This window comes from Melospiza georgiana, chromosome 5, assembly GCF_028018845.1.
Source record: "Melospiza georgiana isolate bMelGeo1 chromosome 5, bMelGeo1.pri, whole genome shotgun sequence".
Classification (NCBI taxonomy): Eukaryota; Metazoa; Chordata; class Aves; order Passeriformes; family Passerellidae; genus Melospiza; species Melospiza georgiana.
In genome coordinates, this window is record NC_080434.1 from 15270958 (window position 1) to 15399074 (window position 128117).

The 128117-nt window shown below is 39.9% G+C and overlaps 2 protein-coding genes across 2 annotated transcripts; one reads left to right on the plus strand and one right to left on the minus strand.

Annotated features, from left to right (window-relative positions):
- The first annotated feature begins 8074 nt into the window (after window positions 1–8074).
- Window positions 8075–57772, plus strand: GATB (glutamyl-tRNA amidotransferase subunit B). The gene is made up of 16 exons (XM_058024277.1): window positions 8075–8254; window positions 14666–14780; window positions 15445–15578; window positions 15655–16016; window positions 17903–18053; window positions 31629–31742; window positions 34717–34915; window positions 35892–36014; window positions 38903–39016; window positions 40082–40166; window positions 40527–40571; window positions 42453–42642; window positions 49066–49199; window positions 49591–49669; window positions 54926–55060; window positions 57316–57772. The coding sequence occupies exons 1-16, from the start codon at window positions 8075–8077 to the stop codon at window positions 57442–57444; spliced, it is 2289 nt and encodes a 762-aa protein (XP_057880260.1). The 3' UTR covers window positions 57445–57772.
- An 11190-nt stretch (window positions 57773–68962) lies between these two features.
- On the minus strand, window positions 68963–103162 carry FHIP1A (FHF complex subunit HOOK interacting protein 1A). Its single transcript, XM_058024594.1, has 11 exons — window positions 103061–103162; window positions 101064–101690; window positions 96179–96337; window positions 93969–94055; window positions 83517–83684; window positions 81280–81359; window positions 79782–79969; window positions 78242–79282; window positions 74619–74797; window positions 74192–74330; window positions 68963–70152 (listed from the first exon to the last, which is right to left on the minus strand). The coding sequence occupies exons 1-11, from the start codon at window positions 103160–103162 to the stop codon at window positions 69935–69937; spliced, it is 2988 nt and encodes a 995-aa protein (XP_057880577.1). The 3' UTR covers window positions 68963–69934.
- Window positions 103163–128117: the final 24955 nt, after the last annotated feature.

The following is a 128117-nucleotide window of genomic DNA, read 5'->3' on the forward strand; positions in this document are numbered from 1 at the left end:
AGGTAGAAAGGTATACAAATTAAATATGGATTACTTGACATCAACTTTCACTAATGTATTCAGGGAACTCAAGACTTACTCCTAAGAGATTGAGGCTTGGACGGGGTTTTGTTTGTTTTGGGGGGTTTAGTGGAGAGGGGCGTTATTTATGCCTGATTACTCTATTGTTGGTTTTTTTGAGTTAAGATTCAGTAACAGAGAGCAGTCAGCTTTGAAGGTCACTAGATAAGGACATGACACTAGAGTGTTTTTCTTCCTGCTATTTTCCCTGTACAGTGCACCTAAAATAACAACATCATCATATGCTACTTAGTGGAATTGAATCAATTATATCAGATGCTGTGTTGTGCTCAAATACATGAAGCCAAATAATGAGCATTTGGCTTATTGTACATCCTTTTCAGGAAACTTGGTCTTGTGGGAAATTGACAACCAAAACAAAACACCACATTATAGCCTGTGGGGAGTGCTTCTGCCCCAAAAATATTATAAATACCATTGTCTTTCATTGTGGAGGTATCCCTTACTAACACAGGCTACTGCTGATGGCAGGCAAGCATAGAATGAGCCACCTGTATGCCACACAACAGATTTCTGAACAATACCACTTTTAGAGAGCCAGAAGTATCAGGCCACAGATGGTGCTTTAAAAATCATTACTAGGGCAATTTGTTGCATCTCACCTCAATCTTTATTTTTGCAATTATGCAATAATATATGCAAATCTGTTGCTGAATTTTACAACAGCTATCATTCTTTTTCACAAAATCCATGGCATCACACTCATAGTAGTAAAAGATTAATAATCCACATCATTGTCTCTTGAGTCCACAACACCTCCTCAGATCAGAGATCAGCTGGGCAGTGCAAGTCAATATGTCAGACATCTTGGTCCCTATGGAGGTCTCAAAAGAACATCTTTTATTGATGAAACATGCTGATGCAAACACCCAAGTTACTGAGAGAGGAAAAAGTGCTTTAGGTTTTGGACAGTTCCTGGACTCTTGGGACAATTGGGACCATTTCAAGCTTTTTTCTTTAGTGTTGCTGTTTGCTTGTGGTGCTGGTTTTTTGTTTTGTTTTTTTAATTCCCCGCTTAGATGATTTAAAAACTTGCTGCTGCTCTTTTTAAAGCAAAGCCTCTGAAAAAAATCTAGGTATGCTATGATCTGAGAGGAGGTCATATTCTTTCCATTAAATAAACCAAGGTTACACTGTAATGATTTCCTGACCACTTTGGGCACTGAAGGCCTTACAATCTATTTATCATATGCAGTTCAAGTGCCCCAGCCAGGTGGGCTACAAAAACTTTGTATTCATTTTGCTAATCAGTTTCATCCCTCTCTTGTTTTCCACAAAAGAATTTATTCTCTCTAAAACCAGCTCTTTAAATACATACATTTTCTAACACTCAAATCTACACGTGTATTTTAATCCTATAAGGGAACATTCTGAAAATGAAATGACAGGAAAAAAATTAGTTGAAAAGCTCATCACATCCCTAAATTTCTATTTGCCTCTTAAATTCTAACAGACAGTTTTGGACCTGAAAGGACAAACCATATTGTGGTTGCTCCAGTAAATTTTGCAGTCACCACTGCTGCCTGTTAGCCCATTGTAAGCTTGCACAGATTTTCAAAACAAGTCTACTTTTTCAACTATTTCAGAGTATTGGGGGGAAAAAAAAGAAAAAACATACTACTCAAAAGAGAAATCCTAACGTGCTACTGAAAAGTCCATTTGACTTAAATATCGGGAAAATTCCCTAGAGAAGGCTGACTCACCATCTATTTTTTAATTGCCATCATTAAAATTATATCTGTATTGCAAGTATTTCTCTTACATGGAAATTAATAGAATCTGCCTTCTCTCAAGCAGAACAATTAGTCCATTCAGAAAACCCACATAATTTCTAATAGCAATTTGAAAGTGTTTATACTGCAGATTTATACACTTAGGTAGGGATAATTAACTGCTCAAAGCAAACAGTGGAGGACATCTTACCAGGTATCACTTCTGTCGGGAGAATCTGGTAGTTACATTGGATCACAAATATTAATTTAATAACTGTTTCTTTGTTTTAGTACCATAAAATAAACATAGATGTTTATGCCATTTATAGCCATAAATAATAGTTGAAAGAAAAGCAAAGTATCTCTATTCAGCACCAGTTAAGCCAGAATTCCCATCAAAGTGTGACATTCAAGAAAAACCTAGGCCACATGGAGAGAGTTCCGAGAAGAACAGAGATCAGGAACCTGAAAATACCAGATATGAAGGAAGATAGACACAGGACTATTTAGCTGGAAGAGATCAATGGAAATGTGCTAGTGAGAGTCTTACTGGATTGTACAGGACTGCTGCAAAGAGGAAGGCATTCATTTGTTCTGCCTACCCACTACAGACAGGACAACAAGAAGTTGTCCTAATCACGGAGGCGGGGGAAAAAAGAAAAAAAGAGTCTGTGGTAAGCAAAATTTTGCATTAGTGAAGTTAGTGAAAGACTAAAAAAGGTAGGAAATACCTACTACCAGCGGCCCTTGAGAACAAATTAGACAAACACCTGTCAGGAGCACCATCAGACTCCAGGCCCAGACACAGATGATTTCATGTAATTCAACAGTATCTCTTGATTTTCTGCATACTCTTTTTCCTATTTAAAGTGTTTTGCAGAATGTATCTGTTATGCATTTTAGCCCATCTCTACTTTTTGGCCTGCGGTAGTACAAGTGCTTATTCACTCACTGAAAGCTGCAGCAAGGAGAACCACTAGGTGTGAGGACTAAAAAAAACATGCCTAGTTTTAGCTGAAATAAAGTCTATTGGATTAAAAAAATTATAGGAAGTACCTGAATTTGGGAGGGGGAAAAAAGTAATACAAAAAAATGAAGTAATAACTTAGGGAGTACAACCCACTATGAGATTTCTTGAGGGGTGGTACAGGCCTGAGAATATTCTTGCAAAACCAAACACACGCATAATGTGGCTGAGAAGCAATACATCAGACTTGTCAATTTATGCAGGATACTGCATTTTATTTCTCTTTCAAAAAATTTGAAAAGCTAGGTAAATTTTAGAAAGGCACATACAGCATCTGGCACTTGACACTTACATGCACTTACTAATTGTACTTAGGGACTGAAATAAAGGGAGTTAGGAAAGAAATTCGGAAAGTGACAAAGCAAGAACACAGCATTATTTGTATGCCTTATCCTTTCCTGGGTTCATTTTTCAAATAAATCACTACATTTAGCAGATAATCTAACTCCCTTCTCAAAGTGTTTAAGAATTTGCTCATGCCTTACACACGATTTAGCAGCTCTAGCATTTATTCATGGAAGGAGGAGGTGGCAGAGAAGCAGGAGTGAAGTAAAAGGTTTGTCAATGGACAGCACAGCCACACTAATAAGTATGGGGGCAGATGGTGCAAATATTTTGGTAATAAATAATAATTGTTTGAAGCATTGCACACAGGCAAGAAGTCTCTGGGGTTCTCTATAAAAAAAAGCTCTTGCATCATTGAATCAATAAACCACTTACTTAAATTCTGTTATCTACCTTTCAGTAAGAACTAAAAAACAACAGGATTCATACAGGCTCCAACAGGACGAACAGTACAAAGTTTCAGGCAACTCCACACAACAAACCTAGCAAATTTTATGTTAAATCTTGCTACATTTTAAGCATAGTTTTGTTGAAAGTTTCAAGATACATGTGTACACTTGATTAAACAGTCTCCGAGTGCGAAATCTTACCAGACTCTGTGCAAGGAACTATCCAGGGTAGAAAAGACTGAAGGTTTGGTTAAAAAACATTTTTTCCTCCAGTTTTGATAAACTGTGGAATGAGGCAACAATTCTAGTCCAATAACTATTGGACATATTGGCATATGAAACTTCATCTACTCTTGTGAAGGACAGGGTCAAATAACATTCATAAAGACTAGTAATTTACACCTCAGTCTCACTGATTTAAAGGATCAGAGTGAAGCACAGACTGGAGCAAATGTAGAAGCAGCACAACTGGAATACCAGACAGGATGGCCAAACCACAACTATCTCAGCCAGCCCCAGCACATCAGCACAAATGTGCCCGCTGCCATGGCTTGTGCCAATACAGCAAAGCACAGACATGTGCCCTGTGCCCTGCTGCAGGGAAGTGGTGTCTACACCTGGCACACAGGCTGAGAACAGGCTGATAGAGCAAAAGCCCCCTCCCCAGGGGCTGCGGCACAGGTGACAATGTTTCTGTTACCTACACCAGAGGCTCATCTGGTGACTGTATTCAGATCGGGTCAGACTGTGGGTCTGACTATTTGTTTTTCTCTTGCATGAAAAGGGAAGAAGAGGCAGGGCATTCAGTTCCTCTCTCTTAAGGAATTTCCCTAAAGGTCCATTATATATAAATAGATATATGTATATTTTACATATATATATATATATATATATATATATACACACACATGTATATACATTTCAATAAACTACATTTCCTCTGCTGACTATATTTTCTCTCTATTTCCATTCCAACCTAGTTGAATGGGTTGCCAGTCACTGTTTGGCCAACTCTGACTTGTCCCAATATGTAAATTAGACTCCCCTCCCCCCCACTTCAATTCCCTAGAGTGGTATTTTCCCTGTATTTAAATAATTTTACTACTTATTACTTGGACAATGAATCCAGACCTGGGTGTTTGCCTATGCTAATAAATATATAACAATGAAATGAAGATTTCTTCTGCTAGCACAGTGACACGAGATAAGAAGTACACCGAGAGTTCTAAGACTTACTAATGATGTACTTATGAAACGTTTCGGCAAACTGTGAAACTGAAGGTTAAAACATCTTTGAATCTTGACCAAAATAAAAATATGCAAAAATCAAACATGACCAAACATGCAACGTGCAATGCTCAATTACTGTACTATACCAGCAGTAATTGCTGAGGGAAGTCATTAGCCCAAGCAGGATCAGCCCAAGCCATAGGACATCAGGCACTGCATTCACCAGTTTACTTCCAGGCAGCAGAGCAGATGCAGTCCATTCATAAATTTCTCTACCCAATAAACAAACTTTCTGGAGTGAATCCCAACCCTGCCTACATTCATCTAGTTTCAACTGCACCACAGTTCTGTTTACTGCCACTGATTATGGAAAGAAAACATTCAGCCACATCCACATCACAAGCACAAAGAGCTGTAGAGAAGCAGCATCAATTCCATTTCTGCAATAGGACCTGACCAGTTTCTCTGAAGTCCAGGATTATCAACACTCAAAGGAAGAACAGTAACGCTTTATTTCTTCAGTCAAAGAAGAATGCTTCATTTCTTCATCCCACTTCTTCAGCTTTCTCACACAACTTTGTGACAATCTGCTTACAACTGCAATACCTGAATGGGCTTCCCTAACTGGAAAATCCTCATAGATTTAGTGCCTTTCTGAAGGCCCCACTCCAGGGCCTCAGTATATTTCTTTTGTAATGTCAAACATGCTACTGCCTCTGAAATCAAGGTCACTGGAAACAATGTGAGCCTGAACCCAGACCAAATGTAACTGTACTAAAAAAAAAAAAAAGCAGATACAACTCCATAACATCTGGGTGGAAGATTTATATTACTATTATCCTCTAGATAATTCCACAGTGGGATATGAAAGCTGAAAAATCACTTTATATATTGGCTATCTCTCATGGAATTAATCTCAGAGAAATAGCCCAATGGACAAATACTGAAGGTCAATTTTTTGGGGTTTTTTTGGTTAAATAAGCAGGTAGATTAATAGCATTAGACAAGCCTTGTTTAGGGAACCTAAGTCAACAGTACTTAAAAAGCAGAGTGCTGGATAGACAGACTCAGACATCTTAGAGGAGACAGCATTTCTTGGCATCCTGAACCACTTGGTAAGTTATAGTGGAGGGTCTTCCCCAGAGTGCGGAGTTTTTGAGAAAGCTACACAGAGTCTGGGAAAAATAACTGCTGCTGTTTACAGACTGCACTGTTGGGTGGCAGTAATGAAGATTGGTGATGGAAATCTGCTGGGCTCATCCATCCATCCTAAAAATCCAAGTAACATTAAGAGCTTTCAATTTTCTATCCCAATAAGTATTTCTCTGGCCTAGCTTGGCCTGCCCTCCATCTCATGTTACTGACTTGCAGCAATTGCAGGCAAAGTCCAGTGCAATTATTCCAGGTTTTCATCATTACTATGATGGCCCTGCTTCTCTCTATCCCCCCTCAGATGGATTTAGAATAGCAACCTACAGATTTCTGTGCAACAGCAAAGAACTACAAAGGTGCAGCTATATTCTGACCTAGTTCCAATACTACTAGAGACATTTCTGTGCAAGTGAAAAACAGGATGGACGGCAGAGAAGAAACACTGTCTGCCACCACTATCACACAACTTGTTAAATTTGCCTCACTAATATCAGGGCAGATTGTGTAAATCACCTGCCTAGTAAATTTGGTCCCTTGAGTTTACAGTTTGGTATAAACTCCAGCTTGATTAATCATGTGGCAGTTCCCTGATCCTGCTTTGTTCACTCAGAGGATAAGCACCAGACATTAATTTTTTAAGGTTCTCTTTTTACAAGCTTCTAGAGGCCCATGTCCATCTTTAATGCACTTTATGAGTTCATTCCAAAAATCCAACCATCTAACCAACTGAAGCACGTAACAGATGCCCTTGAGCTCTTTAAATAATCACAGTATGCTCCTGACTTGGTTTATTTCCACTTCTGTCAAGAGCATTAAATCAACAGCTTCCATTATCAACTGAAAATACCTAGTACTAACCTGGGATCTTAAAGATTGAATTCTCTATACCCTCATTATACTTACTTTGTAACATTCATAAGAGTTAGTTCAGTATCTTGTAATTCTCAGCTACCTTTTGATATTTGGCATTTCATTTTAAAAGTCCCAGCTTTGAGACTTTAGCTGGGAGTTTAGTAGCTTCATGAGAAATCACATCCCTAAATTTGACTTAATATTGTGAATAAAGTTAGTTTAAATAAAAACTGAGACTTAATCTTAGCAGTTTTGGAAAAATAGAAGCCAAGTAATTAATACTTACTACTACTTTAAAAAGAAAGGAAAAAGAAAAAATATAGCCTTACATCCCTCTTGATTTAAAGTCCGTCTTGTGATGTGATTTGGGGGGTTTCAACTCTCAACACTAAGAACTGCCCTTTCAATGAATTCACATCCCATGAATTTGGATCCATATTTAAATGCACAATAGAAATTCAAGCCTGAACAGCTAAGTGAATACAGCCACACTGTGAAGAGATAAGCTATGAATGAATAGCTTAATTGGACACTTGCAAAATTAACTTGTCAAAAGTAATTACTCTATACATGATCCAACTGGAAATGTTTTATGTCCTCCACAAGTTGAAAGAGTATTTATGCTATTCCTTGGCCTTTAAAAGATACATTTACAATATGCTGATTATTTACTAAGCTGCTATCAGGCATTTGCAAACCTTTCAAGCATTCTGGTAAAAAGAGACAATAAGTTCATTTGTGAAGAGGTTAGCAGATACACTGACTATATTTTTAATAAAAATTCTCATACTTTCTTCTTCTTATATTAAAAACATCCTGGCTATAGGTATATGTTTGAGGTTTGTTTTCTATGTGTAACAATAAAAATTGATTTAAAATTAAACAGATGGAGACTGGGAAAGACCAAGTAAACATAATCACACAAGCAAGTGTCCATATTTCAAAAGATGGCAAGGGGAAAAAAAAAAAACCCACAAAACTAGACATGCATTGAGAAAGAAGAGTCCAAGAGGAGGTAAAAATCTCTCCCTCACAGGACCTAAAAGAAACAGGAAGCTTTGGAGAACCCATACAGAAGTAAATAAAATGGTTCCTGAATGAGACAGTTCCCATCTAGTACCATGAGACAGGAGATCATAATTGTTAAAATACAGAATGTGCTGATACACAGATCTATGTTTTTCAGCCATGCATAAGGCAGCCACACAGCTATTCAAAATAAGGTGCCATAGAATTTCCACCTCAGTAACACAGGAAGCCACAATCCAAAGCATGCCTTTGAGGCCATGCAACCTTCAGATATAGCTGCTACTGCAGGCCTGCCCCACCAGAAAGATTCTTCTTCACATGCAGTAACAACACAAGAATTGCCTCATGCCTTGGCAGAGAATCCCTTCTCCTACAGATACCACCCCGATGGAAAGGGCTTCCAGTGCCATCCCTCATGCATTGCCTTAATCTACACGGTAGCAGGAAACAACAGAAGACAGATCAAAAGCATTGTTAGAACAAAAGCCAGCAATGGATTCTTATGCCATTACAATTACTTTTGGCCACTACTGTAAGCATCAGCAGAAAGAAAATACTTCTAAATAGAAAGCTATGCTACCAGCCTATAAATGCTAACATCTGGAAAGGAAAGAGAAGGACATATGGCAAAGCTGGGAAGAATGGTCTCTAAAGTCCCTTTGGCAAAGTTGTTATTGCAATTATCCAACACATGCTACCTCCTTTGGGTTTGTTTTAGCAACGGTTTGGGGAGTCACACCCAAACTCTTACTCAAATCCCCCAGAGCTCTCTTTGAACAAGTCCTTTAGAAGCAGCCCTTTGACACAATCTAAGTATCTTGTGCTGCTGTGCATTCCCTGCACGTGCTGCTATCCTGGACAAAGCAAAGAGGAAATACAAACTTCAAAGACTATCCAGTGTATTAAAACTTAATGAGCCATTGCCCCAATATGTGCAAAGCACACAACACCTCTTACATTCTGGCTTCAGACTGCAGTTTACTAATCAGCTAGTGAAACTGAAGCACTTCAGTCCTAAAGTAGTTACTGACTGATTGGTTATAGAAGTTCCTACAGAGAGAATTTCACTTCTATAATGGAAGGATTTCATCTCATCTGAGATGATGAAATCACTTGCTGAAGCACTTCAGTCCCAAAGTTGTTACTGATTGACCAGTTAATAAAAGTTTCGATAGAGAAAATTTCACTTCCACAATGGAAGAATCTAATCTCATCTAATTTGAGGTGATAAAAAAAGAGGAAAACCACACCAAAAAAAACCCCTAAATATCCCCAAAGAAAAAAAACCAACTCTACATATAGGACAAACTTCACATAAAATCAAAAGATGCCAAGCCCCAACTTCCTGACCCCCGCCAAACCACTTGAACAACAAAACCAAACCAAATACCAGCACTCAATTATTTTCCTTACCTTTAAAGTAATACTAAAATAGATATTCTACTATCAATGCAATTTATACACTGCAACAAGACTTTAAAATGCCTGTTGTCCACAAGACTGCACAAGTACTCATACTTTTTTCAAATAAAAATTTGGAAAAAAACCTCTGATGTAACATGTATAAAACACCAGGAGTCTTCAATGGGCCAAGTTACCCCATGAGCAAGGGATAACTCAGGTCACGTTCAACAGAAGGGAAAACTCCCAGGTGAAGTTCATAATGAAATAAAAGGCTCTGGTTAGTTATCAGCCTGTTTCACATCAGTTGTGGTTACTGGTGGGCAGCAGTTCACACCAGTCAGTATGAACTGATGGCACCACAGAAAAACCAAGGACAGAATAAATGACTCACAAGGAAACCCTTGACTGAAATTTTTTGGCAGTACTGTATATTAAGGCACTAGATACACAAACAACAAAATAGAAAATATGTTTGTACTGCTTCTGTGTGTTCTGGCCTGTTTTATACCCAAAGGCTCTAATTTCTCCAGCTTGTCACAATCTGTCTCCACCTGCAAGCTCCCAGTTAATGCCTGTGACTAACACACTATCTTTACCAGGTCCATGGAGAAATCATAATCTGGATGCAAAAGCAAGGAGTATGAAGGAAAGGAAACAAAAAACCAACCAAAAACAAAAACCCCAAAACTGCATCAAATTGTGAGATGGATGTTTAATTTCAAGGGCACTGTCATCCTCTTTTCATTCTCAGGAAGAAGTGATGGTTACATTTTTTATTTCACTGTAAGAAAAGTTACCAAGCACATAGGTATGGCATAAATACAGTACAGAGGGGAAAAAAGCCAAAGACACATCATAAACATTCTTGTCCCTTAATAGTAAAAAGCAGAACATAAACCAGATTTTGCTTTGAATGCCACAGGCACTGTGTGAAGATGAAGACAGCAGTGCAACTATGCAATTAAAGAAAGAAAAATTAATGTTCCAGAGTGAAAACATTATATCCAGCAGGACAACATCAGGTGTTCTTCAAGCCTGCCTGGGTTAAACATAACACAATGTATAGGTGTATACATTTGAAGGCAAGGAATATACAAAAAGTTTTGAAAAGAATGAGCTAACTCCTAAACCAATCCTAAAGAAGTAAAAAGAATCCTAAATAAGTAAAACAGAAGTCTGTGTTCCTGCAAAAGGAAAAGATAGGGCTGTCTCACTTCAGGACCTGCAACTTCATTCAAAGTTTTGGAACACTTACCTGCTGTATTTTCCTTCATTTACATTTCTGCTGTGCTTTTAGTGAAGTAATAAATCACAAAGTTCCATCTGGACAACAGTTTTAGTTGACACCCTTATTGCTTCAGACAATTAAGATCAATCCTTAGTGTTAAGAACAATAAAGGCAGCCCTTGGAAGCATCATGCTAAGTTGTGGAATACAATTTTTTTAAATATCACCTTTTCAGATTGACTTCAACCTACTAGTAATCTCATGTTTTAAAGAAATTGCTCTCTTATAAGCAGCAGCTTGACAGAATTTAACATTTCAGATTATCTTTAGACTGGTTTTGATTAAAAAATTAATTTTAGACCAAACAAATGATATTATTATCGCCAGCTTACTCCCAGCATTACGCTGCCTGACAACTCCTTCAAACGACTCCTTCACTTCATTCATGACAGAGAAGTCAATAATAATTGAAGGCTTTGCTGATTCCTAGTACTATGTCCTAGTCATGGAAAACACTTTGATGCATATTCCCAATTTGACTGTTCAGCTAAAGTTTTTCTTCTTTAACAAATTTAGCATAGATCTTTGTGTCTATTTTTTCCTAGGCTGGGCTGTCAGCTGGAATCTCATAACTGAGAATATGAAAGTTCTTGTTAGAGTATCAGTTATGTGAAACTGTACACTGCTGCAATGTTAGATCCATGACTTTTATACATATATAAAGTCATAGACAGCCTGCAAAACAAGAGTTATGGCTCTTAATTTAGGAAGCAACAGGCCTCAGACATAAAAGCTCTTTGAAAATTATAAGCAGAAGAACACTACATAAAAATGCAATGCAAATTAAATACAAGATTAAATTAGTCTCACTTCTAAATGCTTTTCCCTATATTCTCCCTTGTTCTAAAAGGACCAAAGTAAAAAAAATCAAAAGTTAGAAAGACATTTTAAAGGTTTTCTTGCAGATACCATTACAATTAGAGAGAATAATAGTAAAATTTAGATCCGCTGAAATATTATCAATCACTTCCTTCTGCATAATAATCGCCAACAGTCCTCACAATGAGTTTATTAGACTTTAATACAGATGATTTAGCCTAGCCTCTGCTGTTTCCAAAGGTCATTTCCATTGCTGAAAAAACATACTACAAAAACAAACCACTATAACATATTCCTGATAGACTGAGCTATGTCTAAGTATAAACCTGACATAGTTCTAGAATTACAACTCAAACATTTAGAAAACATTGTGCATTACAGCAGGTCCAAATCTAACAGAGTGATCACCCTGTAGGTAAATTATACTGATTTTCAACTAAAAGAAACAAAACCCTAGGCAACTGGGAATCATACTAAAGGTAACACAGGCTCATAACGTAGATTTTCCAACAACTTAATCAAGATGCAATACCAAGACAGCATTGATATGTTAGGAAATCCTCTCATGCCTATAATAATGGAACTTCACACTGGAAAAACAAGGACTTAATTTATTAAAGAATAAGATTAGGGCAGTACTCACCCTCAGACAAGGTTAGTGGCACTGGACTTCCTCAAACACTGCCTCTGAGGCTTACACAGACCTCAGCTAAAAGAAGCCCAGGAGCTACTTCACTTCCAATTCAGGCTCCCAAGACAAAGGGCTGTGGTGTGCCCCTAAGTGAGAGCTTTCAGGATTGCCAGCACCTGATTCAAACCACAGGTGCGGCCAATGCTCAGTGCAGCTCTCCCAGGCAAGGCACACCAGGTGAAACCAATATAGAAAGGTGGTAATACACAAATATTACATGGCTGATCCAAGGCTCTCCTCAATTACACAGCCTTGAGGAACAGTGAATTCAGCTTCTACACCAGGACCTATATGTAACTTACATGTTTTCATTACTGTTTATACAAATTGCTTGTGCATTAATATTTCTTGTGGTGTTTTATTTCCTATCTGAGTCTGGCCCTTATTTTTCAACTCATGAGTTATAACAATTTTGGTAAATAAAATTAAATGGCACTATGTCCCAATTAGGAAATTGATAGCACTTTGATTCAAGAACCCTCAAATCATAAGGCTGTTCATATTACGCAATCTATCACTCCATGTATGCATACCCACATGGTCAGCAGATCATACAAGGTACCCCTCTTAGGTCCCTAAATAATTTCCTGTGGTCAATAGAAATATCCTTTCCCAATCCTCAAGATCAAGTACACATTTTTGTATTTGCCATGTCCCATTACTGGTAGATAGACAAGTTGAATCCATATTCCAGACTGAAACAGTTCATTGTCACTAGTAGTTCAAAGTTGCAGGAAAAGAAGAAAATTTCTCTCTTTATACACCTAGAGAAAAAAAAAAACAAAAACAAAACAAAACGTCTTTCAAGGTATAGAGGTGATCCTAGAGGCCTAAAAGTTTGAAAACATCTCTTACCATAGTTTGCTTCCAGACTTAGCAATCTGCTTTGTTACTCTTCCCTGCAGGCCAATGTCTGAATTTTTGATAGACTATGGATCTACTCTTCCAAAAGTCACAACCTCTGCTTCAAAATCTAGCAGAGATTCCTGTCTGTTCCTTATTTCACATGCTGAAAAAAGACACTGCAGGCAGCCTGTGAAGTATCTAACAAACACCCCAGTCTGAATATCCCATTCCCTGCCATTCCAAAAGGAGACCTCACAGTCCCCAAAAGGATTAAGTATGGGTGCTAAGGATCACCTGCAAGAAAACAGATTTTAGAGCTCAGACCCTAGAAACTAAAAGGCAGAGGGATCTTCTTTCAAAGAAATGGGATAGATTGCTTGTTTATGGCTTAAATTATATGCTGTTGGGTTTTTGCTCTCTGCAAAATTCCAATTTCCTCTCAGACATTGGTTAAATTCCTATAGTAACAAGAGACTCAGAGCAAACTGTCCCCTGGGTCTACCCTCTCTAAGATATGAGTCTACATAGTGCTGAACTATCATAGCACCAATCTTTACGCAGTGCTATTTTCCTATTCCAAGCCACAGCGTGATCTACAGACACACTGCAGTAAGGAACAAATATGTAGCCTTTCCCACCTCAAAGTAAGGTGCTGGGAAAGGCAATTATTCTGTGTGATTGACCAGCTTCCTGCATATGGATGTCTGGGTTTTCATTTATTACCTACTTGGTTACTGGCAAAAGGCTGCAAAGGTTCTTCTAATGGGATTTTTTTCTGTGAACAGAATTAAAATAACAGAGATCATTTAAATCACAAACAATGGCACTTCCCAGTCTTCCTCTCTCTGTAAGACAACATCTAATACAGCTAAAAGTTCCACAAAAATTGTTTGTGATGGATTTCAACCTTTTTGTGCTGTCTACTCCTTTCTAAATAATATGTGCAAAGGGCAGAAGTCCATGCAATCAAGGCAGAGTAAGGCTTTAAGTGACATGACTTTAATATTCATTAGGTTTTAACTTCTTAGCGTCTATTTATGAAATCTTCTATTACATCAGGAGAACAGACTTAAAAGAAAGTCAAATAAACTGAAATTTACAATTTTTACCCCAGTAGAAACACTTTGGAGCTATATTTAGAATCTATCCTGACAGCTGGGTTGAAGTGACCTGCCAATCCCTACACAGTATCAGAAAATAACTGCATCCAGAGCTTATGGAGGACAATTGTACAGAGAATAAATCTGTTGCAGAAGTAAAAACCACATACTAAAGCTTCAGTCTGAAAAGCATTTTTCACCACAAAACATTGCATAGGCCCCTGCTACATCCAAACGGAAATGGGGTTTTCCTCAAATCAGAATTACCAAAAGTTCTTCATTGGCTCAAAGACTACTACACAGGGAATTATATTATATTAAGGTGTGAATAAGTTTCCTGCAGGAGAGAAGGAAAAAGGCCACTCCAATGTTCTTTCTATCTCCAGAACATGTACAAGATTACTTCTGGTCAGTTCTTGTCAATTGGAAAGGAATTTTACCTTGGTCACTCTTTCTTGTACAAGGGGAGGATCTTTCCCGAGAAAAGGAATGTGACAAATTAATTTTAAAAAGGTATATGGTACAAGTAACTATACATCAATGTCTGATGAAAGGATCTCTCAACTGGTTCTTCTTATACAGCACTTCCAGGTAATTTGTTAAAAATACAAACATACCAGAAAATCACTGCTACGAAACACTGTTTATAAGACATTTTCTTAAATTATTTAATTGTGTGAATTATCTTGTGCGTGATTCAGAACCATTCAGCACCTCATACTGGATCTTGGGAAGACAAGAGGTTGCAAAGGTTCCAGGATACTTCCAAGTGCCTGTGTGCACCATTGTCCTCTGCTGGAAGCGATCGGCCTGAGCGTGTGTGTGACTGACACTCAGTGTGTGACTGACACTCTCAGTGTGTGACTGACACTCAGAGTGTGACTGACACTCGCAGTGCGTGACTGACAGTGTGTGACTGACATTCAGTGTGTGACTGACCCTCACTGAGTGTGACTGACACTCACCGAGTGTGACTGACACTCGCAGTGTGTGACTGACGCTCTCAGTGTGTGACCGACAGTGTGTGACTGACCCTCACTGAGTGTGTGACTGACCCTCACTGAGTGTGTGACTGACACTGAGTGTGTGACTGACACTGAGTGTGTGACTGACACTGAGTGTGTGACTGACAATCAGTGTGTGTGACTGACCCTCAATGAGTGTGACTGACCCTCACTGACTGGGACTGGCACTCAGTGTGTGACTGACACTCAGTTTGTGACTGGCACTCAGTGTGTGACTGACAGTTTGTGACTGGCACTCAGTGTGCCACTGGCACTCAGTGTGTGACTGCCCAGCCTGTGGTGGCAGTCGCTGCCACAATGCACTGATGACATTAGCAACTACAGTTCACATTCATTCCCGTTTAAGCTCCACACACCCGCAGTTTGGGATGCAATGCCATTAATTCTGTTATTTGTGCTACGTAAACATGAGAGATGTTTGCAGATGCTCTGGACAAGGCCCTTTATTCCCGCAGAGCACCCGCAGGCCCAGCCGGGACTGAACCTTGCAGCCCTACAGGCAGTTCAGCTCCCGAGCTCACCGCGTGGCACTGCAGCATTTGATGCCCACGGCCTGCACACGGCCGCCGACAAAGCGGCAGCGGGCTTTGTAAAAGCGTGAGCCCAGAAGAAAACCACATTCAAAGCACTTTAACGATCTGAGCCCCCTAACGCGTTTTAAACAGAGGCCAAGCAGCGACGCCACGACTCGCTCCAGCACTCCCGGGATAAGCGACGGACGCGCGGGCCTAGCTCCCGCCGGCGGGGCGGGGCGGCGCCAGGCCAGCGGCCTGACGGGAGTTGTAGTCCGCCCGCACAGCCCGCGCTCCGCGCAGCCATCTCGGACTGCGTTTCCCAGGGGGCGCTGCGGGCGCTGGGCAGCCGCTGGCGGGGCAATGGCGGCCCTGGCGGCCGTGGCGGCGCGGGGGTGCGGCGGGCTCTGGCGCCGGGCGCGGCAGCGCGGCGCGGGGCAGCCGGGGCCCGGGCCCGGCCCTTTCCCCCGCGGGCAGAGGGCTGTCGCCTGTACGGTGCCGGCGGGGAAGAGCGGGTACGCTGCCGGGACGGCGCGGGGAGAAGGGCCGGTGGAGCTGGTTGTGCCGTAGAGCCCGGTCCGGGGCTCCGGGCTTGGCCGCGGCGGCGACAGCGGCGGGGCCCGGTGTAAATCCGGGCGTGTGAGCGGTGTGAGGCATTGGTGCGGGCAGCGCACGTTTGTCCTGCGTTCCCCGAAGCGCGGCCGGCCGGGAATTGCCGCGGGCGGGGCCGTGACCCTCCGGCACGCCGGGCTGCCGTGAGAGCCGCGGCTCGGGCTGCCCGAGCGCTCCGTGTGCCGGGAAACCACGGCGAGCGCTGCTCCGGCTTTCCTGAGCGCGTTTCCAGGGTTATGCCAGCCCAAAAGAGGCTTTTCCTTCCAGAGGAGTACTGTGAGATACGGGCGGTGTGCCTGAAACAGAGCGCTTTGTTTCTGCTGCAGCTGAAAGTCACGGGCTGAACAAGTTCTCTGGTTCTCTGGTGTCCCACGGGGGTGTGCACAGCTGATCGCTTCCAGAAAGTTGTGCAGACAGTGTGCTGCTGATTCTTTAGACACAGATAAGCATAATCCGTGAACAAACGCGGCAAGAAGCTGCAGGTGCCTCACCAGTGCTGTTAGTAGGATTGAAGAACTGACTGGTGCACGTACCTTTATCTCTGAGTGCAAGCCAACACACTGATTAGGCAAAACCTGGTGTAATTTTTAATGTCATGGTATAACAGAAACGCATTTCTGAAGAATACAGGAAACAATGGAATAAGTTTACCTCCAAAATATAAAAGAAAGCCCATATTATTTCTCAAACCTCGAAGCATTTGTATGACCAGCTGAAAATACTGAAGGATAATACTATTTCAATGAAAGAAAATGTATTAGCTCCTTTAAACATCTGAACCTTAATCTTTCATGGTAATATTCTTCTTCCTAAAGCATCAATAGAAGTGGTGTCTGCATCGCTAGTTTGTAGGGATGTCCTCAGCTGGTGGAGGGCAGATGGAGAACTAAAATCTTGGCAATGTAGAATGTTCACCTCTGGAAGTAACACGGTACTTGATATATTTGTTTGATGTTTTTCCATAGCTTGCTTGTCTCCTATAGCTATCTGGGTACTCATACTGCTGAAGTGTTCTGCCACAGAAATGTGATTTCATCAGTGAAATATTATTTGTGCCACTTCATTTGTACAAGGCCAGATAATTACTTACAGAAACTGTCAAGCAATTCATACTGTAAAGGTGACCTTTTTCTCTTGTCCATATAAAGGTTATGGATGTGAGAATTGCAATTACTTTTTAGATGATATGGAGAAGCTTTATTCTGCAGAATACATTCAGAGAACAGTAGCTCTCTAGTTGAAATGATGATTTCTCTATTACCAGATTACTAATGTTTATGCTAATATTCTACTAACGCTGCTCTGGAGAGCCACCTTTCCCAGCATGCAAGTGTCTATCTGACAGAGAATACATAATTTATTATGCCACCTGTCTGTTGGAGATTTATCAAACTACCTGAGAAGTAATTCATATTTATGATGATTTGGGGATTTTCACAAGGCACCAAATTAGAGTTCATCCAGCATGCAAGTGTGCCTCATTAATTTCTCTGAGATTTCTCACGTAAGGAAAAGTTAAAAGTTTTAAACCATTACATTTTTTATGATACTCTTTTTTGCATATAATGAACACTGCCATATATTCCCCATAGCCTCTGTTCTCCAGTATCACAGCACAGCTTTTCCTATTACAGTGTAGATGTATTTGAAACATTGTTTACAATTTTTTTACAATTACAGTTTAATTTTTTTCCATAAATTAAGCATTCCTGATTCTTCTGTTTCTAAGTTTCCACGGTTACGTCATCTGCGTTTAAATTGTTTCTCCCTTCTCCTCTTTCCTTTTCAGCCTTGCTCCGTGGGTACCAGTTGTGGGTCTGGAAATTCATGCACAGATCAGTTCCAACTCAAAACTCTTCTCTGGTTCCCAAGTCCAGTTTGCAGCACCTCCCAACTCCTTGGTGTCTTTCTTTGATGCCTCTTTACCAGGAACTTTACCAGTAAGTTAAGCTGCAATTTCAGTTATGTCAGGATTAATGTCAGACAACTTTGTGTTTGCTTCTAGTATTTTATTCTTTCCAGGATTTGACTAAAGTCGTATATATGGCTACTTTTCCTTCCTGTTCTGATTTCTGTTTGTTTCATAACATGAGATGCCTAGAATTGTTTCTTTTCAATTTCCTCACTCCATAGTTATTGCCTCAGACACTTTATATCCCCTCAAAGGAGAAAAATCAGGAGTGTCTCTTCAGCATAGTGAATGGGTTGTGGTATTTCTTTGAGGCCAGAGTGGGTGTGTTTGCTTAGTATGCCACACAGGAAATTCCTTAAATATGAGAGATGCCTAAAGCCCAGTGAGAGAAGAACATCTTAGATTTCTGAGTGGCCATTTGATGTTGTTTTGCCATATGTTTGTTTATGTAGCTGTCATTTGCCATTTGGAATGTCTCACTGAGGAGTTTCTTTGCTTCCTGAGTAGAAAGTCTCCAATTTAGGAAACTGTCCACCATTCCTATTTCCAGAGCAAAGTAATTATTAAAAAAAAAAAGTAATGTATGTGAGACATTAGGGATTAATAGGTCAGAATAACTAGCTAGCACATAGCAATAAGGTTTATTAGTGAAAACTTAATAAGTGTTTGAATTCACAGCTTAATTATAACTGTGATGGCTATGACAGTACTGCTGTGGAATCCTCTGAGTATCTAACAAGTTTAATTTAAAAATAAAAGTTAAAAAATTATAACATAAGCTCTTACAATACAGTGAAAATAAATATTTAATAGACTTAGCATTGCCACATACAACAGCTCTGCAGAGACTAAGATGGGGTCTAATTATATAAAGTAGAAACATTTCACTGACTGTATTCATTAAAGTGCAGATTTGAATTCCAGTTATAGAAACGTATTTTTAAATCTAGTTGAAATTTTTCATCACCATAAAACAGCCTCAGATAACCTAAAATTGAGAACTAATTTGTGGCTGGATTTCTAGGGTCTTGATATATGTCACGATCCTTAAAAGGAGAAATTATGTTGTTATTATTTTAGTTTTATTTCTGCATTTGCAAAGGTATTGAAAATTAAGGAAGTGAAGTTTAGATGCTGATAAAATTGGGACTTTCCTCTGTTTGCAGTGGCAATTCAGAGCTGAGTTTCAGATCTGACTATATGGAGATAATGGGAATCTTATGCAATAATTTGGTTTTAGAAGAGTCTAGCTAGACTTAAAGACAGAAAATTAGTTCCTTTCATTGGGGGCAGGGCTAGGTTAGTCAGAAAATCCAAAAGAGTTCAAGATTCTGGTTTTGGACCTTTTTATTTAACCTTCTGTTAATGCACAGAAATTCTCTTAGATTGTCTAATGCTTATCTTCAGTCAAGTAGAAAAGCTGTTCTTGAGTGAACAAAAATTAATATTTATGAGGAGGTTAATTTTTCTCTATGTTGCTGTTTATTAAGGGTTCAATGTATGTGTGTGTGTCTTTTTTCTTTATTAATGAGGCTTTAAAATGAGGCTTGATACGACCTTTGTAAGAAGACCCCAGTACATGTGGGGTTTGATAGGGAAAATAGCTGCACCTGAGAAGAAAAAATCCAGAGAGGTTAGGTTAATTTTAAAGTAGTGATGCTATGTTAGGTTCTACTAGCTGCTTTTATCTATACAAAGAGAAGAAAGATTTTTTCTTACTGTAGTAGTGGTGAAAACAGAGTTGAAAGTGGATGTTACAAAATACATGTTCCTTCACGTTAGAATGTGGTGCAAAATCCAGTCAGGAGTCATAGCTCCATTTTCCCATTGTACCTGCTGCTGCTGAGTCCAGCATTTGCTCTGGAATCAGATGGGCTTGTTTTCTCTGTGTAAATTTGTACATGGCAATAGTATATGCAGCAGAATTGAATTTTGGTAAACTTTGAAAGATGGAAGGTCATTTTTGAAAATTCAGAGAATTTGTAGAATAAAAACAAACCAACAAAAGCCAATTTAATAAATGTTAGGTTATTGACTAAGAAGACTACTTAGAACATAGATATTTGGCCTTTCATTTGGACTGCATTTTTTGAAAAATTAAAAAAAAAAAGCAAAGTTTTTATATACAGTAGTTGACCTGAGTCTAGAATGGAGTGACTGTTGTTTTAACCTGAGAACTATAAGGGACAGTTTTCAGTGTCACAAGGATTTAAATTTACTGTGTGACAATGAGATGGCTGTGACTGAGAGCTGTCCTAGCATTTGCTTCTTCACAGTGGGACCAGAAGTGATGGTGCTGAAGGGAGCTTTCCAGGTTGCTGTGCATTTCTGGGTCACAGTAAGTGTTGGTATGAGCTTTTGCTGTGCTCTACACAGGAGATGTGAAACTACAAGAATGTGTTTAGTCCTCCTCCTGCTTTCTTTTTTATATTTGCTTCCTGTAAGGTTAATACAGCTTATTTTATCCTTCTGCTGCAGCTAGGCCTTGGGAGGGTCATCACAGTGGAAGTGGCATGGCCATTTCACTGTGTTGTTCTCATAAAGTGCCTCTGAGAGACAGCTACAGGCATGAGGAGCTATGGAGGTGCCCTCCTATTTGGCATGAGACAGAAAAAAATGATTATAGAATCATAGAGTCATGGGTTTGAGTGCCAGGGACCTTACAGGTCACCTGGTTCCAGCCCCCTGCCATGGGCAGGGACCCCTTCCATTAGACCAGGCTGCTCAGAGCTCCATCCAGCCTGGCCTTGAATACTTCCAGGGATGGGGCAGCCACAGCTTCTCTGGGCAGCCTGTGCCTGTGCCTCAACACCACAGTAAGGAATTTCTTTGTAACATCTAACCTAAACCTGCCCTGTGTCAATTTAAAACCATGTCCTGTGATCACAAGCCTTTGTAAAATGTCGTTCTGGCTCTCTTGTAGGCCCTTTTTAGGTACTTGAAAGTGCTGTAAGGTCTCTCTGGAGTTTTCTCAATGCTGAACAGCCCCAACTCTCTCAGCCTGTCATCATAGGAGGGGTGTTCCAGCCCTGTGGTCATCTTCATGGCCCTCCTCAGACCCTCTCCAGTAGGTGCACGTACGTCTTCTGTTGGGGATCCCAGAGCAGGATGCAGCACTCCAGGTGGGAACTCACAACAGTGAGTAGAGGGGCAGAATCCTCTCCTTGCCCTGCTGCCCACACTGCTTTGGATGCAGCCCAGAGCATGTTTTGCTTTCTGGACTACAGGTGTGCTTTGCTGGCTCATGCTGAGCATTTCCTCAACCTGGGAAAGTCCCTGGGGCTGCTGTCAGCCCATTCTCTGCCCAGCCTATGTTGGTGCTTCGGATTGCCCGATCCAGATGCAGGATTTTGCACTTGACTGTGTTGAACTTCATGAGGTTTGCACAGATCTCTCTGGATGGCATCCCTGCCCTGCAGCTTGTTGGCCACACCACACAGCTTGTTGTCATCTGTGAACTTGCTGAGAATGCACCTGATCCCCCTGTCCCTGTCACTGACAAAGACATTGAACAGCTCTGGTCCCACTGAGACCACATAACACCACTTGTCACTGGTCTCCACTTGGACATTGAACAGATGACCACAGCTCTTTTAGTGCCACCACACAGCCAATTCCTTGTCCACTGACAGTTTGGGACTACATTTGACGCATACATTTAATTTAATTTCATTTCATGAAATTTGCCAAAGCCTGGGTTTTTTACCTTGGGAATGGACATGGCAATGCTCTTGGCTTGGTATCTTTAGAAGACCCATTCTATACATGGTAGCAGATAGTGCATTACACCTGCAAACTGGATAAAATTCTTCTGAGGATCCATAAAGGTGGTTGCCCTCCCAATCTGGTTTAGGATCTGAAAATTCTGAGAGGTTTTAGAAAGGTTTTTAAAGCTAAAACTGGGCTCACAGAAAAAGAATCCACGATTATCTATTTTTGTGATGGAGGTGTCTGACTAAAAGTTAATTATAGCTCAGCCACAGAAATCAGATAGTAGATCTAGCAGCTAAAGGCTGAAACCTTTTTGTCAGTGCTTAGTCTTTGTCACACATTTTGGGTTTGTCTCTGGCATGACTGAAGTGAAACCATGATCCTATTGTAGGCAATCCTTTGTAGGTAAGTATATAAGGAAATAATCTAGGATTTACATATCCAAAGTTTAAATTAATAAGATTTGAATTAATATTAACCCTACAGTCCTAAATATTTTGATTTTTTTTTTTAATATCTTCTCATGCATTTGAATTTCATTCTCCTCTTAGTGTGAACAGCATCTGTTTTATCTTTTTATTTTTACAAGAGACTTTTCAGAAACACTTGGGGCAAGCAGATCACTCCTTCTCAAGGAAGAGAGCAGTGCTGGAGCAGCACTCAGCCCTTGTTCCCTCTGGCACCCTCAGCGCCGAGCCCGCGCTCTCCCGCAGGCGGCAGTTCCAGCGCGGCGCTGCAGAGCCCCTGGGAGCGCCTGGATCCAGCAGTGCTGGGCTGCTGAGGGGCTGCCCAGGCTTGTGGCAGGGCTAATACCCAGTTTGGCATTACAGAGGGTGCTTCCATCTGTTCTTGGCAGTGGCAGGTACCCAGTGTTTTCCCAGATGTTTTGGGTTTACCAGACTTAAATAACATCTAGAATTCATCAGAGTATACAGGATTTATCTGATGCATTTGCTTTCAAAGGCTCTGAGAGGTTTGTGTGAGATTTTGGTGGATCTGTCTGTCAGCTAGTCATACTGGAACAGAAACAGCATTTGAGACCAGAGTGTATACTTTACAGCTTGAAACTAGTTTTTTTTTTTTGTATCCTGTGCCTGTTAAATCTGATGATTGCAACAGCTGCTTTACCAACTTGTGATTTCAGTTTTGTTTTGACATTCCTGCTGGCATGCAATGTGAATTTACTCCCTTCTTGTACTACTTTGTTTTGAAAAAAAGCCTGCTTCTTAGCTTGACTTTTGATAACTACAGTGTTAATTGTGTGCACTTTTCATGGGGAATTAACAATCTTCTGATCTTTGTATGATTGTTTTTTTAGCTTTCATTACATACATCTTCTTTTCTTTGAAATTATATGATGGCTAGGTTTTTGTATCCATGAGCTCTCCTCTAAAAATAAATTAGTGGCAATGCCTGATGGAAGAAGTGAGTTCATGCTTGTTTTAAGCCATTTACCTATGTCTAGGTCCATTTAAACTCTTCATTACTTATTTCACTAAAACTGTAGTAATTGTACTTAGGAGAAAAAAGAGGACTTTAATAGAATTTGATGGTACCTTTCTGTTGCAGTCCTTTCTTTCCTGATAATATTTGGGTTTGTAACATGCATTATATGGTCAGTGCTTGGGAGTCTCTTGCTCACACAGTCCCAGCTTGCTGGGCTTGCAGTCCAGAAAGCTTCTATAAAGAAAATACCAAATAATTTAGAAAAAGTACTAGAGGAGTGAATTAGGCTTTTAAACCATTGCTTTCTGAGGATGCTTTTGTGGTTCATAGACCCTTAAATGTTCAAGTTCATGCTGAATTAAAGCCTTCCTACCAAATTTCAAACCATTAATCAGTCCAAAGCTGTTGTACTGGTCAGAAGAAGCCTTTGAAAGATGATTAGCTGCTGGCTTCAGGTGACTCAGGGTTATGGTGCAGGTTGGTTCTCATTCTGTTTCTTTGTGCTCCATAGGATCATTCACAGCCTCTGGGTTACCTCTGGTACCAAACTCCTTCACTGGGGTCTGAGAAATGTTGTGTTTCCTCCATTACTGCAGCTGCTGAGCTCAACTTTATATCATACTTGGGGTATTTTTTCCTGGAGACTCTGTGCTCTTGTGTATTGAAGTATTTTGTGACATTTGTTGTTCCTCTCTCAAGCTTTGAAGATGTCTCTTGTAACATTTTCTCTCACTTTTTGCTGTGTCTCATATATTTGTGATGATTTCTAACCCTCATTCTGGGTGTTTTAATCTTTTTGTCAAAGCTAACAATTCGGGTTGGGCTGTCTCCTTAGCACCTCAGTAAGTGTTGAACTCTCTGTTTGTTCTTGTTGGCTTTACTGTTCATCCTTAACAGGTCCCTGTGGCTGATGCAAACTTGCCTGTTAGAATAGCACCGAGTTGATACAACATCTTGTTATCCCCTATTTCAGTAGATCCTTCAGTGCATCAATGATGTTGCCTGTGTATTTTCTCTTACCTCCTTTTCTGTATTTTCTTTTTAATCTCTTTACCTTTTGTTTTACATGAGTTTTTTTCTACTTCTGAGTGGAGGAGCAGGAGTTGGCAGTATCTTGTTTCCTTTCTTTCACACAGTCCTATTACTGCAGTTATTCTGCCATCTTGGACTCTTCTGAACAGCACAACTGCACGATGTATCAGTGTGCCCCTTTCTGAATTCATTTGGAAATTGCTGCTGAGATGCACGTAAGCTTTTTGCAGTAGCTTTTCTCAGTGGGTGGGAATTTCTTTAAATTGGACCTGAGAGGGGATTTGTTGTTGCAAATTTCTATTACCTCTGTTATCAGTCACTATAGGTGTTCTGGCATCCTTAATTTTTTGATTTGATTTCGTTTCCTCACAGTATGTAGACAGTCTGGTTCCAGGAGGAAATCCAAGGTGGTATGTTGTATATATGTGTATGTTGACAGTGCTCTCTTAAGCGAAAATTTCATGGTTCTACCAATTTCTTAGCATTTTAACTTTGCAAACTGACCTCTTGCTACTTCATTCTTGTTCTTAACAATTGTCTCGTTGAAGAGTTTTTCATTAAAATGTGTTTAGGGAAGCATTGTCTGACAGTAATGACAGATAATTGTAGACTGGGTCTTTGTTATCTTAGGGTTAGCTGTCTGGTGAGTAATGTTGCATAACTGTCAGGTTTTTCTATTTTGTTGGAAACTTATCTTGGCGCAATTAGGCTGTAATCAATTCCTGGGGTAAAATTAATTTCTTTGTGTTCTCTCTGATTATCTGTCACCTTGCCACCTTAAATATAACTGTATTTGATTTTGAGAGGATTATGTAAACTTCTGCAAGTGATTTCTATTAGTTACATATGCAGATTTTGCCAGAAGGATATTGTTTTCTATTTTTCAAGAAATGCTTGTTTTACTGCCGAGTTCAGCCAGATTTTACTCAAAAAAATTTTAGAGGGTTTTTACTCCAAAAACCCATGTAGAGGGTTGTTATGACTATATTAGCAAGCATATGAAGAAATTATTGATTTAGTCTCCCCACTTATCTCAGCTTTTTTTGGGCTGCTGCTCTTCAGATACTTGTGACACTTTATACTCATTTTGGGATGTTTGATGAAATAAGGAGAAGATGGGGGAGTCATGGGAGAGAGAGTTTTGGGGTCACTGCTTAAGTAAAACAAACTAGGGATATTATTTAAAGGAAATTAGTCTCTGTTGGTTCTGCTATTGCAGAACAAGTTTGTTAAAAGCAGATAATTTCTGTTTGCTCTCTTACAATTTCTCTCAAATAATTTCTTAATAGTTCTTTGCAAGACTTGTTGCATTATGTCACCTATTGTTTTCCCAAATTAGTACAGTCTTTTATCTATGTGTAAAAGACCACTTGTGGTTTACTCCTAATTTGTATATTGTGCTCACTTAAGAGATCTGGGTCAGCCTGCAGGGAAAGATGGCTGAGAACAAATAAGCATGTTTTGGGCGATAGCTGTTGGGGAAAAAAGGAATGAGGGAGTCGGGGCAAAGGGCTGAGAGTTTAGTGTGTGTTTGGTGTGGGCTCTCAGAAACACAAAAATTGCAAGGAGCACAGGGCAGATAGCCAAGACTTTGAAATAATAGAAAATGACAGTAAATGGGGATCAAAGGTCTGAATTTGTTACAACTCAGAAAACCACAGAGCTGGCTCTCACCAAGCCTACGAGCAAAGGAACATCTGCAAGGCAAAACAGGGTAGGAGTTGGTTTACAGACTATTTTGTCCTAAATGCTCTGAGTGTCTTCATTTAGGAAATTAAACAATCTATGTCCATACCTACTGCAGGAACTACACAATCTATGTTGTGTTGAAGAAGGCAGATGATATTCATATTCAAAAGCCTTTTTTTTTTTTGGGAACTCAGTGTAGGAAGAAGGGTCTGAGATGGTTCTCCTTAAACATCTTGTTGCCTTTGGATTTGATCGTAGCCTGTAATTTAAGTTTTAGCAATCGCACTGGGCAATGTCTCCTACCTCCAGCAGCAGTGAGATGTTATCACTGGATCTTCCTGCATGAAATGTGCCCTGAATCACATAGTATTAGCAGTGACTTAAATTCCAGCTGGCATTAGAGAGGGAGCATCCTTATGACAGGTTGAAAAATGCCATGTGGCAGATGCAGAAGACTAATGTCAACAAGGAGAGCATGGATGTTAGAGAGGTCCTGGACTTCTTTATGGGAACACCACATAAGCACAGCTTGTGGTTATGAGTTTCATGAGCCACTGTATCACCATTGCATTGTCCTGTCTTCTCTGTGGGTTGTCCTGCTTGGAACTGATCTTGCATGGTAGAATTTTATTTGCTTTTAGATGCTGCTGGTGGGATCAAAGATATGATCTGGATTGGTTATTTCCCAGAAAATGAATTTATTCTATTGAGACCACTGAGCACTTTGCCCGCACGGTGGTCTGAATGGATTTTTCCTTCTGTGTTTCTTCTAGCAACTCCTGTTGGGCTGAGAAACCTTCAATTCTGTCATTATTGAAATGTCTTTGTACCTGGTGTAACATTCCATGTTTCTTGCTCCCAGGGGTCAGCATTTCTCCCTACTGCTGCTGCATTTTTCTGGTCATCACTGACACTGGAAGATGCTTTCTCCATCCTAAGCCTTGTGACAAAAGCTCTTCAGCTTTGAGCAAGTGTGCTCTCTTACTCTACTGAGTACACCTGAAGCAGTATGTTGGGGAGCTGGCTGCTTGTTGATGGCAGAACTGCCTAGTTTTTTATATATGACTGGAATCATTGTATGCTGCATCACCACAAACCAGCTTTGCCACTAGACAAGGTTAGCAATAATATATTTTGTCTAGCAATGTATGGATTTGGTGCCAGACTGTGGAAAGGTAAATTTGCAAAGTGCATTAGGTATGTTTAATGCCCCTCATAGCCTTTGCTGTTGCAGCTTCTGAGTTGCCATTTTGTTCTCTTTAGCTGGAATCTCTTTTGATAATGCTAAGATCTCAATTTAAAATGTCTGGTGCTTCTTCCCCTTCTGTCTTGCTCCTTTCCTTAGAGATAAGAACATAATGCTCATACTGGGGCAGCAGACATGCTGTGAAGTAGATGCTGGAGTAAGTGCAGAGGACACTAAACTGAAGTTTTTAAAATTTTCCCTGAAATTTGAGACCTCAGGTTTTGGTTTGTGTGTTCTTTGAACACCTAAGAAATTACAGGGCTTAAGTTGTCTTGTTTTTTAAATTTTACTGCATCCTTCAAGGGATGGAGTCTGATTGTAACCCATTGAAATAAATTTGGGAAATGGTCAGCTCTTGAATTATTGTATCTCCATTCTGTACATGCATAGCTCCAGTTGGTCCCTGCTCTGTGTGTGGGAGGATGCCAAGGCAGAATGCTGCAAAGCAGTAAGTACTCATCTACAGTGTCAGACTGAACAGCCTCAATTACACTGGGACTAAGTACATACTAGGGTATTCTGTTTTGAAGTTTAACTCATGATTGCACTTCAAAGAACCATATATTGCAGCAATTTGGTACTTTTAACACAGCTAGAATAGTAAGACTGGGTATATCCATTAGTAGAAGCAAATAAAAATCAGAGTGAGATGAAATAGGAGTACTTGAAAATGTGATTAGATATATCTGTTGAGGTTTCTAAAGATTAGTGTCTGGTCTACAGAGAGCTGGCTGAGTACATTGTACTACTTCCTTCTTTCAGATATTATTTTGAATGAAAAGGAGCTAAAATTAAATATTTCTTAGATCAACAGTCCTGTAGTTAATCTGGTTAATGCTGATTTTTTCATGATTGTAAGTAGGACTGAAGGTCTTAAGATAGCTAGTGAATATTAAATCTACTTTATTAAAATCTGTGACCTAGAATCAAAAACTTCACAAATTTCTGGGGAATTATTTTGATTTTATTGTTTTTAGTAAAAGGAATCTTTTCTTCTGTAAGACAGAATTCCTGGGTGCAAATGTTATTGCAGACATGATTGGCTTTTTGTAAGAGGTAGCAAAAATAAACTTTTTCCAGGAGAGTTTTTAAGATATTTCTTCTTTTTTCCCCAATTATCCTATACAATACTCATTAGCAAAACAAGAAGCTGCATACCTACCCTCATTAAAATCTAAACATGGTAATTTACTAAATATAGAAATATATATCTTTATGTAAAAGGGTGCCAACTTTCTTTAATATATTAATATAAGGACTAAACCTGATGTTAAAGAAAAAGCTGTTAGAAAATTGCTTTTGGTGGGAATTTGTGCCATCAAAGGTATTGTGTATAGTTTTGAATAGCTATTGAATATTGTATTTAAAACCAAGGTCTTGACCAAACTGAACTTGCAAATAAAGATAAATTCTTAAAAGGAGTCTTTCCACTTGTGGTCTAGTGTAAAGAATAGACAAGTAGCAGAAAGAGATCTTGGTTGGACTGTTCTTTCATTCCTTTAGTGCTCAGTTACCATGGTGCTGTAGCAGGAGACCAGAGCTACAGGGGAAGTGGTGCTGGTGTTGTGACGCCATTGTTTAGGTTTTTCACGAGTTTCCAATACAAACAATTTACATTTCCTTTTGTAATAGCTCTGTAGGATTTTTTTCAAATACTAGGAGGGATGCTTCCCATGTAGAAGAATATATTGAAGAAGTCTTTATAGACTATTGTGTTTTGTCCATAGCTACTGCAGGAACTACACAGCTTGCTTTCAAGGCCAGCAGTTTGCTAACACAGCAGACAGGCAGCTTGTCAGTTCAAGCCAGTAATTTAAATCTTTGGTGCTAGTCAAAGCTGTCAACTTAATAACAGCTTACTGCATAAACAAGCTGGAGGGCTTACTTTAGGTCATTAGTATGGGAAGTTTCACGTACTGAATTGATGTTTATCACTGCAGATTATTTGAAAAGCAAGGCTTGTTTGAAGGAAAGGTAGTAGTGCTTTGTGCTTACAGCCTTGGTCGTGGCAGTGGGTAGTAAAAGTCACTTCAGATATGAAGTAGTACTAGAGAAGTTTTGATTTTTGAAGAAGAGGAGGGTCATCTGGTTGGGTTTGGGTTGTGTTTTTAAAGGCACACAGGGTGGAGGGAGCAGATTGGCATGTTAGTCATCTTGATGTGCCACAGCATGAAAGATCTGCTTTGCAAGGCCTTCTCTCACCACCGAGATGGGTGAAGGAAGTTCATGGCAAGTTGAGTGAGTAATGGAGCATATACAGTGATTTGGCTACCATGATCCAGTACACTGGGGACTCATACACATCAGAGTCATCTGAATTCTTGGTAATACTACATAAAAAATAATCAGTACTTCATGGTTTTATGCCACTTTTTCCCCAGAGCCACCAAAATGTTTCATCAGCAGTAGAGCAAAAGATCTCTCTGGTTTAAGTAGTGTATATATGGGGATTATTTTTTTCACCTCAAAACAGTTATCCCTTAGGGCAATGAGTAAGATACACACTCTCCTGTTTGAAGTAAAAATTGAAGAGCAGTGAGGTGCTATGAAGCTTTCAGTGGTTGTGACTTGGGAGTTGGGTTTTGTCTTGTTCACTGATTGCAGTCAGTCACAACCCCTGCACTGTCAGGAATTGTAGCAAGATACTGGCTCACTGCTTTGGAGCTGTGGTGTTTTGAGTCTGCCAGTCCTTATGGAGGCTTAATGGGTTTCTGGTGGCCAGTTTTATTACAGGACTGACTGGCAAAGGTCCTCACTAATTTGTAAAGCTGAACAGGATTGTGCCATAAGGTTTTAGTGAGAGGAAATTTGCCTGTATATTTAGAAATACGAAGATATTTTAAACATTGAACAGTTTGACTACAACTGTTACAGAATTCCTTAAACAGTAAAAAAAAGCATCTATACTCTCTAGAAGTATTAATTATTGAAAACAGGAGCATCTACTATATAATGAACTGCAGTTATGCTGCTAAAATAAATTCATATTTTGTAGTTATCAATTTTCTTTAGATTAGATTCAGGACTAATTGCATGCATTTTGCTGTGGATTGATATTTCAAAGGGAGATTGTTCTTCCTTTTTTCTTGTCTGGAATTTGCTTTATGTATCTCTTAAATTTTTTAATAAGTAAAATATGCCTGAACAGATGATGTGTTCTAGTTAGCCATATATAGCTACACTAAAGATCTGAAAGTTCCCTTGTTAAATGTCTTAAATATTTAATTTCTGTATAAGCAATTTTAAAGTTTTTGTTACATGAAGAGTTGCCTATATCCTCTCTTACTATTTTGATTTTTAAAAACTAAATAAATAAAATATAGAGATTCATTTTCTGGCTGAAGATGTGGGATGATGGGAAATGTACAGCTGCTTAATATGTTTTCAGAAATCAGGCTGCAGAATATAAAAAGTAAATACTGTCAGAAACATGGAAGAAAACATTATTTAAGCCTTTTATGTTCTGGTCAATGCAGATGAAGTCATGTACATTCTTTTACATAATGTGCTCCTTTAATGGTCCTGCTGGAAATAGACTTCTTGGCAGCTGTACAGTGCAGAACAAGATGGATAAAGTTCTGTTCCTGTTTCAAAATGCTGTAAGTGTGAGCATGTCAGAATTGTAGTAAGACAAATTCAGTCTTTTTTCCTTTTCAGTTCCATCCATTTAATGTTAGTTAAACGATCTGTTAAATTAATAAGGGCACATCTGAAAAAAAACATCATTTGTCAGTAGTTTTTGGAGTGAAATCCTCTGGATCCTGACCCTGCTGAGGAGATGGAAGGGTGTAGTGCTGAGAACGATGAGTCCATGGTGAAAAACTGCATTTAACTCCTTTATTTCTTTGTGAAGACCTTGTTGGCATTCTGCAAAACCTTTATCACATGGGTTTCTTAGGTGCTGGAAACATGTATACTTGTAGCCATGGGATCAATTGTTGTCTTTTGGGTTCTGTTTTAGCAAAGTAAGTGTGCATCATTTCGTCCTTCTTAAGCAAAGCATTAACATCTATGGTATGTGATACTCATAAATTCACTGTGGTGCTGTGGTTACAGGTGTTCTGAAGTGTTCTACTGTAACAGCACTGCAGCCCCTAATGCAAATCCTGTGTTTCAAATTCCCAGTGTGAGCTGACAGCTGGTTACAAGTCAGTTATTGTGGGCTGTGATTTGTCTCCTGTATCCTCAAAAGATTCAAAAGCACTGAGTGTTTGCAAAAGTAGCGAGCCAGAGCAGTGCACACCTCCATATGTGGTATGACAAAGTGACTGAATGGCTTGTATTTTCATGGTAAAGCCTTGCAGATTTATAGCTGCCGCAGCTTTAATGATGAATAAGAGCTACCCACACAAAGAAAGAGATCTAATGATGACTGAAGGCAAGTGAAATTGAATATATGCTCCTTATACGGCAGTGTGTGGGAGACACATTTGTAACATACTGAGTATGTGAGCAAAACCATGTGTCATGTTTCCTTAGGTTCTCAACAGGAGATGTGTAGAAGCAGCAGTGATGACAGGCCTGGCTCTCAACTGCAGCATAAACAAGAAGTCCTTGTTTGACAGAAAACACTACTTCTATGCAGATCTGCCTGTAAGTATGCAGTGTGGCTGGTCCCTCCTGGGCTCTGGGAAGGACAAGTCTGCAGTATGGATGGCTGTAGGGGAGGAGTGCAGAGATGCTGCTTCTGTTTTCACTCAGTGCTCTGCTCACCCCAGCAGGATGCTGCACTGTGCCCTGATGGAACAGGCAGCTGTACCCTTGTGCTCACTGATTGAATATGATTGCTCTGATTGCTGACTCCTTGCTTAGCTGCACAATTCCAGTAGCCTAATGTAATTGGATTGGGAGCTGGAGCTGCTTTGTCCCTTAAGTTGTCCATTCCTGGTGTTTTGTGCTAATTGTCTGTAGGGTAAAAGCAATCTGATAAAAGTCCTTCATTTAAAGTGAATGTATAAATAACACAGGCTCCAGTGGAATAAACACAGTAGGGTCTTTTTTGTGTGTGCTGAGGGACCTAAAAATATTTAATTTCCCTTCAAAACTTTCTCAGTCATGGTTCCAATAAATGAAAAAAACAAAACAACTGAGGAATAGAGTCTTTGCAGTGTGGTTTGTTGGTAGATTCCATATGTGTACAAGGTGCCACTGGAAGTCAGATGTATTTTGCTGCATTTGATGTGGAAATACTGAAATAGTTTAAGAACCTGACTTCTGTCCTTGCAACAGTAGGCATCAGTGTTTGAGCCTTTTTTTCTCTCTAATTATATCAAACCTTTCTAATCTTTAACTTATTTTTGTGTGAGCTTATTGGTACTGAATGTTAAGTTTAACATTAATCTGTCAAAGGGAGGAAGCTATTTTTAGTTTCTTTGGTTTTGGGGTGAAGATCTGATGACACGAAAATAAAAATATGTGTGTTTATTTTATTTGGGAAAGATCAGGCATGTAAGCTTATCCTCTCTTTAGGTGAGGAGTCTCAGACATCCAGAGAAGCAGAGTGGAAGACCTCTCAGATCCCAGACAAATCTGTAGAGGTGCTGTATTAACCAAATTACTTGCTTTCCCACCCTTGTTCAGGTATTGAAAATATTTTGAAGTTGCACAAAACATTTTCAAATACAATTGCTTCCTACCTTAGAAAGAGAATTATATTATAGTTGTCCAGTGGAGACCTGGATCTCAGAACGGATTTCTGTTTTATTTTTTTCTAGGTTGTGAACTTGTGGCTCTTCTGTGAAGTTGCTATAATTTTGATTTGGTTTCTGGGGATAACTTTGCAAATATTTGTAAGCCATTAAGAGGCCCTTTTATTGGGAGCTGTGCAGTGACCTGCTGGGAATGTGAAAAGCAAACTTAGCAGTTTGAATTGCCAGTACTTTTTTTAAACATGTAGAACTATCTGAAAGCCCACTTCAAGACCTGAAGGGGAAAAAGGTGAAATAGCAGGAAATAAATACGACTTTTGAAATTCCTTTACACATCATGAAGGAACATCAAAACATCACAGACAAATTGTTTGCAATTTACTTTTAGAGCTTACTCTGTTAAACTGAGATTACTCTCATATTCTTGTGGTGTCTGCTGATAGGAGATTTATGGATGAATGCTGTCCTGGGAAAGAATGCATGTCCATGTGTCCAAGAGAGCAGTTGAGGTGGAAGAAACTGTAGGACTCTGCAGACATGAATTACAGGATCCTCTGGTTACATAAGCATGGAGATTTGGTCAGGGACATGCTGACATGTTTTATTAGTTGGAAACATGTAATTCTGGCTTTTAACTGACTGACTTCTGCAGTTTAAGCACTGACAATAAACTGCCTGACCTACATTTCATAGTGAACAGTCTAGTCAGGAACCCTGTAATAAGATGCAGATTTTAGGCTAATGAGCTGAATAGAACAGATAAATCCAGCTCTTAGGGTCATTTGACAATGGGATTATTGTTACTCCTGAAAACAGGCTTTGGATGGGAAATGGGATTCATATTATTTATTGTCACTCAATATTTCAGGTTGTAAAAAAAACTATTTTAATGAGAACTTCTAGGAGATAAGAAAAGCCTGTGATTACCATAGGCTGCAGAGAGTCAGTTATTTCTTACAGTGATTATTTCTAGTAGGTCATGCACTCCACTGCATATATAAATTGGAGGGTTGACAAGGCCAGACCACTGTTCTCCATTCCAGTGCCCTGGAATTCACCATCTCTAGATTTTGGAGTGAGCTCGTCATCCCTGCAAAATATGCAAATACTCTTCCCAAATAATTTGTGTCTGGCAGACTGTTTTTTTCATTTTCACCACTAGTGCCATAGGCAGGAAAGGAAGGAGGAAGCAAAGGGGACCCCATCTGAGCTGTCATTGACTCACTTCTCTATTTTTACATCATTGCAGTTATTCCAATACCTTGTCACTGGCAGCCACTGTTTTGGCCAGCAGTTCCCCCTTTGAGTGGCGTCCCAGGCATGAGGTGGCATTTATCAGCTGTGTGTCCTGTGTGGGGTTGCATTGTCTTATTTTTAAATTGCTACATTAATGAAGTAGAGCTTTCTCAGTTTGGAACCGACAAAGGGGGTAGGCAGCCTGTTGGGAGGATGAGTGATGGCCCCAGCTTGGGGATGGAAGTACAGTAACTGGCTTCAAACAACATGTAACATGATTGTGGGACCACAGGCATGGAACAATCTCCTCCAGTCCATTTCCTGCCCCAGGGCAGCATCAGAGAAGTTTGTCATCCTTGGCAAGAGATTGTGCAGTTGATTATTGATTATTTCAGCATTAGTATGGTGCTCTATATTTGTCTGTTATTGAGGAGTCCTCATATTTTTTCCAGCCTTCCAGCTTCTTACCGTTATGTTGAATTCTAGACTCATCTTCTAGCTTGCTTCCTTTCCATTTAAGCAAAGCTACTTTTGAATTTACATGTGCATTTATTCTCTCTTATATAGGTCACTCTGAAAGATGTTGCATTTTCAGTTTTGTTCTTAGTCAATTATATTTGCACTTGGTCTGCTTTCTGAAAAGTGAATGTTTCAGTTGTGTATAAAACTAATTTTGTTGACAGGCTGGCTATCAAATCACTCAGCAAAGAGTTCCTATTGCAGTGAATGGAAGTTTGTCATACAGTCTCTGCATAGACAACAAGATGAGCCAGATGGTGACCAAAACTGTGAGGATTAAACAAATTCAGTTGGAGCAAGACAGTGGAAAAAGTCTCCATGATGATACAAGAAGCCAAACCCTTGTGGACTTGAATAGGGCTGGTAGGCTTGGATTATTTTCCTGTTTTTCTCCTCCTTTTGGGTTGAGTCTTTAAAGGTAAATAGATGACAGGAAACAGGCAAAAAATAAAAACAGCTTTGTGGCTCTCTCTTTGAAAAAATAATTAATGAAAATTACTGTTACACTGGAAACAGATGAATACCTGATTTTTTAATGGCCAGTAAACCTTTCCCATTTGCTGTTGGTTGATGGCAATTGACAGTAGCAAGTTAGAAATCTCTTAGCTCCAGTTTGCTCAAAATTGTGTCAGTCACATAGAGCCACTCAGCTGTTTAAGCTCTGCACTGTATGTGTTGTTAAAAAAAGTTAAATATTACAGATACAGCAAATCAAGTTTCTGCATAGAAAGAGCAGCTGTGGAATCTGTTGGTGCATGAGTCAGACATTTCTCTTAATTATTAGCTTTGGAGAAATGTAGATTTTCTCTTTTAACTTGGAAATTGTAAATTGAGTGATCCAAAGGAGTGCACAACATGGGCAGCAACCTTGCTGGCCTGGCCTTACTGAGACAAAGTGCTCTGGTGTCCATTGGAGCTGAGGGCTGTGGCTGCTCAGGTTCCTTGAAAGCTGGGTCCTGAAACTAAGAACTAGACTACATCTGTTCACAGTTCTGCCTGCTCCAGAATTAGTTTAAGATAAATAAACTTGCATCTGGAACCCAATTGGCTTTAAATGAGAGTCCTTCTAGAGGAATAGGTCCTTCTGATGTGCATGTCATCAGAGGGTGGGGGGTTGTCTGCAGTTGTCAGTTACTTTAAAAAAATAGCAGGAAAAGTTTTTCTAGCAATCTGCAGCTAGGCCCATTGTGACAGTTACTAAATAATACATGAGAGTTTATGTGGTTTTTATATTTTTTTTAAAAAGAAGTCCAAGTTCTTTCATGTGTTAGCCAGTTGCACTCTCATATGCTAAGATCAAAAGCTATTGTTGAAGATCTCCTGTCTCTTTTCCTGGTAGGAGTTGGTCTCATGGAGGTTGTCATGGAGCCTGATATGTGCTGTGGGGAAGAAGCAGCTGCAGCAGTCAGAGAGCTTCAGCTCATTCTGCAAACACTTGGGAGCAGCCAGGCAGTCATGGCAGGTACTGAGGGCAGAATGTTCCCTTGTCACCAGTAATTCTCTGCATTTGCAGGACTTTTGCAGCTTCCAGTTACTTTGCTCTATGGTTGCTTATAATGCATGGCGCTTTCTAGCTGCTGTTTTACAATCCTCAGTCTGTCCTAATGTCTGCCATGCTTATAGGCCTGCCTTTGTCTGCAGAGCTTTGCCGTGCTAGATGTTATGTTTCCTCACACAGGATGAATTTTACAGGATGAAGCTAGGCAGGAAGAAACATCCCCAAGGTTCTTGTGGTGCTTCTCTCCATCTCTCTGTCTTGCTTGCCACAGCACTGCAGCACAGAAGATCTGCAGCAAGGATTAATTGTAGGGTATGGAAGGGACAAAGGGACACAGTAGAGGGAGCATGGATCATCTTCTAAGTGTCAGGTCTCAGCTAGTGATAAAATTGATGTGGGCAGTAAACTTATGCTGGTGTCATGGATGAGATGAAGTAAACACAGCAGGTACAGAAATGGGTGCTGGGGTTAATTTTAGCCAGAATTACCTATATTTCTGAGACCACTTCCTCTTGCAGGAAACATTGCTTCTGGCACCAGCTCTTTCTGTAATTTTAAGGCCCCAATTTTCACAACAGGTGATGTGCAGAAGCATAGCCTGCATTCAGCCCTCCTCACTGGTGATTCTGTCTCATTAATTGTGAGATTCAGATCATGCCACTTTTCCTCAGTCTTAATGTTACCAAAATCTACAACTAGCACATGGTTACAGGTAGCATACAGCAGACATCTGCTTAAGAATTTAAAGGCATTCATCCTCTTCACACACATCCACAATTAGCAGCTGCTCATTAGTGTTCAGAGTGTAAGCTATATTTTTGCCTATGACAGTTGGCCTCACTGTCTGGCAACAAATTCAGTCCATTATACAAGTGGATATCTCCTGGAAAACTGAGTCAGAGTGGTCTATGCATCACACAATAAACGGGATCCAGTAAATGTTGGCTACTGATGCAACTTTAATTTAATGTAGCGGGAAATAATAATAGCTAGGCATTATCTATTTCTCTGAATCTCTTCTCACACAAGTGTCCCACATGTCATATAAGGCAAAGTTGTCAGTATTAAGCAGCCAGTTTGGATACTTCTTCAAGGGCCTTTGTGGACCAACATATATACAATCATTTTTCACTACTGAATTTGGCCCTGAGATTGCCATTGGAATTGCATTGTGGTGTCTTTTATTGCAGGGAGATTTCTGACTTTATATGAGAATCCCAGTATTGGAAATATTTTTCTTCCAGGAAAGGTAGCTATAAAAGTATGTGGATTTTTTTTTTCTTTCTAAGTGAAGGTTTTAGGGGCTTTTGCATGTACAGTGAAGATATGTGCTCAGTTTTATCAGATGTTATTTCATTAACAACAAACAGATGAAATGATGCTCTCATTGTAAAGTGAAAGAAAAGTAAGCTGGGCTTAAAGAAAAAAAGCCTTTTCTTGGTTTTTTTTTGTTTGTTTGTTTGTGGGGGTTTTTTGTTTGTTTGTTTGGGTTTTTTTTCTTTTAGGAACTTTTTCAGCCTGGGCCCTTTGCTCATGCCTGATTAAATTCATTGTCTGGTCACGCTGACACCTACATCCAAGTAGAAACAGGTCACGTCTCAAATGACACAAGGGCAGGACAAGGCTCTTCCTCGTTTGGAACAAGTACAAGTTTCACCCCAAAGAGGGAGCACATGCAGAACACTTCCCTTGAAAGAGATGTTGGGTCATTCCAGCATCACTGTCTCATTTGCATGTCTGGCAAGGCTCTGTGAAGACAGAGGAAATTAGTGTGCTGTCATCCAGCCTGTTTTTACAAATTGTACCAAGGCCTCGTCAGTCAATTTAAATCTATTGACCAGAAGGGATTCTGAAGCAGTAGCATCTTCACAGTTTTAACTCTGAGCCATTTTGCACTCTCATTTATAATTCTACAATATTATAATGTATCCCATCAGTAGGCATTTGTTTCTTTTTATCTGTATGTAAAATTAAAAAATGAATTTAAAAAAAACACAAGAAAAGGCTACAGGTGTTCAGTGGGTAATATGGGGAAAAGAATGTTTCTTAAGATTCCAGGATGTAATACAACCTCTCCTGTTTGTGTATTCCCAGAAGTTGATAACTGTGGCAAGGCTTTTCTTCTCAGAAGAGATATCTTTATAGGGACAATACTTAGAAAGACACAATTATTATTTCCTTGTGGTTAAGTTACTAAAAATTTTTAAGGACATTGATCCATTTTGGACTGAGAGTGCATTATGCTTTTATATAAAACTTTGTACAGTATTTGGCAACCAGGGATATTTTGGGGGGTAAGATTGCAATTTCCTGAAGGGGAGGAAGAAAATTACCAAAAAATCCACTGCTGCTCACATTTTGTCCTTGAGCTGTAAATTTCCAAGAACACCTTAGTAAATCTGTTCAACATAACCTTAAGTTCTTGTATTCCATGCTAGGGTAGTGTATATCCATCAAATTGTAATTCCAAAAGGTATTTTGTGCTGCTTTGAGAGGAATGGAAGCTCACAATCCCCCACTTTGCTTGTCTATTTCTGCCCTTTATTTAAGATCTGTGAATCAGAAGCTCTTTTCACTGTATGGCTTAGAGGATCTGTGCTGCACTGCATCGTGCAGTTTTCTGAGAGGAATTATGCGCAATGATTTAAAACTATTTTGAATGATTCAAGGCAGTCCCTTGAGATGGAATCACATACAGAAGGCTATGATTAAGTGGTTGTTACTCCTTTCTGAACATAGAGAAGTCTGCTATTAAGGCTTTGCACATAACATGCAGTTTATTAATGCATGCCAAGGTTTTTAGCTCTAGTGTACAGGGCAGAGTGTTCTGTTAATAAAATTTCCTTTTGCAGAGGGTCAGCTGAGAGTGGATGCCAATGTTTCTGTGCATCACCCTGGAGAGCCTTATGGAGTGAGGACTGAAGTGAAGAATATCAATAGTATACGATTTCTGGCAAAAGCAATAGGTAAATGATGGTTGCTTCATTGCAAAAGCATTGTAGGTATTTTATGGGGTCTGACATGAAATATGTTAGGCTCCTGAGTGCAGTAATTGGCCTTAAATGCCCTGACAGACTTCACCTGGGTGTCTCCTCCATGTGCCCTGCCTGTGGGTACAGGAGTCCCATTTAGGCTCAGGCTGGAGTCTTCAGACTTTGCCTAAATGGCTGTGTCACAGGTGTGCCAGTTTTCAGTCATGGCTCCTGAAGGACCTTGCACCTGTTCTGTAGTCTTGTTCCTAGAACTTAGCTCCTTCTGCTTCTCCCTGAGCTCCCTGAATGGGCCCTGGACTCAGCTGATCCCCTCACTCCACTGGCACTGTCAGAGGACTCTGCTGGTGGCACCTGCCCTGCTCACACTGTTCAGACTCGTGGGACTGCATCAGACCATGAGGGCATGGCCTGGCCTCTGGCCACCCTTCACTCCTGGCTTATCCCTCTTTATGGAGCAGCCCCACTCTTGCTGCTCCCTGACAGAGTTAATCTTAGTATGGGATACTCTGGGAAGAGCAGGAGTGTTAGTCTGCAGGGTTTTTGCTGTAAAACCTCTGCCTGTAAGAACAAAGCAGGTGGTTCAGTGCCTAGCATGGACTAAAATACGGTAGCAGTGGTTTTCTGTCCTCCAGTGGAGATGACTGCTTTCCACTGAGTATGGTGTGTGATGTCTGCAAAGTTCAGATGCAGCTTGGGTATGAGGAGAAAAAAGCTGATTGTTACTTCTCCAAAAGAAAACTGAACTGGGTGACTGCAACATCACCAGGAATATGTGATTGGACTGCAGTGCCTGGGAGAAAATGGTTTCCATTTAAAGGAAATGAAAGCAGATGAGGAAAACACACAGAGAAAGAAGCAGTGCTGGAGAGAGAGACAGTGACTGATAATTCTGCCCATAACTACTGCTGTTGATTTCATTAAGGTTAAAACAACGAAGTCTTCCGTTATGGCGTAGCAGTGAAAAATGAAATAGTGGAGTGCACTAAAGCTAATAGTGTAGTCTAACAGGCTTACTCTTTTTTCTTTTATTACTGTCAGACTATGAAATACAGAGGCAAATTGAAGAACTTGAAAATGGAGGGACAATTTTGAATGAAACGAGAGCCTTTGATTCCAAGCTTGGGTGAGTTTTTATTTTGGGAGGAACATAAGAATAGCTGCTTTTGAGTGCCCACATATACCTAGTGACATGATCAGGAGCTGTAATATAGTGTTGCTCAACTTGTGTCTTCTGAAGTTAATGTTCACGAGTATAGTCTCCTCTTAGGGAGTAATTTAAGGCTGAGGCTTTTTCACAACAGATTGTGTCCTGCATCAAGCAGTGTCTGTGAAAATGACTGCTCTCTTACATGCACTTATTCTTTGAAGTGGTTTTAAGAGGCTCTCCTAATCTTCATGAGGCAAAGGTTTTGGGTTGTGGTTTTGCCATAAAACTAACTCTGTGGTGTATCTCTTACCACATCTTGTTTTGTTTTTATTTTAGGTGCACAGTACCAATGAGAGACAAAGAAGGAAAACAGGATTATAGGTATTTTTTTAATAGACCTAACATTAGACAAACTGAAAATTTATTAAATTTCTGAAGTGTAGCCAATGTAATAAGGATGTCAGTACAGTGAGTATGTTTTGGAAGTTTGCCTTTCATTGGAAGGGGCAGAGACCTATCAAAATCAGTGCTAGTCTGAGCAGTTCAGATCTGGATTTGTGTCTCATTTCTGGTAAAACCCCTGGACCTTTCCCAAAGACTAGGCTGGGAGCACTTCAGCTCAAAGTGGGAAAGTTGAAGGTTTACTGTATGGCCAGTATAAGTGTATTCTTAAGAATGCCTGACATAAAACATCAGAATTTCTGAGTTGAGCATTGCACCTGCTTTAAGTTAATACAGAGGGAAGCAGTTTTCAGCTTCAGCCCTGCCTCTCCATGCTTAGGTTCTGTGATCACAGATCACAAACAGTGTTTGAAAATCCTAGCTGCTATTGAAAGGTGTCAGCATTTCATAGGCAGGTTTCTACCTTGAAGTTCTTTGTAGACCTAATGAAGGTGCTACCTTGCTAAGTACTTAGCCTTTCACAAGTGTGAGATGACAAACACTGAACCATAAAGTCACCCTTGAAGGATTTAACTGTGAGGCTGAGGGGACAAGGCATGAGTCCTGTTTGCAGAGCAATGCTGCTGGGAACTGAGGCAACACTGTAAGGCAGCAGCACAGCTGCTTGGGGCCATCATAGTGCCAGGCCTCCAAGTAGTTCCCTAGCTTTGCATCCTTGGGAGAGCTTCCTGTTAATCCCAGAGTTCACCTTCCAGCAGGAGAACTTCCAGAGCCTCTTAGCTTTGTCAGCTCTGTGTTCCTGTCACATCTTTTAGTCTACCACTGATCTTGCTACAGCAGAGCAACAATTATGAAAATATCCCACAAACTTTGAATTTAAATCTGCTTTTTAGATTGTCTTTGTAGAAATGCAGCAGTGATAATTTTGTGAATTCTCTTTTATGGTAGGGGCAAGCATGAGTCTTATTCAAAAAGACTAATTTGAAAAAATGCAAAAGAAAATTCATTAAAACCTAGACAAAACTGATAAGTCTAAGATATTTCAAAAAATGACCATAAAGATTATTACTAGTACCAAGATTATTAACAGTATTGAGCTGTAAACTATGTTTTTTAGGGTTTTTTGTAACTTAGTGCTGCACATTATACATTAATCTTAAAATCTGTGTTTAGGCAGATTTTAAATAGAAGTCATTATAGCTCAATGCCCTTTATTCTAGTGGTTTCAAACCCCTCATTTGATCATGTAAGAGTGAAGTTTCTGCTTCAATCGCAGTTATTTGAGTCATTTGAATTGGCCTTCTCTTTAAGGGAGCCTTTTGTTCTGTGATAGCACCCTGCTGAGCACAGTAACTTTCCTTTTAGCACAGCATGAGATTTCATCAAGATTTTTGAAGTTTGGCTGGCAAAGGTTACAACCTGCCCAGATCACTCCTGGCAGTTGGCTGTCAATCCAAGTTCTTCCCTCCCAGCCCACTCCCGTTTTTACCCAGGTCTGTAATTCGTGCTTGATGCCAAAAAGAGTGGGCTGTTTCCATATATTTTACTGGTGCTGTTGGAACTTTTTATTGTTATTTTTGGTGCAGAAGTGTTTGAATTACCCCTGTTGTATTATGAACTCTTTAGCAATTGGTGGAAAATTGCTGAAGGAAAAAGAAAGAGAAGCTTTGCAACAGTTTGGGGCCTGATCTCTTTCTACTTATCAGTGATATACCAGCTTTCTAATTTTCAATATTTTGTTTAGTTGAAAGGGTGATAGAGCTTTCAGGGAAGTAAAAACTTGAGATATAAATGTTATTCCTTGTTGCTTAGCTTCTCAGTGAAAATAATTATAAAGGAGTTTTTCTTCATTTTTACTAGGTTCATGCCAGAGCCAAACCTTCCCCCATTGATTCTGTACGATGCAAAATCTTTGCCAGCTAATATGAACCATCAGCAAGTGATAAATATTGATTGGATTCATGAGAGACTTCCCGACCTCCCCAGTGTGAAGAGGAAAAAGCTTGTTGAACAGTATGGGATTCTTCCCGAACACAGCTTCACCTTATTGGTAGGTCTATTGATCAAATGCTAAAATAAGCCTAGAAACTTCAAAGGTGCATGGTTCTTGAAAATATTTACAAATGTCATATTAACCAGCTGTCAGTCCTTATGAACATTCTAAGTTGGAAGTGTGTCCACTGCATGCTTTGTACCACGGAGCCATACACATAGAATGGTGGAAAAAATGAACCACACACAGTGTGCCAAGAAATGTTTCTCATGCAAAGTGCAGTCAGATAACTGGTACTTAATATTGATCTTGTCTGTCTAGACATTGCTGCACCCCTGACTGACTGACTGCAACAAATGTACAACAAAGTGTCTGCTCTTCAGCTCTGGGCCTGCTGCAAGGCTGGGCACATTGACCGTATTTAATGAATGTGGATCAAAATCCAAAGTCTAAATCTTTCACCTTCATGTGCTCCTTGACCTACCATCCACATTATTGGAAACACTTCCCCTCCTTCCCTTCACGTTTATTCTTAGGGAAATATCCCAAATGATTGCAGTGTATCAACTTTGACCTCACAGTGCAATTTACCAGGGATGGGTTCAGAAGAGGGGATGAGAAGGGAAACATTGTGGCAAATACTGTTACAAATAAGGAACTGACAGCAAAATCTCATAACTTCCAAAATTATTCTAGAGGACTATGAGCTTCTTAAATGCAAACTGTCATCTCTCTTTGCCAGTGGTAACTCTGGGGAGGGAGTTAGTATGCTCATCCTAGATTAGACATTTCACATACCCAGCTGAGCTAGGAGAATGTCCCACTTTGGTTACCACTGTCATTAGTGGAGACAGAAGGAAAAGGACTTTTTCAGAGTGAGATTCAGAACAGAACTGTAAGTACTTTAAATTGTCCTCTGGAGGAGATCTTTTCCTTTGACTATAAATGAAGGGAGAGCAGTGCACATAACTACCTCATAGCCCTTCTTTGTATGTCTGTAATTTAATACACTTGTACAGAGGCTGAATCTACAGGAAGAAAATGATTCTGTGTTCTGAGGAAAGCTGTTAGGAAAACTGCTTTTGTGCTGCTGTGCCATTTTAGTGAGTTGCAGACTGTGTGGTGGGCAGGTGAGTCATAATTCTCATCAATGTCACAAGACTGCAGTCACAGTATTGAGAAGTGTCAGCAGTTCTTACCTTTCTATTTCATTGTATAAGCTGCAAAATATGATTTTGTTGCCAGCATTCCTGTTCATGCATGCATTTTTTCCCATATTTCTAACCTATTAAATTAAGCATAAGAGTAGAAAGGGTAGATAGGTCCTGCATCCTTTTTTTCTGAATTTTTCTGCTTCTTCCTCTCAGTGCATTGGTTCTGCCAGCTGCTAAGTACTACAGCTGCTTGCTCATTTTCCAAGCCAGTAGTACAGGGAGGAGATTAGGAAAAGCAAAAGTAAGGCTCATGGTTTGAGAAAAACACTTAAGTGAAGGAACGGAGTAGGGGAAAGCCTAAAAATGATGCAAATACAATCACTCACCACTCCACAAGTAGACTGATGTGCTGCTAGTCTGCAGCCAATGACACTCCATCCCCCAAAATGCCCTTCCCTCAGTTCTCCTTGTTGGGCAGGGAATATATAACCAGTTTGCGTTGGCTGTTAGACTGTCCCACCTGGCTTTGTGCTCATCCTTGGTCTGTTTGCTGTGGGAAAGAAAGTTGCTCAGCAGTAGCCAAAACACCTGTGTGTTGTCAGTGTTGCTGTGGTCACAAATCCAAACCATGGCACCCTCTTTAGAACATAAACTCCATGGCAGCCATGCCCAGGGCACCCACTCCTTTCACTTGGCATCAGCCCACCTTTTGTGGGTATCAAGTTGCTGGTATGGGTGGCTTCTGTCATCTCTGCCAACTAGCCCTGTATATTTGCCTCATCAGCTGCCCTTTCTTTCAGCTGTTCTCTGAAACCCTTTATTGCCTTTGCTTTTCCCCTTCTCCTTTTTGCGACGTGAAAGACAATTAATGAGCTCCAAGCTGAAATTTGGGATTCAGCTTGTAATAAGCTAATGCATCCATTTGAATGCATGAAGCGAGCACATTCTTTGTTGCAGGTCTCCTTTATTGTGCATTAGAATGTCAGCCTGCACTCTCCCCAGCAGAGCTGCTTGCCTGTGCACTGGGACACCCGTTAACCTTAATGCATCGGGAAGCGCCGTGTCCGTCGCTGCCTTCAGCTTGCATCAGAGGCTGCACAGGATTGCTGAGAGGGCCAGATGCACACATCTAATGAGCTTTCTTTCAGGTTAGAGTGCCCAGGAGTGCTCATTAAATAAATGGCAGTCGTAGAGGAATGGCTCTAAAATGCAAAGTCTGTTCTGCACCAGTTTGATAGAGAAAGCATTTTGTGCCAAAGTTGCAATCAAACACACATACTCCAGCATGCAGGCTAGCTCCTGAGCTTGCTTCCAGAGCTTTGTGCTCATACACAGGAGCTGCCTGTACATACTGTGGTGTTGAGAAACTGAGATTCCTCCTTTGCCTAATTACAGGATGTTCTGAAAGAGAAGAAGTACCCTATTAATATCTTCATATCTGAAATTCCTTATGGGTAAATGCCCTCATTTTTGGCAGTTTTATATAAATTGCAGAAATAAATGATGTTTCTGATTTTTCTTCATGCAGAATTATTCTTACTCATAATTCTTTGAGCCATGTACACTCCATGGTGTTTGGGTACTCAATTTCTTCATGCAATTTCTATTTTGCTCTGTAAACTGGTAAGCTGGCAAATACATCAGTCAAGAAGGATCTCTGACAACTTTGCCAGTTATGGTATTACAATATTTTCATCTTGCTATCTGTTGAGTAAAAAAAATAAGCTATATTGGCATAGATATTAGTGTATTAATGCAGACATTAATGTATTAATGTGTTAATGCAATGCTTCATTTTCAAAATGCATGCTGAGGTCCAGGGAGGTCCAACCAGAAAACAGATCAATTGCCACAGCACAGCATGAGAAAAACCAGTCTGATTGCTTCCTTTGCCATGGGAATTCCAAGTCTTCTGTGGATGTACTAGTCTTCTGCTTACTCAGATAAAAGTGGCTGCTCCACTTGGGCTGATTGCCCTGGTGGAACAATCACATTGGTGACTCCTTCAAACAGTGAGAAGTGAGTTGCTGGAGAAATTGGTTTTGACCATTTTGTTTCACGCTCTGCCATTCTCAGACATGCCAGTATGCAACTGAACTTATGCTTCTTTTAAAATGCAAATCATTTTACAAGAAGCTTTAGGAAAAAGTTTTAACTTTCTTTGACTGGTCTGCTTTTCGCCTCAATGTTCTGGGTTTTTTTTCCCCTGACAGTCTTGTACATTTTTGCAGCAGTTGTTACCTCACAGTTGGTTATTGTAGGAACTGTGATGGTGAAAATGGGAATAACAAAGCAGCAAATTACATTTTATTTGTGAACATTGTAGCAGTTTTCTTCTTTAGTTCTTTGGGAAACATTACTGGTCTTTAAAAGAGTAAGTTTGCATTACAGTCCCAATGTCCCTGGTATTCTGTAAAATAAAGTATTGTTTTAAATTTGTTTAAAAGGTACCTGAAATCACTACACCACTAGGGTTTTTTGCATCTCACTGCTATGAAATCATAATTTTAAGCCATGTTTAAGAAAGAAATTTGCATCTGATTGAAATATTGGTATGTCAGGTTTCATGCCAGTGAGACTCACATGAATAAATTACAGCATATTTGGTGTCTAATGGAAGCACGGAGTGACCTGGATTAGACACATGATGCTGCTATTCCAGATTTCTGGTTTCCTTTCAATGAAGTTCAGAGTAGAGTATTCAGAATGAAGAGAGAACAGGCAGTCAGCATTCCTGTAAATCCTGTTGGAGCGTGCAGTTTTCAGCTCAGATTTGCCGCAAGGGACAGGTCTGTGAGTATGTTGGTAGTTGGAGTGAATTTTGGAAGAAAGTTTCCCAAAATGTAAACCAAATTGAATTCAAGTAGTGCAGTATCTAAAAACTGAAGCTAATCAAGTTATCTCTGTATTTTTTTAATATGACAAGAAAACAAGGAAAATGTTTCATTTCTGTCAGTCATTCTGATGTTTTGACATTCTGCCGTACTCATTTGAGTCTAGCATTCCTGGGTTTTCCTTCTCTTTGGCTACAGAAAATGACAGTCCCTTTCAAAAACCCAAAATGAAATGCAAGGGAATTTTGGGGAATGTTTCTGGTTATGTGTGCACAAGTAGTTGAGTATGGGGTTCAGAGACTTGGTAGCATATGTAAGTCTGTCTCCCTGAGTTTTCCTGGGCTTCTCTGCATTTGCTGCCTGGAAATCATCTGATTAAAATGCAAAGGCTGCATATGTTTGTCCTTGATTTTTCAGAGGTCTGGCAGCAGGATCAGAACTGTAACTCCAGCCAGGCTGTAAGAACACAGAAATTGGGATGTGCCCACTGCTAGGGATCCACTCTGTAGCCTGTACATGATGGAAGTGCTGGACGTGCTGTGTCTGAGCTGTGTAGCTGCATTCAGACATGTGGCATCTGCAGACATTATTTGCCTGTGCATAATGTTGTAGCTAGACCTACTCTGCCTGGAATGTTTGTGAAAGCTTCTGCAGCATGTGTAAAGAACCCAGCATTCAGACATGCTCACTTTTTCCTACCTAGATTGGACAATCGTTGCTGCGTAAAGGAACCCACTATTTAAATAATGAGTGTTTGTTTGTGCTATTGAACCCTGAGGTGAATTAGAAAGAGTACAGTACTTGGCAATACATCATTCTAGGAATTCTGCTTAACACACACAGTTTTTAATCAAGTTTACTATGCTTTGGTAATCATGTCATTCCTTTACTGTTTTTTTTAAGTCAAATTTGTTCCTCTAGTCTATTTAGCCTTAGTTTTGCATAATTTGATTAGAGAGTAACTGCTAGTTAAATTAGAATAGGGGAGAAGAATAGAATTATGTCAATGTGTGTCAGATAGATAACTAGTGGGAGTTAGAAAGTTTACCTTGGTTCAGAAGAGACCTCAGTGGTTTCCCAGGCTGAGAACTTTGTTCCTTCGGTCATGGTCTCAAGGTGAAGGGGATGGGTCTGATTTTTGTCACACCAGTTTTACAGCACTGATGTTATACTAGGTACATTTTGTTTTGTTTCTCAGAACAGAGATCAGTAGTTTGCAGTCTTCTCAAAAGCCATACATCATTATCAATGAAATATGTGGTGTCCGGAGCTTTTGGAAGTTTGTGTTGTGAAAGTTTGGAGAAGGAAAGTCTAAAATTCTGTATTGCTATGGCAGTAAATGGCCTTTAAAAACAAGGACAAATGGGATGTGAGTGGAGAACTTGGGCTTTTTGTGGTTACCCTGCTCTTTTTTTCCTCATAACTGTTCAGAGATCTGGCTGCAGTCAGTATGTGTTTGAGAAATGTTTTTGCTGTGATGAGTGTATACTCAGAATAGCTCCTGGGCTCTCTCTAAGCTGTTAGCTCCTGACTTCTAAGAGCTGGCTTGTCCTTCTCTGTGTTTATAGCACATACTGCAGAAGTCCAGTGGCATGCTGGATTTGGATTCCTCCTTTAAAAGGTAGGAGCTGCCACTTCATACCTCTTCAGCCTTCAGTAAATCTAATGAGTTCTGTGCTGCATTTAAAGTCCATCAGTGCCTTGATGACAAACAGCACAGCATTCAACAGACTGTGCTGTATCGGTTCTTCTAAAAACAATCTCAGATTTCACTTAGGCTATAAATTGAATCTCCCACTGTCATATTTTCTGAGCTGTTAGTGTGCTGTGTAAAAGCTTACCATAGCTTCTCAGAAAAAAACTGGAAAATAAAGCCCTGCTTCTTACACATGACCTTTCCATATCTCTGAAGGGTAAATGCAAGCTAAACTTACTAGTTCAAGACAAAATAAATAGAAGTGATTTCAAGATCAAGAGTGAAGTAGTTGCAGACAATTTCAGGAAAAAGCTCTTCTTGGTAAAAGGTAGCATGACAGCCTGTGAGACCATTGTATTTTCTAGTATTATACATAAAACACTTGCAAAGATGAGAAAACTTCTGTCCAAATGCAAGTTTTAGGGAGGCGTTAAGATAAAATTATTAGCTCATTTGTTGGAAGTTCCACTGAAACAGACAGGCTGACAGATAAACTGTATATTCCTGTTCCAGGCATAAGATTGTTGGCTGTTATGTTAACAAAGTTACTTCAAAGTCATATGACTTTGCCATGAATTCACAGCTGAAGTTTACTTTAGGACTGAGCATTTATATGCTGAGTGTAATTGTATAATTAATTGTAACCTGTGTCACCTGCTCCAAGTGACCCTGCATTGACAGGGGGCGTTGGACTGGATGATTCCTATAAGTCCCTTCCAATCCTAACAGTTCTGTGATTCTGTAATCATGTTTGCACTCCAGTATCCCTTTGATACATTTAACTTTTTCTAAACAGAATGAAGAGGGACTAGCAGAATTCTTTGAAAGTGTGGTAAAACAGACCCAAATGAAGCCAAAGAAGGTGATCGGCTGGATTCTAAAGGACCTGCTCAGTTACTTGAAACAACATTCCCTTACAGTAAAGGAAAGGTCAGTCGTCTTCATTGCTGCAGTGGTGAGACAGAGGGATCCTTTTCTCATGACTGGTACCCTGTCACTCCATTGCTCACGGCTGCTTTAGTTGCTCCCTGTGAAGTTTGTTACTCCAGGCAGTCCTGCACAGGCCTTGGCTCTGTCCTGCTGAATGGAGTTAGACAAATACACGGCAGACAAGAGGGTCATGTAGTTAAGAGCAGCAGTCAGTGTTTAGTCTTTGGAGTGTGATGATGGTAAGGCATAGTCAGGCCTTACCAATTAGTACTGAACATGAGGAAAAATAGCTTGTCATGCTGAACTGTGTGATCTTTAGGCAAGCAGCAGTAGCACAGATACATTCCAGCACCTTATTCTCTGAGGTAACTTCTGCCCACTTTTTCCCTAGCCCAGTCAGTTCTTTTGTCCTGGCTGACCTCTTGAACCTTCTAGAAAAAAAAGAAATTTCTTCTACAGCAGCAAAGCAGGTAAGTACCTTTTTGATTTTGCTGTATTCTGCATCTTTGGCTGCTTACTTCAGTTGTGTAGCAATTTTATAATGATTGTGTAGCAGTACTATGATTGCTTTAAAGGGAAATTATCTACACTGTTGATAAAGGACAACTTCTGTATCTATGCTATATAAATATAAGAGATGCAAATGCCTCATGTTTATATAAAGTCTTAGAGACATATCTGCATATTCACTTTTAGAAGAGGGCAGAAGCTAAATAGTAGACTTAAACAATGTGAACTGAACTCAAATAAATCCTGCTTCTGAACAGAGCAGACAGTAGATCTCAATGTCACGATTCTAGTCAGGCCTGCGTGAAAGGTCAGTGGGAGCTCATCCATGGCTTGCAGTTAAGATGAGAGTATCAGTTACTGGGTTCCTAGGGACAGTAAAGTCTACGTTCCCAAGCATTAGCAATGGGAAAGGATAGAATTCATCCAAGTGCAGTCACAAAAAGAGTTCTGCATTGGTGTACCCGAGTCAAAAGTGACAGAGGTCTGGCCTTTCTTTTATCCTTGCTTCTTTGAACAAGTGCTATCATGAAGCTCTCAAGCAAGTAAAGCTGGGTTGTTTTATTTTCATCTTGCCTAGGACAGTCTGAAAAAGCAGCTCTTGATGATTTATATTTAAAATTGTGAACTGGTTATGATGGGAACAGTACTGCTGTGTTTGTAGACAAAATTTAGAGATTTTTTGTGATGGGCCATAATCAGTCATTCACCTTAAATTGTTGCAAGCTCATTTATATGGAATGATTTGTCTTTTCAGATTAATTATTATACTCTAGTTAAGTGCATTAGGTGACTGTTTCAGTGTTTATCAGTGAAACTGTTAATGAACTGTGAATGAACTTTCTGGTTTGCTTTCTTTTTTTGGAGATGCTTTTGGTTCTTAATTAAGTTGGTCTGTGTCTGTGGATAGCCAGCTGCATACGACAGACGTCATAAATAGGGATTTAAGTGCCTGGCTTTAAGCATGTGTGTTTGGAAATTTTATATTGGAAAAGTAAAAGCTTCAAAAAGGAGATAAAGTATTAATAGGAAAAGCACCGGAATGCAGAGCAGCTCTTTGCCTGCGGGGTTGTGGCACACCCATCAGTTTGGTGTCTGTGTTTGAAAAGGAAGCTTCAGAACTCCAGTCTGAATCTCATCCTTGTGGAGGTAGGGACAGGGTACTAATGCTCTTCTATGGGATTTTCTGCTTTGTGATACATTTGTGTGCCAGGCGCTTCTGACACATTGTGAAGTGTCAAGAATTTCAGAAATGCATTTGTTGTTTAATTACCAACTCCTTGTAATCTGCATGTTGTCCTCAGGGATCTGAAACTGGACCCAGAAGTCGCAGTAGTTTGCCCTCACCCAATAGTGATGATGCTATCAAACTGCAGAAACCTTGCCACATTTAGAAAAGTATTTTGGTTGCCTGGATGTCAGAAGAGTAACAAATGTTTATAACAATTCTCAGCAGTAGGCAGAGACGCTGGATGCCCGAGGGCAGAAAGGGCTATATATACACACCAGCAGATGAACTGCAGCTCCTGGGGAGGGGAGCATGATCTGCAGTGGCAGACACCGATCCAGTGGGAAAGGAGGGACGGGTCTGATGGGGTGAGCACACAGACATGTGTACACATATGTGCTCGCTGCGGGAAGCTTTTAACCACCTAAATTATTTAAAAGGTTTTGTGTTTGGGCTCTGCTGTCTAAGGCAGTAAAAGAAGCAGATAAAAGCCGTGAGCACTGGCTGTACACACTGAGCATTGTGCGGTGGGATGCAGTGCTAAGCTAAGGGCACTGTGTGCTCACATAATTACCATGTAGATAATTACAGAGCTCATGTCCAACTTGCCATCAAACATAGCATCCCACTCCAGAGGTCTCCAAAGCAATTCCAGGCTGGCGTGCCTATGCAAAAGGGAGAGCAGCTTCCAACTCTGCAGGCACGTGGGGCTGTGGGTGAGCATGTCCTGGATCAGATGGATACATGTTGCCTGTGGCCCAGCCCAGAGGCACTCTTTTGAAGCCCCCGGTGTGAGGAGCCGGTGCTGCTCCCCCAGGGCTGATGGGGAGTGTGTCTGTGATGGGGCCTTGCTCCTCAAGTTGCCAGGCTGGCAGCAGGTCCATGCCTGGCGTAACAGACCTGCCTGTGAGTTATGGCATTATGAGAGGAGGCTGGTTCCTGGGCCAGGGAAGCAGAAACCTGTCCCTGCTGCCAACAACCATCCTGGAGCAACTCCGTATGGACATCCTTGTCCCTGGTTCATGGGGGATCCATGCCCAGCAGGCCATGGAGCAGAGCAGACCTTGGGTTTTGCTGGCTTCTGCAGTTGCATAGGTCACCCACATAGGAATAACTTCAATAGATCTGCTTGGCACCCCTACTTTAAAGTAGATAGTAGGGAAATTAGTACAGTACCCATATCTAAACAGAACCATCTGCTTTGACAATCATGACTACACCATCTGGAGGACTGGACCCAACCTGCCCCCGGCTCCTCTGAGAGGCTGAGGGACACCCGCCAGACGTGGCAGCTTCCGTCCCTGGAAAGGAGAGGTGCCCACAGGACTTGTGGAATGGTGCTACCTGCTGCTTTCCTCCTGTCCTTGGCAGCAAATCACTGCAGATAGGGTTTCCAGTTGGAGCATTCCTAGGCACAGCAGTCAGCTGGCATGGTCACCAGCTGCAAAATGTTTGATATGATGCCCATGACAGCCAGACGTGCAAGTCCTGATTAATTCATCTTGACCAATGCTGCTAAGCCTGCATAGGTGGAGACCTCAGAACATCATTAAAATCTAATCACACACAGGCAAGAATCAATAGTAGAAGCTACTGAGATTTCAGGAATGGAAATGAGGCCTGAGATTCACGTTTTGGCTCTGGAGACTTCATAATTTGATCCTCCTGTGCTGGTGCAGGCAGTTTGTGTAAATGAGTTGAAATCGTTTTCTGAACTGCTTTCTTTAGATTTGCACTCCTTGCCAAGTGGAGAAACACATTTTTTTAAAGTGCATCTCTGACAGGTCTTGGCCACATCTCTTTCTGCTTTCCTACATACCTGTAAACAAGCAAGGGCCTTGATAACATTGTTGCTCTACTAAGTGGAGACGCTTGTTACCAAATGGGAAGGGACACATGATGCAGCTGTCACAGAGAAAATCTGGTGCCTTCAAGGTTTCTAATGGGCAAGCTTTCTTCACTGCCAGGAAATATTTGGCATAGGCATAACAGGGAATCAGAGCTGGATCTCTGACTGTCAAGCTGTCCTGCCCCTGACCTAAGTCAGCCTGATGTACGTGTTGCTCCTGGGTACCTCTGCCATGGCTGGCTGCATAGGTTTTGTTCGTTGCAGATTTCCCATTCCTGCAGCCCATGGCATCCTGCTTGAATGCATATCAGTCCTAAAAATCCCATCTGCCTTTTTCCAGGAGAGTGAAAAGGCTTATTCATTGTCCACTCTGATTTGTGCAGTACTTTAGACTGTCCAGGGTGTTTTGCTGGAGGTTGTGCTGTGCCTGGCAAGGACAGGGCTCATTCTGACAGGTGACACACAGTATGGTTGCCTTGGGAGGCCTCCGGGACAGAAACCTTCCTGCTCCATCCCTCAGAGAAGAAGCAGAAGGGCTGTCAGGAGTAGCAATGGAGCGCAACAACAAAAAAAACCCACAAAAACAAAAAAAAAAAAAAAAAAAAAAAAAAAAAAAAAAAAATCAAAAAAACATCATCACGAAAAAGGCAAGCAGCTGCAGACAGGCTGAATCTCTGTTGGATATGATATATTTATTTCTAGGATTATTCCAGCTAGCACTGGCATGGTGATTTTTCAATATCACACTAGAAGGAAGATCTTGTAGAAGACATCATATACAGCACTGATTTATTCAGTGTAAAGATCTGAAAGCGTTACTTATAGCTATTGTATCTCTGGCTACTTATCTATCAGTACTTCAGTATTGTGATCTGCCTTTGGCCCTCTCTCAAGGAAGAATTTAAGATGTAGTTGCCACAATACAGCTGTGTGTCATTTCCTTCTCACAAGGTCTCCAGAAGAGTTGATAAGATCCCATAAAAAGCTTCAGAGTGACACTGGCAAACAAATACCCTCTTGCAGCAATTGTATGAATATTTGCTGTGAAATAGAGAACTCTTTAACCAAAGGTCTTTTGTACCCAGAAATTTGTCATGCTGAAGCAAATTGCTGGGGTAGTTAAGATCCCATCCCATGTGCATCATTCTACCTGAGTTCTCTTGCTGCCCTGCAAATTATTTAACATGCAGTTTGGATGCCCCTCCTTGTCTTCCCATCAGAGCCTCTTCTTCATCCTACAGGGAATATTTAATGCTGAAATTTTGACATGACATGCATTTCCATATTGGGACACAGCAATGGCACAAATATACAATTATATCTTCAGCTCAGGATGGAGCACAACGAGCTGTTTTAATAAGGGTTTTCTTACTCTCCTCCCACGGCCCTGAAATAAAAGCAAAGGGAATACAGAAAATGACTGCCCAAGGAAATTGGTTTTTTATAAATGTTCTCTCCTCTCGAGTGTATTCCAGGGCAATAGTCCTGCTGCAATGTAGGAAAACACTAGCATTAACAAGTGATTATTCCACAGGCCTGGGTTTGCCCAGCAGTCCAGTACTTGGGGATGATGCATAGGTGGGCTGGAGCTGCTGCATTCATTCTGCTTGGCACCATTTTTCTTCTGCTTTGTCATACATATTCTCATTACAGCCTGCTGGCAAGGCCCGGTAATGGGATGAGTTACCTGGGATTGGACTTGGTACAATAGTCAGCTAATCGTCAGTTCCCGGGCAGAGCCATTGCTCATGGAGATGCATTTCCTTGCTGCTCCCGGGCAGGTCTGTGAGTGATGTGAGCAGAGCCGGAGTACTGGCAGAGGAGCAGGGGTTGTGCTCAGCAATCCCCTCTGCAGAGCCCCCAGAGGCACTGGGGGAGCAGGAGGCTGCAGCACCTGCTGCCAGCCATTAGCCTGGACTCGTGCAGGAAGTGGCAATGCTTTGTCTCAGTACAGGTCGCAGAAGAGGAGGAAGGTACAAGGGCTCTTTCAGAGGCACATGATTAAATCTTGGGCTTGTTCTCGTTTAGACAATCCACTCTTAGCAAAAACAGGGCTTCTTGGGTCCATAACCAAAATACTGCATGTAAACAATGTTGGTAAGTCAAGCCACTGACCTTTGCTGCTTTTATTGTGATTTTCAGGTGCTTGCAGAATTGTGGAAGGGAGAAGGGAAGACTCCCCTTGAAATTGTTAAAGAACAGAAACTTGAACTGTTACAGGATCAAAAAGAGCTTGAACAGATCTGCCAGGCAGTGATTGATGGACACAAAAATGAGGTGATTATGATGGTGCTGGGAACTTTCTGCACTGTGGCAGTCTGTGGCACTGAAAGGGGGTTAAAATAGCCTCTCTCTTTTTCCCTTTAGATGGCATTTGAGCTCTAGAGCCATAGCAGTAAAGCTGCTGCCAAGATATTATCAAGCTTTTCTTCTTTCTTATTTTACTAAGTGGGTTTTTTGAAACTGAAGCTTACACAAAATGATCTGCAAAACAAATTACCAGTCTGGCTAATGTGCTAAGTCATTCTGAGAGACCATAAAACTTTAATGCAGGAAAGCAAAACTGCAGGGCTCTGTCCCTCTCCAGCTGTACTGCCATTAACCTGACCCTGCCACCCAGCCACATAACTCTGATTTTTATGTCATCTGTTCTGATATTGGGGCAACACTGTTAAACTGTTCTGGAGCTGAAGTTACCTACCAGCAAGGCATATATTAGTTATGGAATTAGAGACTGTATCAGAGCTGGCAAGGCAGAAATTGTGCTTGCATCTGACTTTTTGCCATATCCCTGTCTCTGTCCACTGCCAAAGAGAGGAGCCTCGCTGGCTCTCCTGCCTGACAGTGGCTGTGGGGTGGGAAGGAGCCAGAGCCCTGTGGCAGCAGCAGCAGCTCCAGAGCTGCTGCCCGCTCTGCTGTTCTGCTGGGCTGTGGCAGCAACACAAACGCTTCCCCGTGGGGGATGATTGGCTCTTCCCCATCTCCTTGAAAGACACACAGCAGCCAGTGTGGGTCAGTCTAACAAGGTCTAAGCTGGAAAAAAAGGGAAAAAGCCCTTGTTGATCATGAAGGGGAGGAGTGGGAAGGGATCTTGACAGAGTCTATATAATCTGCTTTATAAGAAGCAAAATGAAAACAAGTGCTTATATGTTCTCTGGAGCAAAAATGTAAAAGCAGAAGTGAATAGCCTACTTCTAATATAAACAATGTCTAGCTCCATTTGCCATTTGGAAAAAAACATTAACATCTTTTGAGAACAATACCGCCCACTCCAGATCTCATTGGGGGATGCTAAGAGCTCTGCAAGAGCTTTTGATAAAATGAGCTTGCAGTAGGTCAGCGTGACCTCCATCTGACTTGACTCATTTGCAGAGCCTGATAAAAGTGCTGCTGTATTGCCAGGCTGGTATGAAAGCATAGGCAGGGAGGGAGAGAATGGAGAGAACTGACTGGGAAGTGCAGGAGCTGGAAGGTCCATAAGCACACTCCCATTTCAATGTGTTTTGAGAGTAATTTTTTTCAGAACAAAATAGCTTCTAAACAGCTGCTCAAACCAACACTGAGCACTTTATGACAGTGCAGGACCAGGACTGTACTGCACTCTGCCCCACATTGGTAATTTCTAGCAGATCCAGAGTAATGAGTCCTTTCCACTGTGCAACATAACAGAGAAGATTTTAGACTGACAATAATTCAGATACTGTAATGAGAAGCAGTATTTGCATCTGAATTTGGTATTGGCACAGTGCATAGCTCCTGTGTCTGCAACCCTTCCCTGAACATCTGCAAATATGTCATCCTGTTTCATTGCATTGATTGTGTTCTGCCCAGTAACTCTGACAAGGTAGAGAATGCCTTCCCTGCCACACAAACAGTAGCCAGATGCTTGTCTTTCAGCAGTAGCATCTCCTTTAGGAAGGCCCAAAGGTGAAATTTCTGATCCTTTCAGCTTTTAAACATGGCCCTTGCAATGTAGCAGGTGATTGTGCATCAAAGGCTGTCTGATAGGAGGTCATATTTTACCAGTTAATTAATCATCATGTTGTAAAGGAGTCCTTGCTTGAAGGAAAGAAAAAACACCTACATCTGTGCTTGAAGGACCTCACCAATATTATCAAATAGATTTTGATTAGCTTCAAATTACCTGTTAGAACATTATATTCAGTAAAATGGTAGATCCTCTTAGCAAGGAAAGTCCATCTCACTTCTCTGGCTTTTTTCCAGGAAGTTGCTGTTCAAGCTGCAGACACTGTAAAATCCAAAAGTATTTTCTGACTCTTTCAATAAGAGGAGCTTTCTCTATTAGTTGTAAGGCCCTGATGCTGTAGGGACTCGCTGTTCTCTCATGGGAGCAGAGCAGGAGCTTATTGCAAGGCTGAAGGCAGTTTTTATAAATAACACTTTATCCAAAATGTAGTCTTTTATCACAATAGGCGAAACAACAAAAATATTCATACCTTGGTTGGGAATGAGTGAAGATGTTCAGTTTTCCTGTAACAATGGTGTCTGTTGCATTTTTTTTTTCTTTAAAGGTTATGGCGATAAAGGCAGGAAATCCAAAAGTTCTAAATAAGTTAATTGGTCTGGTACAGAAGAAAACACAAGGACGGTCCAGTCCTGTTCTGGTGAAGCAATTGCTAGAGAAGAAGCTGTCAGGGTAGCCACAAGAGAAGAAGCACACAAGCAACTAAAGAAGCATGTGCTTCGTTCTGTCTGCAAATGAACCTTGGTGTCTCCTTGTGCAGCACTGTGCTTGTTGGATATACTTCAAGCAGCTTGAAGTCCCGGCCTTCCCTGGATGCATCAGCCAAAGGCAGATGGGCCAGAGAAAAGCAGGATACAGCCATTTGCATCTCCCATGCTTTGATGTGGCACTTGGAAATGTGATTTCCACACAGCCCTGGGAAACAAGCTCCCAGAGGTGTCTGTGAGTACACAGAGAACTGAAACTGCATGGGTTAGTTTTCCAATAAAGCAGGTACAAACTCAGCTTTTCTGTCTGCCTGTTTGTGAGAAGGGGGATTCACAATCTCAAATCACAATCTCAGTCTGAGCGTGCACACCATAACTCACTGTCATTGTGAGCACAACAGGAACAATTATTAAAACACCCAGAAGTCATTGAGGAACCCACGTGTGCCTCGATGCCTTAAGAGAAGGGAACAAAAAGTTCACTGCTATCATTCTTCCTGGTTTCTGAGGAAAGGGGAAAGGATGAAGCCATGAGCTGCTTCACTGTGAGCCTAAGGGTAGTGCCACAAACAGAAGTGCTGGTATCTCACCCTGTCAGATTGTTTGCTCACCTTCTCCCAGTTCTGCACCCACATACCTGCTGTGCCTGCTCTCAGTTCTGAGGGGTGCCTGAGGGGTGTGTACCTGAGCCCTTCTGAGGGTCACATCCCATTTTGGCATCAGAGGCTCAGAACAGCAGATGTACAGGCAGCCCTGTACAACCTACAACAGAACAAGCAGAATCACAGAATAGCTGGAGTTGATTATTGGAGTGCAGCTCCTGGCCCTGAACAGGACAGCCCCAGCTCCAGTTTGGTTTTTTTTTTTCTCTGGAGGCAAGAACTTGGCCCCATGTTACACACACCCAATGCCCAGGGCTGGTACTTCTCTGGCACGTGGTTTTCTCCTGTCATCTGGAACTGAACTGCTTTGGATCATGCAGTTTGGAACTGTACTGCTTAGGAATGGAACATGCAGTTGGCTGAGCTGGATTCAGCTGGGGCTCAGTCCTTCTCCACTACTTAATCCTAAGGGGTGTTTTGTGCTGGTAGTTTTTATTTTGGGTTTTTTACACAGTTTGTTTTTCAGTTCCTGGCTTTCAGTAATCACTGAAATGCAGGGATCTGGAATAAACTTCCCCATCCCAACCAGCTTTTGCTGATCGAGCCATTAACAGGAAATGCAACAAGAAGGAGCCTGTCAAATTTTCATGTAGTGGGGAAATAAATCCCATTTAGTACCAGATGCTTGAAGTTCTTAAATCCTCCTGGAGATTGCTAAGCCATACTTTTTAAAGATCACACCTACCTTGGGCCTCACAGCTACTTCTTCAGAATTGTTCTTTAGGATGTGCCTGCAGGCAGACATTGTCACAGGAGTGCAGCAGGTGTGGCCCTGGGACTTCAGTCACCTTTGGCAAATGTGGTGCTTGCAGCACTAGTTCAAAGTAGGTTGATGGCAGTTCTTCCTCCTGAGTGGCAGTGCTGATGTTGTGTCCTGAGGAGGACACTGCTGTACAAATTGCCTGAGGTTCAAGTGCAAACTCCTTCATTGGAAGGGAAAAACTCCTTTGGTTTTCAATCCATTTAATGAATAAAATGTATACCCATTATTCATTAAAAAGTACCTTTACAATTCAAACGTCATCCTACAGCTTATAAAAAGCAGTAACACAACTGCAGTCAAAAACTGTGACCCTTCAAAAGCCAAGCAAAAAGCCTAAACCTCCAAAAACTCCCAAATCACACCATGCCCAGGATTTTCATGTAATTTGACCTTCACACTAAGACTTCTACTATCACTTTTCACATCATGAGCAAAAGCTACCATTTTTACTTAGAGTGGTGTGAGTTTTCTGTAAGTGTTCAGTCAATAAAGGTTTAGATTTTACAACAAAACTACTGGAATTCTGTTCAATCCTTGCCGTGGCAGCAAGAAACAAGAAGGCACAATGGTTTCTCCATGAAATCCTGAATCTTGGAGATCCTCACTCAGTTTAGAAAAAACACAGTTTTCCCAGAGGTGGTCCTCCAAAGGTTAGTGTTTGTTGTGGCACAGCTGGATGCTGCTCTGCTGAGTTCCCCACTGCTGCAGTGGGTGCCTTTTAAGAAGAGAAATCAAACCAACAATGTACTTGGAAGAAAAATAAGGTGATGAAGGAAGCATCTCAATTAATGTAGCAAGGCTACTGTTGATAATTCTATGGGCTAATTCTTCTTAGCCACTCTTTTACTGTGGAATTATACTTCATTAATGTGTGCAAAACCTGTTAGAAATCATCAGCCAGGTTCTCTCTGAGTAGAGTCTGTGTCAGTACATCATGCACCTAGGCCTGTGCAAAGCACTGGACACTGTCCTGCATGGTATCTTTATCTCCAAACTGGAGAGACATGGATTTTATAGGTGGACTGCTCGGGGGATAAGGAATTGGCTGGCTGGTTGCACTCAAAGAGCTGCAGTCATTATTCTGATGTCCACATGGAGGCCAGTAATGAATGGGACTGTCCAGGGTTGTCACTGGGCCTTGCCCTGTTTCCCATCTTTGCTGGTGACAAGAACAGTGGGATTGAGTGCCCCCTCATGCATCAGCAAGTTCTCTGATGACAACAATCTATGGCATGGTCGCTGCAGGACAGGGATACCATACAGAGGGATCTGGACAGGCTTGAGAAGGGGGGCTGTGCAAAGAAGTGGGATTTCAGGGTCCTGGGGGATGACAAACTTGACATGACCTGGCAACGTGCACTCACAGCCCAGAAGGCCAAATATGTCCTAGGCTGCATCCAAGCCCTGTGGGCAGCAGGGCAGGGGAGGTGAGACCACACCCACAGCGCTGCATCCAGCTCTGGGGTCCCAGCACAGGAAGAACAGGCATCTGTTGGAGCTAGTCCAGAGGAGACCATGAAGATGATCAGGGGGCTGGAACATTTCACCTGTGAGGACAGGCTGAGACAGTTGGGGCTGTTCAGCCTGGAGAAGAGAAGGCTCTGGAGAGACCTTACAGCACCTTCCAGTTCCTCAAGGGAGCCAACAAGAGCTGGAGAAGGACAAGGGCATGTAGTGGTAGGATGAGGGGGAATGGCTTTAAGGTGAGAGAGGGCACGTTTAGATTTGATATTAAGAAAAACATCTTTCCTGTGAACCACTGGAACAGGTTGCTCACAAAAGCTGTAGATGCCTCATCACTAGAAATGTTCAAGGCCAGGCTGGATGGGGCTTTGGGCAACCTGTTCTAGTGGAAGGTATCCCTGCCCATGGTGGGGTGTCGCCCTGTGCTTCTAAAGTTCTTCTAAGCCTTCTGGTATTTACATTTTTGTAACAGAGTTTCTCATGCACTTTTCATGTAAATAATGATTGTTTTGCAGTCCTTTCTAGAAAAACAAAAAATTAATAAACTGCTAGTTTAACCAGTGTAGTTAAAGAAGTAACAATTTCATCCTCCAATCCATAGTCACATTTAGAATTCTACAAATACTGAAGTCAAAAAATAAACGTGCCCTTTTTCACCTTAAACATCTCAACGTGTAAGTGTCGTTCATTCCGTGTTGTATTGCAACAGTGTGGGGGTCAGAATTATATTAAGGTCCCTTCCAACCATTCTATAATTTACTCTTAAGTCTCAATCTATTTTCACCTCCAGCTGCCAAAGACAATGGATAACAAGATTAAAAAGGGATAATTGTAATATTCTTTCCTTCCAGGGAAGGTAAAGAGCACCCATAGTCTATAAATTTTGCACTATATTATGAAACAGTTAGTTCTGAAATTTTTAAAATCTTTTGCAGACTCAAAACGTAAATTTCTTTTTGATACGAGAAAAAAGTGGTTTAAACCAATTGAGATCAAGATAATGAACCTTTTTAACATTTGTGGAGATACCAGCGACCAACTTCAAAGCAGCGGTAGCTGGCAGTGCTCAGACCTAGCAATGGGAAGGCTCAGTTGGGCCAGCTCAGATTGCTCCCACTATCCAAGCCTGCATTAAGGGGCTCATCAGTCACCTCACACCCCTTTGACTGAACCAATACAGCCAAAACATGGGATCCTTTTTGCCTGCCAAGGCCCTTATACAGCAGCGACCTTCCCACTCCCCTAAATGGAGCTCACAGCAAATTCAAAATAAACAAAAAAAAAAAACCAAAAAAACCAAAAACAACAACAACAAAAAAAGTGGAGTGCTGAACTGAGCAAATCAAACAGCTTTGGTTTATATCTGCTTAGAGCAGTTGATGAGCACATTAAAAAAGCAGAAGCAAGAGCCTCAAGGAATTTAGTTTCTGCTATTTAAATAAAACAAGCCTACAGGACAGGTGGGTCTGCAGGATAGGAGGCAGAGCCTGACTCTGAAGTGTTCGATGTAGGACATCCTGCAGGCCAGGAGGCTGTCCCAAGTGTGGCTGTATCAAGGCTGGAGCTCTGGAATGAAGATTGAGGCTTTGACCCCAACTTGGAAATCTCATTTAGCTACTCCAGTGCTCTCTGATCTAATGATTGCAGATGCCATCTGTGCAACAGCGTCAGGCAGGGTGAATTAAGGACAGTTTCATGCAGATTTTCAGCAGTTACTATCCACGAACAGAGGACCAAGGAAAATGCTCACAAATTAAAAGCTGACACCAGACACTCACGACCATCTCATCTACTCATTGCTCGAAGTCTTTTAGGAGGTCAGGCCTGAGGGTGGAGAGCTGATACTTTCTCTCATATAGCTCAAGTATCCTGTATCTGAGGCTGCAGAACAGGAGAAGAAAGTTGTCTAAAAAGATGCTGGCAGTGCTCTAAGTAGTTAAGAAAGAATTTCTAGCACTCAGCCTTGGCTGCAGAGTACAATTTTAACTGTGTTAAAAATAGAAGTACATGATAGGAACCTTAACTAAAAAATTATAGAGAGCATTCAGCCGTGGTTTCAGTGTGGCCCCTTTCCACCCTGCTTTGCAGTGTGGTGTCAGGGTTATGGGATGCTTTTGTGTCTCTTCTGAGCACCCTCTACCTACACTTACACAACCATTGACCTCAGCAGCACCTTCCCAGGGATTTATGGCCTTGTGTGCATGCACAACCTGGAAAGTGTTTGTTTTCTCATACATAAAGAAAAACAAATTGGGTTTTCAGTCAGCTGTCTGTTCTCAAACTGCATGAGGGAGAAGAAATAATAGCACACTCCTAGTTAGTTTGCCCTTGTTGCCAGCATATTCTTAAAATGCTATTTACACATACACACACTGGATTCTGGATCAGGCAATGGCCACTTAAAACCAAGTTACAGCAGACAGGAGGTCTCCATTTATCAACCCAAATGCTCAGAAGCTTCCCTGCACTGGGATGGCTTCAAGTGGAAGTTGTCCCCTGCCCCCTCAGAAGCCGCAAACACTCAGGTAATACAGAGACAGAGAGGACTCTATTGATAAACAGTGTGAGGAATGCAGTAAAATACAAAATCCCAAGTTGTCATGACCTGTAATTTGCTGTGCATTTTTCTGCCCATTGTGATGGCAAATTTAGATTCCATCTTCAAGAGCCCCTGGGCAAAGCACAATCAGTAACTAGGGATGACTGCAGTGGAAACACAAAACCACTGGGAATCACTTGTCTCCTGACTGTACTCCAGCCCACATCCCACTTTGGGCTAGACAGCCTGAATTTTAACTGCAATAAAGCAAACTGCAGAAATGCTCAGGTGACACCATGAGGGAACAAAGCTGCAGAAAGAAGATAGTTTAGTGAGCAATATAGCTGTGCATACTCCCAGTGGAACTGAACCTTCTGTCCAGGACCATGCTAGTCACAGATCCTTAAGTTCTCCTGTAGGACATACAGGCATGTCACAACTGTCTACAGCATTTCCTGACCAGCTGCAAAACTAAGTGGTGAGGGATCTTGACCTTTGGTTTCTCCCCTTTATCTGTGTGGGGGAGCCCAATTCATGACCCTGTGAACAATTCCCATCTTTGCCTGCTGGCTTTGCCCAAGAAAAAGACTGGTGACAGCTGTGCCAGATCCCATGTTATCCCACTTCATACACAGGCAGTAAACTAACCCATGCAACATTCCCTGCCTTGTCATTGCAGCCATTGGAGAAAGGCCTCCAAGTCCAGCACCTGGAGCTGCAGACCTGCACTGCCATGATCCTTACAAGAGCCAACAGCTTCACTGCAGGGAATGCTCCCTCCATGCACAGCCTTTTGTGTAAGCACAAAGCAGTTCTCCCAACTGGTTGCATCAGCCACAGCTGTAATTGTCTAACCCACTAAGCAGGCATAACCATCAGTAAGTTGTATTTTAGCTGCTCAAGAGGCCACACTTTCAGGCTGGTCCTGGAGGCTGCTAGATTTTTTCCACACAGAAGCTCAGAAACCAATGTTATGACCCCAGAGATTTACAAAAGACACCGATCTGTGTTTCTAAACTCCCAAGTTGTGCTTGGACACCAAGAGACACGAGTTGTTGGCTCAAGCTGCAGCAAGGGATACTGAGACCCAGAGCCACTCCCTCTCCTTTGAGTTTGAGCTGGTATTTTGTCTGAGCTCTGGCCAAACTGACACAGCAGCACTGAGCTGGACACAGTTCAGTTGTCTTGGATTTGACTCGTCCATGTTATTTTTTGGTCTAAATCCAAGCTAGTTATTTTTAAAGCAGACTGCAATAAAACACAGCTGCTGTGGAAATGGCTTCATCAGAGACGAAGGTTTGCAGGTATTTAGTCCACAGTACATAATTGTGTGCGGGCAGTCTGCAGAAGTGCCAAAGTTGAGAAATGCAGCCTTTGCACAAAAGTTCCATCAGGGCTTTTAGCCCAGAGACTTCAGTCTTAATTTAATCCAGCTGCCACAAGAACCATTATAATCAATGAACAAAAAGAAGATTTGCACAGTCAGCAACAAAACGCCACTTTAAGCACCTACATATTTGAGAATCCAAGTAATGCTCCTTTTCATAAATAAGAGGCTTCCAACTGAGCATGTAACAAATGAAGTACATTGATGCTGGGCCACAACATGTTTAGAAAAGCTGGGGCCACTAAAAAATAAAGTGCATTTAGTCAGAGCAGGGCTTTAACCACCAACAAAGTCACAGAAATAGTGCTGCATTCTGTGGCTGTCTGCAGTCAGACAGCAGGCACCACCATCATCTCACCCAAGCACCTATTTATGCAAGTCTGACACCACCTTCACAAGAAGCAAGTTTTACCCTTCTTTGCACATTTCTGTCCCAAAACATCACACAGCACTGCTGTCCACTTGGACAGGTACTGTAGGACATGGTCATATTAATTTTTCAAGTTTGAGCTTTTTCTTTCTGGTCTCTGATAAATCAGAGCAACACAAACATAAATTCTGCATTTCACACAGAGGGAAGTGGCCCCTGCTACTCTGTGGCATTTTACCTTTGGTTTGCTCATTAATGTAAGCAGCCCATGTATCCTCCATTTCTGCTGATAATGCTCAAAGAGTGCAAGGAACATACTCTAATTATCTAAATCAGATCAGGACACAGCAGTATTGCTACTGTACACTGCCAGAGCTATCTGAGTTAAAAGAAAAAAAAGAAGAAAATCCCAGTATTCTACTCATAAACACAGATGCAATTTAAATGTTACAAACGTAATGGGAGCTGTCATAAGAACTGCAGGCATGACATAGCAATTTCATTTAATATAGCAGAGTAAATTGCTTATTAAATCAAGCCATCCTCAAACAGGAACTGCGGCTACAAATTCAAATGATACAATGACATAATTTAACTGCAACAAATCACACTGCTCCCATCCTTTCCTTTCCAACCCTGAGATTTTAGAGCATCTTAGAGGAGCTAAAAATCCTTCCTGAAGCATGAAACCTTCTGAGAGGCTTAAGCAGAGTGCACAAAAGGGTAGTGAGTGTGTACACGCTGTGCTGGATGGTGAACTTCTCTTGGTAAATAGAACTTAACCTCTTGAACTTAAACCCTCGGAGTCTGCAGGATGCTGCAAGTTTGTTTGCAAATGTTTTTCTCTGAAGGACTGAACAGATCACTTGGGCTTTGTGCACGGGCCAAAGAGCAGCACTGGAGTGCTGCTCAGGCTTCCTGAATATCCAGTCCTGCTCCCATTCCAAGGCATGGCTCCCGGCTGATGTCCAAAGTCCACCTCAATCACACTTTGTTTTCTCCCATCCTAGGAAATTAACCAATCTTACTAAAAATACCAAATCACACCTGAAAGGCAAGTGCTCTGTACCACAGCATGACACCAGTGAATTCAGACTTTTTGCAAAGTGACAAACCCCAAAGAAAGAAGCAGCAAGTAATTTATGATCTGGATGTACCTGGGCCTGCTGGTGGGAGGGACAGTCCACGCCTGATACTAGAGTTTTCTCATCTCCACAGAATACAGCTGAAAACAAAAGTTTTCATTTCTGTTCTCGAAAAACAAAGTCAGAAGTTACCAGGACAAAAAAAGACAATACATTTTTCACACCTAGAACTGCAACACCAATAACTTGATCCCATTCAAAATATCATAATACTCTTTAGGGCACCCATGAAAAAGATCAAATTTAAGAAAAACACCTAGAATACAATAATATAGGTAGTTAGCACAGCTAGCAACATGTGAACTGCACATGACTATACATGTCCAAAGGTCAGCACAAGCATGCATGAAACTGCTGAGTGCTTTAGTCCAATCAATGCAAACCATGTGTATGTTTACTGAGACTAACCCAAAAGCATCCAAAAATGGTCAAAGGTAAAAGAGAATGACTACAAATTTTTGAAGACAAAGTGCTCACTTTATAGGTAGGTTGCAAAAACAAAATAAACAAACACTAAAACAAACCAAAACCATACACACACAAAAGCAGGTTTAAAATGCTGGAAAGATCCCTTGCAATAGCAGAACAGCTTAAAAACACACTCCAAGGCTACATAATTGGAAATGTGGCATTCACAGTTTGAAGCATCTAGTAGGAGCCTGGAAATTCACTTTGGTATCACTGAGCCACCACCTGCAGTCTTTGGAACAGATCTGCCAAGGCACTTCATTTGGAACTGATGCTGAGCCAATGTACCAAAGAAGGACTGCTCCAGTCACACACCCACCTGAATGTGGGAAAAACCAGATCACAAAGCACTTCCTTGTTCTTGGACAGAGCAGCATAATGCTGTGGTCCTCCACGGACCTACAGGCAGGACCACAGCTTGGATCACAAGTACAGGGTTTTTTTGGGAAAGGATGTATCATTGCTGAGAGACAGGATAACACATTATCTAACTGGAGAGAAGAAGCTGATTAGAGAAGCATTTGGCTGAAGAGCTTATGCACACAGATGTGATTCATCTGAAAAGATCAACATTTTCAAGCTAAATCACAGGTTCTGCATTTTGAAGGCAGGAAGAGGCAATTCCCACCAACAGTTTTTTGTGCTGGCTGCCAGACATTATACTGCTATTACATCTGAGACACAGCTGCAAGTCTGATCCCACTCCAAAAAAAAGCAATGCAAAGGTACATGTATGATCTTCATTTTTACATTCTAAGCCAGGGTCACTGCACTCCTCCACCTCTTCCTTTTGGGGAGCTGACAGACATTTCCCATTGGTGAGGGGACGCTGTGCACAAACACAGCTCTGACCTTTCAGCAAGAAGCCTTCCACACAACTCCAGATTTCAAAGGCTGACTTTATCCTACTGGATGTAGAACATAAACTCTACTAAAACTTATGAGGAAAATCCTCTCCTTCCTCTAATTTACAGATGCTTTTATGAGCAGTCCACATTTTAAAATCCTCATGTAGCTTAACAGACCTGCTGGGATGAAACTGCAGTGATTTTGTCCATTTGCTGAAAACACCAGTTAAAATTAAACAATCTCCAAAGAAATCCCTTCTACCCAGCAAATAAGGATTCTTAGTTCAGAATACAAACAAAGGAAGGAAGTGTTCAGGTAGTAATTTACTGCCTTGAGCACTGGTCTGCAGAGTTCTTTATTTTTAAAAAAGTGAAATAATCTTTCTAATTCCTGTTTAAAAAGTCCTCAAAAAAAAGGGATTAGATTGCTTCTGCATTTTAGCAATTGTTTCTAAACCACTAAAAGTGAGCTGATCAAACTTTCCTTTTGCTCACGTGCAGTTTTCGCAGAAGAGGTGAGAAGCAAAGCAAGCACTGACCCTACAACCATAATGCTAAAACACTTCCAACACACACACTGAACCCCCCCAGGTACAGCATGGAAGGCAGCAGAAATGAGGGAGTGGGGAAAGAAACCACAGTGCCCTAGGATAAGTTTTTAAAAAAATTAAAAAAAAAAAGAGTCAATCAATCTCATTACTCATTTACAACAACAATGTGAGGCCACGGGGGAACTGATAAAGAAAGAGCTCTCTTCAACCTGGGTAACTAATACCTAAGGAAAAACCCCACAGCTTTGGCTTCAGCTTCCAAGAAAGCTGCTGAGGTGAAAGAGGGCCATGTGGAGGTCAGTAGGTGATTTACAGGATGGTGATGCAGTGGCACCTGAAAAACTAAACAAGAAAGAGGCAGCTCAGAAGCAACAGGACCCCCAGCCATCATGGAAATGAAGACTGTGCAGCAAACAAGAAAAGATGGACCCAGAGAAGTTCTGGAGGGGATTTTGTTGGAGGCAGACTTTGGGATTTTTTTTTTCTTTGAATAGCCTACAGCAGGCTGACACAATGAATGCAGACACTTTAATCTAGACCTTGTAGATTAAAGGAAGAACTTTTCAGAACTACCTAAAGGATTTAGGAGCTTAAACTGCACTGCACATTCCAGAGGAATTTGATGTGCAATTAATTAGACTGTTCTGGAATGTCTTTGGTTTTTGTTTTTAAACTGTTTTTTTCCTTGAAATCTCTGAGAAAGTGTGTTTCAAAATCAGAATGTGATTAACTGGAATTCCACATTACGGAATTACAATGAGCAGGAGAACAAATGTATGCAAATGTTATTTCTGATTTCTGTTTCTTCACATTTTTTGGAGTCACTGTTAGCTTATATCCTGGGCAAAAGGTTTTATGGCTTTCTTGAACTAAGTCCCTCTTTATGTAGCCAACTACAACACACTGGAAGCACAATTATGCAGCTAAGATAAGACAAAATACAGTGGTGATGCACCAATTCATCATGTTTGGGGTCTTCTAATGAAGCCCATTACTCACAGAAGAGAATTTTCTCAAGCAGTTAGTCACCACCAGACAGCTTTCCCCATTACTCCTTCCTTTTCTGCAGCTAGTGAATAGCCTGGTCCTCTTCTCACCATCCCAGAAATGCAATATTAAGAAAAGTCAACACCTAAATTAAAAGTAAACAAACAGTATTTAACTTTCCCTTATCCTTAAAAGAAATTAACAATAAAACAGAACACCTTTCATGAGCAAGCAAACCTTTTTCATTTAATAAAAAAAAAAAAAAGACAAAGACAAAAAACAGCCTGCTGTCCATTTAACACTACAGAAAAATACAGAGTATCTTTCTTTAGCTTATTAAAACAAGCATACAAACAAACTAGACACTAATAACAGCTTGCATAGAAACATTTTGTTTTGTACTTTGTGCAAATCTTACTAAATAAGGCATGCTGGCAGGCTTAGGTAGCAATGCAAGAGTTATCAAGGAATGCCGAGGAACCGCAAGGAAAATTCCAGGCAGTCTGCAATCCACATCCACTTACACACTTCACTGGACTTCAAAGCCCAACAGCTGATAGCTGCAGATCTGTCTGCAACATAAGGCAATATGGTATGTGTAGGGCCCAGCACCTGCTTTCAGCTACTCAGGGGTTTGCTACACATAAGATCACTTGAATTCAGAAAACCTGAGCCAGTAGTTAAAATGGGGGTTTTGGGTGGGGATCAGTAAGAACCCGGCTTCAGGGTGAAGCAAGGGAAGAGGCAAAGACAACAATGACATCAAGAAACACAGCCCTTCACATACCCCTTTTCAGATTTTGTGCAGATTTTGCATGCCTTTTTATACTGTGAACTTTTCCCATGGAGCAATGTTTTTTCAAGGAAATTTGTCTAACAAGTTATCCAGAAGAGTATTTGTGGAACAGAAAAAACTAACATGTTTGTGTCTCTTAGCCAGCCAACAAGTGTCTATTGCAGAAATCCAACAGGAATTAGTGACACTGAAGAAGGGTGGCTGTGTAACGAGGAAGGGATGAAGAAGGAAGCTGCAGCAAGAGCAGTATCAGAAATCTCAAATAAATTATGTAGCACAGAGGGAAATTATAAGGCCTAACTGGAATAATATTTTGCCTCCTTCTTCCCCCTCCAAATCAAGTATTTTCAGGAAATATTGAAGTACAACCTTCTTCTGAAAGCAGCTTTGCATTAAAAATTTGTTTAAACTCCAAAAGCTTTTTCAAAACACATTTTAAAAACCCATGAACAATAATCTTCAAAATCCCCCAGTAATTTTTAACATAAAATGGAATGTTCCTGGGCTAGAGCTGCCAGCTCCTTCAGGAACTCTGGGAAAAGGGCAGCTGCAAGTACGGCGTTCCTCACGTGTGCGGGAAGGCCGGGATGAGCCAGGCCTTTCTTTCCTTTCTGTCCCAGGAAAGGCTGCAGTACGGCTGGGTAAGCTTCAGGAAGATTCCTTCCTTTCCCTGGGCTGCTGCTGTGATGGACATCACCTAAAGACAGGAGGAGAGGGAGAGGAAAGAAAAAAGACTCTGTATATTAAGCACACAGAGTACTTGTACAGTGTCCAAAGCCAGTTTATAAGGATTGTGTTCAGAACTGTAATTTGCAGTACCCACATTGTGCAGGGAGATACTGCACTAATCCAGCATTTTAAAGTTCTACATGGCCTGGTTCTATTGCATTTTTTATTACCTATCCTTCCCCAGGTTACATATCATTCAGTTACAGCTCTGATGAGAGAAATATGTGGGCAGAAGAGGAGTCAAGGGAAAGAGTAATATGGATTACCTTCTGAAACATCAGATAATATCTACCCGTCTAGAGCCAGTATGGTTGTCTCCATTTCAATGATACTATGCTCTATCCCTCCCCCACACCAAACTGTTGTTCTGATTTTATTTCTCTTTCTCTATCCTCTCTGTGAATCACCATGTCCATGGGTTCGAGGCCGAGCTATCACATCACCACATGAGTTTGAAGCAAGTTACAAACTAAGGGGAAAAAAAATTAAAATTGGATTTTTCTGCAGCTATAGGCCCTACTAACTACCCTTACTTCCCTGTAAAGCAACTAGCCATTAAAAAGAGAGCAAGTGAAAGCCACTGTGTGTTCTGCTATATGATCTCTGCTGCCAGAGTTCAGAGGATCAGAGCTCAAGTATCAGAATGCATGGAATTACAGTGACAGCAGCACTTAAATTTCAATCAATTGCTCCTTGTTTCAACCTGAAGCAGAACTGCTCTTTAATTAGATGACAATTAATTTAGTGAAACTAAAAAGGTGACAAAATCTAATGCTGATGGAAATAAATACTCTACAAAGAAAAATTAACCTGTAGAACTCACTGCTACAAGATAGAACTCACTGCTACAAGGTGTCATTGAGGCCAACAGCGGACACGGATGGATGAAGTCCCGCCTAACTCACAAGTGGGATGCTCTCCTGAGATGTATAAGTAAATCATTTAAAAGAAATAAAAGGGCTGTTATGTTAATTCACACACTGCAGACAAGCCCAAAACTGCATTGCTGCCTTCAGAAGGGGTTTCCCTTACACTGCACACAGTTTATGTTAAAGTAAGAGTCTCGAGTGACGCCAGCCTTGCTCTGAGACCCCTCCAAGCAGCGAACAGGGGGAGCTGTAGATGAAGGCCTCACTCGATGCTGCACAGCAATCCTCTGTTCAATAGCTCTGCACTTTTGCTCCTTGCCTGTACTTCACCCAAGGCATTGTGGAATTACTCTACTCTTCCAAACACTTGAAAAAAAATTTCATCTCAATCATTTAACAGACTCATACTTTTCTTGAGTTTAACATACCTTTCCAACTCCAGACTTATCAATCATTCATGTTGTTATTCTACAAATTTCTACCTACTAGAGACAGAGTACAGGAATTTCTATTCTGTGGGAAAATCTGACTGTGGGAGGAAAAACAACTTAAATTATAGATTACAATGAAAAGATAAAGTTTTAAGCGTCCCCTGAAGATTTTTTCTCAGATTTTCTACTGTCAAAACATTTCATAATTAATATTTTAGTTTTTTTAAAATAGTTTAGGCAATATAACCAGAATGCTAGCACACTGTCAAAGCTTTGCACTTCTTCATATTCTTCCTTTTAAAAAGAATCAAAACTGACACATCTCTAAAAATATTTTTTTGTTTTTCCAAACTGCTTGTTTGGAAAACAAACCAAAAAACCAGAAAGGCACAGAAAGCTGATCTAGGAACTAGAGACTTCGGTTTTTTTCTTTGATCAGGATTGTTCACTTCTCTCTAGGGTCAGGATGCAATCTGAGTCATACAACTGAAAATTGAGCAAATGAGTACTCTGAAGATTGTTACCAACATACTGAAAAAGGGACAGCTTGCACATGGAACTACATCGTGACAGCTCTAGATGTGTAACCAGAGCCCAAGCTGCTGTGGAAGAAACCACACACTACTGCAAGCAAAAAAGAACAAACTGTACTGTTTCTGTTCAAAAACCTTCAGAGACCAACCCCGTAAAAGTGAAAGAAAATTCTCTATAATGTTTTGGTTTTACATTTGTCTTCCTCACTAACTCTGCCTTCAGGTTTTCATATGTGAATTTGTAGGAGGCTGACAATGCTCAGACCTGCAGAGAACACTGGGGTTTACTCACCACTTCTTTTCAGGGGAAAAGTCCCTCAGAGAGCAATCAATATGTCTGACAGTCAGAGATGGTGTTCAAGCTAATGCAAAGAAGTCCACAGGGAGTTCCCAATTTGTTGTTTGGTTTTGGTTTGTTTTTTTCTTTTTTTTCATTTACCATTATTGCAGCAGTTCCTACCTTGCATTTTTTAATCAACATAATGAACTACTGGTTGATGGGCTACTGAGCCAACTCTCCCCCAGGATTACAGTCTGATGACTTGCATCACTAGTCCTGCAGGGAACCAAACCTGCAGTTATCCAGAAATTTACTTACTCTCCATTTATTTGTCAAGAGAAGCCTTCTTTGCAGGAGTTGCCACTATACAGAACAAAGTGTACTAACAGAGTGACTAAGCAGCCTTGTTTCAAATTCCTAAATAATGACCAGCATGAGTCAACCTGGCAAATTCTGAAGCCCACAGAAGAAAACTGACGTAAAACAGGAAGTATAAATAAATGTCATTGGGAATGCATTATCTGAAAGTTCTTATTGCCAGCACCTGAGAATAAAAGGACTCTGAATATTGCCTCCTAATCTTATCTCCCACATGCTAGCTACAATGTCATCTAATTGTTCAGCTTTCTATTCTATGACACCAAAATGCAGAGCCTAAAATGCTACTGACATGTGCAGGACACAGCTTTTTTACAGCAGACCAACAGATCAACTCTTTGGGACGCAGCCTAGCAAGATCATAATTTTACAGACTAGATATACTGCGAACCTTAGAAACACAGACTATGCTGACTACAAACTAGGTAGATTATTCTTCAGAGTCTTGAAAAATGAAAACACAATTAAAATGCACATAAAGACTCCTGATTTCCACACCTCTGGAAATCCAAGAAAAGCATCAACATCTTCACAGAAGTGTGGGCAGAGTGGGTGATTATTAATGACCCCCAAAGATGAGTAAGCACACACCTGTAAATGCAGCCTCTCTTGAACCCTTACAGAGTCAGTTCTTCATGACTCACCAAATTTGACATATTCCCATCATGTGGCAAGCTGGCTTTTAAGAGAAGCCTCCATCCAACACTGCCCACTCAGCAGCAAGCTGAGAACAAGCATGTCCTCAGGGCAGGGCTTCAGCTCTATCCATTGCCTGCCTGTGTCTGGAAGGTTCTTATTTGGCAGCTAAGACTTCATTTTGTTTATTTTTACTAGCTTGCTCCACAGTGGTAAAAATAAGTACAGGTAACTGTAAAGACAGGTGCAGTATGTGCTGTGCTGAGAGGCAGCAGATGTTACAGAGTCCCCTGCAAAGCTGGCTTGGTGGGGTGATACCTGTGTAACTCCCCACTGCTCAGAGACACACACCTTTTGTTTTTTTTCTGTTTGTTTTGCTTTGCTTGTCATACAATAAAGATACTAGCCAGAAAACTTTCAGTGTCTTATCTCCTTCAGTGGTAGCCCAAACCATGACACCAAGCCTTATTCAATTGCAGAAACCAGTTCATCCTGGACTTCTGTTCTCGCTAACATTTATCACAAAAGAACCAATGACCTAGCTGAAGGTCAGGCTAAAAATAAAATTAAATCATGCACATATGCCACCTCACCTCATGCTTTGAAAGTGAGTTTGTTTACTGACAGCAAGCCAAGAACTGATTTTGTTACTTCTTTAAACAGACATTTTATATCTCAAATAAAAACTTGTAAACAGCAAAGAATATCCAAATAGACCCAAACACTGTGGTCTGCTGAGCATCATCACTTTAAAGTCAGAAGAATACAGCTGGCTAATGACATTCACAACACACCACACCTTTTAATCATCTGGAGAAAAGGGCAGGGGTAATTGGTAAGTCATTCCACCAGCCCTCCTCTGAGCATGCTTATCATCTACCTTTGGTGAGCAATTCTTCCGCAGCATCAGACATGTCCACACGAAAAAGCAGGTACTGTTGGGCCTCCAGGAGAAGACCTGGGAAGTCTTTTTCAATGGAAGCAAAATGTTCAATCTTATTTTTCACAGATGCCAGCACCTGCCAAAACAACAGTAACAATTACTTCTTTCTCCTTTGCTCCCAGTGCAGCCACAGACTGAATATTCCAGGCTTTCTCTACCTGCATTAAACTAGAGTTCTGACAAAAGCTATGGTCATACAGAGTTTCCAGTTCTTTGCACAAATGCAATTAAAACATGGAAATGAAATAAGAAGCTCTCAGACAGGTAGGACAGCTACACGTGAAAGTGAAAGGAGCTAACGTAAGGTTTAAGGAGCCACTAAAGACACTGCTCCAGTAGGCATGGCTAACACCTGTGTAAATACCTGATAGAGCGAGCGCACGCTAGGCTGAAACACCATGTTGGTGTTGAGCAGAAAGGAACGGAGAAGCGGCTGCGGATAACTTGCCAGCTGAGTAATAATCCCAATAAGCAGCAAATTTACGTGCAAGGAATTCTCCAGCATGTTCTCCAGCTTCGACAACACTACACTGATGAATGGTCCTGCAAGAAAATAAGAAGGAATCAATGCTTTTGTTTTCACAGAAGAAAAACCCTAAGATCCAGGAAAAAGGCATTTAAAGGGAATTTTGACCATCATAACCAACCAAATTAGCCCTCCCACAGAGTAATTAAAGACAGCAGGGAGAAAACCCAAACTGTAGCTGAACAGAGAAAGTAGACTTTACAGAGGTGTTGAAAGCTTTTGTGGTTAGCAGCACATTTGCTACCTAGCCAATCAGTTTACATTAATGGCTTATTTAACATGCATGACTATTCCACTTGTATGTGCCAATAAGGATTTAGCCTAGGACATTATAGTCTACCACTCTATTCACCTTTAATAAATTGGAAGTGTACTACTAGTTTTAATGCAAATAGAATCTGCTCTTTTTACTCTTCCTACGCCTTATTTCTATGTAAGGACTGGGCAAAATGAATTATTGCTAGCCTTCTTTTTCTATCCAAACACTGGTGTTCTGAAGAAAATATGAAAATGCTATTCTAAACATAAAAATCAAGCTGTGATATTTCCCATCACAAGAAAAGGCATCTTCAGTATACTAAACACTCACACAAAGCAGGGAAGACATTAAAATAGATTTATAAGCATAATTGCTGGTAGACATAGGTGTTATCATATAAATGTCACCGACAAGTAATAGCTTTAGTTTGTGCATTCATGCTGAAGGACAGCCACTGAACTACAGAAGCATTTACCATGAAGTGCATAAAACCTTTAGTGCTCAAGCTTATGAAACCTTTGCAAGGCTGAGAATGACTTCACTCAAATACTATCCTGTTAGATCACACAGCTGGGCAGATGCTTGAGGCAGCCAGTACAAGAGATCTACTAACAAGTCATGTCTGTCCCTTGTCACACCCACAGTCCCACCACAGTGTTTCAGTTGAATAAGAGCTAGGAAAACCATGCAGAAGAATGATCAGCACTGTTATCTTTGAATATCCCACCCTCAAACCTGGCAAAAGACACATGCCATGGGCATTTCTAGGGTCAAGCAGGTGGCCATAACCCAACAGCATTCCAGCTCCCCTCAGCTTGCACATGGCTGCCATTGGAGCTGGCTGGGCTCAGGCACAGCCCAGTTCAATGTCCCTGCTGGAAACTGCAGCAGAGGCTAAGGCACCTCTGGCCCAGAGCAACAGGAAGGATCAAATGAAGGGTACCCCTGCTGCCATTTCACTTAACAGAGCTCCACTAAAGGCTGGAATCCATCATGCTTTACAGCAACTGTGAGCACAAAGGCAGCACTCCTTCCAGACTCATCTCTCAAGGCTAATGCTGGCACAGGAAAGGTGGGAGGGCCAGTGCTGGCAAGACTTCATGTGGCTGCTGCCTTTCAGCCACCACCACAGCCATCAGAGCCCGAGCATCCAGTGGAGCAGACAGCCTCAAACACTTTTGCTGAGATACAGTTTCTTCTGTCCCAACATAACCTATCCTGTTCACGGTGACATTTTCACAGAGCTCCTGAAGGGAGCTCTACTGTATCAAAAGGGATGGCAGAAGGAGCTAAGATGTGTCACTGTTTCTCTTCTCTAGGTAACACTTCAAAGCTGAGTAGGTAAAGCTGAAGCTGCAAGGGAGGTTACCAAATACACAAAATTTTTTTTTTAAAAAGTGATAGCATGACTTTCACTCCCAAGAATTTACTGAAATGAGACTCAGAGGATGTAAGCAGAGTTTAGAAGCCTTGTAAGAAGCAGGGTAACTAGATGAGAAGTCAAAAAATTACTCCTTTCATGGCCATGAAGTCAAGCACTGATATATGGAGAAGGAGGAAACAAAATACAAATTCCTGTTCCTGAACAAGTGAAAATAGAGATGACATGCTTTTACCATGGATATAAAACACTGAGAGAGCATTTTCTTCACAGATCCACAGGCCTGAAGGGATCATCTTTGCATTGCTGACACTTACTGGCTGTGGGAAGCTTCTGTCCGAGAGAGGCCTCATCCCTTAATGCCATCCCAAAACAGTAAAGCAAACTAAAAACTTTATCAAACATCTACAAACATAACACAGCATCCCAAATTAGACACAGAATCATAGAATTTGGGTCAGAAGGGACCTCAAAGACCCTCTAGTTCCAAGCTCCCTGCCCTGGGCAGGAATACCTTCCATTAGACCAGGCTGCTATCTTTGAAAGGCCCTGCAATTTTAACATTTCCAAGGTGTTGTTGCAAGTACCTCCTTACATGCAATCACTTAGATCTCCATTAAAGCCAGGTAAGGAGTCTAAAACACACTGTAGATGGGTAGCAAACATCTAGGCTTACTGTGTTTAGCTTTTTATCTTCATTTTCCTCAGTTCTGAGGTTCTCATGGGTTTGGGTGAGGGGTGGGTTTTTGAAAATGAACAAATGGAGAGGGACTAGATGAAGAATGAGAGGCAGAGAGAACATTTTTGAGCTACATTTGACAGAAGATAATATGAAACAAAGATTTGGATACAATTAGCTTCTGGTACAAGGAAATAGCCACCACAGCAAAAATAGCAAATTAGTTGAAAAACAGACTGGATTTTTCAATTGAGAAACAGTGCCAAGCATTCTGGCCACAGCTGACATGAAAGGGCTGCTCTTCAATGAACACACATTTTCCCTCTCCAAATGAATGAGAAGCCATCTTATAGAGGTTTTTTGTTGGGTGAGGAAACCTAGTACATGATTATTTTTTATTATTTGCATTACTCTGGTATCCAGGAGACCTAATTAAAGACCAGGAGCCTGTAGTGCAAGGAGCTGCACAAATACAGATCAAAAGTCCACTCTGACCTCCAGTAGTAATGCCATTCCTGAATAGCTTGGACAGTCAGCAGAGAGCAATCTTAAATTGCTGCCTGGCACTAGACAGAAAGGCATGCCAACAGCGAGGGCAGGCCTGACACTGGAGAACAGGATGTCAGGGCAGAGCAGGGAGACAGGCACGTACAGACACGGCACCAGTGCTGACACCTTCTGCTATAACGTGGAATAGCAGAGAGAGGAAAAATGGCTCTGTGATGTTGCATCCATCACATCAGAGGTGAAAGCTGCCAGAAAACAAATTATTTACCTGGGCTCTATATATTAAAATAGCTACTCTGAACACCTTTCAACTGAAAAAGCTTCCTCAGGTGTGAGACAGCTCTAACATACAAACAACATAACCCCTGCTCAATGTCCTAAACAATTACCAAGGGAAAAACCCTGAAACACTACCATTTGCTTTCACCACACTGATGACTCTGCTGTATTTTCACATTGGATCTCTCACTCTCCTTGGAGTGGTTTCAGCTATGTAGGCTATACCCTGTTGAGCGTCAGGACTCTTCCTTGCTCTATGCTTGTATTGTGTGCCACACAGTGTGATCTCATTTGGCCCCCTTTAATCATGATGCCTTCTTATATTTGTTATGTATGTAATTAACAGGACATTCCACCTGTAAACGGAGCACTCTGGCTCCTTGGAGAGTGCTTGGGAGAGACATCCTCCTTTGGTCCAAAGGGAGATGATATGCTCTCTGCAGAAGGGGTATCTGCTGAGAAATTCTCAAAGTCCTCGTCTTCTTCTGCTGGAGAGACAGGATCAGGAGCATCCAACTTCTGCTCCTCCATGCTTGCACTGTTTGGAACCAGTTCCTTAATAATTCTGTCATACTGTGCAATGAAATCCTCACCATCTGTGCTCAGCAGTTTTACACTTAAGTTACAATCTGCCTCCTGAGAAGAAATCTTTAACTCTAAGTCTGGCTGCGGATCAATCTCAGTCATTTTCTGTTTTATTTGTTCTCTCATTACACCTTTAGCTGAGCTTGAATTTCTCTTACTGTGCTCATCCAAGTCCATTTCCAGCTGGGTCTTTGCAAGAGACCCATTGACTACGGTCTGGCTCTGTACCTTGTGTTCTCTGGCTACATTTAAAGCTTTCTCCTTGGAGCTGTCATCATCTTGAGTATCCTTCTGGGCACATAACCTGTAAACCATAACATCATCCTGAAAGTCTGACTCCTCTATGTAAGAGCCTTTGATGAGCATAATGGCGTTTTTTTTCATTTCCTGAATGTGTTTTGGCGGCTCTGCAGGTGGCTGCATTTCTGTGCTTCCCAGATCATCATACGGTTGTGGTGAGCTCACATTAGAACCAGGAGAAATCCCTGTGTCATAGCTATCATCCCATTCTAGCTCCAGCTGCATCTTCTCACTGAAGGGAGTTGCTCGAGCAGAGCTACACACGCTAGGTGTCCTTTGCTGGAGCCGAAACATGGGGTGCTCCACATCCGCACTGTTCTCCTCTGCAAGCGTCTGGATAAAGGTGTCCGGATCAGGGTTTACTCCATCATACAAGGCAGACCAAACCTTACAATCTTTCATGCACTGGATGATGGCTTCTTGAGCTTCCCCCAGGTACTGCAAGTAGCTGATGTCCACAGCTCTTCCATATTCCACAATGCAAACAGATTCAGAAGAGCATCTATCAGGATCTGGAAATAAAGAAGATGACTCGAATCAAGAGCAGTGCATCAAATTTTCTCCAGCAAGGCATCCACTAAGATGTTGCAGGGAGAGTCTTTAACCCTAACAATCCAATAAGGAAGGAGGACCAAAGCACAACAAGTGAGATTTGCTCACAAACACACAACTTTTTCCTATCACAAAGACAGAGCTGTAACTCAAGATTTCTATGAGAGCAGCCTGCATTCAAATCTTAATGCAGCAACCACACTGAAGCAGCCAGAGTTGTTGCCGTGCATCAGTACACTATTGTCATGAATGCATATTCAAGCTGGATAGCTGTTAAAACAAGGTTTCGATAGACCTGGATATATGGAAGGAATTAAACAAACTTTCTACTCCAGGCTTGCCCAGTTTATTGTTGCCCACCACATTTCCTTCCCCTTCTATTCCTTCACGATTCCTCCCATATGGTGCTACCAAATCAAACTCAATTAATTATTTCATCTTCCCCTGAGCACCAATTACCTTTAGTTTGTGCTGGTTTTGTCCAGAGAATATAGTCTTTTTCTTGGCTTTCAAGTGTCAAAGTGATTCCAGTGGAGCAGCAGAGAGGTGTCAGGGCCAGCAGTTTTGCAGCAGACACAGAGTAACAGTCTCTCTCTTTCACAGCCCGCCGCTGGCTCAGCATCATGTGGTTGCAGGGGATCAGATACCTGAAACAGCAGTGCCCAGCATCACTTATCCTTTCATGTCAGAGAAAGCAGCAACACACAGAATTCCCACCTTCCTGCCTTCTCAAAAAACAGCAACAATAAGGAGACAGTTGCATCAGAACAGGAAATCCTTTGGAGGACAAAGCAAACCTGTTGTAAGAAAGTATGGAGGAAGTGTGGAACAGGCAGGTGTCAAAGGCTGGCAGAATTGTTTGGTCTGGCTATGAATGCATTCTGTCTCAGAATTCTCAATTTATTTGTTTTCCTGGGAAATCCAGAGAGAGGCAGTTTGCCAGGCAAGTAACCAGAAAAAAAAGGAGGGAAGGGTCATCCAAGCATTTTACTGCAGTAGATCAAGGCTGAGCTCTTAGGCAGAGGGAAGAAACTAGAGGAAGGTAAGAAACAGAGAAAGCACAGTCTCATGTTGAACTTCTTTAGAGAACTTTGGTTTTACTTTTGAAAGGCACTTTCATAAGAGCCTCAGTGTTAACTGCACCAATGATCTGCCATTTAAAATGCCAATAAATTCTAAAGGATTCCCTAAATAAACAAAAGGATCAACCACAGCACTCTAATGCTAGTGTGGTGATATACTTGTGCTCACAGAGATCCTAGCAGTATTCCCAGGCACCACTGCCAGATCTATAGGGAATTTCACCTTTATGCCTGTGTGTGGAGGGACAGACAGTACCTGGAATATTCATGTGATCTGCAATGCTAAAAGCCCAAATCAGTTACATCAATATTTCCAAATAAATAACCAGTCCTCATCTAATAAACATATCCAAATTATGAGTATTTTGAAGCAATGTATAAAATCACAAATTAAAACCAAAAATATCACTGCATTTAGTACATCACTTAATCTAACTACAACAGTGCAGAAACATGAAGAATTCTCATCAGGTGAGGAATCAAAGAGGTGGAAAACAACAAGAAGGGTAGGAGCTGCAAACAGTATACAGGTCTGTATCACAGTGCATAATACACTAGAGAAAACAGGCAGGAGGGAAGAATTATGCATTTAAAAGCAGGGAATAAGGACTTTGGAGGTGATAAATATATTCTTAGCTTCTCTCACTTTCATAGAAATAAATTACAAGAAAAATCTCTTGCTCTGGAGATCTCAGGATGTAAATCAAACTTCGTCAGATCTGGTAGACTTTTGTTGGAACCATAAATATTCTTATCTCTGTAGTTACTTGGATTTCTGCTCTCTTGGAGAACTCCCACCCAGCTCTGCATCCACAGAGACAGACAGTGTGTCCCAGAGTTAGCATGAAAAATGGGAAAAAGAGTTTGGGCTTTACCTTAAAACTAGCTGTAACATCACATCTTCACAATGCAAGCCAATGAGCGTTCTGAACAACGCCAAGGAGACGACACAGAGCTGGAAAATGATAAACATTGTCAGCTTTTGATCTGGAAATTTTATCTTTCCAATCTTCCCTGCATACTACATTACAAAATGCCTCTGCCAGAACATCATGATTTATAAGACACTTAGAATGACACTTCATTTAGTCAGCATCCCATGAGATTTTTTTTTCAAGTTGTCGAGAGCTATACATGTAATATGTTGCATTTTAACAAAATACAATCCTAAACAGAATTTTTCTTCAAATAAGCTATTTAAAAAATCAGTCTTAAACATTATTCAAATTTATTAATTTAAGTTGACTTAGCATGAACTGAACCATGTAACTTCCAATACAGAGTTTTAGTTTTTACCTGTGACATAGAATTTGAACCAATTAAAGGTCTTTTCTGAAAGAAAAGTTACAAATCACTTCAGGTTTCTGTTGCTTTAGGTATAAGGAAATAGTGTTCTGCACATTAAGAAGCTGAATGGTTGAAGAGCTTCACAACAAGCCTTTGGAAGAAGTCAGATTCTTGCATAAATGTCTGTTTTAACTGGGGGAGGGACATAAGAGGAAAGCAGATTTCCTGTTTTTCTCCCATGAAATTTACAAGGAGTCTAGTATAACTTTTCTTCATGGCATGAAACTTCAAAAACACCTGCTGCTGCCTCAAATTATCCTGTATTTAAGAAATTTAAGTTTACAGGGAAATAGTAATAATTTGTCTTTGCAAATATGGAATCTTCTGAATAACTAAATCCAAGTCTATTTTTGTACTGTGTAAAAAGATAAGATTTAAAATACACTCAAGAAAAAAAGAGGATAGTATTTCTACAAGTCCTTTCAGGCACCTGTCTCTAAGTAAGTTTAACTCTGTGAATTATTAATTAGTATTTTCATCAATAGTAAAGTACACAGCTTTTGTGCTATGTTTGCACTTGGCTGAGCTATATTGAAGAAAACTCCTTTAGCATCACAGAGCCACTTTCACTGAGATCCTGAGCTGCTCAGGGCTGCAGAATTATTTACAATTCCCATCTTGTTTGCCTATGGAATAGTAATTAATGATCAGCAGAGACAACAGCATTTGCATTTTTGTTGACAGAACTGTTTCAGTTTTCAGAGTTAATCCATCTTAGAGATGCACTAACAGCAGCATATAGATCCATATTTGCATGCACTTATATTTCAAAACAATTTTCAGATGAAGCTACTGTCCCTAATACACAAATATAATGCACATGCTGGTTTTCTGGCTTCTCTAAAACATTACTGCACATTCTAAGCATTCACTTGCACTAAAACAGTATTCTCAGCTTCATCCATGAAGCTCTGCACCACCCAAGAGTCAGCCAAGGTTGCCAGTCAACCCAGGCTCACTCAAGTAGTCCACTGCAACAAGCAGTCATTTTCTCCTCCAGAAGATCCAACTGCTGGCAGAGGAAACTACTCTCTCTGGCAGGCAGCCCTCCAGCCACTGTGCTGCACTGTGACTAGGCTGAGAAGGGGCTCAGCACAAACCTGAGATAAACCCTACTGCACAAGGGAATGAAGTCAAAGAGAAGGAAGCAGTAACCTCATCACTTGAGCAAGAAAGTCTGTCTTTTAATCAAATAAAGCAGGCAACATCATAGTTGAGTAAACATGCTACAGAAATACAGACTGTAGATTCCTGAGAAATACATCAGTGAGATCACAGTTAACAACTGGGATCCATTTGGAGACTTCCTTAAAGAGCTCCCATTGTTTCCCCAGACAGACTACTTGAAAAAGCTTGTTGCTTGGCAAAATTCCAAAGATCAGAAATGCTCCTCACCAAAAGTATATTTATAAATCCCAGGGAGAGTTATCTATGATAGCACTAATCCAGCACTGGTCAGAATAAAAATGCTTCCAAATTTACCTTTTATTTTCCAACTAGATTCAGACTTCCAGAAGCTCTCTTTACCTCTATCCCATTTCCTACATATGTGAAACCACCTCACAAGTTTATTAGCTTTGCATAGTGGTTGCTAAATGGCAAAACACGCACACAAAATTGAGAGGGTGCAGAAATCATACCATTGGTTGGAGGGCAGAAAATTCCTAGCTAAACAAGTACCCAACTGTAATATATGAAATCTCTCACTTAAACATTGAACCTACATCCATGCTGAGTTCCTGAACTTCCTTTCTGCTTGTCTTACCCGGAATGGTGTGTTGATTCTGCTGGTAAGTGTATCCAGGATATGAACATTCTCATGTCGGTGTAGCAAGATAAAGCGGAGGAAAATCTTGAGGAGGGCTGGCTCCGAAACACTGCGCAAGAAGAGATCCAGGTATGCAGTCGTAGTCATCACCTCCTCCACAGTCACCTGGAAGCAAAAGCAATGCAAATACTGCAAACACAAACACACTGCACACACAAAATATCCACCCATCCATCCCCTGCAACAGCACATCCAGCAAAGCTCTCCATCCATAACACTGCCACAAAAACACTGAGTCTTCATGCTTAAACTGGCCTCGCAAGCATTTTGAACACATTTCCTACCTGTCTGGCATCCCCAGGAAAAACATCCTCCCTCATGACACCCCAGATCTCACACATAGTGAAAATCAAAGGACCAAATCATGCTAGAAGATCCCCAACAACTTTCTGCCCATGTCATCTCCTTTGCATCACACTTCTGTTGTCCCTCAGAAGAATTTTCAGATGTTGTGAATGCCTGCATCTACCACTTAATTAAAAATAAATGTCAGAGCAGAATCAAAGCACAGTACAGTCACGGTTGTGCAGCCTTAAAGAGAAAATTCCCATAGATATCCAGAATTTTGTCATGATTTTCCTTCTTTTTATTTTGCCACAGCACAATTTCTCATTTTGCTCAATTTTTAAAAGGAGTATATATACAAATATATTCACACATAAAGCCCAACCCAAAATCTTCACTACTGACTATTAGTAGATCAAAATAGAATTCATGGTCCATGTGACATTTGCATACCATAACCCACGCTGCTCTGCTTACTGCAATCCCTTGGAGATTATCTATTCACAGAACACACTGGCAAAGCACAGAAAATTCCAAAGCCCACCTCTGCACCATGTATTGCTCTTGCAAAGTCAGCATTTTTTAAATAGTTACCCAGGAATCTAATAAGCTTAAGTGCACAAAGATAAACCCTTAAATACGAGAATCTGTCTATATGAAAGGAAGTATTAAACATCTTTTGTTTACCAAATTTAGCTGGATAAATGAAAAGACTGATTTTATTAAAAAAAATCAAAGCTGTCACTTTAGACCTAAGAGGATTTAGAAAATACTCAGAAGGGCAACGTTTACATAACATGCCGTAAATATTAAAATCCCTGTTCCATTATGCTGCATGTTAGCCATGTACACAGTAATGTCATGATGCAAACATTCTCTTTAAAGCATTTAAGATCACAAGATGCTTCTGGGTGGTTACACAGAACATAGGAATGGAGTATGCAGCCTGCAGACCTTATGGAGAGAGAAGCTCTAAAGCTAAGGTCATTGAATCACTCTCAGTCTGAGGCTTTATTCTAATACTCAGCTACACCATCATTAATACAGTGGGATACTAGCTCATTCTGGCATTAGAAACAAAGCACTAGTGAAGTAGCAACAGTCAAATTCTTCATCAGGAAATAGAAGCAGCCCAGCTCCAATCAGAAACTTGTTTTTCTTGGAATAGGTTTAGGGAGTTGCTGTGTAAAAAGAAATAGCCTTCTGGCGAAAGTTAGTGTCTTTTGTCCTAAGAACTATCTTGCCTTTTTTTTTTTTTGCCTTTTTTTTATTGCAGTGAGTGGTAAAAAGCAAAGCCAAAGAAATCCATCAAGTGACATCATTATGACACCATACAGTTCATGAACAAGTTTAAACTCTCTGCCAAGGAAAGGCCAGACAGAAGTAATGCATCCTTACATCTCCATGTCACTTCTTCATCCTTTCTGGGGAAAAGGAAGGACTTTCTTGGCTGTCAGTTTCACCAATGTTTGCTGACAGAATGTATATGTATCAAATACTGCAGCTGTACATGAAAGCAAGAAAAGCCAGCAGATTCACAAGGGCAATGACCTTTTTCTAAAACCCACACTCTTTGGACAACTCATCCTACAATTTCTATCAGTGAGAGAAACCCATGCGCTTTTCAAAGTGAGTATCATGAATGAAACAAAGAGCAGCAGCAGAAGAAAGCCAGCTGGAGAGCAGCTTAGAAAAGAAATGCTACATTCTGAGAGTATGTTCACTGCTCCTAACATCTTGGGCAGTAGACAAAAAATGAAATCACGTTTAATAGCCAACACCTTACTGATACCACTAAGCAGAGCTAGAAGAACCAACCAATGATTAATGAAGCCCTAATAGTTCATAAAGGTGTTACCTGTAATCTTGTTAAATCCTAATTGTTTTTAATGAGGGGGTTTTTTGAAGGGTACCACATCACATTTAATTTTTATTTCTTCTTGGGAAAAACATTGGTGAATCTGATAAACCATTTTCCAAGAAAGAGACAAGATGACTAAGTCTTGTCAAGATTTAAATGGATTTGTCAGAATCTTTTTCAATTTTCAGTGAAAACACACAGCCTTATCTACAACACTCCTCAAAATTTCCTCCAAAAATGAAGCTAGGGTCTATTTTGAAGGGTCACTGTGCAACACTCAAGGTAGGCACATTAAAGTTGCACAAGTAATTTTTATGCTATCGTGTTCTAGAAGCCCTAGTGTTCTCTGAGTCTGCCTTTGTGTGCAACTTGTCCCTGCAAACCAGCAAGAAGACCAACCTTCTGCTTCCTTGCAAATCAAACAAAAATACTGCTGTTGGGCACTTAAATGCAAGGCAGGTATGCAGCTTAGGAAAAACATCGATTAACCTGGCAAGCAGATGTCTGTGCTTTTACAATTACCGTATCTTATTTTGCCATCTCGCACTCTGCGTTTGCTTCTCCCTTTTAGCATATCTGATGGTGAGTGTAACATCTGAAGATTCAAAGCACCTAGAGAAGTATTCAAGAGAGCCAATTTTATTTCCAGGAGGCTAATTTTCCTTTTACTCTGTGGAATACATTAGTCTGCTCTGATTGAGCCTCTGGAGAGCTGACTCTTTTTGCAATTAACTAGAGAAGGACGCTGGAGAAATCAGTTAGATGAGGCTAAACCCAGCCCTGGCAAAAATCCTTTTAACTCTGCACACCTTCTCTACAGACAGCATCATACATAAAACATGGAGTGTTGAAAGTGAGACTGGTTCAATTTGTGCAGTTATTATTGAAGATTTCTGTTTTCTACGATACCAAAGCCATGCTATTAAGCTTCATTCAGTCTACCTGCTGGCTGTCTCTTCTTAAACAAATGTCTCGTGAGACAGATTTGGGGGAAGAGGGAAATCATCTCTAATAAATTCAAATCAGTACTCAGATAAACAACAAAAGAAGAAACCTTCCCAGACAACTAAAGAGGTGCTACCCATGTCAAGTATGTCCACTACAGTCAAATCCTGAGGCAGTTCTACAAAAACTGTTATTGTAAACATTGATTACAGTATCTTTCCCCCAAGTAAGCTTTTAGTTACTAGCCCTCGGAAATGAACATCTTTGAAAAGATGATAAATAGCAAGCCAAAACTTACAAAAATCTTATATCTAATTTGAAAATTCTTCACCTTTGGTAATTCAAATTTCAAGAAAAATACTGTAACAAAGGGGGAGACTAATAAAATCAAGACATGGGTTTCTAGAAAAAACCTTTGTCAAGTAATTAAATTTCAAGTTTGTTTTTGATAAAATTTTTATTAAAATTTTATTAAATTTCAAGCTATGTTCTGATAATACCTTTTTCATAAAGGTATTTCAGCAATAATAAAATCCACCACTTCCTCAACAGCAAAAAAAGAAACCCACCAGTAGCAATTAGATCCTTTCTGCTAATGGCAGAGACCAGGGATATCTCTGCTCTTAAAATAAAACTACAAGATTAAAAAAAAAAAAAAACCAACAACAACAAAAGAAATTCATTTCCATTGCATGAATCAGACCACTACTCTACCATTTTAATTCTGATTACCCACAAACACAACAACTAAAAGTTGCTGATTTTTTTTTCAATATAAAGTGTCTGTCTAAAAATACAATTTAAAAAGCCTCATCCATATGTTTTTCTATACAAAATCAGCTGTTACAGATCTCTTTTTGAGATGTAAACTGAAACAAAAAGGACTAGCTGAGAGTCTTCATGGCCAGAGAGATACTTGACTGGAGATTACTGAAAAGACAAGGCCACTTTTAGCCATGTAATACCCTTCTATTATTATGTAATAATTTTCAGCAAATCTTTCCTTGCCTCCTCTGATGACTGATTAGATGCTGAGGCAGAACACTGATAAGGGATCCAGCTTTTCCAAGTCACTCTGCCAAGTAATAGCAAAGAGCTTCAAATTACTGTGCAAGCTCAGTTAAATATATTACACTCACTGTGTTAGACCAATCACATGGATTCTTCACTACTGGCCATTTTCCCTTGGGAATCACACATATATTTTCTAATTTACAGCTTCATGCCCACTTACATGAATATGCCTACATGATTCCTCCTTTCCATCACATATCCCTTCTTACAAGGACTTCATATTGCCCATGAAAGACCACAACTGTTCTTATTTGAACTTATCCTCTAGATCCATCCACAAGCAGCTTCAAACTGGGTAAGTTCTCCTCACTGATAAAAAAAATCCAACCACTTCTAGTGTCTTCTATTAATTTTCAACTTCTTGCCTTCTACTTATACAGGCAGAAGGGCTCATGCTGCACAATGAATTGGATCAGGTAATTTATTCTGATTAAAAATATTCAGAAATAAAGTTGAGTTTTAACCTCAATTGTTTCAAGTATGAACAGCTGTCCTGGCAAACGAGAGGGACAGAGGATATTTGCTCTCTGGGAGAACCAGAACCCCCAAACTGTTTCAGCTTCTTTTAGCTTACATTTATAAAATGCTTCAGTTCATACCAGTTTAAAATTCAATTGAACTGCATGGCTGAAGCAGGCAGTGAGAGGCATATTTACATATATCCACACCATAGCTGGTAAAATTAAGTTTTGTAGCTATTAATGGGCTTCTGCAAAGCACAAGGCTGTTCAAAGTTTTCCAGTGACACTTGGTTTACATGTTTTTACAGCAGCTGTCCAAACGCTTTTCAGTAAGGTGAAGGATGGTATTATTCCTAAATGGGAACTGACAGTCTTGTAGGACATTTATAAAGATGCTCCTTCTAATCTGTAGAGTATAATTTACAGGTCATTTCCCCCTAGCTGAGCTGTGTAATCATCAAGCATTATTGAATTATCACAGTAGCACACCATGTCAGAGGCTTTTTTTAGATGGGTTAGTGTGCAGTAGACTTGAGGTCCATTTGACAGAGCTTATTTGACAGGACTGTGCCAGCACCTCTGCAGAGCAATTCTGTTCACTTGGCCAACAGCAACGTTTTATGTCAAAAAGCTGGTACAATTTTCCATTATTCAGACTAAACCAAGCATATTCAGATTAAAACAAGCTTTCCAAGTATAAAAATAATTAGACCATAGTTAGCAATTAAATGCCATGTAGTAGAGGAGTAAATGATGACATTAAAATTTTGCTTTTATCATATAATTTGTCAGATTTTAGTGCTTTCTTCAGTAAATTGAAGTACCACAAATTACATAAACATTCAAGATAGTCTGAATAGCTGCCTGTGTTAACCAAATTCTTTGAAAACCAAACTAAAATGAAATCACATGTGTTTACAGTGAAAGGATGTATACAACCAATCTGAATTGTACCAAAGGAAACAAAATATTTAAAAATACCAAAGTGTGGCTCCTAATTATCTAGCACATGGTTTTGACTGCAAAATATATACATATTCAAGATCTTCTGAAAAGGATTTCACTTATATTTCTACAGAAGTGCTGTAACTACCTAAAAGAATAAGGTAAATAAACACAGTCTACTAGCAACTACATAGACACCAAAACAAGGCAATACAGCCTCTAACAGTAAAAATGACTTCAACAGGGTTATTCTGGATTCACTCTGGGATTTCAATGAAGTTTCAACTGAGGGGAAAATTAGTCTTCTTCGATTACTTAGACCCTGGAATTATCTGGCTCCAAAAGACCTTATATTTTATTGATAGAACTCAATGTTAGCTTTGAAAGTGCAGCAGGAAATAGCCAGTGAAGTATGTCACAGAATCCAATAGTATGGCTCAGTACCACTCTCTGAACAGAACCATACCTTCTCCCGAGTATTTTTTTCCCTATGTATCAAAATATAAGGAAGAACACACAGAGCTGTATAATTTCAAGTTGTAACTGACATGCCATCAGAAGTAACCAGGCTTAATTTAAGAACAATTTCTGTAAGATAGTCTTAATTTTTTCTAAATCCCAGACACTTACACCAGAAAGAATAAAAGACAGTTTGGGTAAAAAATTAGGCAATGGAAAAAAACTACCAAATTAACATTTTCTAAGCTCTGTATCTTTATAGACAAACCATTTATTCCTCTGTTTTCAAATGAATTTCTGACCTTGCAGAAAGACATGCCTTTGCCCCTGCTTCGCTAAGTTTCAATGAACCACTTTTTTGATGTCTCAAGCAAATCCTGTGTCAGAAGTAAGGGAGGTAACACTTCTGTAAAAAGTACAATAACATCCAGATAACCAAAGGAAGAGGCAGGGCTCTCCAGCACAGGCATCTAATGCACATGCCCAGCTACATAATACAAATCTGGGCTCTGACTAGCCATTCAGCAATGTGCAGCTTTGGAGATAGGAACACGCTTGTCAGTCGCTCATTACACACGTAGGTGGGATAACCCACACAAAGTGACAAGACTAGGACAGACAAGGTATAAATTAGGCTACAGGAACATGCTATATTTGGGATACTTATCTTTGAGAAACGAAGTTAGGGAGTCATAAGCTTGAGAATGTTTGGGTTATTTAAGCACATCACAGTTAATCTGCTACAAAAATAACCTGCACAGAGCTCACTGTGAAAAACAGGTTATTTCAAGCTAGCTAGCTTGCCCGATCAATTTGAAACTTCCTGAACTAGAGAACTCTTTTTTTCAGCTCCATACTAGCTTCCCAAGATAAAACCAGAAAAATCACACCAGGAAAAATATATTGGTCTCCCCACCCCCGGACTTTTTCATAGAAACATCTCCATCCTCAACAGTCGCATACTGTTTCATTCACACAGTGAACTGTGTACATAGTAAGTATTTATAGGGAGACAATATGCAAAAAAATTTAAAAGGCATAGCTTATCACATGGTTCCATAAATGTCACAAACATTTCAAGATCACACATAAGCATATCTTAAAGTTTTGAACCACATATTTGAATGAAATTTTACTTACTGAAATTTTAATGCTACTTTTACCAAAAGTCTTTTTTGATAGTCAGATGTTTTAAGTTGGGAGAAGTGAAGGAAATCAAGGAAAGGAGGTAAGAGGCCTGGATGAATTAAGAGCTCCTAAAAAGTCTGAAACATGAAGAGACAGAAGCATGGAAAGGTGACCTAAGAGGATTATGGAAAAAGTGCCTGAATATGCAGTGAAAGGATGAGGAAAGCCAAAGCCCAGTTGAAGCTGAAGAGCTTCAACAGCAAAAGAAAGATCATGAAAATGCATGCTCACTGCTGAATGGGGATCTGATGACAAAATACATTAAAGACATCACAGTACTTAATCACAGAATAATTAGGGTAGGGAGGAACCTCTGGAGATACCTAGTCCAATCCCATTCTTGACTGGAACTGTCTTTACATAAACAATTGATGCTAGTCTGTGTCTTGCTGCAGAGCAATTTTTTCCCTCAGAACATACTTCTTGTAGAAAAATTAGAATATAGTACAGAAAGATCAGGTTTGTAGTAGTCTGCCTGCCCAAGCCATTCTAAAGCAGAGCCAGAAACTCATATCCCTTTCAATTCTTACATAAAATTGGACTATGAGTGCCAGATTAGATGTGAGATGTTAAGACCAGTATGCTACATGAGGTCTAGACAGACTGACAGCCTGACTGACTTCCTTCAGTCCTATCACCAAGAATTATCAGAAGTAGCTGTTCCACACCAGTTAAATTCTAGAAATAAGATTTATAGAAACACCTTAGGAAGATGTGCCAGTAATTATCATCATCTCTTCCTACCACCCTTTAACCTTGCATTGATCTGTCTTCCTCATCAGGTATTTATACCATGCTGCATTACACACTGTATTTGAACTCAAGTCAGAATGAATCAGAACAACCCAAACTGAATGAATTAAAACTAAAACCTTCAGCCACAAGTAGACTTTATGATACCAAACGAACTTCAGTTGGTTCAAAAGAAAAAAAATCAAGGTACATTTAGTATTGTGCTAAATGAAAGAACTTCTGTTTTAAAAACTGTCATGAAACATCTGGACTCTCATCTTAGTCCTTTCCAGTTTTTTATTAACCTCAAGGTTAATTACAACATTAAGTTCTCAGAAGGGAGATACAGTTTTCAAAGTCCAGTCTTCCCCTTAGTATTAATGTTTTCAATGGCAAATAGAAATAATTTTAATGTATGAAAGAGCTGTTGCAGCATAATTATCATAGTGCATAGACACATGCCCCAAAAGTAAGAAGGCAAAATATTTATTTCCTGTTATTAACATGGAGCACAGGACAGAAAGACTGAAGAGGTCAAATGTGCCTCAACTTACTTAATTCCTTTTGCTACAGAGTTTTGGTCACACCGATGCAAGAGCCTTGTATCAGATCCACTAGATGGTGCAATCCATCTTCTCCATTAAAATCATTTGAAGTTTATGCAGAAGAAGTTAATTTTTAACTAGGAAGAAGTCAATTTTAATGCTAATCGAGGAAAGGTTTATTACTGGAAGAACAAGGCACCAACCAGAATATCAGGATTCAAGAAAGATCTAGGCTATGAAAGTCACCTATGTTAGCAGCCAACATCCCCACTTTCAAGAGAAATATGATTTCACCCACTTTCAGAGTATATAAACAAATTTTTCATCAAAGGAAAAAAGGAATCACAACAGCCATCTCTAAATTATTTAACATCAACAGGGAAGTAATCAACCCAATAAGAGGTCAGGAGATTTACTGACTGATAAGAATGGCTTTCAGAGGTATGGTTGTATTCAAAACAATCTAAGGTTAATCTCAAATACTTCAGAGATAAAGTAGTACTCACTAAGACTAGAATCCATTCTGATATGTCCCTCATTATCCATAACCTTGACCTGAAACTGGTTAGGCTTTTCACTTCTAATTCCCAGTCTTGGTAAGGGATTAAGTCCAGATACAGGAATAGAAAAAATTACTGCCAGGTAAGGAGGTGAACTACCTCAGGACAGACTAAAGCCTTGATCTGGTTCACAGCCAAATTTTACTTCAACCCTCACCCAATTCCCAAGTGTTTGAGGTCTGCCAAATCATTGGGAAAGACTCTGCATTGCTTATGACTTTCTTGGTGACTATTTACCATGAAGAATTGTGTGTGCTACTGAAACAAGTTGTGAACAAGAAGCAGCCTACAGTGTTTCACTGTCCTCCAGAAAATGGAACAGCTGCAATGCTTTGTGCTTGGTAGGCTTTGTGAGAATAAGGAGACCTTACAAAACTAATTTTTTTGTTTGCTTCTCAAAGTTTTTTGTGGATTTTTACTCTTAGCTGTTCCTACATTTTCTCCTCAAAAGGAGTGTTCTTTTTCAGGGCAATGAAGACTTAATTCATAAAATCACAGAACCATATGATGACCTGGGTTGGAAGGGACCTCAAAGATCATCGAGTTCCAACTCCTCTTCCAATAGCAGGGACACTTTCCACTACACCAGGTTGCTCAATGCCCCATCCAACCTGACCTTGAACATTTACAGGGATGGGGAACTGACATAATTGACACAGTCTGCAACAGCTGGAAACATAGCTTTTTGCAGTCTAACAAAAAAAAAAAGTAAATACATAATTCGCTAACACTGGTGACATATTTTGCAAAGGATATACCCTAAAATTCAAAGAAAAAATGAATTCTTTTTCTTCCAAGTAAAATAAGTTGCACTCTAATGCATTAGAAAACTGATACCAAACTCTACTTAGGAAAATAACTCTATCCCATATGATAAGGAACTACAAAACTACAGCAACCTCGCTAAGACTAGCATAATATTTCTTGACTAAGCATTTTCCTTGTGAGCATCTTCTCTTAGAAAAATATTCATTTAGGAAAAAGAATGCTCATGGAAACATGTCTGCCGTGATGAAATGTCTAATATGTCACTGCCTTTTTGATCATATGTGAGTCTAGAACAACACAAACATTTTGGTTCTTCATTACACTTAAGAATTTTAGACATTTCCAGAAATACTAATTAAGAAAGTATATGGAATGGAAAGATTGAAAGTTTGTCTAGAAACATAATGAATTGCATGGAAGTGACAATACAATAGTTTTTATTATTATTATTATTATTATTATTATTATTATTATTATTATTACACCTGATAGTATCTTTATACAGAGATCTTCCATAATACTTTTTCCCATTATTCTTTTGTGCCATGCTTGCAGACATCACTGACCTTATGGAGTGCAGGAGCCATTACTGGCACCAAAAATCCGTTGTAAATGTAATTCACAAGCTGGTTGCGTATCAAGGGATGTGCCACCTAAGAGGGTGGGGGAGAGAAAGACACAGAACAGCTCCAGTGAGATTTAAAAGACAGGGCACAGAATGCTATTATTCACTCCCAAAACCCTTTTCTATTTAATAAGACATTCGTTTGTCCTTCTCACCAGCATTTGGTACGATTCTGGTTCTTAACAACTGTTCCTTCTACAAAGAAATACACACACCACCTTTAATTACAGTAAGTCTGCCAAACTCAGAGGCATGGCTTTTCAATCTTCCTGCATGCTGACAAAGATGAATGGATGGACAGAGAAGTGTATACAGTCATGCATCAAAGCAAGATCTGAAATTCTAAATTCAGCTCCTGCAACCTTGCTGGGGTCACTTGAAGGTGGATTTGCCATTGTTAACTTGTCCTTCTACAATAAAGAAAAGCAGAACAGCTGCTTTCGTGTAGTTCAAGAGTGGGTAAATCAAAGCACTCTCCAGCTATGGGGTAAGAACAGACTGTTCACATGCCCTTCTCCCAGCCACTGTAAAACAAACAGAAATTACAACAAAACCTGTGTAGTTCATTCAATGGGATGGTTAAGAGCTTTAAAACAAACAAAAAAACAAACTCCTCCAAAGTATTATTAGAGGCCAAAAATTTCCTTTTATAATTAAACATTCCTTTCATCTTTGCAATGAAAACACATCAATTTATGTATATAAAAGCAAAATGAAATTCCATTCAAAAGCTTTCAAAACCAATATATTTATGTTTGAAGTTCACAGAGAATGGAGTGTCACAGCCTACACATGGCCTCCAATAGATTCTCCAACCTGCAATTCTTACCAGACTTCCTTTATCTTGTAACTCTAAATTTGGTAAGAGGAAGAAAAAGAGTGTCCCCTCCTATGCTGTGGTCCAGGGAAAAAGCAGTAAATGGCAAGAGGTCTTGGCTACCCTATTCCTTTTTAATTTCTGGCCAAAGTTTTTGGGTGAACACAGACCATTCCATGTGCAAAGCAAAAATTCCTACTGTAATTGAGCTTTCAAGTCAGCTGAAGACTATGCAGACACAATCAAGCAGCAGTCAGAAACTGCTCTTTCTGCATGTCAGCTGATATCCTTAACCATTTTGAATTTATTTGAATGGTGGTTTTTAAAAATAATTCATTCTTTAACTTTTCTGCAGAGCCCTTTTTGTAATTTTTTAGACAAAGGTATCAATTATGATCTCCTGCAAATGTAGATCTGTAGAATAACTCTGGTTAGACACCAAAATTAATATTGTCTCCTCTTCATGTTTAAACATGCATACTAAAAATCTTGTATAGTGCATTTGAACAATGACAGCTACTATTATTTTTGCTTGTTCAAGGCTTTAATAGTCAATCAGTTCCTTTACAGTACTTTGCACGCATTGCACCGAAACATATCTTTTATTTAACAGTAAATGTGACTAAATTTTCAATCCTATCCAGCACATTTCTTCTAATAACACAAATCCACAGCTTCTGTAGAATTTAGATCCTGTTTTAATGAAATACTGGATTTGGGTTCTATCAAGCATTCAAGCCTTAAAAACAATATATAAAGACAAGAATTTCATTTTACATTTAAATCAGAAAAAAATAGCAAGAGAGCAAAGCACTTAAAAGAAGAACAGAATGGATTCAAAATAGGCCAATATAAAATGAATTTGTACTTCTAGGAGGAGACCTAAATAATTCTGCTTGGAGGGCTTGCTTTATGCTGTAGTCACCAACAGGCAAAACAGACTATTTTCACTATTTTCTTTTGTATGCTGTTATGAGAGTTTAAACAAATACAGATAGAAACCCTATTTTTTCCCACATGTAAAGGCATTCCATTTACTTCTAGGATCAACAGTGGTATTAAAATCCAATATTTTTTTTTCTTTTAACAGAAAATGCTCCCAATATCAAGCTTTTATTTGAAACATTTGGCACCTGAAAACCACAAATATATTAGTTCATCCTTATAACCAGGAAAAACAGCACAAGGCATTCATTATATACACAGCCTATTTTAGTCTAACTTTAATCGTTCATGCCATTAACAAAAAGAAATAAACTCTATGACTTAAAAGCTTCTGCAGGAGCTGTATCTTACTACTACTTCTAAAGAATAGGTTAAGTCTATTCAGTTACCTGTATCACAGCATTGCAAAATTCAAGGGAATTCATGAATTGCACAAGGGCTGGTGACAAAAGCCAGTCATCTTTCATCAGACAGTGCCATTCTTCTCCTTTTTCTTCCAGCTTTGTAGGCAAAGATGAATAGAGGCCACTTAGTCCTGTTGCTAGCACCTGTATATCAGAAACAGGAGAGGAAATAAGTTAACTTTCCATCTGCTTGAATGGCAGTACCACAAATGGTTTCTCCTATTAGTTTTAGTAACATAAGAATGTGTTAGGATTAATTTAATTTCCTTTCAGAAAAGCCCTGTGGCAGAAAGACATAAATATTTTAAAGACCCTTCCATATAATATGCTTGTTTCAAGATCTGGCATTTAGGAGAAAGTGATGGAGAAAATCAGGTTATCTTGTCTTTTTTTATTAATCCAAACTTATAATTTCTTTTTAAATTTTTCTAAACTTATTTTGTGCTTTCCTTTTAGTCCCTTTTAGAAACAGTCGTCAGTGCCATTATCTACAGCTTGTCTTTTGTTGTGATTCAAATGTCACTGCTCAAACATGTACAAAGTCATGTCACTCAGAAATATGAAACATCAGAAATGGAGGGGGAAAGTGCCCCATCAACAAAAATGAAGTCCAGCCCCACTTAGACTACAGATACATAGAGACTTTGATTGCCAGGCACTTAAGAGTCAGCTGAATCTATTTTTAAAGAAGTAAATTTAACTGTTCATAATTTCCCTTTTTCCTTACTTATTTATTTGAAGGAGGGAAGCTGAAAAATAAGAGTCTGAAATCAGTTATTATTTAAACAGTGTTTTCAGTAATATTAAGCCTTACAGGTGATTTAAGTAGAATGTATGACCGAAGAACAAGAGAGCATTTTTAGTTACAATTCAGAAAGCATATTTCCAAAAAGGTTTTTAAATTTTGCTGAACGTATCTGTATTATACATATACATATTTGTATATATATTTTCAAATGCAGTCTTTAATTATTAAAAGTTATTTGAAACCAGAAACTTTCTAAATATTACTTAGGACTCATCCCTCTGAGATGACTTCACAGAACTTCATGATAATTTTTTAAGATGATTTTCACTTTAATGGGAACATTATAACTCAGCCCGATGGAAATCTCTTTCATTTTCATTCAACAGACTCTTCTAAGAATATTTCCTCTTACAAATGGCTACTTGGCATCTACAGGGTTAGACTGTCAAAGCTCAGATGAAACACAGATCTTATCTACTAAAACACTGGAAAGCAAACAGTTGACAACATCCAGATCAAAGACCAAGGGTTCACAGACAGCGATCAGGTTTTGGTCATACAAAAGCAACTGTAACAGTTAATCCACACAGTCAGACAAAGAATGTCTTTCTGAATACTTTTTATTCCTAATGCACGTAATTTTGAAGATGGATTTATTCTGGCATAGGTAAGTAAGCCAAATATTTAGGGGAGGGGAGAATACTGTGGAAATTGACTACTTTAGTGTGACATATACACAGTCTCATACACACAGCTAGATAAAGGACAAAGCTGGACGTAGGTTAAAAAATTGAGAAGCTAAAGCTATTGAGCAAAGCTTTATTTGTACAATCCCATTCTTCTACAACCTCTCTTTGGGTTTTTTCTTTTTTCTCACAGTAGAAGAGCTCAGAAAAAAGTTCATACAGAACTACCTATACATAACCCACACAAACACTCTCACAAACCCAGGCTCCTGACGATGAGAGAATTTGACATTTGTTTGTCTTGTGAACTTTAATTAATGAACACTTGATTTTCCATTGTCTGCTTAAAGTTTAATTGCTATTCATAAACACAAACACACCCTCTCAGTATGCAACCTGCTTCTCAGAGCTGTGTCCCATCCACGTTTCTCCTTCATGTGGGTATTAGCCCTTAAGCACAAGAAGCTGACCTTGAACAAAACATACTACTCTCCACTAAAAGGAGCAGTGAACTCATAATCAGTCAAAGTCCTGCATTCTTTAGTCTGTCACACTTACTGAAGTAAGAAGTGACAGATGCAGCTGCTAAAATCTGTAAAGTTTAGGAAGCTCTTATTTTTGCTATGAAGTATAACACAAGTGGCTCTGTGGAATTATGGCTCTTAAGCACTGAGACAGAGTAGCCACAGGAAGCAATTTCATCTCTTCAGATAAAAAAATATTTCAAAATGTTCATGAAGTGTATGGTATAAATAGGGTTATCATTTGAAATTACCAAGAGAACAGTTTTAATCAGTAATGAAACATTAATGAAAAAAATAATCTGAAAGGGAAGGAAATTAATGCATTCACATCCTGAAAAAGCAAGATTGGTTTTATTTTTTGTTTTACGCAAGCAGTGTCCTTTTAAACATCTTATATCATTTGTCATGTCAGCCCTACATCCTCATCTACTTTTACAAGCATCCTCAGCATTTTCTTTCTCACCATTGAGTCATGAGTCCCTCTACAAACCAGTTTCTTTGATTTATTTACTTTCTCTTGACTCACAGAAGACTGACTACATGATTTGTAATCCCAGGCATATTATACTATTATAATGTGTTGTTAATGCATAAACAATTGCTATCTGGACAATTATTTCCTTTTAATAATTCTCTCTCCTCCCACATCCATAGTTGTTCTCTCTCTTTGCAGCCACAACTTTTCAAGGACACTACAGAGCCATCCCTCCTCTGCTATAACAGTGGCTTTCCTAAGCTGCAAGGTATTTACAAAGTTTTGTGATGGACTTTGTGATGTGACCCTGCTCAAAATTCTTGAGACACATTTTTTTTTATTATTATAATGCTGAACAGATAGTATCTTCAATTATATCCAGAAAACTTTCACGTCAAAACATGATAAAAGCTATTTGGTGTAAAATCAGAAAACTTTACCAAATAGTTTGCCCACACATTCCATGTTAAAAACATTTGTTAGTGATGGAATCCACTGCAAACTGCCTCCTTCCTTCTGTATAGTTTTTTCAGCTACAGTTTTGAATACTGTGGATCTTCGGACAGCCCAGTTTTTTAAAAAGCTGTTAACCAAATTTATGCTAAAAACCAGGAAGGTTCCCATTGGCACAGACCTAACACTGATCTGGGTACATGAGGCAGCAGAGATTTATGGCCAGATCCCACCCCATGGCGATACCTATATTATGCAATAAAGCATGGCATGGTAAAGAAAACCCTACATGCCAACCCATCCCCAGAAACAAAGATAACATCAACATAGTGCCACCCAAAATGTCTCTGCTATCAACACAGGACTGCATTAACTGTTTTGCAGTGTACCTGAGGCAATATCTGCACTGATTTCAGTGATATACAGCAATGTCACTGACACCTACAAAATCCTCCATCAGAACAAAATCTGTTTTTTAGATCATCACAACTCAAATTCAAAAAAGATATTGTGCTGGTAAGCGAAATATATGGCATTACATTAAAGTCTTATTATAGACTTAGGCCAATCTCATTACTGTTCAGAGAAGTCTGATTTTAGCACATTTTGACAAGAAGCCTTCCTAATTGGAATGATTGTCAGTCATGGCTCCCTGCTGTTGAAAGCTGGCTTTTATCTTCAGTGTAATAAGGCTGGTTTTTTGTTGGTTATGCTTTTTTTTTTTTTTTTAAACTAATTGGAAAATGTAATTATGGAAGTTATAGCATAGATCCAATAAAGGTATCTGTCTTAGGGACAGTTTGAGAATCAATACCATATTCTTTGGCAGTATCTATTAAACCAGATCAACTGGAGTCTCAAACTGATGCAATATTTACAATTGACAAAAGAAACCATTCAGAAGTTTTGTTGTGGAATTTATAGGTTTCACCTACCCTACAAATGTGGCTCTGCCCTACTGCTCAAAGCAATCTCAGAATAAATGAAAACCTATAGCTGGAGCAGCTGTCAAGCAGTGGCAGGGACTCCAGTGCTCTCTCTTCTACAGCTCTCTGCTTTAGTAGCCATGTAAGACTCTCCTCCACTTCATTTCTCCAGGATTCTAAATCAAAATGCAAGCCATGCAGAATATAAAAGAATCCACCCAAAAACTGACCCACGAGAGCAACTTCTGTACAGAGTAATACTTGGGTTTGAACACACCCACTGCAGATCTCAGACTGTGATAAGGCATGAAGAAGCAGGTGTTGTTATTCCAGTCTGCTTCAGCTTTAAAACTGCAGTAGCACAGCTTTGTTAGTTAAATCAGATTACTTACTTAACAGCAAGGTAAGTAAAGGTTTTCTATTCGTGTAAGATCAATTTGCCAGGTGTAACAATGCAACAGTGCTACCAAGTTTTGAAACAGAGAACAACATAGCAAGATGGTGGTTAGCCTGAGACAGCCGTAGAAACCTCCAATTTTGTGACAACGAGGAAATACCCCTTTTATCTTGAAAAAAATGTAATATTTCTGCAACACTCTCACTATTCTCACTTGTTTTTTGAACTGTTGAACTGATGTCAGTGTGGGAAGCACAGCCAGCTTAAGCTTGTGCTGCCACCTGAAACAACCACCCTCAGGACACCTCACTCCTCACTCCCTTCAGCCCAGAATCTCAAAGGTACCTCACAGTAAGACAGAACAGATTTCCCTCCCACTACGTTCTGCTATGACTTTCATCAGTTTTCCAACTCAATTCACTGTGTGAATGCAAAAACATTTGTGCTGCCCTAAAAGCACAAAAGTATGGAAACAAGAAGCAAGACTGTGTTTGGCACTGGGGATGGTTTAAACAGCATTACCATTTATGAAATAAATAGGTGTTACCAGAAACAAATGTGTTACAACACTTCTTTACCAAAAATGACAAAAAAGGAGGAAAGACTGCAGGAAAGACAGTTAGTTTAGTGCTGAAGACCCTGTAAAATAAAACGAACTTACTGGGCAAAAATAGGTGTTTTCTGCTATGTGATTTGCAACAAGGTTGTTTTCTGCAGACAGAGACATAATAAAAAGCAGTGCATCCCGGGCCTGTTGGCCTACTGTTCCTTCTCGATGGATGAAGGGGATCAGCAGGGAAAAAATGAGGAAATTGGCAGCTCCTTGGTCCTCACTAGTGTGGAAAAACAGTTCTAAAATGGAGGGATCTTTGGCTATTATAGAGCAGAGCTGGTTCAAAAGGACAACCAACTCTGTTTCCACTGTTGGAGTGGTTGTTCCTGAGCAGGAGCTCAGCAACATCATCAAAGGCTTCAAAATGGGCTTGTGATGCAGCAAAGGCTGGTGAGACTGGGTTACAAGCATTTCATACATTTTGAGTTGCTCAATTTTTGTCTCATCAGTGAACTCTCGCCGTAGGCTCCAAAGGAAAAGCTTCTCCATTATGTTTTCTGAGACCACAAACTCCAGAATAGGCCCCATTGAGGCATCCTTTGCTTGCTCCTCAATTAATAAGAAAAGCATGTGCTCCACGTAATTCTGGACAGTGCTGGCCTCATCAGGAGAGACTGCCCCATATTTTGCCTGAGAATTTTTCAAAGGATCATGCTTCTCTAAGATTTTCAGAACCTAAAGAGAAACAAAGACAGATCAGTTTTAATGCACTTGAATGCATCATACAAAGCATGGACCTATCACTACAAGGAAAAAAAAATCAAAATTCTTTAACACAAAAAGCATTAAGTCTTTTAATGTTTTCAAATTTAGGAAGTTTGACAGACAAGACCCAAAAGTTTCACATTTGGTATGTACAAGGCAAAAATATACTGCTGTTGTTCACCTTTTTTAATAAGCACCTAAATTTGTCATTTACCCTATTCCTGAAAACCAGGGGTTCTCTCAAACAGGGATAAATCAGGTTTTCTTAGTGTTCAGAAATTGAGCTTCCATGATGTTTGAAACAAGTTTGTCACGGAAGACTGAAATCAAAGGGCCTGTTCTCCAGCCAGAGTAACTGTGCTCAGGAATATCAATATCATGGGATGATTTGCAGTAATAAAAGTAGCAGCAGCCCACAGCGCTGTTCTTTGCCTGACACCTTTTTTTATGATACCAAGTGGCCATTGACACCCACATACTCTTGCAACTTTCAATACAGTAATAATAGTCATACCAGCACTTCTAACAATGAATTACATTCTGTTGTGCATGCAAACAATAAAGCTCATTGTCTGCAAAAAAAACTCCATTGTCTTTAGCCTTTTTGCCACAAAACCCTAAAGGAACAGTGGTTCCCCTAATATGGCACATCACTAGGTGATTCTTGAACAACACTCCTCTGACTCTGGAACACCTCAGAAACACCACCAATTGTCTGGCTGGTTTCTTGGGAGAGCAAGAACAACAAGAACAGCAGCATAGAAATCAATTTTATCTAAATTGTTAGGTTATTAATATTACTGCAGCAAACAAGAACTTATATTATGATGCTCACAGCAAAACATCTTTGCTTAAAAGCAATTACAATCCTGATGACATGCAAACAATTTTTAGAATATGCTGAAGTGTATAATCTACATCTATCCATAATAAACAAGAGTGCATACAGCTTTGCACTGTGCATCTAATTTACTTTTAAAAGGATAAGCAAGACTTACCCAGTACAAGGAAAAGAAGCACAGAAGTCTGCAAGAGGGTGCAAGTCACAATGAATCAATAGGAAAGTCAGTAGGAAGATCTAGGCCTTCAATAAGATATTACCATGTCCTACCACTTCCCATTTAGATGCAAATCCAGAGTTCCAAGTGTGATTAGTAAAGGCTAACCATACCTTGAAAGGTCAATTTTCTTTGCATTAGAAAAATAGTTCAGTGTCACCTACTACATTCTGCATGAAAAGACATTTGTTCCTGAGCAATTCAGGATTATCCCAAAAGAAAGAATGAAGCAAATTTGTATTAATGCAGCTCACTTCAATCAATAAAACTAATTAACATTACCTGTGCCCAATGTGTTCTAAACACAATCATGCATGTTTCTGGGTCAACACCCTGCAGGCTGGGAGCCTGCCTGTTTCTGCTGATACTTGTTCCAGAGGACATTATAAAATTTCCACAGGTCAAGCCAACTAGGTCATGCTGAATTTCTTTTTAAAATCCTCCAGTGAGCTACAGATGTTCAAGCATCATGATGAGATTGATACTGTGTCCTGGGCTTTGGTATCCACACAAATCTGTTAAAAAGAAAACAAAACCAAAAAGAAATGTACCACAAATGTACCAGTGCACATCAAATCATAGTGTCCAACAGAAAAGAACATTCTTTAAGAGAACACAAACTTTTCTTCTTTTAATTCAGTTTGAGGATAGAATTTTTTAAAGCATGTTATATGGGATCATACTTTTTCTCATGATAAGAGCTTATAAGGCTCAAACTTTTGAGATCAGTGACTCTAATAAGGTGCTACTGAAATAAACAAGCCCAACAGAAGTTTATGCAATAAACATTTTATGCAGATCACTGCATTTTTAGTTTCTCATTATGACGCTTTTGCAATCTGACCACGTCTGTTCAGAGTTACTTTGTAACTAATGTTGCACAAACTGCACAGGTAAAAAAAAGTAGATGTTATTTCGATATTTTAAAAAATATCTTCCAATAATAGATAGAATTACAAATTCTTAAAAGTGTTGCCAGAAACCGTATCATAAACAGTTGAAAAAACATCTGTAGAGCACCATATTCACATAGAAGAGTGTATCTCTATCAATACCAAAGTAAACAAAACCAAACAACGTGAAAAATAAAACCTTCATGTATCCAAAGCCAAATAAATTGAGATGTCATATTAAAGGACTATGAGAATAGGATAAAACATTGAAACATTCCATTCATCCATTATTTAATATCCTAGATACATGGGAATCAAAGCAGTTGCACACCTGCAGGGGAAAGTTAAAATGAAACAAAGATTGATATCTTGCAGATATTTGAGACTTAAGAGGACGTGGTACTACTCCCTTACACACCAGTATCTAAGCCACAGAGCTCCCCCCCACCACACACACACCTTTCTTTTTATAAACTTTACATCTTTATTCTCTTTTTTGCAAACCAACTAGGCATTTATTTCACTTTGAGACCATAGCAAAAAAAAAAGCTCAACCCGAAACACCCAAGAACAAACAGAATTTTTTTGTAGCACAAGCTGCCAAATCCCACACAGCAATTCTTTGCCAGCATACAAGGGATTTCTCTGTGCATATTTTAAAAGATGAAAATATTTTCTCTGTAGTGGACATCTCTGCTCCCTGTACATGTGCTTTATTTATATTCTTAAACTGCTAGCACAGGAAAATATCCAGGCTATCCCAAAAGTAGCAGTGACTTTTGTCATTTTGAAAGAGTTCAAAAATATACAGGGTACAACTGTTAAGATTTCTGAGGCAAGCAAGGAGGTTATGCACTTCACTGTGTATATATACACACACATATTTTCATATATTCAAGATTCAACCTCCATCCTAACCTTGCTTCTTTCAGCATTTACAATGTATTTATTTCCTGTGCATTTGCTAAGCACTCTCACACAACACAAGTAACACAATCTAGCCCATCCTTTTTGCAGATAACATATTCCATGTGTGGAGAAGCCAGCACAACCAGTATAAATCCTGCACACCTTATCTGTTTTAAAGGCACCTGCCAGTACACTGCTACTTGTTAAACAGTCCTGTGAAAATGAACTGCAATAATATTTCTACATTACTGATGTTCCTGAAGAGAGAAAACAAAACAAAGCAAGACAAAACAAAAAAACTACAACTCACACACAAAAATAATCAGAGATCAAAGTAGCAAGTGGATTTGAGAACCCAAGACCCAGGATCTGGGTGCTTTTATCATGACTTCCTTGAGTAATGATACCACTATACCTTAAATGCACACCTTCTGGCAACGTGCGTTTGCAACTCTGAGCACTCAACATTTCTAACAAGAAACACTGGGAAAACACGATGCATGCTTACACACAATTTAGAAAAAGCCTGCTCTACTTTGCCTAATACCATAGCTGATAATCCAAGGAATATTTAACTGACATACACTTTAGATCATCGGCCCACTTCCTGTCAGTCCCTCTTTGCAGCACTCCTGCAAACAGAAATCTTTCCATGTCCGTAGAAGTCCAGCAGACTCCTGCAGGCAAAAGTGTCCTTCAGTTTACAACCGCAATTCACCCTCTTAGCAGATCTGTACCGTGCATGAAGCAAGCAGCTTTGGAAAAACCAATATGACAATGTAATTAAAGATGGTATCAGAAGGTGAAGTAAGAGAAGTTAATTAACAAAGCAGACACAATTTATGAGTTCCTTCATTTGACAATTTCGAAGTTGCTTCAATGTAGCCATTGCACGTTGTTTAAGAATTTAACTGAAACTAATATTACACATCTACACATCACATGACAAATTCCATTAGCAGCACAGGATCAGAAACTTCACACCAGTCTTCAGCATTTGTGATAAAAACAGTAGCAAAGATTATGGCTGTCTTCACAAATTCTGACAAAAATCAGTGCTGTAAGATTTTCCAGATGCAGACAGTTCAAGCACACAGCAGACAAAAATGGCATGTCAGGGGGAACACAGGACTGCCACAACATGGCTCCCTCCACATCTTTCTGCTTGCCACCAGCTCCACCCAAGGTTGGTGTGCCTATGGTTTGGGTTAGGTCACCCTAGGGTTAGGGTTCAGAAAACCACAAATCTAAAAGTAACAAGACAGCACTGCAGACTGAAATGCGCAATAATATTTCTATGTTCAATTCAATTCCCATAAGGAAGAAAATATTTCCAGTTTCAAAAGCGTCTTGGGATGCTGGGATTTCCTTAGTAATACAAAACACTAATATATTGTGTAGGCTTTAAAGACTTCAAACTCTGTAATAGTGTTTCAAAAAGCTTTTGACAACTTAAGTGGTCACAGAATAGGTCCTAAAAACAGCATCCCTATTTTAAAAAGATAATTGAATTGGATGAGAGAGTATCTTGTAAGATACATTTCAATCTAACAACATGCTGTAGTTATACCAGAAGCAGACAGACTACATTCATTGTAAGCAGATTTTGTTACTGTATTAGGATTTCTTGATTATATTGCAAGACCAAATGTGCAACACTAAATGTAACATCCCATAGTTCCCTGTGAATTAAATCTCACTTCAATTAAACAAGACAAATAACCTGAGCAGAATGAGTCCAAAGGTGGGGAAGTAAATTAATTTATAAAACACCAATTCATGGGAAGACAAAGTAGGAGTGAACTCAGGGGCCACTAAGAACAAAAGTAACCATTTATTTTATTCAGCTCATTATTAAAATTTTACAATAATTTAGCTTTTTGTCTCTGCCAAATCCTGATCAAGTTATTACTCCACCATTTGATAACCCTGACAAGTGTGAATATACCTCTCATGCACTCCATTTAAAATTCTACTTCCAAAAGCCTCTGCTCAGTTTAATACTTGGACTCTGCCAGACAGTAACAATGCCTTCCTAGCAGGCAAATCTTTCATATCTTATCTAGCAGTCGTTTAACCCTATCACAAGGTCAAGCACACTTACATATGCCTTCTAGAGCTATTTCAAAAAGCTTTAGTACAACTCGGCCTATTTACAGTTGAAGAAAGGCAACAGTGCACAAGATTCAGCCATTGGGCTCACGGGAGGATATCTACGTTCAGCTTCCTTCAGAAGCCTGGATGCCATCAGCTCTTTTCACACAGCTGATTACAGGGCTCAACACCTCAATCAAAACAAGTACATATTTTACTGCAAAGTACACCAGGAGGAACAGCCTAGCAGAGAATCCCTTGTGAAGTCTTCTCACAGTGCAGTGTCTCTCTCCAAAAACTTCACTTCAAAAAAAAAAAAAAAAAAACAACCAAAAACAAACCAGCACGAAAGTTTGCAGGATTGGAGTTTCCCAGGCAATGCATAACAAAGAAAAAAGATACACAGCCTAATACAGTAACACAGTAAAGAAAGTATAAAATATGCTGCAAGGCTATGCAATTTATCATGGTTGTCTTCTGTTGAGACATTAGGATGCCATGCTCAACAATTCACAAACACAAGCAAACCTCCGTTATCAGACACTGCACTTTTGCTCTCTACAGGCCAAAGCTTTCCGCCCTGTCAGTGCAGGTACACAAGAGGCAACAGAGAAGCCTTGATGGCAGTGAAAGAAGCAGCACATATCAAAACCTTTTCATGGATCAGTATAGCATAAAGGGGCTTGAAATTAGACCACTTCAAAAAAGCAGAGGGAATTTGCACGCTCTTGCTCATAGCTATGCGATCACACCTCTGCAGTCTCTGCTAAGTGATGAGGGAAGGTTGGGAGAAAAATTTTAGCATGCCTCAACTTAGTTTCAATTTAAAAGGGACCTGGTTCAGGATTTGTTTACTTTTGATTGAAAAGAAAGCCTTCTGCACAAATTAGATTTTCTTTAGGGACTATGATCAGGGAAAGAGTATAAATCTTATTAACAAACAATGGAAGACATCAATCGTTTCACAGGAAAGGATTCATAGTGTCATGACAAAAGTTTTGCTGCAGAAGCAAAGCCTGTGAAGAACAGTCACACCCCACCTTAATGACCCTGTACAATCACCACAAGAGTGCAGAAGGATTACAGGTTGTTCACTGGAGAACAGTAGGTCTGTCATAGGCAACGGCAAAACTGTCACTGTTTTTAAGTCACTGCATCAAGGAATCCTCATTTTCATTAAGTCCTACTCACCTTCAGAAGCTCTACTAGCAAGAAAGCTGAAGCAGATTACTAGAGGAATCATTTAAACTATGTGAACAATTATCTGCCTTGTCCTTTCATATTTCAGTGCTGCAGTCCTAATTTCTCCTGTCCTTTGTCTACCTCAAGCAAGCATTTCACATCTAGGCAGCCTTCTTCAATCCAGCTTTTCTACCCAGTATTTGCAAACATGCTAAGCCTTCCATGAGTAGGTGGGACAAGATGTTTTACACTGATAAAGCTATCTGCTTAAAAGCCTAAAGAGAACAAGACACCACAAATTTTAAAGCAATGTAGTTAATCAAAGTATCAATCTGTTCTCATCAAGCACAATTTAAGCCAACCTGCTAACATGAAAGTAAGAATGTCTTGTGCCTTGTCCCCACAGCGACTGCCTAATGATCTCCCTCATGAGAGAAACTACACACAGTGTGTTTTATAATGAGACAAAGTCTTCCTGTCCCATCTACAGTCAGCCTGCTTCAGTTACAAACGACAATTCATCTTTTATCAAATGTCTGGGGAGCTACACTACTCACATATTTATTGTAGATTCCCATTAGCTCAATCAGACTACCACTAAGCTCTTCATGTGATCTGTATAATCCCACAGTGTTACACATTAGGAGGTCCAGGTTCCAGCATTAAATGACTCCATGGTTCTCCAGAGGCAATTCCCCCACAGCAAGCAAGTGACACCCCAAGCAAGTGACACCCCAAGGCAGTGACACCCCAAGGTCCAGCTGACAGCCCCAGCCCAGCAGTGGCATAAACAAACTTGCTTCAAGGGCAAGCAACAGGATCAGTTCCTGCTGGCAGCCTATGCCCTGGGACACAGCCTAAGCCACATGCCAGGCCCTCAGAGACTCCTGCTGCATGGGGCAGCCTAAATGAAAGAACAGAGATGCCAGTTAGGCAGTATGGTCCAAAATGCATTGATGGGTTAGGCTGAAATTACACACAGTGTACAAACAAAGATGGTTCACCAAAGGTTGTGTTACCAAAGCAGAGAAATGGCACTGACTGCTCAGGAAAACAGGAATTAAGCAACATAGAATACTTGACAGAGACCTTGACCTGCTCAGGAAAGGCCTGATTTACCTGTTACACCACAGGGTATGTTCATCTACCACACTCATTTGCACATAGGCAATTTCACTGGAACTTGAGAGCATACAATTACTGAAGCTATGCTTGCAAAGTCCCAGGAGGAATGAACTGCATATTCATATCCCTAGGTCATAATTCTGAAGCTAGAGTAAGAAAAAAATAGGGTTGTTATTCTAATGGTATGACTTGATCCTTTTTATAAGAGATAAAGAATATAATAAACCTGTTTCTCTGTTGTATTTTATGTCCTCACATTTAGCCTACTACAGAAGCAACAATTCCGTAACAATTAGTGGTTCAAAACACAGATTACATTGGTTAAAAACATAATAACAAAATAGCAGCTAGGGTTCTTAAAATCCAAGATAGATACCTCTCTATTCCCAATAGCATTGTGGCACAGTATGACTGAGGTGTCTAGTCTGCTATTAAACAAAAGGATATAAAAACTGAACTTTAAAAAAAGGCCTTTAAAATAGCAGTTCAGAAAAGCTCTTTTCTACCTACACACTAAAGAATGCAGATGTCATTGAACTGAAATGAGTTCAAAGGCTTTAGCTTTGCTGGTTCATTCCCACATCACCAACAAAATTGATGACCCCAGAAAAGACTGCTTCCACACAAAAGCAAGTCATAAAAATGTCCAAGGCCCACAGACCAAAGTGTTTGGTGTTGTACTGTGTGAGACAGCCACTAGAAGCAAAACAAATCTCAGTTTAAAACTTGGTACTGCAAATGTTTCCACATGAAGTTTCGAAGAGAAACAACACAACTCCAGAGGGCACAGCACACGTCACTGAGTGAAAGAATCTACTTTCCTTTATTTCACATATAGTGAATTACAAATATCCCATGCTATGTCTAGACTAGTAATTTTCTGCTGAAATTGAAATGAATTATTGCTAAAAAGTTGTTGCCAAAGTCTTCATCTTTACTGAGAATCTGTACAGGGTTTATTTCAAAATTCATCACTATCCAGGAATGGGACGGAGTGACACATCAGAAAGCAGATATTTGACAAAACCTACTTTATGTTCTGATTATGCTAGTGGAAGAAAGAAATCAAAGTGACCCATACAATCTGCACATCAATTCTGCTTTCCAAGATAATTCTGACACCTGTGTGACACACAAACCCAGCTCCAACATGCTCATAATTTAGAGAGACCACGTGCTTGCTGAAGTGATGAAACATTTTTTGTTGTTTAGATTGTTTTTGAGAAAGGTAAAACAGTTTCTGTAGCTAAAAGTATAAAATAAATTCATAGGAAATTACTAAGTTGCCTTTCTAGAAAGCCTTCCTGACAGAAAGATGAATGAGATCAGCAAAGCAGTAGAAGACTCTATACTCTGAAGATTTAAAACTATTTTCAGAACACTAGCATACAGAACAGGAAATACTACCTTCCCAAGAGAAAGATAGTCTAGAAAAATGTTATCAATATACCTGTAATTATCATATGTAGATTACAGAAAACAAGATTAAGCTATATATTTTACGACTATAGCAATAATATGTAAGACAATTTTTCAAGTGATTTGTACAACATGTCAAATTACTCATTATAATAAGCATAAGAAGTCCAAGAATAATGTTCTCAAGTGTACAGAGTGGCATTAAAGAAGACGTGTGTGCTTTCAGCATTAATCACAATAAAATGCAAATACACATATATTCTAAACATTCTGTGTTTTGGGATAGAGAAGCCACAATTTATTTTTTTCATTTCCACACTCTGGGTTGGTTCTGCAAGTTCTAAATATAGTCATAACACAAGAATCAGCAGTAAAACACCATTAAGAGTACCATGATTATTTGACCAATAAACAAAGGAACCAAACAACATGCTTCCCAAAAGGATTGTTGCCAAGTTTGCAGTGAGAAAAGAACTTCCACTCAGCAGACAGAATTGCTCTCTTGCTCTCATGCACATGAAAATTCTCTTCATGTCTCTCTTTCAAACTAAAAGCACCAGAAAATGACAGAATATTCCATAAAATCAAAACTGTTATGTATAGAATGCTTATTGCATTGTTGTTAACATAATCAATAAGCATATTTATTTGTCCTCCCAAAACTTCATTCACAATACAAAGTTCTCTTTTTCCTGGAAAAAATCAGTTTATACCTCTATCTAAATTTAAGTAGCTATAACACAGTAAAACCCTTCTATACCTCTCAATATGTTCATTATAGTACATGGACTATAATAATTTACTAGATAGCTTGAATCTGTCATTTATCTTCTGTACACAGTTACTGAAAACACTCATTTTTGAGATAATTACAACCTCAAGCTACTTATCCACCAAGTCAACATTATTTCCTACACTCTGAAATGATACTATGTTAGTGACATGATGAACTAATGAACAAAGAGAATGAGCAAAAGCATCTTGTTACAGAGCTTCAGGACAACTGTTTCAGTGCACTGTAGGATGGCAGAAGCCCATCACAAATTACCCCTCCAACTTAGTCAACTTAATGAGCTACTAAAATCTGAAAGGTTATTTTCTTATCTCGCTCTATGTACGTCTATCGCCTCATTCTAGGTAGGCCTTGCGGCAAAATGTTACATTTAGTGGACTGACACTTTTAAACATAAATGTATTTTTGTCAGCTGTCTTTCCTTCTTTAAAAGAATTAGAAGAAAGAAACTACAGAACTCTGGAATCAGTATTGTTTCCATCAGACATTTCCAATTTAGCCTGAAGAAAGCTTTAGAAGATAGTGAACTTCCTTTGTCCTAAATTATGTTCAACTCTGACACAGAGAAAGGCCCCTGCAAAATTCTTTTTGATTTACAATTGTCAAACTTGGGCAAAACCACTGAATAAACATTAGTGTTTAAGATGAAACCCACAAATTGTTGTATCTCACTGTACACTGAAGAACAAAGGGGTGGAAGAATAAAAAGGGGTAAAAAATTACAAAATGAACATTTCCTTACAAAACCCTATCCCACCTCTCCAGCTCCCCATTCCCAGTGCACAAAACCCCAGGTATTCATGTCATAGGAAACTGCACAGAAACACTGCTCTCCCTCTTCCTTTCCATTCCAACTCAGAGCAGACAAGCAGAAATTGAAGATTCGTGTTATATTAATTCCTATAACAAAGTCAAGAACTTCAATAAAATAAAACATCTAGAGCACAGTTCCATGGAAAAACAGCCTCTCCCCCTGCAGGGACACTCTTATTTAAAAGTATTAGTACAGATTTGTAAGGTGGATGGACTTTGGCAGACTATAGATTCCTATATGTAGGTTAAATTATTTGCTTTTAATAGATAGGGTAGTAAACAAGAAAATCCAAAATTGAGTGTTGGCATTTTTATGATGTTTAGTGCTAGATCAAAGAAAAATCTACATGTTATTTATATTTTCATTTCCATTTAGTTACATTGCATTTTATACAGGTGGTAGATGTTTTTCCCTTGAAGCTTCTCCAGCTTTCCTATGAACAAAATTATTTGTGTCATGTAAACAGTGTTAAGTTTTTCATTACACAGAGTGCAAATTAATTCTCTGTCTCTGATCTCCTCACATAAGGCTCTACTCTACTATGAAAATATTTTACACTCTTACACCACCTAGTCTTCTGCAACTGAAAACTGAATATCATTACAGCATGTCCCATTCCTGTGAATGCCCTTCCCTGGATAACGAAACATATAAATGCATTGGCCAAAAATTAAACATATACAGTCCATACAACACCTATCTCAGACATGTTGGCAGCATGCAAAAAAAGAAGAAACTGATAAACAATCAGAGAACAATAAAAAAAATTCTTGAGGCAATATGACACTTAGATAGCAATTCTGTATAATTTTTTTTTCAGTCTTGCCTTTGAACCTTTGAGAAAACACAAACAGAAATGCAGGTGTCTTTCTAGTCCAGGAAGGAATGCAGATAAACTAGCAACTGTCACACCCTGGAGAGTAAAAGAAGGCAAATACCCTAACAAATTTCAAATGAAAACTATTCATCTTATAAAAGCAGTGCTCAGAAAAACACAGAACCTCACAAATGTATCTACTAAAAGGTGAAGCAAGTATCAGATTCAAGTAAAAATACAATCTAATTACCATTTAAACTTTTTAATACTTGGAATGACCAATACTGAAAGCCTAGTAAATAAGAGAGTTGGATGTCAGCCCCGGCAGGAATGCTTCTCAGCACAGATAACCAAAAGTCAAACCACAGCCTCTCCCATCTAATTTTGTAACACCTATGGAGGCTTCCACAGGCGTGGGAAAGCAGAGGTTCCGCCCATCACCAGGCTGTTCATTCCTGCCTGCACAGTTCTGAAAGTGGGGAGTGCCTGTGTGTCCTGGGGAACCCTGCAGCTTCTCACCTGCACTTCTGTCCTTCTGAGTAAGGCTGTCAGAGCTGCAGAAGCTACAGTACCCTGTCAGATCTGACACACCAGTCCTCAGAGAGCTCCCAAGCTGAAGACAGAAGCAGTCCAAAGAGGCAGGAGAAAGTCTCTTTGTATGCACAGACCTTGAACAGCTGTCAGCTGTGACCATAGCACGCTTGGAAGTGAGACCTCCGACTTTTTTCCTGAGGACATGGTTCTTGACACTGAATTAAAAAAATTTATGATTATTTTTGCAACCTCTGAATTGTAGAAAGCATATGTCAAACCAAATTTTTGTTTTGATGCATCAGTTATGAAATACTTTAGAATATGCAAAGCTGTTACAACATTCACCAGCTATCCCTCTGCTAAAACAAAACTCACAGTACTTCTACTGTCACCACACACACTGCCATCTCCGTTCTGTTTTATCTTCACCTTGCCCCACAGGTAACATTACACTTGCACAGTGATTCATGCCACAACCACTGCATTAATAAAGCCCATCCCTGCTGTTTCAGAACTGTCAGGAAGTTCAGACATCCCTGCTGTTCTCAAGCAGACTTTCACTCTGAAAGACATTACCTTCAGTCCTGAGAGTCACAGAATATCCCAGGAAGCCCTCCGGTCACTTTATGAAGCATTTGCATACAACCAAGTGTTTGTGCTGAGAAAACTAACTGAAAATAAATGGTGTTCCTAGTAAGTCAGCACAAAACCAAATATATATGACTAATGACAAATTAATGAAGGATAGAAGAAAACCCTGCCCTCGTGAGACCACACCTGGAACACTGCACCCAGGTCTGCAGACCTCAGCACAAGAGAGACGTGGGCCTGTTAGGGCAAGTCCACAGGAAGGCCACAAAGATGACCTGAAGGCTGGAGTACCTCTCCTACAAAGACAACCTGAGAGACCTGGGGTTGTTCAGCAAAGAGAAGGCTCCAGGGAGACCTCACTAAAGCTTTCCAGTACTTTCAGGAGCCTTACAAAAAGGAGGGAGAGCCATTTTTTACATGGACAGACAGTGATAGGACAAGGGGAAATGTTGTTGAACTGCAAGAGGAGGGGTTTAGATCAGGTGATAGACAAAGTTTTTTACTCAGAGGGTAGTGAGACAGTGGAACAGGCCCAGAGAAGTTGTGGATGCCCAGTCCCTGAAGTATTCGTGGCCAAGTTAGATGGGGCCCTGAGCAACCTTGTCTAGTGAAAAGTGTCCCTGCCCATGGTGGCAGGACTGAAACTGGATCATCTTTCATACTCCTGCCAACCCAAGCCATTCTATGATCCTATGAAAGCCTCTCTTCAGGAGTACCAAAGGCACATACAGCTGCAATTATGGATACCACAACAATCAGCCTAATTGGAAAGAATCAGTCCTCAAAGTTGCCAACACTTAAAAACTAAAACCACTGGATTCCATGTGTACAGGTGAGGTTGTGGCAATGCCCCTCCATTCTCTAACTCAGTAGGAATGTGAGGCAAATCCGTGGTTTTCTCTAAATAGGGGGAAAAGCTGAGCTTTCTCTGTGACAATGTATGTACCTATCACCTGATCATCACTAAGACCAACACAGAATTACAACACAGCACTGTGAAGGATGACTGCTAGCATACTCCATCTATGCCCAAAAGTAGTCAACAGGCTCTGTACCCCTGTGAGGGCGGCAGCTGTTGCTATTAAAATACACTGCTAGCATCCCTCAGCACACTACAAAGAGATTTAAATATCAATTTAACACACTATGGTAAGAAAAGATACTCCCCTTGCACCCTAGCAACCATTTAAACAGATTCTGTCATGACAGACCGTATGTATCTGAAATACTGTTTTAATGTTGCTCTAGAAAGAGATGCTAACATTAAAAAATTCAACCTGAGAATGTTAGTATAATTTTTTTTTTAAATAAAAGGCCACATGGAACCAAACCTGAACCAAATCAGCTTACATGTGGAATGACTGAGTTTTGCTACCTCAGACACCAGAATCATCCCTGCTCACTCCCAGTCAGTGAATCTTACCAACATTTATTGAGAAACCTCCAAAGCTGGAAAGTTTCTAGAATAACTGAACAAGTTTCTTTAGACTTAGACAATGCTGTATGAGCAACTTGCTGGGGAAAAGCATCAAAACTGGACTTGCTAGAATAACTACTTCAAATGTGTTCAAGTTTTTTTTACTTGCTCTGAATATTACACAGGGCACACAACAATCATCTCGAGCTGCAATGGTAACTGCCTGAATACAAGCGCTCAAGCCACGAGACTTTACTCCTTTACTTTTCTCCTCCAATTCTCTTTCCTTTTACCTGGGCCTGAGGCAAATTACTCAGCTCAGTTTCTCCCTTAATATAAGGGCCACAGACTTTTGGAGAGCTCTGATTACTATTAAAGCAGCAAGTCACTATTATTCAGTTGACTGTCTGGCCAGTTACCTGTCCCAGAAACTCTCAGAATCCCTATGCACCACACTCTTAGAGTTACAGACTACACACTTAGACTTAGAGCCCATCACAAATTCCTATTTTGCAAGACACTTCTAAATCCAGAGCCTACAAGTAATGAATTCTCATCTTACATTCATTTCTATATTTTGGCATTGTGCAGAAGAGATAAGACACAATCAAGGCCCCCTAAATGAAAATAAATAAATAAATGAAGTGTTTCAGAACACCAGTAGGAGAATTTCATGCAATGTTTGGCTATTATTAGATTGCTATTTTGCTTAGCAGATCAGAGGGTATAATCGGCAGATGATGCAGCCCTGATTTGTGAAGCACAGCCTTATTAAAGGCTAATGAGATAAATGAGTTAAAATTTACATTTTGCTCCACTGATAAGGTTCATTGGCACACTTAACTCCAACACCATGGTTTGAATATTAAACCCACTTATTAATGTCTAGTAAAGCTAATTATAATGCTGAGTGGCATTAAACTATAATAACCAAGCAGGATGTTAGAATCACATCCTTCAGTATTACTGTAGCCCTGCAGTAAGTGTTCTGCACCGGGAAATAAGCACCTGTTGAGGTCATGCTGAGAGAAAGCACACACCTTCTGTGTCTTTTTCCTGATCCTTCTGAGAACCCAAAGTCCTCTTCTTCTAACAATATATGTTAGAAGAAGCAACATCAACATAAACATCACCGATTACTATGATTTCAACGGCGTCTGTCTGTCTTACTGTAGTAACAGCAAGGATTAAGTGACAATTTTTATTTTTTTTTGTACCTACAATATATTAAATTAGACTGGACATATACTCTCTAATCCTTAACAGAAAAAGAAAGCGCTGAGATATGAACAAAATTAACAACAAAACTCTGGAAACCATACATGTTGGTTTCCCCCCCCCCCCTTTTCCACCGTCTTCTGTTAAAACTACAAATGTAACTATAAAAACACCTCCATTTACTGGAAAGGACACTGGAAATACACTTCAGACCTTACACTAGCCTATGTATTTTTATGCCACATCTATTTAAGCACTTAAATGGACAACAATTATTTTTAAGATAACGTAAGAGGACAAGGACCACAGTATTATTTTCCTTTTAATCTCCATGATGTATTTGTCCTGTGCTAGCAATGGAAAGAAGATGAGATGGGATAATTAAGTACCAGATACCCATGGATCAACAGTATCCAGTGTGGGGACTCACATGTGCCAGTCCAATAACAATTTATAGTCAGCACAAGCTTGAGATACACAGATCCTCTGGGATCTCCCCATCCCAACACAAGAGTAGTCCCAGCTCTCCTTCCTCTAGGAGAGTCATATACAGGACTGCACCACAGCCATCATTACCTTTTCAAAGTAGAATATAAAGAATGACAACAAAAAGCATAAAAACACTACAGATAAAATCTCCGCTTTTTATTTGTAAAGTAATACTCAAAAGCAGACATTCATTACACACGTAAAAATGGCACTGCAGAACAATTAGATTTTCCTCTTCTGTGGGGAAAAGTGAAAAGGCACTTGCACTGTGACAGTAAAAGGAACTGGCTGAGCAAATCATGTGTGAAACATTAAATGCAACTGCTTTTCTGAACACACTTTTGTTCCTTTCAATTTATCACCCGATTTAAACATTTAGCTTGTAACACAATCCATTCCACTTTCCTCAGCCCAGCTTTAAAATACAGGTGTGCCACATTTCAGCTGTAGAAGCCAAGAAATGCTATGGAGGTCAGAAAGAAAAGATTTAGTATACAGCTTCTGTAGAGCATTCCACTGCATCCCTGCTTGCAGGAAGCATCCCAAGCTGGAAAAAGCAAACAAACAAAAAAAAGAGCAGTCTACTTTAATGGTAGATTTGAGATGCCACAAGCTCACCAAGCCAGCTGCACTCCAACAGAGCCCTTCAGTATGAGTTATGCCAAGGGAACACACACCCTGACCCCTCCCTCCCACTCTGCCATGCTTTTCTAGTGGGTCCTACTGCACACCCCTGAAGCCAAACATAGAAAAGATTATTTATTGAGAGCTCAAAGTATCCCTCACAGAAATGTGTCCTGAAAATGGATACTTGTGACTTTTAAAACACAGAACCATCGAGTCTCTTTCCCTAAGGGAAAACCCTGCCAGCCTAATGGCACAGGAGCACCTCTCTGTACATAGGTTCTTCCCACAGAGCAGAAAGTGCTTCTGCAGTCTTTTTCCTCCAGTACATTGTACTGGCTGTGGCTTTTCCCAAACCATTTTATGAGTATGGTTTGTTTACTAAAAGCATAATCAGAGAAGCTCCTCCAATTACTACTGCAACTATGTTAATACTTGGTAGGCATTCTGAATGTTTCAATACTTCTCTGCATCTACAATCAACAGACACACCTAAAGCATACTATATTTTTAAAGAAGAGACAGCCAACAGCACAGTATTCCCACAGGCAGGCTTGTCAGGAAAAGATATGTGGTAAATAATTAATTTTCCTAGGTTAACTTCAGCTCCAGACTAGTATTTGTGAGCATCAGTGCCACAGAAAGGCAACTAATAATTCTAGTTTGTATTCTTGTCCAGTAAGGAGTTTTGCCTTATGTGCAAGCACTGACAGTGAAAGTTTTATCATCTCAGGGACAGAAAAAGTAAAGAACACTTATACAAGTCCAGTAAAATCTCTTCTACAAAATTCAAAGAAACCAGAAGACTTTGCTTGGCTGCTATTATTTTTTCAATTATTTCCTTCTTTGACAGATAATGGGCCAAACACAGATAGATGCTGAGCTCTGGTGTCAGACTGCAGCACACAGAAACCTCCAGTATAATCCACCCTACAAATAATTAAAGACATCATTCACTGCTTACCATGCTTTCTTTTAGTGCATTACAGATGTTTGGCAGGAAGGGTGGGGACTATTCTATACACAGGGAAAGAGCAGCACATTTCTGACAAATCTTTTTAAAACTGACCTTAAGCTTAGTAGTTTAACACAGCAAAGTTTCAAAAAGTTCATAAAATGTTAGAAATACTACCAGTTTACATTCTGTATTCATGGCTTGAAGTGACTGAGCTTTTACATAGACTATCAATTGTGATCTAATTCTTTTTGCACTTCTATTTGTTGCCTCAAAGGTGCTAGCAGATCACAACAAAGAATAGTTCATAGAATCAGGAATAAGTTGGCAATAAAGAGAAGATTTTGCAGAAGGTGGTTCATTTTCCCTGTAAATGATTCATTAAAATGGACTAAAAATCTAAAAAACTATTTAAGAAACAAACTTGATTAACATATCATTTCTGCAATAATTTTCAAACAAACTGGGTGTTTCTTAAGTAATTCCAGACCTGCTGGTACCCACAGAGGGAACAGAAAAGCCTCAGGCTTAACTTCAAGTCAGGGAACTCAGTCTAATACCCCTGAAATGTTTCTTCCAAGTTTGATTTTATTTCTTGTGCTCCTAAACTGCCTTGACTGTGTGATCAGGAGTAAAGTTCACGGACCTCAAGATCTTATTTCCTATCATTTCAGTCAGCTGAATTTTTAGAGGATCAGAATATAGTTATATATTTCTTTATAACAGAGCTGCATTACAACCATGATAAAGAAATGGGAGAAATGTTCTGCTCTGTTCATTACAATCAATACATTATCCAGCTCAGTCACAAAGCAGAAGGAATTATGAAAAAGAAAGTAATCTTTAAACTATTAATATTGCCAGAACAACTTTTCTTTCAGATATGCAGACTCCCACCTCCCAGACACAGCTAATAATGTCAGAAGCTCTGAGATTCATATGGTCAGAATGACTAATATTTACATTAAGTAAATGGATTGCCATAGAAACATAGACACCACAGAGCTATCTACCTGCCACAGCTCTCTAAATTATTTAGCATGCCAATACTACAGTGACACTGTGTAAATGATCACATTCATTAAGAGCAGAGTATGTGCTGAAAAACCGAATGTTAGACAGCCATATTTATTGCTAGGAAAAAAACAACAGCATCACTATTCAGAAAAGAAAAGCAGAGAGGTATAGAGGAAGGCTCCAGCCTGAAACAGAACAACACACCTTTAAATTCTTCATCTAAATTGTGCATCCCTGCATCTGCATCCCTGTGCAAGGCCACACAAACAATAATCTCACTTATGGGACATAAGGTTGACCCACTGTGACCAGAACAAATTGAGATTTGAGTTTTATTCCAAATCACGTTTTTGGGATAGTCATTAAACTTGCTTAATTTGCATTTTTTATTGCTAAATATTATTCTATGTTGTGGAGTTGCAAGAGCCAGCGCACAGAAAATAGAAATAACTATGACACACCCTCAGAACATGGCTATTCTTCAACAGATTTATGGTGAGGAGAGAAATGCAATACTTTGGATGATGGTCTGCCACTCCCTCAAATAGTAGATGATGGCAGGGATCTGAGTGGTTTGTGTAAGCCACTGTTCTCATCCTGAGTTAAAGCTTTTGGAAACCTCAAGCACTTCCTGCACTATGGATATTTTCCCCTCATCACATGCAATGGCAGAATCAATGACAGGTGGAGAAAACAAAGGACAGCTCAGGTCAACTCTTGCAACCAGATGGATTTCTTCCTAATTTTTATCAGCTATAGCCCCTTCATTTGTTGGACACAATAATGTTTTTTCACATTTCTCTTTGAATTCAAAATAGCAAAGAAATCCCCTAAGAAGCACAGTATGAAGATCCAGGCACAAAATTAACCCAGCCCAGCTCCAACCAATTCCTATTCTCTCTGATTATTTTAGTTCTTCATAAGCTCAATTTGCAGTATGTCAACACAAGAGAAAGCTTTAAATAATTTCTTCTACTACATTTTTATAAAAGTCTGGCATACACTCATCTCTTATTATTCCTTTGCACTAAAATGCCACAAAGTCCAACTTAAAGATATTTTCATGGCACTAGCAATAATCAAATCAAATCTCAAACCAACAGATTACTGTAACAGAGACTCATGTCAAAATTGATCTTCAGAGACAGAATTTTCAAAACAGCGAAGCGTTTGGAACATGCTCTTCTCCAGAGAGAACACCGCTTACATAACGAGAGTCTGCTTTTTTTAAGCAAGTTACTTTAATTAAGAATTGTTCAAGAACTGACTTGATCCTCCACAGAATGTCCGGAAAGTACAGAGAGAACTCCTGTTCTAAAAGGAGTTTTAGAAAGCATCCTCTGGAACCCAAGAGCCAGACCAGTGAGGGAACCTCAAATATTGGTGCTGGAGAGCACAGGTGTGATTAAGAACATCTAAAGGTTTACTGCTCACTGAGGTCAGGTCGTCTGCCAGAAGTATCTAGATTGCGAACCTCTGTTTGGAGTCTTCACTCAGCATCCCATTTGAGATGGTGAATTTAACAGAATGTCTGCTGGTTTTAGAGAAATGTCTGTGAAGGATGAATACCGCTCTTAGGACTGTCAAAATATAAAGGATCATATGAGAAGCAACTGACTAGTGGACTAATTAGCAGTAAGGAATAGAATTATGCAAAGCCTCCAGATTCCAGGCAGAGCTATCAATTACATTTACATGTTACAAATCACCCTGCTGACGAAGTGCAAGCTGGAAATAGGAAGTCACCTTCAAGTATTCAGCACCTTAAAGCATATTTGTAATGGAGCCTGAGGGGATATCTGCTTAGTTGTTGGAATAATTTAAAATGTGCACTAATACTTGAAATGATTCCATGACAATTGAGCATTCAGCTAAAGTGGCTGAGATAAGCCTTGACAATTCTAGATAAGAAACGCTAAGCAATTAATAGAGGTATCCAAACACTAACCTTTAAATCCACTTAGGCTGAATTTTCTCTTCCAACTTGTATCTTTCAAGCTTTTAACTGAGAACACTAGGAAAGTCAGTCCTGCTACATAAACCACAACTAATTCTGAACACAAACCCTGTATTTTGTTTTCAAGCCCACAGAGTAGATGAACCCAAAAAGCAACAGAACTCAAAAACTGTGGCTGAATTTCTTTAGGTTTGGCTCAGCATCACTACAACAGAATCCAAATTGTTTTCTACAGAGCAATTCAAGTAGCAGCAACACAAAGCACTCAGTTCTACAGGAATCCTTCATGTATCAGATGTGGTACCATTCACAAACTAATGTCTGCATTTCTGCATGTGGCTAGATTATGTCCCCTCACCAGCAGGGCAGTACAAAAAGCAGAGAAGGCCTTGGCTCTAAATCCTGCTCAGCAATAACAGAAACATCTCTATTATCATTACTGTGTCCAGCACAAATCCAAAACACAGCCTCATACTTGACATTGAGAAGAAAACTAACTCTACCTGTGCTCAAACCAGCACACTACAAAAATCCCAGATCTGCAGGGCACTTTGTCAAAGAACCAAGTAGCTTCACACAAATCAGTTAAGAGCTGATACAGAGGTTTTGTTTGTTTTTGAGGTGTTGCAGTATCTGGGTAAATACAACTTGCAAGAATATCCCATGTGTTCAAATGATTCCTCAAAATCCACAGGAAACAACCACAGTGAAGACTCAAACTATAGCTAGGGACTGAGATCCTTTTTTATTTTTACTAGAAACCCAAAAAACCTACCTCCACATTCTTCTCTCCTTGTCAGCCAGGATGGGAATGGAAACCTTTGTCAGGGTTAGCTCAGCCAGTGGCCTCTCTCACCCTGGCAACTGCTTTTATACACAGCAGGGAGACTGAAGAGGTAGAGCAAAGCTTAGTATTACTCCCTCAAGCTCAGGACTTTACAAGGCATAGAGTCTTTTCCCACTTTGCACACCAAAACAACTCAAACAACTCCCTAGTGCAATGAACTGTGTCCTTTTCCTCTTCCCTGCAGCCTCCACGATGAAGAACTATCATTGCTGTGCTCTCTGACAGGAACCTCCCACCCAGACTCGGCAAACAGGACTAATGTAGAAAACAAAACCAACCTTTCTTTTATTTTCCCCCCAGGAAAAAGGCGATGGGAAGAAGTAAAGAAAGACAAAAATGGAAACCGAAAGATAGATTTATGACTTACAGTGATTAGAACACTAATCAGCTTCTTCTGTACTGTACAGCAGGATTAAAACTCCCACCACCACCCTGCACACCCAGAACAACACACACCCAAAGCAATGCACACTGCTGTCAGGAGTTGAGCTGTTGCACACTTAATACGGAGGCAGATTTACTGAACAGGTATTTCTAAATTCATGCTCAAACCCCATAAATGCCATACCTAAAAAGCATATCAAGTCCTCTGTATCTACAACTTGAACATAAAAACTGCAGTTTGATATGCAGACATCTTTCTATTAAAAAAAATGAACAATTACATATGCATTAAATAAACCTTACACCATAAATGTCCTTGATTCTTTATGTGCCAAAACATGAAAAAATAAATCCAACAAATCCCCCACAGAATAAAAAGCAAATAAACAAACAAAACCCCAGACATGGGACCAGCTTACTACACATTATTAAAATGCCAAGCACAGTAGGTTGTTAATTTTTCACTTGAAGTAACTGCATAACTTGGTTGGGGAATTATTCAGTTCTAAAAACTCTGTAGCCATTTCATTTCACCTTTCATTCTCTATCATCCACAAGTCAAAATCATGTATGCAGTTTAATGAAAAGTGCATAAGTCCTTGAATACCACATACAGATACGATGAGCTGTGAGTGATTCTCTCCAAACCTAATAAGCAAGAAACCAAAATAAAAATTGAAATATAAAGACACTAGTATAAGCATAGTAAGCCAGAGGTATTTTTATCAAAATGAAAAAATATTTTTCTTCTTTCTGTAAACCCAAGATACACTTTCCATCTTTTTGTCATCTATCCATGCTATGCATCATGAAGATAAATGGTGATTAGTGAATGGAAACAGGATGGTGATAGATGAATGGAAACAGAATGGTGATAGATGAAAAACAGTGACACTTAGGAGTCCAAGCAGCTTAAAGAATACTTTGAGTATAAACACAAGTGTATGAGCAAGAAAATAATTACCTATATTCTACAAACAAACACAGCACAGCCCCAGGGACAGATTCCTTTTCTGTGAACACCCTCATGCTAATAACTGTGCTGGAGTCAGGGTCTGGAAAGGATGCAGAGTCAACTTCTGGCAACAAAAATATTTAACCACAACAGACATGCTTTTACCTGACAAATGTAAGTGGGAATCCCACTTGCAGGGATTCACTTCAGGGATCCCATTTCCAGGGATCCAACCACTCCCCTACAGACAATTTAAAGACAGTTATTATACATCATCAGATGTTTACTGCTTTTGTATGCTACTACAGCAATTTTTATTAAGAGAATCAACGAAGGTGATATAGCATAGAGGTTTAAAAAGTAAGATGTAAAAAATATCACCCAACACAAATTCTCTAACTTGTCAAGAGAAGGGGAATGGGATCTATGTCCTCCAGAAGTATCCAGTACTAGGCTTGTCTCAATTAAATTCAAACCCATGTTGTTTCAGAACACTTAAGGACTTCTTTGGAGGCTAATAGTGACATGGTAAATCATGCTGACAGAGCACATTGTCCTATTATTAGTAACATGCCAGGCAATACAAAAAGAACAATACATACTTTAAAAACTGCACCTAGACAACCTCCCCACTTTGCATTTTAGAAGACACAGATGTAAGATACACTGCCCTATACCAGTTCAGATGTTTTTCTGGAGTATATATTTGTAAGATAATCATGTAAACACTAAAAAATTTTCCATAGTAATAGAAAAAAATCTAAGCATTCATAAAAGAGAATAAGTAATTCTGCTCCGGATTTGTTCGTTTTGGTTTTGCTTTCTGTTTGTTTGAGGTAGTTTTTACTGTTTGGTTGAGCTTTTTTTGTTTTGTTCTCCCCTCCACACTCAGGAAGTGTTTCAGGAAAAGCCACAAGTTCTGAACAGGGTCATTCATGATAATGATTCAGCTGCTGACTTACCTTTCAAAAGTGCTGGACCAGTTTTACCTCATTTCTTTCAGGAAAGCAATGCAATGGGACAGTAACTTCATCTCCCAAATTAACCATTGTTGGATACCCAGCTCTAGGCAATTGGCTTACTCTGTGCAAGCCCTTTATTCCTACCCTCCTACTTGTATTTCTCAAAATGCAGCATATTACTCACTTTGACTGTAGTTGCTTCCCACATATTCATTCATCTTAGTTTGTCTCACTGGATTTCTTCAACTGCATCTCATTAAACAGCCTGAATTTTTTCTTCCAGTTGCATGCTAGGCTGACTTTCAGTGAAATGAAGGTATATTTACCCCAATGAGAGGAAAACAGAATGTAGTTGCATGGTATTAAACTTTAAGGGGCAACAAAGCTTTCTAGGCTATGAATTTTGATACTCAGAGATTAGCAATTCATCTTCGTTTCAGCTGTATCCTTCTAGGACAGCACAGTTATCTAGAGAATCCCTGATAGGTTTCTAACTAAAAGCATTGCTCCAAAAGCTGTGGGGAAGCAGCAGAGCAGTTCATGGCTCACACAACAAAGATGTCCTACCCCACATGTCCCTGGCACACTCACGCTGCAGTTCCTGCTCAGTTCACAAACCAGTCAGCCCAGCAACAGCTTCAGCAAGAGTAAAACAGAAAGGAGCAAGGCCACATCACTGCAAACTGGGAACAGAGGCTGGGGAGGCTGTGCAGCTGCCACCCTGGACAGAGACTCCATCAGTTTTTCTGCTTCTAGAATAATTCCATGTTTTTTATTACCAGAACTGCATATTTAGAGTCAGCAAGTCAGATTCTGAAGACTTAGAGACAGTAATTAATGCTGTGCTAGTTCTTCTGCAATAATGTTAAAATAATTCAATCTTACTAGCAGCAAACATGTTCAACATGTCACCAGAACCACCACACTCCAGGTCTCATGTAATTCTGAACTGACTAAAGCAAGAGCAACATTCTCTGCCCTAGTAGCCAATGTACTCCTGGTAAGGGACACAAATTAATGAAGGGGATATAAGGAAACATTGTATGAACTGGACAAAAATTCATTAGATATACTGAATATGACTACTAAGGCAAACATTCCTAGATTAATCTCTTTTTGTAAATAAATCAATAAAAATTCCTGATTTTTCTAGAGTAAACTTTTCACATCCTTTCCTCTGGAACTGAAAGTGTTCTGGTTTCTCTAAGATTGCTTTCCTGTTTTATTTCTCCAAAATCAAATCTTGAACTCTGCATTGAGCCAGTTCCAAGCTAAACATGACCCTTGGAGGCCAGCAAATCTTCTTGCATCTCATCCCCTCCAGCAGCTAAAAGCAGGACTGTGCCTCTCCCTACCTGGCCAAAAAGAAAAATATTCATGGATAAAGCAACTCCTTATCTACTCTCCCACCCTCAAAGGTCCTTAGCACAGAGGGAACCAATTCCAAAACGCATCTACTATGGCACCAGTAAATAGACTAGCTCCCACCTTAAAATGCTCTTTGGTGTAGAGCTGACATAGTTTTGAAAAGGAAAACAGACTGATAATGTTGCAGCCCTAAAGTAAGAGAAGGAGCAGGAAAGTAAGCTGTTCCTCTAAGGCATAATACTTTTCTGACTTGCTCCTGGAATGATGCCTAGCATTACTTCCATAATCCCAGTAAAATGAAGTTTCAGTCTTGCCATTCATAAATAGCAAAAATTTATGCTGAAGTTTCTGAGGTGCTTTCAGAAGAGAAATACTTCAACTACTTTGGCTTTTGAAAGATTTTCCTGGCATCATGACCTTCCTTAGGACTTGGAACTGAAAGATTTCCTTGTTTATCAAACCCCCTCATCTGTTCCCATAATTTATAATTCTTCATAAATTGATGAGGCTCCAGCTTTTTAATACTCTCTTTCATTCACTAAAGACACTATAACATTTCCAAAGCAGGCACCTATTAGTCCACACACTTTTTGCCCAGTATCACATTGTAGCCTACTTACTCACTAGAATCACCCACAGGATGAGATTATAGCCAGAGTGGATTGGGAGCATTTTGAAATTAGAAGGTAAGGAATTAGATCTTTAATGACTGTACTGCAATTTAAATGTTAAAGTTACTGAAATCACATGTAAAAACTTCACTACCAAAGCCTCTTTAAAAGAGTCACCTTTTCAGTTCCAACTGGTTGCTCAAGGGTGTACCTGAACAATTATATCATGAGGCTGAAATGAAGGTTCCTCTTTCCAGCACCTCCTACAACTCTAATACTCAGCTGCTGGTCTGTAGAAAGTATATTTTGCATAAGTCACTTGAGAATCCACAACATTTTACAGATCAGAAATGTAATTTCAACAAATAGAGAGAACAAACTCTCAACTCAAGCAAAGCTCATTAGAATGTAAAAAACAATCAGTAAAACTGATTAAATATCAACATCTTGAGATTAGGTTGAGGGGTAGGGACTTTTAAAGTTATGTTGTTACATGTCTTTTCAGTACAAGCGGGTAGCCATTAAGTGTGAACAACAGTTACAAAGTGAAAAAAATGCCATTGAACAAAATCAATATTAAGTGGTGCTTAGACCAAGTTAGTTTGTAGTATCCTTTTTATATCTGAAGGATCACAAACTGATGTTGGTAAAGTAAGTCACAGAGTAGTGCCAATCAAGCCAAAAAGTAAGAGGAATTTTATCCAGAAGAACATCTTTGGTCAAAGTTTCAGCATCCTTTCAGATTAGCCTCCTTCTGTGGTAGAGTACTCACCAAAATTTCCCCTTAGCAAAAGATTCAAGCAAAGGCATTCACATATTGTCACACACTGACTCTGTGCCACACCTACAATACAGTGACTTTCCCTTCCCCTTGAATATTATGCTTCTATCAGGAGAGAGGCAAAAAACCCATGTGTTTCATAAAGCAGTTTCTGTGCAAGCTGCAAAAAGAAAATCTTCAAATGAGACTTGTGGTCAGCTGCACACCTTTGCAATACATGAAACAGCCTTCAACAGAACAGCCTGTGTGCAAAATGCACTGTAGCACTTCACTGGAAAAACGGGGAAGCTCTCAAACTGAATGGACATAAAAAGAATACTACAATAAATCATATTGCAAATTACATGCTAGTGTCAATAAGCAATGTCCTTCAGGAATGCATTATATTTTAAAATTCACTTCCACCTTTTGTTGGTTAAGATAAGCTACAGTTTATTTTAGTTAGTAGAGCCACAAAGTAGGATGAGACAAGTATTCTGCTTAGCTTGCATTTTGCAAACTGGAGCATGCATATGGCAATGGAATCAATTACTTTACTCCCACCCAATTCCTTCATTTTAAATCTCAAGCACTGCCAGAAAAT

Bases quoted from the DNA above. Each gene is read 5' to 3' on its own strand.
- GATB (XM_058024277.1), top strand. From the start codon at position 8,075: ATGCAACCTTCAGATATAGCTGCTACTGCAGGCCTGCCCCACCAGAAA. The intron at 8,255-14,665 runs GTAGCAGGAAAC...TGCGTGATTCAG, and splicing joins GCATTGCCTTAATCTACACG to AACCATTCAGCACCTCATAC. The intron at 55,061-57,315 runs GTGATTATGATG...TTTTCTTTAAAG, and splicing joins TTGATGGACACAAAAATGAG to GTTATGGCGATAAAGGCAGG.
- FHIP1A (XM_058024594.1), bottom strand. From the start codon at position 103,162: ATGTCCTCTGGAACAAGTATCAGCAGAAACAGGCAGGCTCCCAGCCTG. The intron at 83,685-93,968 runs GTCAGTGATGTC...TTTTGCTTCCAG, and splicing joins TGGCTCCTGCACTCCATAAG to GTGACTGTGGAGGAGGTGAT. The intron at 74,798-78,241 runs GTGGAATGTCCT...ATTTTCTTGCAG, and splicing joins CCAGAGTGCTCCGTTTACAG to GACCATTCATCAGTGTAGTG.